This window comes from Trachypithecus francoisi, unplaced genomic scaffold, assembly GCF_009764315.1.
Source record: "Trachypithecus francoisi isolate TF-2019V2 unplaced genomic scaffold, Tfra_2.0 Lachesis_group17, whole genome shotgun sequence".
Taxonomy (NCBI): Eukaryota; Metazoa; Chordata; class Mammalia; order Primates; family Cercopithecidae; genus Trachypithecus; species Trachypithecus francoisi.
Genome location: NW_022681462.1, coordinates 21,142,644 through 21,266,463, shown reverse-complemented (window position 1 = coordinate 21,266,463; position 123,820 = coordinate 21,142,644). Strand labels below are relative to the sequence as shown.

Sequence of the window (123,820 nt, the reverse complement as noted above, 5' to 3'; positions counted from 1 at the left end):
GATCTCATGAGACTTATTCACTACCACGAGAACAGTGTTGGGGAAACCACTCCCATGATTCAATTATCTCCCATTGAGTCTCTCCCACAACGCGTGGGAATTATGGGAGCTACAATTCAGGATGAGATTTGGGTGGGGACACAGCCAAACCATATCACCATCTTTATTAGAGAGGAAAGAGAGCTACCTACAGAAGAAAAGCTCTGGAAGATAGGAGAAGGGTTAGGAATTCCTAGGATAGGCCGGGCGCGGTGGCTCAAGCCTGTAATCCCAGCACTTTGGGAGGCCGAGACGGGCGGATCACGAGGTCAGGAGATCGAGACCATCCTGGCTAATACGGTGAAACCCCGTCTCTACTAAAAAAATACAAAAAACTAGCCGGGCGCGTTGGCGGGCGCCTGTAGTCCCAGCTACTTGGGAGGCTGAGGCAGAATGGCGGGAACCCGGGAGGCGGAGCTTGCAGTGAGCTGAGATCCGGCCACTGCACTCCAGCCTGGGCAACAGAGCAAGACTCCGTCTCAAAAAAAAAAAAAAAAAAAAAAAAGGAATTCCTAGGATAACTTCCACTGGTGTAGGACTACATTGAACAAAGAGGACGAGAGAGAATTTCCTCTGCTCCCTCTCCTTTCCATCTATTCAATGACTTGCAGAACTTTTCAAGGCATTGGCAGTGGGATTATTTCTTTTCTTTTCTTTTCTTTTTTTTTTTTTTTTTGAGGCGGAGTCTCGCTCTGTCGCCCGGGCTGGAGCGCAGTGGCCGGATCTCAGCTCACTGCAAGCTCCGCCTCCCGGATTTACGCCATTCTCCTGCCTCAGCCTCCCGAGTAGCTGGGTCTACAGGCGTCCGCCACCTTGCCCGGCTAGTTTTTGTATTTTTAGTAGAGACGAGGTTTCACTGTGTTAGCCAGGATGGTCTCGATCTCCTGACCTCATGATCTGCCCGTCTCGGCCTCCCAAAGTGCTGGGATTACAGGCTTGAGCCACTGCGCCCGGCCGGGATTATTTCTTTTGAATGTGGTATTGTATGGAACTGGGTCTTGGGGTAAGGATGAGGAAGGCCTTACTGATGTGAGTTGTACACACCCTAAGTGGAATTCCTCAGAATCAGAATGAGAGCCATCTACTGGTCTAGTCGCCTGAGGGGCATTGGGTAGTAAGAGTCATGGTACCAGAAACAAATCCCTGGGTCTATTTGAGAGATCAGCTTCAAGTTTCAAGATAGACTCTGAAAGCTTTAGCACGTTCTAGGAATAACAACTCCAGAATAATAAGTCCTGCTGGGCAAGTGGCGATCATAAAAAAAATTGTGGGCTAGTAGGAGGAACTAGTGCACTTAACATCTGGGTCCATGAAGTCCTCCCCCAGAGGGACTTATGTGTTATCAGTGCTCAACATGGTTCTATCCACAGCTCTCTAGGTCTGGACCTAATGTGAGGGTGGGAACTGGAGTCTGGGGCTCTCTGTCTCTGGAACCACTCTGGTTATTTCCTGGTGTGGCTGGGGTTACACTGTCTGGTTGTCTCAATAAGTAATAAGACCATAAGTGCTTTCACTTGACGTCCCATTTTGTCTACATGACAATCTTGGCCAGGTGGAGGATGTATTAGTTTTCTGGGGCTCCCATAACAAAGCATCCCAGATGGTAATGGTAAACCACAGAAATGTGTGGTCTTACCATTCTAGAGGCTCAAAGTTTGAGATGAAGGTGTGGGCAGATATGATTTCTTCTTGGAGTGTAGATGGCCGCCTTCTTGCTGTGTCCTCATATGGTCATCCCTTTATGCCAGTTTGTGTCCAAATTTCTTACAAGGACATCAGTCATACTGGATTAGGGCCCACATATTTGACATCATTTTACCTTAATTACTTTTTTAAAGGACTTAGCTCCAAATCCAGTCACATTGTGAAGCACTGGGGGCTAGGGCTTCAACACATAAATTTGAGGGGGATGCGATTCAGCCCATAACAGAGGGCAAGTGCTGTTACCCTCACTTTATAACTGAGTAAGGGAGAATAAGGGGTCAGGGTCTTTCCCAAGTCCACATGCTCCCTGGGACTGAGATTGGAGCCCCAGGCCCTGGACTCCCAATTCAGTTCTCTTTCCAGAGCAGCGTCAGCCATAGAGGTGAACTTTCATTTATTGGGTATCTTCAGAACATCTAGACTTACGATTTATCAGTGGTCTTCCTTTGAAAGCACTATCTTCCCTCCCCTGCCCCACCTTAAAGTGGGTTCCCCTAAAAGTAGATTACGATTTGAGTGTAAGTTGGGAAGCAAGCCCGGGAAGCACCTGTAAGGGAGTGGGAAAGTGATATAGGGAAGAAAAGTCCATAAAAGATGCATGAGTGAGCAGGTAGGTTACTGTTGTGGGCAGCTGGGGCTCAATCCTGCTGAGGCTCTCAGGGAGACAATGGAGAACATTGAGGTATTCTCCCAACTCTCAGGGATGAGTGAGCCAGGCTGTTTATCCACAAACTCCTAATGGTCATTGGTTGAGGGCTGATCCCAGGGATGTTAATTTCTCCAGCATTTCCAGCATGCCCTAGAAAAGGTCATTGATAAGCATGCCTGGGCCTATAAAGTGCTAAGCTCCCGTATTAGTTATCTATTGCTGTGTAACAAATTAATGCAAACTAAGCAACTTAAAACAACACATTTATTATCTCATGGTTTCTGTGGCCAGGAGTTGAGTCTGGTTTTACTTAACTGAGTCCTCTGCTTCAGTGTCTCTCACAAGGCAGAAATCAAGGTGTCAGCAGGGCTGGGTTCTCAGTGGAAGGCTTAACTGGGGAAGGATCTGCCTCTAAACTTATGTGATGGTTAGTGGAATTCATTTCCTCTAGGACTTTTTTGGACTGAGGGTCTCAGTTTCCAGCTGGCTATTGGCTGGATGTCACCCTCAGTTCCTTGCCATGTAGATCTTCCAAACATGGCTACTAATGAAAGCATGCAGGTCAAGAAGCCAACTGAGACAGTCTGCTAGCAAGACAAAGAATCTTATGTAATATAATCACAGAAGTGAACATCCCATTACCTTTGGCTTATCCTGTTGGTTAGAAGTGAGCCATAGTCGTGCCAGCACCTAAGGAGAGGGTAATACACAGGGCATGGATACCAGGAGGTGGGGCTCACTGGGGCACTGCCAGTGTCTGTTGCACTGCCAGCTTCTCTCTCTACTAGTTATTCTTGGCCAGCTTCTCTCTCTACTAGTTATTCTACATTTTTGTCAGAAGACTTGGAAGATGGGAAATTTTACTGCAAATCAGTCAGAAAGTCTAATTTTAAACTATCTGGCCATGGAGGGTTAGCCAGTGGTGATTTTCCCTGGTCTGACATGGGGGTCTCATGTTTTTCTGGCCCCAGTTAAGGGCCAGGCATCTTGGGCTTGTTGCAGTGGAAGCTCTGAAGTCTCGTGGTCTTCCAGTGAGAGTTGGAGCCAATTACAGTTGTGATTCCTTTTCCTAGATTTTGAAGTGAATTTGAAATTGAGAATTTCTGAAACTTCAATTAAAATTTCTTATAGGCTATGAATGTGGGAATTAATGAAGTCTTATTTCCTGTCTGGCATTTGGACAATTCCTGAAGTCCCAGGATGGCACCACTTTCTTAGTATGCAGTTTCAGATGGACCTTGGGAGAGGCCAGACATATATATATAAATATATGTAATATATAATATATATTGTGTATATGTAATATATAATATACATGTATAGTGTATATGTCATATATAATATACACATATATAGTGTATGTCATATATAATATATACCTATATAGTGTATATATCATATAATATATACCTATATTGTGTATATGTCATATATAATATACACCTATATTGTACATGGCATATATAATATATACATATATTGTATATATGTCATATGTAATATATACATATAGTATGTCATATATTATACATAATATACACATACATATATACACACATACATATATGTCATACATACATACATATATGTATATATGATATATATATATATAAATACAAGGCAGTTTATTTTCTGCCAGGCATAGTGGCTCACGCCTGTAATCCCAGCACTTTGGGAGGCAGAGACGGGCAGATCACCTGAGGTCAGGAGTTCCAGACCAGCCTGGCCAACATGGTGAAAACCCGTCTCTACTAAAAATACAGAAATCAGCTGGGTGTGGTGGTGCATGCCTGTAATCCTGGCTACTCGGGAGGCTGAGGCAGGAGAATCGTTTGAACCTGGGGAGAGGAGGTTGCAGTGAGCCGAGGTTGTGCCACTGCACTCCAGCCTGGGTGACGGAATGAGACTCTGTCTCAAAAGAAAAAAAGGTTTCTTTTCTTGTCCCCTTTGGGAGGCCATGCAGTGTAGTGGTTAGGGCCCACAAACTCTGGAGTCACAGCACTTGAGTTTGATTCCTCGCTCAGTCACCTACTAGCTATGTGACCTAGGGCAAGTGACTTAACATCTCTGGGCCTCAGTCTCTTCATCTATAAAATGGGGATGATAATAGTACCACCCTCACAGAGATTTTGTAAGGATTATGTGAAAATGCATGTAAAGCCCTCAGAACAGTGCCAGGAACCAACAAGGGTTTGCTAGGATTAGTGTGAGAAAACAAAATAACACACTAGGAAGAGAAATTTTGAGGGATGGAAATGATTGGGGTGACTTATGAAACCTGCTATTTCTAACAAAAATTCTCCATTCTCTTTGGGGGTTCTATTAAGATATCTATTAAGATATCTGTTAAGATATAGAGCCCACCTTACCTGTGACTTCTGAGCTCTGGAGAAGGGGGTTCCCTGTTTCTCAGATCTCATCCCCCATTGGCACCAAAAGAGCTATGGCTGCCAGGAATGTTTCAATAAACATAACACTTCCTGGCTTCCTTGACCAGACAGACCTAGGTCCTGGGGTGAGGAGGGGAAGGGGTTTCATCTTGTGTGGCTGAGCTTGTTATAATTCTTCTAGCAGGTTTTGACAGGAGAATGGGGAGAAGGCTTGTGGAATCAGTGATTCTGAATGAGAATGAGTGAGAAGCTCTGAGTGTGGAAGGAGGGTGCAGGGACCAGGTGTGCATGTGTATTTCTTGTAAGGGAAGAGGGGCTGGAGCAGAAAGACAAGTTTATCCTGGCATCTGAAACAGAAGTTCTAGGGTTGTCACGGGCATTTTCTTTTCTGAATCAGTAGTATCTCTCAGAGTGGTGTTTCTGAAGTGTTAGTATGCAAAGGAATCACTAGGGTTGCTTGTTAAAATTACCAAATCCTGAGCCTACCTCCAGAGATTCTGGTTCCACAGCAGCACTGTGGTGGGGGCCAGTGACTTTTGTGAGGGTGTCTGAGGGCTGTGGTGCCCCAGAACCCGGAAGGGCAGAGGGGCCATGATTAGGTTTCGGATCAGTGGCCAGAGGCTTTTCTGGAAGCTGTATGTTTTCACAAGCACATTTTCAAAAGCCCTTGGCGAGGATGTTGATTGAGGGGAGTTTTGGGGACTGGTGGAGATTACGGGGATGAAAAGTCCAGAGCTACCTCTTAATACCCCTACTCTCTGAGGGCCAGGCCTTGAAAGTATTGGAAATGCGAGGTGCCTTAGGTACACTGTCATTTTACAGAGGAAGACGACGAGCCCCAGAGAGGTTAAGTGGGTTGATTAAGGTCACACAGCTGATTAAGAGCAGCTCTGAGACGGCAACCGAAGTATTCTGGTTCCCTATCCGTTCCCCACTCACTACACACCTGTTCCTTCTGGGGCGGGAGACCTGAGGAAGGAAAGGAGTGGGAGGAGAATGTAGTGAGAGTTGGAGAGCGTTGGGTCCACAGCCCCCAAGGGCAGGGCCACAACAAAAATTTTGTCCTAGTTGAAAAGGAAATGAGAATCAGGACAGAGAGAATTTTGGTTTGGAATTCAGTCAAGCAATTGCTATTAAACTCACTAACAGAATTATCTTCCGAAGGCTAGTTGTCCTTTCCAGACGAAAAGAAATATTCCAAGTGTAAGACTTTTGCTTTCTCCCTTCCAGGGAGGATACATTCCCCCAAGGGAGCTCTGTTTCAGATTTTCTCCCTAGTAACAGACTCCCCTGCTTAGCTCTGGCCATCCCGGGCAGTAAGTGGTGTGACACGGGGCCGGGGTGGAAGGAGGCTGGAAGTCTGGCTAGGGGGGTCTGCGGCGGCGCGGCGGCGAGGGGGCGCTGCGGGGCGGGGCCGCTGCGGGACGGTGGGGGGCGCTGCGGGCGGGGGCACTGCAGCACCGCGGCCCTCGGGCGGCCGGCTCGGCCCGCTGGAGGGGGCGCTGTGGGCACCGCGCAGCGGCCTTTTGTCAGCGCGCAGGGCCGGGAGAGCTCTCATTTCCTCCCAGCCTCGTGCGGGAAATGGCTTTAATTCTGACGGCAGGGCTGTGAGAAACTAGCGGGAACCCGAGCCTTTTGTCAAGGAACTGCGGCGTCCGTGGCCAGTCATCCCCGCCGCCGCGGAGCCGCTGCACTGCTGGGTGATCTCCCAGCAGCTCTGACGAGCGCGGGCTGCAGCATGGGCAGAAAACGCTGCTCTGCAGATTAGCTGGGTGGATTTTTTAAGCGCAACTCCCCCGCCCCCAAACCCATAAAATAACAAAACCAACCCGCAGTGGCCCACCGGAGAGAGCTAAGATGCCGCTCAGGAGGTAAGGGTCTGGGGAGTGGGCTTGGTGAGCTGCCTGGGGTCGCTGGTGTCCTGGCGCGGAGACCCTGGCATCCCTCGGCCGGGCGGGAGCCGCTTGGCCCAGGTGGGGCGCGTCTGTTGCCGAGCGCGTCGGTGCTGCAGCCCTGGCCGGCGCCCGTGTGTTTTGCGCCTAAAGGTTTCTGGTGATGATGTAGCGTCGGAGGCTCCTAGGAAATCGGGGCTGCAAGCACTGGCCCCTGCTTGGGGATGGTGGGACCCTCGCCTGGAGCGTAACGCCTGACAGGTGGGGCTTTCTTTTGGGTCCGAATGGAGGGGGGGCGAGCCTTGCCTCGTCTAGCCGGGCGGTGCCGCCCCTCCCCTCCCTTCCCTTTCCTTCCCGCTCGGCCGCCGCCCTCCGGGGGAGCCGTGCGGGGCGGGCTTGGCGGGGCTGGGCGCGTCCCCCGGGGCCTCGCGATCGCCGGCGGCGCGGTGCTCAGCCGCAGTGGCGGGCAGAGCAGGTGCGGCGTCGGCAGCCGCCCACATTGAGATCGGGGCAACCGGCACGTGAGCGGGCCTCGTGGGTTTGGATTTTAGGCGGCTCCACCACTTTGGAGGGAAAAAAACCCCCTCTGTCCCCGAGGGGGTCTTGCCAGTCTGTTCCCCCCTTCCATTCTCCCTCTCCTCTCCCTGCCTTCCCTCCCTTTTTGCAGCCGGGGCGGAGGCCATCCCGGTCCTGGAGGCGGGAGTCGGTGTTTGCTTGTTTTGAAATCACACCACAGCCTACCTGGCGTTGGGGGGAAGGGAGGGAGGGGCAGACTGCTTTAGGATGCAGATCAGGCTCTCGGGTCTGGCCTATTGTCTTGCCTTTTCTCTTCCTTCCTTTTCTCACCCCTAATCTCCATCTCCTGCCCAAAAATAAAAATAGAAAATAGGAAATAGAAATAGAAAATAGAAAAGCAAGCTCCAGCCCACACCCTATCAAATTATTTTAAAAACTGTCATTTATCTCTGACATACGGTTATTACCCATCTGTTTCCTTACACCCACTCTTCCCTCTTGCCGTTTGTCGTCCAAGATTCAACGGACTCACATGAGCTTTATCGATAATAGGAATCAAATCTCAGTTTCCCAAATGCACATTTTGTGCCCCAAAAGGAGTGGTTGGTCTGGCATCCTGGCAGAAGCAAAGGGATTGGAGAGGGTACAAGCAACTGCTTTCACTTCCAGTTTGTGGGTCTAGCTGGGATTCCTGAGATGTTTAACTTGTTCAGTGAGGGGTGTTCTCATTAATGGGATTAGAAAATTATGTTCTTTTTTTTAAGAGAAAAATAGCAAGTCAGCATTTGAAGTGCTTTAAATGAATCTGACCAAAGAAGAGAACTATGATGTTTCAGACTTGCAAATAATATCTCCATTAGCACGAGTAATATATGTTAGAGACTTAAAAGGGGGGTTTAGACCATTTAATATTTTTACTTTATAATAGTCTACTTTAATTGTGTAAGGTGATCAAACTTTTCTTTGTAGAGACTTCTCTCCTATAGATCAGGATCTTGCCCAGCCGTCCTCCCCCACTCCTCCGTGCATAGGGCACAAGTAAAAGCAAAGTTTTCGTTATTAGTATGATGTCAACACATTTTGAAAAACCACTAAAGATGAATTATTCTTTGATCCAAAATCCATAAGAATTTTGTAGTAAGCCCTATGTTCTTTCTTGTCCACAAGAAAGTAGCCTTATTAGAAACATGCTTGTCACATACACAACGTACAACAATGCCTGACATGATATGCTGCGGTTTCTAGGCTTGGATTGGATTTGTTTTAAATATTAGTATAGCGCTGGAATTAGCAGATCTCAGCTATTCTTAAGGTTAACAGATGAGCAAATGTGTTTGCTGGCAGTGGGTTTAGTGTTAAGATTTTAAATATATATTAAAAAGACTAACAGATATATTTATTTATTACCACCTGTTCCACAAGGGATTTAAGATAGTTTACAGGGATTCGTAAATACAGCAAGGCAGCCTAACTTAGAAGTAGTTGGGAAAGAAAAAAGGACACTAAGGGTGGAGTCATAAAATGGTCTTAAGCATGAGGCTGATACAAAAACATGAGCATGATACCTTCTACAATGGCTACAGGCAGGAAACAAATCCAGCTCTAAACTTTCTTGCAGCATAAGGAAAAAAGAAATTGATGAACCCATGGCTTATATGTTTTATTTATTTGTTAAACTCATTCACACACTTCTTCACTCAACAAACATTCAGTGAGGACTTACTAAGTGCCAGGTTCTGTGAGACGTACTGGGAACCAAGGGATAAAGCAGATAGATGTGGTCTCTGCCCTGATGGGCACTTAAAGACAAATGTAAGAAATGGACATTCATCAAGAAATCTCTCAAATGAATATATAATTACAAATTGTGATAGCAGCTATGTGGGAAAAACACAAAACACAAAATAATATATGGCCAGAACATAAAAACACAACAATTATTTTTTATTTTTTATGTTTTGTATTTTTTTGAGACACAATCTCACTCTGTCGCCCAGGCTGGAATGCAGTGGCATGATCTCGGCTCACTGCAACATCCACCTCCTGGGTTCGAGTGATTCTCATGCCTTAGCCTCCCGAATAGCTGGGATTACAAGTGCGTGCCACCACGCCCGGCTAATTTTTGTATTTTTAGTAGAGGCAAGGTTTCACCATGTTGGCTGGGCTGGTCTCAAACTCCTGACCTCAGGTGATCCACCTGCCTCTGCCTACCGGAGTGCTGGGATTACAGGTGTGAGCCACTTTGCCCGGCCAACAGTTCTTGATTCCGAGACCAGAAAGGAACTTTTTCCTAATATGACATAGTGTTTGAAATGATGCCTTCGATCACCTCCTCGTCAGACACAAGGACAAGTTTCACAGGGTTGTTTTTTACAGGGGCCCTCAGCGTGAGCTAATGATATCATGCCACAGGTCTCTCAGCCCCCTGGGGTTCTGAAGATATCTTGAAGGCTCTGTGTATTCTCTGACATTAGTGGTTTTATTCCAGTGATAATCTTTGTTTTTGCAGAGTCTCGCTCTGTCACCTAGATTGTTTCAGTAGGGATCTTGCTCTGTTGTCCAGGCTGGAATGCAGTGGCATGATCATAGTTCACTGCAGTCTGGACCTCCTGGGCTCAAGTGATTCTCCCACCTCTCCCTCCTGAGTTGCTGTGACTACAGGCGTGAGCCACCATACCTGGCATATTCCAGTGCTAATCATAAATAATTAGCAATAAAAACGTGTTCTGGATCATCTTGATGGCAAGGCTGAAACCGATGCTGGAGTCTGTGTTTGCCTTTGTATCTTTCCATTTGAGCCATGGACAGGACTGATGGCTCCAGCCAGAGCCCGTGGGAAGGGAAGGGGAGTTTGAATAGTGGAGAGAGTGAGTCTACACAGGGCACACACAGCTTGCCAACTCCAAAAGAACAGCTCCTGGCGACCACTGCTCTATTGGCAGGGATTGAAGATCTCATGCCAGTTCTACCTGTGTATGGATCAAGTTTGCAGCAATTTATTAGCAGCAGATGTAGTAAAAACACAACAGAAAAGTAGCTGTTGTGGATTTTAACAATATTTGAATTAGACTTCATTTAATGCATATTTAGTAACTCTCCAATAGGTACCTTACATCTAAGAAAATGAGATGGGGCCGGGCACTGTGGCTCACGCCTGTAATTCCAGCACTTTGGGAGGCCAAGGCAGGTGGATCACCTGAGGTCAGGAGTTCGAGACCAGCCTGACCAACATAGTGAAACCCTGTCTCTACTAAAAATACAAAAATTAGCTGGGCATGTTGGTGGGCGCCTGTAATCCCAGCTACTCCAGAGGCTGAGGCAGGAGAATTGCTTGAACCCAGGAGGCGGAGGTTGCAGTGAGCCGAGATCACGCCACTGCACTCCAGCCTGGGCAACAAGAGTGAAACTCCGTCTCCAAAAAAAAAAAAAAAAAAAGAAAATGATATTTTTGACCGCTTTCCTTTTGCTATGTCCTTTAGCATATCCCTACACCTTTAAATCCATATATAATACAGTTATATTTATATATTTATTTGATATATAATTATGTAATTATATACTATAGATATGTATTCGTGTATATTTTATATGTTTTTACATAGTTACATTTGATGCTGTATTACTTAGGGCCCTGATTGCCTAGGACTGATTGGTTTTCTAGGATGAGGGATTTTCAGTGCTGAAGCTAGGACAGTGCCAGGCAAATGGGGATAACTAGTTATCCTCTGTGACACAGACATTGTGACCCTTGACTCTCCATTGTGGGGTGAATCTTCCGTATTTCCAGACCTTCTTTGTCTCATTGTATTTTCATTTTTGTCTTAAATTTTACTCTGCGATAAGAAATCTGGTCCTGCCTTCTTTCTGTTTTCATTTCCCTGGCGTGATGCGCATTCTCTTTCTTCTTAAGCTTTCTTCTTTTATGTCATTTTGATTTTTGTCTATTTTAAGCATCATAATTGGCTTTTTAATCCAATTGTAGTGACTAAATTTACATTTATCGTATGTGATACAGTCACAGATCTTCTAAACTTTTATTTTACATTTAAAAAATTCCAAGCTATTTTCCTACCCTGTTTCTTAACTTAAATGTAGTGTAAGAGTCCCTTGTTCTTTAGATAAAAGGGAAATTATCTGCCCATTTTTTCTACTTGTCTTCATTGACATTAAAAAATATAGTTGTGTCTATTTGTTCTTTCATAAATAATGAGAGCTTTAGTATGCTTTAATTCCTTCCTTCTTTTTTTTTTTTTTCTGTCACCCAGGCTGGAGTTCAGTGGTATGATCTTATCTCACTACAACCTCTGTCTCCTGGGTTCAAGTGATTCTTGTGCCTCAGCCTCCCAAGTATCCCAAGTAGCTGGGATTACAGGTACCAGCACCACGCCCGGCTGATTTTGTATTTTTAGTAGAGACCGGGTTTCACCACGTTGGCCAGGCTGGTCTCGAACTCCTGATCTCAGGTGATCCACCCGCCTCAGCCTCCCAGAGTACTGGGATTACAGGGGTAAGCCACCGTGGCGAGCTTTAATTTCTTTTTTGTTGCCCATCTACCACCACTAACTTTTTGCCTTAAAAACATTTTGGCTTGCTAGGTGCGGTGGCTTAGGCCTGTAATCCCAGCACTTTGGGAGGCTGAGATGGGTGGATCACGAGGTCAGGAGATCGAGATAATCTTGGCTAACACAGTGAAACCCCGTCTCTACTAGAAATACAAAAAATTAGCCGGGCGTGGTGGCGGGTGCCTGTCGTCCCAGCTACTTGCCTGAGGCTGAGGCAGGTGTATGGCGAGAACCCGGGAGGCGGAGCTTGCGGTGAGCCAAAATCGCGCCACTGCACTCCATCCAGCCTGGGTGACAGAATGAGAGACTCCGTTTCAAAGGAAAAAAAAAAATTGGCTTTTAGATCCAGATTATTTTCTTAAAAAACAAAACAAAACAAAAAACAGCAATGCATGCTTTTGCTTTCCAGAATTATTTTTGACATTTATATTATGTTTCCTAACCATACTAACAGCTGCTATCTAGACTGAGAGTTATATAGGTTACAACACTCAGTCCATTTCCTATGCTCAATCTTCATTTTCACTTATTCCTTGATTAGCTGGAATCTTTTTCAGGAAAGGTAATATGTTCCGGTAATTCTTGCTTGCCCTCTAACTTCTTTATGTTGCCCTCTCACGGTAACATCATCCTTTTGGGGCATACACTTCTTCATCATAATCTTTTTACCTAAAAACTCCAAATATTATTCTTTTGTCTTCTGGCATTTTGTATGATGGAAGATAAGTTTGTTGCCAACTTTATCAAAATACTGTATGAAAGCCCACGAAAGTTTTGTTTCTTTCCCTTGTAATGACTACTTTATTTTAAAAAACCTTAAAATATATAGAACATAACACAGATATAAGAAACGACATGAAACAAATGTGCAGTTTAGCAAAATATAAAGTGAATGCCCATGTGACCACCATGCAGGTCGAGAAGCAGGACACAGCCGGCTCCCAGAGCCCAGTGTACTCTCGGACCACACCCTGCTCCCCCCTGGAGGTAACCACTCACCTTCCTTTTATGGTGACCATTGTCTGGCTTTCTTTTATAATTTTATAATCTAAATTTGCATCCTCAAACAAAGTACATCAGACTTGTTTCTCTGAAACTTTAAAAAACTAGAACTGTACCCATTTGTATCTTATTCATTGTTATAACATCTCCATGGTGACTACTTTGATGCTTCAAAAAATATAGATCAAATTTATTCCAAGAGTATTTGGAGCCCTGCTTTGCTTGGTGCTCTAAAACTCACTTTGTCTGATTATTGGGGAATCCAGCACAGCCAAGAAGGAAGTGGTTTGTGCAAGACAATGGTCAGTTTTAGACAAGATGAGTTTGAGGTGGGGATGGCCAGTAGAGAGGCAGATGTATGCATGTGTCAGGGCTGGGACCCAAGGTCCGAGCTGCAGGTACAGGGTTATAAACACACATATGTAGGTTTCAAGATGGCACCATTGGCCTAAATATTTGCCTTCCTTTTCTTCAAAATGAACAAAGACAAACATAGTACGGAAAACATCGATTTGAGTTTTAGAGAAGAGAACAAACACTGGGCCTAGATTCTTTAAGGACTCTGTAAAAGTTAGAATACAGATGGTGCCAGCCATTATCAACCAGCCCATGAGCATCAAGGGGCTTTCCTGGGAAGAAGCAGTGATGTCCTCTCAGCTGAGTGCTAGTATCCCCAGGCTTAATGCAACAGGGCTAGGTGGGCTGTGGTATGGTTAGTGGGGTGGGGATGAGGGATATAAATCCAAGGGCCCTGGGAAATCTATCAGCACTGCCACCTTGAGTGGCAGACCCCCATCTTAGTCTGCCTGTGTTGCTATGAAGGCATATCCAAGGCAAGGTAATTTATAGAGAAAAGGTTTACTTGGCTCATGATTCTACTGGCTGGAAGACTGGGCAGCTTGTGGAAGCCTCAGGCTGCTTCCACTCCTGACAGAAAGCAAAGGGGAGTTGGTGTGTGCAGAGATCACATGGCAAGAGAGGAAGCAAGAGAGAGGGGAGGGAGGTGCCAGGCTCTTCTTAACAACCAGCTGTCATGGGAATGAAAAGAGTGAGATCTCACTCACTACTGCAAGAATGGCTCCAAGCCATTCATGAGGGATCCGCCACCGTGACCCAAACACCTCCCATGAGGCACCCCCTCCTTCAACATGAGCTTTGGAGGGATCAAATATCCAAACCATAGCACCCTCAGTTCCTCAGACATGTGCTGAGGGAGCTCCCAGTAAAGTGGGGATATAATATATCCAGCTTCAATCAAGGTTGATTCTGATCACCAGAATCAACAGAATCTGCATTCACCAGATGCAGCTAAAAATAAAGATACAAAAGTACGTAAATAAATGCTACTCCACCCAGCAGTAAACACCCGTAATGTATAGGGCCTCATCCTGCAAGCTTCCAGGGCAGAATCTGAAGGCCAGAGAGCTTAGGATCTAGGTACCTGAAAACAAATTTCAGTGCTCCATTTAATATCAGGAATGTTTATCTGTGCCTTTTTTCCAGTCTTGAAGTGGCTGCAAAAAACTTACTAGGCCAAGTAGTAAATCCCTGTGGCTTCTATCAGTAGCAGCTCTAAGGACCATTTGACATCCTTCATCCTATCCCCATGGCTCCCTGAATTGATTACAATTCTAGTAGTTTCCATGAGTCCAGGCTAGACCTTGGTTTCCATGTCGATGTTGCTTTCCATTCTGCCTGGGCTACTTTGCTTGGGTTTCTGTTTCATATGGCCACACTGCTCCTGGCTGAAACCCTGGATTACTTTAAAGTCCCCCCACCTTCTTCCCTGCATCCAGCCCAGTCTTCCTCCATCCATAGTTTATCTTTTTTTTTTTTTTGAGACAGGGTCTTGCTCTGTTGCCCAGGCTGGAGTACAGCGGTGCAATCACGGCTCACTGCAGCCTTGACCTCCTGGGCTCAAGCAATCCTCCCATCTCAACTTCCCAAGTAGCTGGGACTACAGTGTATGCCAACATGCCTGGCTAATTTTTTTTTTTTTTAATATCTAGTAGAGATGAGGTCTCACTATGTTGCTCATAGTGAGCAACTATAGTTGATCTCTTTAAAACAAAAATCTAATCTCATCATTACTCTACCTTCTGGATAAAGCCCAAACTCCTTACCTGCTTCAACTGCTTTTCCTCTTCTTCCTTTATGCTCTGCCCCCAGGTAGGCTGAACCACTCCATCTTTCTGAACATGCTTTCCCACCCGCCCAACCCTTCCAAAAGCAACTCTTTCTACCTCTTTATATGCCTTCTCCCCACCTTTTATCTAGCCAGTTAGTTCTTTTAGAAAACCAATAAAATAGACAAACTTCCAGAAAGCCTAATTAAGATGAAAAGGCAAAAACATTCACAAAGCTAGAAATGACATATGGAACAGCATGGAGAAAAGATGTGAAATCTCAAGAACACTGTGTATTATTGTATCCCAACATCTGTGAAAATCTTGATGAAATGGACTATTTCCACAGAAAATATGCATTACCAATATTTACTCAAGAAATAGAATGTCATGTTCCCGGATGGGAAGAACCAATGTTATAAAGATGTCGATCCCTCACAGTTCCTGCCGCGTGGATGGCAGCCTCCCTGGTAACCAAAAGCGATGGAGATTTGTTCCTATTTTTACATTCCTTTGGTAATTTTCTGTGGAATTTTGAAAGGGTTGTTAAATGTTTGTGCTTGATTGTGAATCATTTTATTGAAGGGAAAATCAATACAAGGGCATTTGAATGTTATTTTAAAATTGTTTTTCTCAAAGAACAAATGAAGTTATTAAACTTTGAAATGCATGGAGGCTTTATGAAACACAATTTCATTTAACAATGGATGTGATTTTCTGCCTGTGTTATTTTATTGCGTATGAATTTTATCATGTTTGCTTTCTTTACTCGGCATGGAGTCCCCATAAGAATATCTAGGGGTTTACTTTGAAAAATCTACTGTGAAAAGACAGGAAAAGTGAGGGTGGATTTGGTTCTTTCCTCCTTTCCTCATGTCAGATGGCATAGCATCCATACTGATTATCTCAGCATCCCTTTTTTTAGAATTTATTCTCCTTCCCTCTTAACACCATATTTCTCTTAGATCTTTCCAACACCCTCGTTTGTGTCTTAAATTAGCTACATCTGTTACCATAGTTATGCCGTATCCAGCTTAACCGTTCCACACTCTTTCTTACCATACTGTGTGAGACTTCCTCTCTCTTATTTCATAAAATATACCACTATTTTTCTTTATTCTTCTCCTGTCCCCAAACTTTTAGTTTTTAAGGCAACACTTGTTCATACTTAATGAATCAAATAGGACTGAAGGCCTTCTAATAAAAGGCAACAATCCCTGCCGAAATCCCACCCCAAATCCCTTATCCACAGGCAAACCAATTTTAGCTATGTTTTTTTGTTCTGCTGTAGATATCTCTGTATCTCAAAATAATATGCATGTACTGCTGTTTCTGAATGTATCAACTGTGATCGTTGTCTAGTGACTTTCTGCCATAAAAATTAAGGTTGAATCGGCCAGGCATGGTGGCTTATGCCTGTAATCCCAGCACTTTGGGAGGCTGAGGCAGGTGGATCACTTGAGGTCAGGAATTCAAGATCAGCCTGACCAACAGGGTGAAACCCTGTCTCTACTAAAAGTACAAAATTAGCCAGGTGTGGTGGGGCATGCCTGTAACCCCAGCTGCTTGGGAGGCTGAGGCAGGAGAATCACTTGAACCTGAGAGGCGGAGTTTGCAGTGAGCCAAGATTGCGCCGTTGCACTCCAGCCTGGATAACAAGAGCTAAACTCTGTCACAGAAAAAAAAACAACAACAACAACTCAAGGTTGAAGCTTACTTGCACCACACCTCCATTTCCTCACCTCTCTTCTGGCCGTCCGGCAACTCCAGACAATACATTCATTACAACCAGATTTCCCATTCCATTCACTGTTGATCATGTCACCTGACTCTCTACACCATAAATAAGGCTATTACCACCACATCTCCTTGCCCGCTCCCTCCTTCTCTAACTGTACATTTACTTTTGTACTATCAAAGTTGATAAAATATTCTGTTCCCTAGCCATGGTTGGTTTCTATGATTTGTCAATAAGATAATTAAAACAGCTGAAAACTCTTAAAAGTGTTCAGTGTCTGACTGGGTTGATATTGTTTACTGCATAATAAGCAGCGTGCTAGGATTTCATCTTTCTTAGGACTCTAGTGTCTTAATCCAGGGAGGAGTTCACATGAATTGTTATCTGGGGCCCCGTAAGTGACCCCCTGAGATGGGCTTTACTCTGGGGGCACCAATACTATCCTAGTATGGCTCTAACTCTCTCCTGCAGTGTGTGCAGTTTCTCTAAGAAGATCCATCTAGTGATTGAAGGTAATAAATCCAGCAAGAACAGTTTATGCATGCTATTTTGAGATAAAGAGATAACTCAACTGAGTGACTGGCTGGGGACCGCTGTATGTTGGGGGAGGAGAAGGGGTGGGCAGGATCTGCTGCTCTTTATGGAGACCTGCAGTTTGCCCCTGTGTTCAGCCTCTTTTCTTTTCTCTTTCTTTCTTTTTTTTTCTGAGATGGAGTTTCACTCTTGTTGCCCAGGCTGGAGTGCAACGGTGCAATCTCGGCTCACTGCAACCTCCGCCTCCCGGGTTCAAGCAATTCTACCTCAGTCTCCCAAGTAGCTGGGGTTACAGGCATGTGCCACCATGCCCAGCTAATTTTTGTATTTTTAGTAGAGACAGAGTTTCACCATGTTGGCCAGGCTGGTCTCGAACTCCTGACCTCAGGTGATCCACCCACCTTGGCCTCCCAAAGTGCTGGGATTACAGGCATGAGCCACCATGCCCAGCCCACCCTCTTTTTCTCTTTTTCCTGCCCTCCACAGCACTTGCCATCTCAGAGTCCAGGACGTCTTTGGGGCTCTGCTAGACAACTTGGCTGCCTCCCTGCCTTAGTTACCTCTGCCTGAAATCTCGGGTGTGGTTTCTTTCATCCTCAAACATTAATCACCAGTCCCCCACTAGCTTTTTGTCCTCCAGAAATTTGTTGAAATCTCTCCTCTGGTTATGACCTGATTTACTTTGTCCTTGTGGGGTAATATATTTTTCTTTCCTTATTAGTATGGCCACAATTTATATTCAAAGTCTGGCGAACTTTGCTTTTCTTTGTTACAAAAATGCCTTCAAGTAGCTGCAGTCCTTATCCACTCAATTCCAGTATCTTCTCCCATCTAGAACGGTCCAGACAGATGAAAACATTCTTCCTCCCTACTCAAAGATGATTGACTTTTAGTTTACAAACCATTCTAACAAGTTCAGTTATTTCTCCTCAAGAGACTCAAAACTAGAAGTGGCATTAGAACAGTTTGGCTAATAGTCTGAAGGGGATTAGGATAAAAATGAGGACTAAGAGAAGATGTAAACTTTCCTTAGGAACCTGGGTGCCAGTTATTTGCCAAGTGCTGTGGAAGGTTACTGGTCAGGGTCGCCAGTATATACTTGACTTAGACCTGGAAAGTAAGGAAGTAACTAAGTGACTAACAGAGTAGATTCTCACAGAGGAAGGTGCTGCTGGCTTTTTTTCACCTGGGTGAGAAGGAGGGATTTGTGGGTGCCAAGGCTCTTGTTCAGCAGTAAATAGGGAGTTACAATGCATACAACATTTCAGTTGCCATTATGTTTTCATCTCTTTGGAGAGTATTGCCTCATTTTTCAGTCTTAGCGATGATCATGAAGACAGTTTTTGGAATCCTGCTGTGTATCTTAACTGTTGAAGTTACAAGCTGTAAAGTTACAGTTGGAACCTGTACTTGCAGGTTCAAGCGATTCTCCTGCCTCAGCCTCCTGAGTAGCTGAGATTACAGGCACGCGCCACCATACCCAGCTAATTTTTTGTATCTTTAGTAGAGACGAGGCTGGCCAGGCTGGTCTCGAACTCCTGACCTTGTGATCCACCCGCCTCGGCCTCCCAAGGCCGATTACAGGCGTGAGTCACCACGCCTGGCTGTAAACATTTTTAAAAATAGATAAATTTGACCTGGATAGCAGCCCCACTGTTCATTTTTATGAGGAGAGGGAGGGAGGGCTAAATAAAAAATGTTTAAGAAAATGTGCATTTACATTTGCTGGAGGTGTACTAGATGATGTGTAGTTGGTCACAGTGGTAGGTAAGTGTGTGGTTCAACCCAGTTCATCAGTCAGTCAGCAGGTGTTTACTGAACACCTTCTATGTGTGGTTACTGTGCAGTGCTGGAGATGCCACGAGCCAGGAGTTTACACTGTAGTGAGTAGAGACAGACACTAAGCGTAAAAACAAACAGTGTCAAGTATTGATACCTATTATGCAGAAGATAAACTCATTTTAACATGAGGGAGGAGGCTGCTTTTGCCAGAGTGGTCAGAGAGGCTCTTTTGGGAGGTAGCAGTGAGCTGTTTCAGGTGGGTTCGTGAGACTGGATCAGAAAATGAGCTAGTGCTGGCTGACTGCAGGTATTTTCATTATGCCATTTGAGGCCACATCCTTGGCTGAGAGTGGAGTGAAGAGGGAGTCAGGGAGATTTGAGATGAGAAGGTGGGAAAGAATCCTGTTGAAGAGTCTGTACTTTGAGGGAAGGGCAGGTTGCTTGGCAATGTTAAGAAATTTGAAAGGTGTAGAGGGTAATTTGAAGTGAGTCCAGTCCGCAGAGTTTTGTGCAAGGGTCAATGGCTCAGATGCAGGCAGGGGCAAGGTCACATAGGGTTTAACTAAGGGTGGGGCTCTGTGAGGTAGAAACAGTGGTGGGTGAGAGGGCAGAGAAGTTAGAGGTGTTTTGCAAGGGAATGGTTACTTACACAGCTGGATGGTTTAATTTAAGCTACACTAGAAGATAGGGGAAAAGTAGAGTTTGGAGGTAGATAATTAAAAAGTGATTAGCAGGTATCAGAGATGTTGGAGAATTGCTAGGAGGTGTGGTGCCAGAGTAGGTGGGCTGGAAGGGGATGGTCAAAGAGCAGGATGTTGACATCCACACATTGAAGGTTGTGATCTTGGTGGCAGCAAGATCTAGGGTATGACCATGGGAGAGGGTGACTGAGGCTGGGGTGGAAGGAGAGATAAGTGGCATTGGAGGCCATGGAGATGTGATGGTGGGTGTCGGGTGGATGGCTGTGTAGATGTCAACATCAGCAGGAATGAGTAAGGAGAGTGGTGGAGGGGAAGATGGTTAGCCAGGAGCTGGAGTCCTTGGAGAATGAGGGGAGTGGCTGGGAGAGCAGTAGAGAAGAGTCACAAGGAGGAGTGACAGGAAGTCAAGTTGGAAGACTGTGCTTCCAAGGCGATGGGGTTTTTGAAGGAGTGGAAATCGATGGAGGTGACTATAGGGCTGGAGGAGATGTGCACCCAGGCCCTAAGTACCTGGGGTGTGGAAGAGAGGGCTGTGGGGCAACAGTGTGCTGGGGGAGAGCCACACTTTAGCTTCTTGGTTTGTGGATCACAGAAGTGGGCTTTATGTAGCTGAATTTGGAAGTGCTGCGAAGAATTACGTGATTGTTCAATTCGATTGGTTTCCAAGCAGGAAGGAAGGTAACCAAGGAGGGATTATTGACTTTGGGCTTGTTCAAAACTCAATTAAAGGCAATGAACAGTACTTGGTGTTGTTTACCAAAGCGCTTGTCTCAGGAGGGATCTCCTAGCAGTTCTTGTGAATTGTAAGAACTCCCTCCCTTGAGGCATCTTGTGTTTTCATGTCATTAATTCCTGCCTCACCCTTCAGCCATAAATCTCATGGAGGGGACAGAAGGCTTCTGTCCTTTTGTGTCATCATCTTGCTGTGGCTCTATGATGACTCCCTTGTCTAGCCTTGTTCTGCTGACGGTGACCTTTAATGTAATAAAATGCTTACAGGAATAATGAGAATTGATGGGGAAGACGCACTTTCTTGTGATTTATGCCTCTATGCATTAGAATATGAGGACATGTTGGAAGAACGAAGCACATTGTGGGAGAGCGTAGGGTTTTTCAAATGCATGGCCGAAAATCTCAAAAAAGCATCCTGTGCTACCTGGCAATTCTAAGGCATTTACTTTCCCACTTTCCACAGTGACGAATTCACTCTTCTTTTCTCCAAATTTCCTTTCCTCTCCACCCCACCCACCTTTCTGGGTGCCTCCAACTTCATTGAGAAACACAAACAGTGAGCCTGGAGCTCTCCCGTCTTCTCACTCCCCAGCCCCCAACACACATCCCTGACATGCTGCTCTGGGTTGAGTGGCCCCTGCTTCTATCAGAGGCCATCTTTCCTTCTGGGCTCTGGGACCTTTTCCCTCTCGCCATCTCAAAAACACCACCATAGCAATTGGCCTTTCTCTTTTCTGCATCATCAGCCTCTTTCTTCTCTCCTCCCTCCTCCCATTTCTCCCTTTATGTTCTCCTTGAAAGAGTTGCCTTTGCTCCATATCTCTTCCTGTTCCCCACTGTTTATACCTGTCCTCTTATGGCACTGAGGCTATTCTTGTCAAGGTCATTGAAGATGACCTCCATATTGCCAAATCTAATGGCCTCTTCTCTGTTCTTATCTTACTTGACATGTCAGCAGCATTCAACACAGTTGACCACTTCTTGAAACATTTGGATTATCTGGCCTGGAATACTGCCCTTTCCTGGTTTTCTCTTGCCTCACTGGCTATTCCTCCTTTTCTTCTGTGCAGTTCCTTTTCCTCCACCAGAACTCTAAGTGTGAGAGAGCTTTGCCCTGCGCCACTTTGTCTTCCTTATATACTCTCTCTGGTGAGCTCTTTCGGGCCTTGGCTTTAGACTTCATTTATGTGCTAATGAATCCAAAGTCCCTATCTCCCCAGAACTCTAATTCATTGCTTCTGGAACTTTACTGTGCACACTGATCACCTGGGAATCCTGTTAAAATGTAGATTCCAGTCTCATTTGTCTGGAGTGGGGCCTGAGACTTTGCATTTCCAATAGGCTCCCAGCAATGCTGATGTTGCTGGTCTCCAGATCTTGCTTTGGGTAGTGAGGCTGAAAACCTGTATACCTAACTGCTCCCCTGACATTCCTACATGCATGTCTTACAGGCATCTCAGACCAAACCTAAATGACCCTGTTAGAGCTCTTCATTTCTTTACTCAAACCCATTTCTCTCTGCATTTTCCTTATGTCATCATCCCAGTTGCACAAGCCAAAGATTTTGGAGTTGTCTTTGGTTTCTCTTTCCTTCACTTTTTCATTCATTCTATCAGCAAATTCTGTTGGCTCAATCCTCCAAAACATATCCCAAATCTTTCTACTTGGCTCCATTATAATACTAGTAGCTGATATTTATCCAGTACTTCCTACATATCAGGCTGTGTTAATGACATATATTTATATTTATAAATATTTAAAGTCTAATCATCACAATAACCCTGTGAGGTAGATGGTATTATTATTCTCATTTCTTGGATAAGAAAAGTGGACACATAAAAGGCAATAAATAATTATTTGTGGATTGAATACATGAATATACTTTATAACTTATAACTAGGTAACCCTACATAGACCTGCAGTTTATGACCTAAAAAACCCCAATTTATTCTCTTGGTTATTTTTCTCCCTTGTTGTAAATATAATACTCAATAATGCTATTGATATGCTTAGAGAATTAGGGTTTCTGTGTCCTTGTTAGGCACCAATGACGTTGCAAATGTCCATTGGCAAATGTCCAAAAGGTGTGTATGTTACAGAATTCGTAGCGTCTTTGGCTTTAAACCATTTTTGACAAAGGCTATGTGCATTTAAGGTACTAAAAATGTTTATGGCTGATAATTACAATGTCATGATGTGCCTTGCTAAGACATTATGTCTTGTGTGTCCTTGTGAAAAGCGGGGACTCTTATATTTCCCATCATATCTTCACATTTTCTGGAACTGGTGAGATATCTTGAGAGAATGACTTCAAGCTCCAAGATGTGTTCCTTTTCATAAGTTTCCTTTGTCTTGATTGATTTTGAGAATATTGTGCTCTGTGCTGGTTATCACAGTTACAGTGTATGATGATAAATGATTGGTGCTCTGGATAAAACAACCTAAATAGTCAAGTAGATGGAAACAAGCTCATATGACCAAAGTCTAAAAGAATCTAGTTGTTTAGATTGGAGAAGAGCAGTTAAGCAACTACTTTGTTATGACATTTATTGTAAAGGAAATCTTTAGTAAGCTTGTTCATAAAGTAAAGACATCTTTTGTAATGTGAATAATTAACCTAGTTTTAGGAGTGTAAGTTTCTTTTAAGAATGGGAAAGGGAGATAAATTCATTTTTGTCCTAGTAATTTCTATCACAGCCCTCCAAAAGAATCTTCTCTTTTAGGACTTTTAAGATGCTAAGGCAAACATAACACCAAACATAACACTGCATTCCTTTTTCTAGTTTAGTTCAAAGAGACATCCTAGGAAGTAAGATTTTTCTATATAAGTGAACTCAGAAAAGCTAACAAGGTACCCTAAGTGTTAGTACAGGCGTGCTGCTCCGACCTCATCTCATCCAGCCCTGCCTGTCTTTAGGTTTCTGAGTAACAAGCGTCAACTGTTATACATCTGAAGCATTCCCACTGGAATTCCAGGGTGTCAAAGTGGAAGAGATCAAACAGATCTTCCAGTCTAAGCTCTTCATTATAGAAATCAGACACATGAAGCTGAGAAAAGATAAGGCACTGATCCAAAGTGAGGCAGATAATTAATGGCAAATTCAAGGTTCCTGAAAAGTTTTTCTTTAGGGCATTTCTATTCAAATGTCAGCATCTCCTCCCATTTTTAATGTCAGAGTTTTCAAGATGCTATTTGATTTCAAGGAAAAGTGACAGGAAGAATATCAATTTTTTATAAGAATGTAAAATATGGTAGAGGAGCTGGGGGTGCAGGGAGGCAGTTTCTCTACATGGCCAGGTCTCAGTGTTGACCCTTAATTCTCATCCCTAGACACAGGAAAACAGAGTAATTTAGACATGGTTATAATGCTATAGAGTATATTAGTTTCCCAGGGCTGCCTTTACAAAGTACCACAAATGGAGATGGCTTGACATAACAGAAATGTATTCTCTCTCAATTCTGAAGGCTAGAGGTCTGAAATCAAACTGCTGACAAGGCCGTGCTCCCTCTGAAGGCTCTAAGGTACTCCTTCCCTGTTTCTTCCTACTTTTGGATGGTGGCAGTAATTCTTGGCATTCCTTGGCTTGCAGCTACATCAATCCAGTCTCTGCCTCTGCCATCACATGGTCTTTCCTCTGTGTGTGTGTCTTCTCTATGACTTTGATGACTAAATCTTCCCATTCCTTATAAGGATGCTGACCGTTGGATTTAGGACCTACCCTAATCCACTATGACTTCATCTTCACTTGATTGCATCTGCAAAGATCCTGTTTCTAAATAAAGACAAATTCACAGGTTTCAGGTGGATATGAATTGTTGGGAGACACTTTGGGGACATGAATTTTGGGAGACTTTTCTGTTTCAACATTTGCTAAGAATCTATGTTTGTACCTCTTGGAAAGGCATGATGTTTCCCTGGTTGAGAGAAAGAAAAAGAAAGAGCAAGCATGAGCATGTGCACACCTGGAGCATTGTTTCCTAAGATATATTTGGTGCGACATTATTCCCAAGAGATGTAACATGAAATAAAAGTGTCCATGGCCAATAGAATTTGGAAGACACTGTACTCTGGCCCCCTCTCAAGAGCATCATCAGGCACCTACGATATAAAAGGCATCTACGATATAAAGGCACCTATGATATAAAAGGCTCAGAAAGGTCCTGTAACAAGGATCTGTGTAAACACTGAGTTAGTTCAGTACAGCTCAAGCAGTTTAAGTGTGCCCATACTCATATAGCTCAGTGCTGCACTAAGTGCCTTTTACATTATTTAATGGCTTGAACTGTGTTGCACTCCTAAGCTAATTTCATTTTCTTGAATGTGCTATAATGGCATTTGGGACTTACCTCTCTACAAACCTCCAAAATCCTTTGGACATATAGCTGCCACGTTTAAAGTAATATACTTGAAATGCATTGTAGAAGCAATGCTTTCTTCTGGCCAGCATTTTAAGTGGTGAAAAGACAGAAGCTTTCACCTTCTCAAAGACAATGGATGCTATAGAGTGGCTCAGAGGAACTTGTCAGTGGCAGGGGTTTTCAATGATCACTTCTGTGGTCACACATTCTAATCACCAGGGGAGCCAAAGAGAAAGCCTCCATTCCCAGATAGGAAGTGCTCTGCTTTGGATCCAGATAAAATGGACCTGCTATGAGGAGCCTATTGTGGCAGGAGAAGCCATAAGGATCTTTGTCTTTTAGTTCTCCTTGTTTTACCTTAAGTGGTCAGAGAGGCCACACAAGACCGGAGGGAAGGAGTCTAGTTACTTCAGCATAACTCAGCTTACTTTGATGAATAATAATGTCAATGATAGCTATACAGAGACACAGAATAGATTCCAAAAAAGGATTCCTTTTTTATCAGTGTTTGAATATGTGACATTCTAATTTTACCTCTAAATACTTGGAGTGAGGAGGAGGGCAGGACCCATATGATAAGGCAATCATGTCTTCAAACTTAAGAACAGAAATTTTCTTCACAAGTGAGGGCATGGTGTCCCAGGAGAAAAAGTATATGGAGGTTTTGCCATCTCCATACCCTGCTGTGACCACAGACTCTTTTTTTGGTTCTGGGTGCAAAGATTTAAAAAACATTTGTTTTTCCTATCAGCACTAATATGTCAAGATTAAAAAAAAAAACATTAAAAATGTATGCTGTTATAAATTTTCAAAGAAGTGCAGGTCACATAAAGCCTCATATCCAAAGGTGGCAGCTGAAAAGAGCAAATGCCTTTGTACCATTTTGATTGTTGACCTACTATACAAAAAACAATTGAATTTCAAATTATAATCCCATTGAGTGCAAAGGAAACAGTTTATTTTCAAATTTCCACTGAGTAGTGTTTCAGAAAGATCAATCTGAGATTATAAGTGACTCCCAAGTCACTGGCCCATAAAGAGAAACTGTCCCTGGACACAAAATGTGTGCAGAAGATGTAAAGAAAAGGGTAATGTAGCAGAAGACAGGATGGGTTTCTCTTGCCTGAGTGACTATGCTGTGGCATGATGGGAAAGCATGACGTGTAATGGGTGAACACATAGCATGATAGGAAGGCACATAGTATGATGGGAGAGCATGTGGCATGATGGGAGAACACATGGCATGATGGGAGAGCATGTGACATGGGAGAGCACATGGTATGATGGGAGAGCATGTGGCATGATGGGAGAACACTTATCATACAACTCTGGATTGTAATCTTGAGGTTCAGCTTTCTTGTTTAAATCCATATTGGACTCTTAGGCTGGGCGCAGTGTCTCATGCCTGTAATCCCATCACTTTGGGAGGCCAAGGCAGGCGGATCACGAGGTCAGGAGATCGAGACCATCCTGGCTAACATGGGGAAACCCTGTCTCTACTAAAATATACAAAAAAATTAGCCAGGCGTGGTGGTGGGCGCCCGTAGTCCCAGCTACTCAGGAGGCTGAGGCAGGAGAATGGCATGGACTCGGGAAGCGGAGCTTACACAGTGAGTCAAGATCGGCCCCACTGCACTCCAGCCTGGGCAACAGAGCAAGACTCCATCTCAAAAAAAAAAAAAAATCCATATTGGACTCTTAGCTCCTGGAGTGCAGGGACCATTTGCTAAATCTTTGCTGTGTTTCAGCACTTAGCCCAGTTTTCAAAAACTGTGAGAAGAGTAGACATTTGGAGAACAATGATGCTTAAGTAAGTCTATCCAAAAACATTTGTCCCATCAAAAACATTTGGCTCAGATGCTAGCCTGGCAGGCCCAGGCTGTGGGTCAGTGGTGGGAAGACCAGGCATGGGGGCTGTTGCTATCTTGCTAGAGTGTGGAGGAGACTTGAATTCTGAGGAGGCAGAGAAATCCCAGAGGCCAGTGGACTCAGTGAGTATCCTAGGGCTATACAGCTGACAAACTAATAAATACAAACTTGACTCCAGGTGTTTTCCCTCCCAGCCCAGTGTTTTCCCATCCTACCCTATTGGGGAAGTGGTAGAGTCAGACTCTGTGAGTTAGAATCCTAATTGCCCCCAATTACTAGCAATGGGAACTTGCACATGTCTACTCACCTCTCCTACTGTTTCCTCATCTTGGTGGTACCTACTTCATTAAGGTTATTGTGGGGACTAAAGGGTTAATGCTTGGAGTTAGTGCCTGGTCCCATGAATGTTCCATAAGTATTAGCAGCTGCAAGCTGTACTACTGCTGATGCTTTTAATGTTTTCATTTTCTTTAAAGCTCCAAAAAGAAAAGGAAGCTGAGTGGTATGCTAGGTACTGTAATCAAAGAGAACTATTCGAGAGAGTTTTATCATGGTAAATAATTCCACCCCCCACTGATGAGCGCCCTCAGAGCTCATAGGAGAGGCCTATTAATTCTGCTCCAGAGATCAGAGAAAATCTCACAAAGGGGTTGACATTTGAGCTGGGCCTTACAAAGCAAGTTGGAATATTCTTGCTTGGTTCGATTCCTTCTTGGAAGAATCCCTTTAATCACAAAAGCTATTTTATTTATTGGGTGCTATTATACAAGTTATTATCAAGACAGTCTCACTAGCTCATTATTGAGTTCTGAAAAAGGGATATCTATTATTTACAACTTTTCCCCATCATTTACATAACGTGTAGGTTTTAAAAATAGATTTGTTTCACAGTGAATTTAGATAAAAAGAGTCCTTATTTTAACAATAACTCACATTGAGTGATATTTATGTAATATACACAGTTAATCGGTTTCTCTAACTATTGGCTACAGGGGTTGGACTCAATTTATCTCCTCTCTGCAGGGTCTTTTGTTGTCCTTGGATACCACCTCACATATGTCCCTGAATATATAAACTGATTAATCATAAAGATGGTGACATTCCTTGGAGTAATTGGATATTATATAAAAAGCATCTGCTGTGCTTTCTCAAGAAAGAGTGGCAAGCAATCTACTGTTTCCAGCTGCTCTCCTGGGAGGGTTTTTGGTAAGGCTGTAGTCTGGCTTTGGATGGAGATCTCCTGCCCCTCCCGCTCTCCAGCACATGCCATTTTCCTGTTTTGTGTGGGGATGTTAGAAACACTGTGAACTTCAGAGAGGTAGCCTGCGTCTCAGGAGGAGACCAACCCTTTCACATCTAAGTACAACGTTCACACTCTGAAGGCCTCCTCTCACATCTTAACTTGTTCCATCTCCTCTGATTCTGTACTTTGTGGCACTGTCCAGAAAGGAGTGTGGGAATAAGAAACAAAACCGACAACAACCCTGCAGCAAGAATGGGGTTGGGGCACTTCAATAGTTCACTTTGAAATCTTAAGTTTAGTTCCATTAACTGATCCAATGCTCGAAAGAAGACAACTAGAGGTACATTCAGGTCACCACCAAGTCCTGTGTTTTGTTTTGTTTTTGTCTCCTAAACATCCCAAGCCTATCCACTGTTCTCCAGCTCCCCTAGGCCCTGAGTTCAAGCCCCGTCCTCCCCACCTGAACACCTGCTGCTGCCTCTAACTGACCCCCACACTCCCACTAGTGACCCATCCCCTATTCTATTTTTCAGTGTGAGCATTCAATATGCAAATGGGTCCTTGCTATCCTCCAATTTAAAGCCCATTAATGCTTCCCATTATTCTTAGAAAAAAGGCAGAATTCCCCTGTGCTCAAATCTCATAGACCTTACCTTTTGCCACTCAGCTTCAGCCACAATGGACTTCTTTCTGCTCCTTCAACTCATCAAGTGCTGTCCAGCCTTCAAGCCTTAGCATTAGCTGTTCCCTGCACTAGCAATGCCCTTTCATGTCATTTATATCTCAACTTTCCACCTCTTCAGAGGGCATTTTCCCTTTTTCTCCCTGTCCCAGTATGTCTATATGTATTGTACATACATACAGCTATATAAACACACACACAATTTAGTTCAGAACCATTTGAATAAAGTACAGATATAATGCTATAATAAATACTTCAATGTGTGTTTCCTGAAAACAAAGACATTCTGTTACATAATAACCCAATACAATTTTTGGTAATTGTAAACTAGACAATTAACATCAACAAACCTTTCATAAACCAGGCAATTAACATTGATACAATCCTATTATCTAATCTATAGGGTTTATTCAAATTTTGCCAATTCCGATTATTTCCATGGTGGTTACCAAATGGTGAATATGTTGCCCTATTTTAATTCTCTTCATAGTTCTTATTACTCTGAGTTTTAAGAGTGTGGGATGTATTATCCGTTTAGGATGTAAACACTAAAAATAAGCTCCTTACCTGGCCTGTTTACTACTGTATCTCCCCTGGCACCAGGAACAGTGTCTGACACATAGAAGGTAAATATTTGATCGATGAACGAATGAGTAAATGGCTGACTGGATGGCTATGACCTAGCATGATTTGGCTGCCATGTGTCATCCCTGCTGCCCGCTCTAGGCTTTTCAGCTCTGCTCTGGCCACACTAGCCTTCCTTTAATTCCTCATGCTCTCTATGCTCTGATCTACCACAGGACCTTTGTACATGCTATAGTACTCTGGCCTGGAACACTTTTTTCTTCCTATTTCATTGTTGACTCTTGTTTTTCCTTACAAGACTTGATGACTTTAAATATGGTATAGCCACAGCTTCCAGGAAGCCTCGACTCTGGGTTTTTCAAACCAAATTTATTTTAAGATAGACCTGGCAAGTATCTCAGAATTTTACAAACTTCTTTGAAATGTTATACACTTGTTGAGAAGAAAGAAGCATTTTCTTCTCTTCTTCTACCAGTGTTAAGTATTTTGAAGCAGATATTGTCCCTTGTAAATTACCTAACTGATTGTAACATATAAAGCAGCCTGGAGAGAGGAGACGGCCATAAGATGCCGCCTCTTCCTCTGTGAAATGCTGAACTTTTCCTTTAGACCAGAGGTGCCTTATGCTCACATTTCTTTCATGGTAATCCAGCTCCCAGAGAAGTGGAGTAAAAATTCGACCAAATTATATTTTGCACATGTCCTTTTATGAGTCATATGCTACTGTATGTATTATCCAATTACACAGGCAGGGAAGCATAGTACTGTGTGGGGTGATATATGGAGAGCCACACCCTATTCCTCATGTCCACTAAGGAGATGTTCGAGGATAATTTTGACTCCAGCCAATACTGAGTGTACTGACAGGCTATGGACACTGACCCATCTGTCATAAGATGTGACTTTGCTGTGATAATGTTGACCTCCTTAGCTAATTCATTAAATACAGTCTTGGATTCTTGAGTGGACTGTGCTATCCAACAGCAGTACTAATATTTTCAAAGCAAGATTCTCACTTAACACATCTATAACGTAGGATCGATAGGATAGGATTTAATAAGATTTTCAAAGAGTGTGTATGTTTTTCTCTCATGGACAAAGTTAAACTTACTTTGGCAAAATTAAATAATATCACATAACTTTAAAAAAAAACCATTAAGATGTATGTAAGTATAGCCAGGGACCTCATTTGTAGGCTCCCTAGGTGCTGTTCAAATGATGTTCTTTGGCAGGGAATACAGAAGTCTTTTGCCAGATTTATACATACAGAGCACATCAAGGACTTGAGTGGATTGTACTGCCCTAAAAGGTCACCCCCAAAGATAGATAATGGCTACTGTACTTTGTTTTCTTTGCGGCATTCCTCTTATTTCATTCACTGTTGTTCTATAGGCAACAAGAGTTGAAGAATCAATAGGTGCCAGTTGAGCCTGACTTGATGTTTCACCTTGAGCTTCATCACTTTGATTGCAGACATCGTCATATTTTCTTTTAAAATTCCCTCTCTTCAACCAGCAGTCCATTTCTTTTTTTAAAGGAAATGATTTCACTTCATCTAAAATAAATAATATGTTTAAATATTAAAATTTAGCTAAGAACACCTACAACTTAGTTCTGCCTTGTCAAGAGCTGATTCCAAGCAGCTATCGCTGAGCTGTTTCTGGTGTGTCACTGGGCCCAGTGAATATTTTCTCTGGTGATGTACTTGATTATACATTTTCATGTGAGCAGACATAAATGGGCTTTACTCTCTGAAAAATAACTAACACTTTCTTAACTAAAAACATGTTTTGGGTAGTTCTTAAATCCGCACAGGCAGGGAAGCTTTATTCTGAAGTCAGGGAAAAGAAGAATTAGCACAAGGTATTGGTAGTCTCAGATGTATTTGAATGAGGGATATTAAAGGTGTAGTGGAGAATGGTCTTTTAAATAGTTAAAACAGATTGGATCAAATACTTGGAGAACCCCTGATGTACCTCTTGGAAACTTCCAGGTTCTTGGAACACAGTTTGAAAACTTCCAATCCAGTCCAATATCTTCATTTTATTGTTGATTAGATAAATGTCAAAATTGGTTAATGGATTTGCCTGGGAGCCCACAGCCGGGTGGGATGTGTAGCCAGGGGAGCTGGTATTATGACCAAAGCTGCGATCACAAGAGGCCAAGCTACACCGCAGTACCAAGACACCATATGATTTCAGTGGCTGAACACAACAGAAATTTATCTCTTGCTCCTGTTGCATGTCCATTGAGTTTCAGTGTGTTTGTGGGTCCTGTCCCAAGTCTTCCTTACTCAGAGATTTAGCTGATGGAGTTGTCATCATCTGGAAATTGCTGGTGACTGCAGCAGGAGGAAGGCTTTAACATGCTTCTTCCCAAAAGAACGTGTGTTCGTATTTTATTGACTAGAAAAAGATATATGGGAATGCTGACCTGGAATATGGTGGGGAAATGTCATCTTCTCCTGTACGCCAAAGTAGAGAGGAAACACATACTGGTGAACAATAGCATCCATCACACCTAAAAGCTTGACTCCCAAAGGAGCTGCCCTCTTTGTTAATACATTTGCCCTCACTGTCCTTTCTCCTTTATTCTCCCAAAGCACCACTAACACAAAGCTCTTCTGCACCTCAGACTCTTAATCAAAGGATTGGGCATATCAGAAGGTAATTATAGTGTAAGACTATAAACAACTTTTAAATTCAGTGTCAGATGTCAGTGATTCTCAAAATTTATTGATCATTTACCATTACAGGGAGTTTCTCACTGGCTGTTTCTTTCTATGAGTCACTGTTCTTTACTGTATTCTTGTCTTGATGCTCCTGACTCTCTTTCCGTCTCCCATTATTTTCCCACTGCTGATTTTTGGCAACTTTCTCTGCAGGGCAATTTATCATTTTTTTTTTTTTTTATCATCCTCTCCCACATCAAGATTTGTGAAATTTGGCAAAGGAGGCAGGAACTCACTTTTCACATTTTAAAGGACCCTTCAAAAAATTTCTTAGACCAAGGCCAGTGCAGTGGCTCACACCTATAATCCCAGCACTCTGGGAGGCCGAGGTGGGTGGATCACTTGAGGCCAGGAGTTTGAGACCAGCCTGGCCAACATGGTGAAACCCCGTCTCTACTGAAAATACAAAGATTAAGCCAGGCATAGTGGCACACGCCTGTACTCCTAGCTACTTAGGAGGTTGAGGTGGGAGAATCACTTGAACCCAGGAGGCAGAGGTTGCAGTGAGCTGTGATTGTGCCAGTGCACTCCAGCCTGGGCAACAGAGTGAGACCCTGTCTCAATAAAATAAATAAATAAAAATAAAAATAAAAAATTTCTTAGACAAAAAAAAAAAAAAAAAAAGCAAGCAAACAAAAAAAACCCCACAAAAAACAAGACAACAAAAACTCTGCCATCTCCCTGAGGATAAATGATGCTTCTCCTAGAATGAAGAAATTGTTAGCTGAGGTGTTTTGTTTTTAACTAGCATTTTACTCTGTTCTGCATACTTGCAGTGAAATTGCTTACTGTAATGTAATTTTTGCCACCCAAATCTATTAGGTTTCTGAGTTTGTATTGTGAGATTGTGGATAGTGAGGAGGGATACCTTTAAGTCTAATTAGTCAACTGATTCAGGTTTCTGGTATTCTCCTATCCTCTTTTTTTTTTTGAGACAGAGTCTCGCTCTGTCGCCCAGGCTGGAGTACAGTGGCCGGATCTCAGCTCACTGCAAGCTCCGCCTCCCGGGTTCCCGCCTTTCTCCTGCCTCAGCCTCCGGAGTAGCTGGGACCACAGGCGCCCGCCACCTCGCCCGGCTAGTTTTTTGTATTTTTTAGTAGAGACAGGGTTTCACCGGGTTAGCCAGGATGGTCTCGATCTCCTGACCTCGTGATCCGCCCGTCTCGGCCTCCCAAAGTGCTGGGATTACAGGCTTGAGCCACCGCGCCCGGCTCCTATCCTCTTTTTTAAGCATCCTTGTCACGGACTGAAAAGCATATTAAGGTAATCCATTATTATTATGATCCTGTTATTTTCTTACTGATTCTCAACAGTTTTTGCTTTACATATATAGTCCAGTGCTATGTTATTTAGTGCATAATAGTTCAATATGATCGTTTCATTATGGGATTTACTTTTTTCAAATATAAAAATATTTTGAATCATTTAGAGCTTTTAACCTTGACTTTTACTGTCTCTGATATAAATATCATAAGCCATAGTTTATTTATTTTTTTCCTGGGGCATATTTATTGAGCTAATGATTTTATTATTTATTTATTTTAGTTTTTTGATTTTTTAACTTTTATTTTCGGTTCAGGGGTACATGTGTAGGTTCGCGACATAGGTAAAGTTGTTTCATGGAGATTTATTGTGCAGATTATTCCACCACCCAGGTACTAGACCTAGTATGCAATAGTTATTTTTTCTGATCTCTCCCTTCTCCCACTGTCCACCCTCAAGTAGGCCCCAGTGTTTGTTGTTCCTTTCTTTGTGTCTATGTGTTCTCATCATTTAGCTCCCACTTATTAGTGAGAACATGCAGTATTTGGTTTTCTGTTCCTGTATTAGTTTGCTAAGGATAATGGCCTCCAGCTTCATCCATGTCCCTGTGAAGGACGTGAGCTCATTCTTTTTCATGGCTACATAGTATTCCATGGTGTATATATGCCACATTTTCTTTGTCCAATCTGCCATTGATGGGGATTTAGGTCTTTGCTATTGTGAAAAGTGCTGCAATGAACATATGTGTGCACGTGTCTTTACGGTAGAATGATTTATGTTCCTTTGGGTACATACCAGTAATGAGATTGCTGGGTCAAATGGTAGTTGTGCTTTTAGCTCTTTGAGGAATCACCACACTGCTTTCCACAATGGTTGGACAAATTTACACTTCCACCAACACTGTATAAGTGTTTTCTTTTTTCTGCAACCTTGCCAGTATCTGTAATTTTTTGACTTTTTAATAATAACCATTCTGATCTGGTGTGAGATGGTATCTCATTGTGGTTTTGATTTGCATCTCTCTAATGATCCGTAATATTGAGCTTTTTTTCATATGCTTATTGGCCACATGTATGTTTTCTTTTTAAAAGTGTCTTCATGTTCTTTGCTCACCTTTTAATGGTTTTTTTTTTTTTCTTGTAAATTTGTTTAAGTTTCTTATAGATGCTGGATATTAGACCTTTGTCAGATACACTGTTTGCAAATATTTCTGCCCATTCTGTAGGTTGTCTGTTTACTCTCCTAATAGTTTCTTTGGTTGTGCAGAAGCTCTTAAGTTTAATTAGATCCCATTTGTCAATTTTTGCTTTTGTTGCAATTGCTCTTGGTGCCTTTGTCATGAAATCTTTGCCCATTCCTATGTCCAGCATGGTATTACCTAGGTCGTCTTCCAGGGTTTTTTTTAATAGTTTGGGGTTTTACATTTAAGTCTTTAATGCATCTTGAGTTGATTTTTGTATATGGCGTAAGGAAGGGGTCCAGTTTCAATCTTCTGCTTATGGCTCAGCTAATTATTTTAAGTAATATGTTATGACTTCATCATAGATATATCTCTTTACAAGTAGCCCAGAGGTGAATTTTGTCTGACTCCCACACCCATCCTGTCACAGGCACTTTTTGTGTGTCTCTCCAAATCTCTGGCTGCAGTACAGCATTGGAATCCACATCTGTCCCTGGCCATGTTGCATGACCAGCGCTGCGGTCCTGGTATAGATTAAGCATGAGGCAATACGTGTGTGAAATGGCTCTGGCCTCTCAAGGAGTAGCTTCCATATCACAGTGGGAAGGTTGCTCAGTTTTCTGGTGGGTACAGATCCGGAGCTAGCAGGCAGGCAATGAGGGTGGAATAAAGCTTTATTATCTTTCAGCTGATTAGCTTTCTCTCCTCCAAGTAGCAAAGACAAGTGCCTATATCAATCCCTCTTCATGCTTCTCTTTTCAGTCTCATTGGTCTCGATGAGTAAATGATCATCCATCATTCTGGTCCTAGGCTAATTGTCAGTTTTCATTTTTGTAGTTCTTATGGGTTATGATCTAATTTTGTGTGTGAACTGACACTAGTTTTTAGTGAAAAGTTAGGCAAGGTTGACTCACGGATCACTAACCAGACAGCATCCCAAACAGGAATTTCTTAGGATATTTGTAATCATTTGAACATTCTGTTCTTCCCTTACTGGATTTTTGTTTTGTTTATAGATATATCTCCCAAGTAGTGTTTAATTTATTTTTTTTTATTTTTATTTTTTTATTATACTTTAAGTTCTAGGGTACATGTGCATGACGTTTATATCATGTATAACTCCCCAATGCAATCCCTCCCTCCTCCCCCCTCCCCATGATAGGCCCCAGTGTGTGATGTTCCCCTTCCCGAGTCCAAGTGATCTCATTGTTCAGTTCCCACCTATGAGTGAGAACATGCGGTGTTTGGTTTTCTCTTCTTGTGATAGTTTGCTAAGAATGATGGTTTCCAGCTGCATCCATGTCCCTACAAAGGATGCAAACTCATCCTTTTTGATGGCTGCATAGTATTCCATGGTGTATATGTGCCACATTTTCTTAATCCAGTCTGTCACAGATGGACATTTGGGTTGATTCCAAGTCTTTGCTATTGTGAATAGTGCCGCAATAAACATACGTGTGCATGTGTCTTTGTAGTAGAGTAATTTATAATCCTTTCGGTATATACCCAGTAGTGGGATGGCTGGGTCATATGGTACATCTAGTTCTAGATCCTTGAGGAATCGCCATACTGTTTTCCATAATGGTTGAACTAGTTTACAATCCCACCAACAGTGTAAAAGTGTTCCTATTTCTCCACATCCTCTCCAACACCTGTTGTTTCCTGACTTCTTAATGATTGCCATTCTAACTGGTGTGAGATGGTATCTCATTGTAGTTTTGATTTGCATTTCTCTGATGGCGAGTGATGATGAGCATTTTTTCATGTGTCTGTTGGCTGTATGGATGAAAATTAAACAAGCTGCAGAAACAACAGGAGACCTCATAGTGTGCTGGGCTTTGGAATCAGATGAACCCAGATCCAGTGTTCAGCTCTGCCACTTATTGGCTGTATGCTCCTGAGCAAGTTGCTGAAACTCACTGGGTCTCAGTTTGCTTTTCTATAAAAGGGGGATAGTAATTTCCACTCTAAAGAGTGGTAGTGAAGATCAGAGGCAGGCTGTAGTGTTTTACCCAGGACTTGCACTCCTTTGGGCTCATGTGAATGTGAGAAGCTGAATCACAATCAGAAGAATTTTTCGGGAGATGGAATCAGGACAGGGGGACTTGGATGAATTGAATGTTTCAAAACGGTATCAAGCCTTTTTATAATAGATGCTCCCTCCTTCTCTCCTGGACTAATGATTCTGCTTACCTCCAAGCTCATATTATTTGAGCATTCATTCAACTTAAAAAAAAAAAAAACAACACAGCAACACAGTGGAGAGAAATAGATTCACATTATGTCCAATACAGTATGAGGAAAAATAGATTTCTCTTCAGAAACCATTACTAAGATTTTCTGAACTAGGCAGCTTCTTGAAAAGAATATGAAAGTTCTAGAAGTTATATAGTAAGCTAAATCACTTATCTCAGCACATAGCACTGTGTCCTGTGTCATGTCTTACTTGGTTTAGAAATTTCAACTGAATGTTGTTGCAGACTTCAGAGGACTCTCATGCTTATACCATGAAACCTGGAGGGTCATTTTGCAAAAATACTTAAAAATTCTAAGTCAGTACAGGTGAGGAGCTATCATAAGTTTTCTGTCTACTCAATAGGAACAGAATCAGTTTAAATGTCACCACCATGTGAGGAGTCATATCCAGAAATCCAAGTTAACTGGTGCTGTGTTTCTCCTTTATGCTGATGACATTTTAACACTACTTGATGATTAGGACTCCAGGCATCTGCCCGGCTGGCTCAGCCCTTAATCCAGTACCAATCCAACTAGTACCTCTTTGACTCTCTCCTTTATGCCATCATACCTGTCCAATTCTCCTTTGTGACATAGTCTTTATGTGATGGGAGACAAATCATACCGTCTATCTGATTGTCCTCAGCCTTTCTGCTCCCCCTGGCAGTTAGAGACTCTGGTTTTGAGTATAGGGCTTCTTCCCTTGCCCTGTCGTGCCCTCCTGATGGGGGAAAGACACGACTGCCTGGTCAGGCTTGTGCGATGGAAAGTGGGGGAATATGAGCTGGGCATGGCGGCTCATGCCTGTAATCCCAGCACTTTGGGAGGCCAGGGTGGGCAGATTATGTGAGGTCAGGAGTTCAAAACCAGCCTGGCCAACATGGTAAAACCCCATGTCTACTAAAAATATATATATATAGATATAAGCCGGGCGTGGCTGCGGGTGCCTGAGGCAGAATTGTTTTACCCAGGAGGCGGAGGTTTCAGTGAGCCCAGATCATGCCACTGCACTCCAGCCTGGGTGACAGAGTGAGATTCCATCTAAAGAAAGAAAGAGAGAGAGAAAGAGAGAGAGAGAGAGAGAGAGAAAGAAAAGAAAGAAAGGAAAGAAAGAAAGAAAAAAGAAAGAAAGAAAGAAAGTAAAGAAAAGAAAGAAAGGGGGGTAATAGAGACTGGGCTTGGAAGGAGAGGTGAGTAGGGGCGTGGGGATCAAGGAAGGATATGTGGAACGAGGTTTTACATTTGCACAATGACACTGAGTTTGTTGGGAAAGGGAGGAGGGAAAGAAGGCAGAGCAAGTAGGCCAGGGCAGAGGAAATTTTAGGGGTGGGGAGGTCGATGTTTGAGGAAAAAGGCATGGAGGTAGCTGTGTATGTGGGTGCAGCAAATCAGAGAGGAAAAGGGAAAATTTTAAAAGCTCCTCTGGGGACTCTATTCTTCACAGTGTTTGAGAAATTCTAGCAAAACGTTTGAGATATTTTAAATTTGGGTTGTGTGAACTGTGCCCCCCATGCCTGTGATATCCCTCCAGGGCCGACCCAGGTGTGTGATGGAATTTTGACATGCTAATACACTGTCAAGTTAACATCTAGTCTGAGTGGCTGAGTAGTCCTTTTCTTTTCAGTTAATCATTATGCAAATCTCTGCCCCCAGACATCCTGTGTGTTCTCAGGGTTTCATTCAGAGGGCACTCTTTTGTTTTCCCTTCTTTTCTCTGTTTGGGTGTCTCACTGTACCTTTCCTGTGCTGACAAGAAATGATCACCATCATCGTTAATAATAATAAGGCAATCATAATAGCTGCGACAGTTGGAAAAAGCACTAGGAGAAGTAAAAATCGAACTAATATTGTTTGAAATTTTAGAGATAACAGTTTAACATTTTTTTCTCATAATTATTTCAAAATTCTGAACCCTTTCTGTAGGTGATTTCACAGTGTCTAAAATAAGGATTCACTCATGAAGACAAATCCTCACTAGCCCCTAGTACATGCAGGTTCTTCCAGGGCTATGGGAAATAGAAAGGTGGGTCAGAACTTGATCTTTCAGGGCTCTTGGTTCAAAAAGACAGATAACATACTTTACTCAAATGGGTGCAATGCAAGCTAGATGCTGCTAAATTCAGAAAGGGTACAGACATGGTTGGCTTGGGGAATTCAGAGAATTAAGCACATGGTTGCTTCCTCGGTAAGACTGTCCTGAATGGGTATCATGTCTGAGCTCTCTTTAATTTTGTACCCACCCTCTTCCACAGAGCATATCCTCAAAGATACTGGTCATCCTTTCTCCTCTCCTGCCAGTGGCTGGTTCACTCCTCTGTCTGTTTCCTTTCCATTTCAGTTTTCCCTTCCTCGGTAGTAGTGACATTGGGGTCCTCTCTTCCCTCCTTCCAGACCAGTGTGCTACCCCTGACTCTCTAAGTGCCCTGACCTGGGAGCATTTTACCAACACCTTTTACCCCAAAAGGCTTCCCTGGGGCAGTCCAGAGTGCCAGGTCTGGTCCATTGGTGATGCCAGTGGGCTACCTGCGTCATCTAGAGCAACATGTGTGTGTGAGGTGGTGAGGAGAGGGGGTAGATGCTTTAGAGGGAGAAAGTGCTGGGCCAGCACTGAGTGGCCACTCCTGCTTCCCTAAGCCATTCAGTATAACATGGCTCAATCACTTGGTGTTTGTCCTAGATCCTTGCCAATTGTCCTTTCCTTTTCTATGTAGATAAACTCATTTTTCCCCATGTGTCTGTTTATCTGGCCTGTGCACCCACCCGATGGTTGATTTGAGCTGCTAATAGAGCTCCCGACTCCAGTGATGTGCTAGAGATTTTGCTAGAGAAAGGGTCTTCAGTGTCCCCGGGGAGAGGGGGGAGGAGATAGCAGTCCCGGCAGGAGAAGTGGGTGGAAGGCACTGCTGAGGCCAGACCCAGGCTTTCTAATTCTAGAGCTAAGAACAGACTGGTTTCCTTGACAACAGAGATGAAGTCTGCTCATCTGCTGCCAGGGGTGGGCTTTTGTGTGTCTGTGGAAAGCACTGGGACTTGGGGACAAGAAAGGCAATCCTGTCTTTATCAGTACAGCAAGCCATTTCTGAAAACTCGCCAGCTCTTACTGTATTATTGACAATATTAAAACCCTCCCAGGTGGCACAGTGACATCAGTTATGTAATCTGCAAATAGGGAATCCAGATACAGAATCTTCCGTTCCCTTCTACCACATTGCCTCTGATCCTTGATATATTTTACCAGACCCAGAACACCTTTTTGATAACATGTTTTGTTAGCCAACATGTACTCAGCCAAATCTGCATTCACTCTTACCACTTTCAATGGCTACATCAAAAGCATTCCTTCCTTCTTCCTCAACAGGCAATGATTTGTGTGGCCTGGCTGCTGCGAGGAAATTAAACTCAGCACTTGATAAGCTGATGTTGGCTCAAACCTGCACTTGTCAGATAGCATCTTCAGGAAAGGCTCTGCAATCCAAACCCTCATGCTCGGTGCAAACCAGAAAACTTCCTCTAAAAACTGGCCCATTTTCTTTAACCACCAGGCCTGATTTCAAGGCAGCATGTCCTGGTAGTGGCATGGTGTTTTATGCATGCACTGCCTTTCCTTCCCTTCCTATGCATTATTAAAGCCTCCTTAAAAAGCAGCCGAGGGATCACTGGGGAGAAGACGAGCCAGCAGTGATTTCGCATCTCTCTGTAAGAGGCAACATCTGCCACCAGAAAAACTCAGGGAAAACATTCTGCAAAATTGTAGCCTATGCCAAATCTAATAGAGATGGCCCTTGGACACTGGGCTTATAAAAGTAGCTAATTTGCTCAAACGTGGCTAATTTTTGTAGCATGTAATCCTTGAATGCTAAATAACCTAGATGGGAAACTGTGAGAGAGACTTATGAGCCAAGAGTGGCTGTGATGAGATGGGAATTAATTAGCAGGGTAAGGCGGATCAGACAGATGTATGAACAGACAGATGGAGGCCAGAACCCTACACTGTTTCCCCCAGGCGTTTCGGCAACTCTTTCCCCTTGTGAAGTTCACAGCACTTGGGGCTCAAATTTAGCTCCTGCACATCCCCCTCCCCCAATAACCAGCGGTGAGCTGTGGCATTCTAAAACCCTCCAAACAGTTCCTTTGTCTCCCTCATCTCCACAAAGGAAAGACACTGACTTCCCCAGGCAAGCAGTGGGCTTGGTTCAGAGGAAACATTCGCTGGCCGAATTCTTTGTGTAGAGGCAAAAACCTCCCAGCCCCTGGGGACCCTACTGCTTTGGCTCTAGACAGAGGATCCTCGTCTCCATGCCCACCTCTGACATCCTTGAAGGCCATCTGAGGATGGCTCAGGGACATCTGGGACCAGACCCTGGTCTCGTAGTCTGTCCAGTGCTTTTCCCTCATGATGCAGTGCCCAGAATGCCAGCTTAGTGCTTTGCCTTTTCTGTATAGTGCAGGGGTCAAGTCCATACCTGGGAATTGGGAGAAGCTTTCTATTTCACATATATGTGATCTCAATTGGTCCAGATATCATTGCATTGAAATGTTTCTCAATTAGTTGATGACTTACTGTAAGCTCAGCATTCAGCAAGGTGCGTACATCTGGATCTGTGTAGATGAACTTTAAGAAGGAGTGTCGCTGGCTACATCCAGAGCTGTTTTTGGTTGATTGACGAAATGGTTTTACAAACTGTGAAGACCCAAAGGCTTCATACTATATATTTTCGTACAACTTCATGCCTTGGTTCCAGGAAGCCCATTCACTTTGTCCTGCCTTCCTTCAGAATCATGACTGAGTTCTCCCCTGCTGCCTGCGCCTCTTCATCCTCTCAACTCAATGAGAAGGGAGGGGAAAATTGAAAATATGACCATAAACATTACCTTGGGGCATCAGGTCCCACAGAATATCAGCAGTTTCATTTTTCTTGTGGTGCCTCAAAAATGAAAGGTGGGAGGTACCCCAAAGAATTTCCGTTTGTTGTCTTCTGGTGCAGAGACTGTCACTCATTGGAAGATTTGGTTAAGGGAAACTTAAGGCTGGTTGGTGCAGTGTCTACCTCCTCTTGTGGGACTGCCTGACATGATACATATGGGCTGGCCATATAGCAGGTGCTGCCTAATGAAGGCAGTGTCCCTGGGGAACAGCAGAACTCAGCAGTGCATCTCTGTGGGATCTGTAGAGGGATTTGTCTTTTCTCAAGCAGCCCATTTATAACTCCAGCAAGAGACCGTGCAGCCACACATGGTCACTGGGCCTTGAGAAATGAGGGGATTAGAAGGGTCTTGAGGTAGCCTCTGCTTGCACTCTGGTGTGTACCATCTCATGCGCTGAACCAATTCCCGCTGAGAGCACCTCTTAATGAACACTATTCTGGGTGCTGGGGATATGGTGGTGTGCAAAGTCAGATAAGGCTCTGTCTGCTTAAAACTTTCAGTCTAGTGACAGGTGAAAGCACAGTCTAGTTCTTTGCTATTTTTAGGATTTCAATAAAGAAGTTTCCACAGTGAACTTTCTCCTAATCGCACACAGTCTTTGCCATTACCTTTGTCTTCTACTTTAGTGTCAGCCTTCTGCTCACGTCTCCTTTACCCTAAAGAGGAAGCAATCCTGAGACAGTAGTAGGTGTGGAGAGTGGCATCCTGTCCAGGCAAGGTAGTCCTGGGCAGAGCCTGGGTAAGCAGACATTTCTTCCTCCTTTTCTCTTTGGTGCCCCATCAATTTCTAAGTACCCCTTTTCCCCACTTGCCCAGGTGTCCAGGACCCCCCATTACAATAAAGCAAGGCAGCCTGCATCCTCCTGGTATATTCCCCTAAGCACTCCATATTTTCTTTGGGTTCTCCAACCTGTCAGCCCCTGATCTCTGCAAAGCACCAGGAAGAAAGCTGTCTCATTTGGCCACACTGATGTATGAAGGATTAAAAATTTAATCACATGTTGCTTAATGACAGGACTGTGTTCTGAGAAATGCATTGTGAGGTGATTTCATCATTGTGGGAAAATCAGAGAGTGTATTACACAAACCTAGCCTGCTACACACCTAGGCAATATGGTCTAGCCTATCGCTCCTAGGCTGCAAACCTTGTAGCATGTGACCGTACTGAATACTGTAGGCAGTTACAACACAATGGTAAGTATTTGTGTATCTAGACATAGAAAAAATACAGTAAAAATATAGTGTTATAATCTTATGGGACCACCATCATATATGTGGTCTGTCATTGACCAAATCATGCAGCATGTGACTGTATCTGATCAACTCTTCCAGGAGCACTGACTTTTAAAAAGAGGAGACATATTAGTCAAATCAATCTTTAAATGATTGAACTTCAGGCAAAGAGGAGTAGGGGAGGATATGTAAGTGGCCTGGTGAGATTTGGGGCAGTGAGGCCAGCCTCACTTCATGCCCGTACGTTAGCTTGCCTTGCCTTTCAGGCTCACGTAGACTGTGGCTATTTTGTCCTGCAAACACAGGACACAACAGATGTGTGTAAATGTGTGCATGTGTATCCATGTCTTCTTGTTAGGTCGCTGTTTAACTTGCATGCATCTGTGTAACTAATTTTGGCCCATAAGGCCATGACGGGCGGAGGGGATCTGCCTTTTGAAGAACCTCTGTGTGCAGAGGCCCGATATGGTATCACGTTCACATGTTCCCAGCATCCAACTCCAGAGCAGTCACTTTCATCTTCTCACCCCTCCATTAACACAGTGGGGAAGGGCTGAGATATCTCACGTAAACCCTCCCAGGGCTGCAATTTGGGAGCAAAATAGGATTCATTTTCTTGACACTATATTTCACCATTTACAAATGGTAACTATTGCCTGTGGGACTCTTGAGAAATCATGAAGTGTTAATTAGCAGAAGCACTGTGTATTTAAAATATATGGCACGCTTAAATAACTATTACTTTAAACCTACTTTGCAGAGTTGAGAAACCATCTGGTCCAAAAATGTGTGGACTTGAATTTTGCTGCACATTTTAAAAGAAAATTTTAAATGCTTTTAGAAATGGTCATTTTGTATTATTTTAGTTTCCTTAAGTATGGAAATGGAGGCTGGAAATGGAAGCGTGGAAGCGGGCAGTGACCTGGCTGTGGTCACTGTCTGGGCTACTCTAGTTGACGTCTCCATCTCTCAGAAACAAGGTTTAAATAGCTCCTGATAGTCCAAGGGGGTATTTAGAAAGTGAAAGGACTGGAACTGCAACTGTGGTTGTTCCTTAGAAGCCACACATTTCAAAACTGTTGACCCCAACGACTCTGGATTCTTTTGGATTAAAACTAAAAAGGAAGCATGTCCTGCCATATTTTGCAGAGGTGTGGAGTACAGAAACCAAAACCCAGGCCAGTCACTGACAACTAAGTGTCCATGAGTCTTTTTTGGACAAAGCACACCACTCTTCGCCTTGGTTTCTTCATAAGTTCAATGAAGGGGTCGGGAAGAGGTTGGGCCATGTTTCAGTCAGGGCCTAACAAGGTAAATAGAAATTTCTTCAAGTGTTTCAACAGAGGGAATTTAATGCAGAAAATTTACACAGGTAATGAAGGAACTGAAAACCAACCAACCAACAAACAAGCCTTGGGGAGGTGGCCCAGAGACTTACCCTGAGGCAGAGGGAGGAAGGAGATCATTCCAACCCAGGGGCCAGGGTCACCCTGCAGAAACTGGAAGAAACATGGTGGGCCTCTGGCAGAAGCTGGGACCATGGAGGAGATATTTCTTGAGACAGTGCGTGAGGGAAGGAATGCCCTGGCATCTTCTCTCGTCTTCAGGCAGTGCCTCTAATTGCCCCGAACCCAGCATGGAGCCAGCTGCCATGGGAGCCTGCAGGGGTCAGCAGGAAAGGCTGAGGAGTGGGTAGGCCAGTGAAGGCCCAGCCCAGGCTGCCTTCGAAGTCCCTGTAACTCTGACATTCAATGAGAGCTGGAAGCTCAGCGTATCTTTGAGAGTTTGCCAGTGGAAAACCATGCCAACAGGCCTGAGTGATCTTCAGCAAGGCTTCCCTACTTCCCCACCATCAAAAATAAACATTGCCAAGGTGCCTTTTCTGCACTGGACTTGCCTATGTGGGAGTAAGACAAGGCAAGTCCTCAAGGAAAGTGTCTGTGTGTGGGTAGGAGGAGGATGAGAAGGAGGAGATAGAAGAGGGTTTATGCCTGTGGGTGGAAAGGGACACATGAAGCCAGACCCAAAGGCACAGACATCAAAGGGCTTCTCCCATGAGCGGGGATGGTTACTGTCTGTGCAAAAAGTATATATCCCATCATAAACTAACTCACAAAATGGCAATGTCCATAGCATATTTTTCTAGAACATTTAATGTATTTTCACACACAATACCTTTTTCAGAGAGTGTCTTTAATCAATACCTGTCAAACTGGATTGATTTGGTATCCACTCACCTAATGCACCTCTTCTCGAAGGAGGACAAGTGGCAGGCACACTCTGACATCAGCCCAGGACTGACTCCTCACACATGTATCTCAGCCGTGGTGAAATTTGAGGTGCAGACTGACCCCCACTGTGGGCTTCAGGTTCTTTATCTGTAAAGCGAGGGAGTCAGGTATATGCTAAGGGCCTTCTCGACTCTGTCACACTCTGCCAGAGCCCAGCCCAGAAACCCTGGCAGACAGATACTGGAAATGGCCCTTTAAGGCACCGGGAAAGAGAGCACATACAGGCCGTGGCCTATGAGGTCCAGACAGAGGGCACTGCAGTGGCCTCAGGGACAGACAAGAGTGACCAGCAGAAGCTCCAGGCATTTACTTGCCTTTCTTGAATATGACATGGGAAGAATGCAGAGCACAGCAGTGTTTCTCTGAATTCGCTTTTCTCTGCTATGCCCTTGCCCTTGAACCTCACAAAGCTTCTCCTCTCTCAACAAAAGGCCCCTACAAATCCACGGACTTCCTCGAAGGTCCCATCCTCCTGTTCTTATCCTGTCTCCCTTGCCTGGCAATTCTGCATTCTATAGAGACAGAGTCTCCCTCTGTCGCCCAGGCTGGAGTGCAGTGGCCCAGGCTGGAGTGCAGTGGCACGATCTCGGCTCGCTGCAACCTCCGCCTCCTGGGTTCAAGCAATTCTCCTGCTTCAGCCTCCCGAGTGGCTGGGATTACAGGCGTGCATCACCATGCCCAGCTAACTTTTGTATATTTTAGTAGACAGGATTTCACCATGTGATCTGCCCACCTCAGCATCCCAAAGTGCAGGGATTATAGGCATGAGCCACCGCGCCTGGCCAATTCTGCATTCTAAAGATCCAAGGAGCCAGTGAGTCAAGGCAGGTTTTTCTGGGAGTTCAGGGAAGAAAAGGGTCTGAACGAGTGGAAAATCTGGGAATACTCATACAGGAGTCATTTTTGTCCTGACTCATCTACAGAGATGAGTAATAGCAGCAAAAGAAGGCAGTTTAGTGGTGAATGGGAGGCGCTGGAGCCCAGGAGAGGGAGAGGGAATTAGGTGTTGGGGATTGGAGGGATGGATGAGGAAGGGGAAAGTTCTGCTGGATCCCAGCCACAGAGGCAGGATCACATATTGGGGAGTGTTAGGGCTGGTGTGGGCTTTGTCTGGAGTGAGCGTTTCATGTAAAAGAGTGGGAGATGATTTAATGGTAGCTCAAGGAGCTTGAAAGTCACAAGATAACTTTATCCTATTGTCCTGAAAGAAATGGCACCGTCCCAGTCTTCCTGCTCTGAGTCTATGGCAGACACTGGAAATCAATCCTAGCATTCTTCCCACGGAGTGAAGAAGGACTGAAGCCCTTCAAAGGTAGCCACTACCAGTTGATCAGAGCCTGTACGTGGTATAAAGCTTTGTGACCATTTGGCTGTGGACCACAAGAAGTCATGGATGGTTTTTCTGGAGCATTTTGAAATATAACCCTGTGTGTGGGATGTATTGTGGGGTGGGGGCTGGAGAGAGAGCAATGGGAGAATCCAGTGAGAATGTAGGCTAAGGGCCGTCTGGATCTCCTACCGATTCCTGTGTTGGGTTTGGTAGACTAGCTTTTTAAAAATGTTGACATAGGCTCTTTTAGTGGGTAAAGCTACCTCCCCCATCCTGGGGCCTACATGCCAGGGGCCTCTCCTCTCTTGTCTACCAAAATGAGCTTCTCAGTACCCAGTCACGGAAGAGCACAGGCTACATTAGAGGTGAGTTCTTGTCTTCTTTTTGGATCAAGTGTTTTTTGCCCATAAAAGCATTAACACAAAAGTCTGGATTTATACATTTCCATCAAGTTCATTGAAATTAGGAAACTGGAATTCTGTCACCAACATTTCCATTCTCCCAGGAATTATTCTGAGTCCTCCATAAGGCAGGGATCATAAAACCTTTCTTCCCCCCACTAGGAAAAAGGATGCAACTACTTCTTGGTTGACCCTGTTAGGGAGTGATGAACTGGAACAGTCAAAATCCATTAGCGTTGCCCGGGTGAGCCGCTATTCAATTCAGAAGCATTGATTGAGCCCAGGGACAAATGCCACTAAAGGTCAATGGCTTGCTTCCACTCTTTATCCCACAGCTGAAAGCTGGGCTCTCATATGCTGTCACAGGAGCCCAGCATTGTTGTGGCTGACTGGATCTACAACCTCTGTCCCTTTGTTTCCAGTGGTTTCCTTTGTCATCATGGTACTGCTGATGACAATACATTCTTAAACCTTGCTACTCAAAGTGTGGTTTGTGGACCAGCAACATTGGCATCACTGGGGGCCTTTGAGACACGTAGACTCTCAGCCCTCATCCCAGACCTGCTGAATCCGAATCTGCAGGTTAGCAAAATCCTCAGGTGGTTTGTATGTACATCGTGGTTGGAGAAGTGCCATGACAGTTTTGGAGGCCAGAAGTCCAAAATTATGGTGTCAGCAGGGTTGTGCTCCATCCAGAAGTTCTAGGGGAGAATCTTTCCATGCCTCTCCCAGCTTCTGATGGCTCCTGGTGTTCCTTGGCTTGTGGCTGCCTCACTCCATTCTCTACCTCCATCTTCACATGGCCATCTCCTCTGTGTCTGTGTCTTATAAGGACACTTGTGAAGGGATTTAGGGCTTACCTGGATGATCCAGGATGATTTCATCTTGAGATGCTTAACTTTATTACATCTGTGAAGATCCATTTTCTAAATTCACAGGTTCTGGGAGTTAGGACACACACACACATATATATATTTTTGGCAGGGAGTTGGGGAGGAATATTCAACCCAATACAGATTCCCTTGGAACATTCCCAGACAACATTCTTCCCAGGTCCTCACTTGTACTCACCTTCTCCAGCTAGTGCAGCCGAGTTTTCTGATTTACCCACACTGACTGTAAACTGTCAGATAAGACCAGCATTATTGAATGCTTCTTCTGTAACAGGCATTATCCTAAGTGTTTTACATGGATGAACCCATTTAATTGCAACAGCCCCTTGGGGTGGCTACCATAATTACCACTCTACTTTACAGATGAGGAAACTGAGGTACAGGGTGGTTCAGTAACCCTTGAAGCTTGGAAAAGTACACCCAAAATATAAACTAGGCAGACTGCAGGAAACTGAGGTACAGGGTGGTTCAGTAACACTTGCAGCCTGTGAAAGTACACCCAAGATATAAACTAGGCAGACTGCACTGTCTTTGTTCTTCACCCTTATGGGATAATGCTTCTGAGATTACGAAGGGTTTCAAAGGTTATCTTCCCAACAGAAAGAAGAGGCAATAGAGGAGAGAGATGACATCAAGGGACTTTGTTCCACTTTCTGGAGAGACTTGGGCACAAAGAAAGACAAGATACAGTGTGGACGTCTGTCCTGTCCGCACCCAACACTGCATAAAGTTTGGGGCCCCCCAGCTGTTGGCATGTGGAGGATGTAGAGCACATCTCCCTCACCACTGAGTGGCTGGCACCTAGTACAGTGCCTCGCCTCTGTATCAGAGGAGCACAAGCACGGCTGTGGCCGGCAGCAACCCTGAGTCCTGCAGCCTTGAGGGGGGCCCAAGTCAAGGAGACCCCAAAGCAAAAGCAGAGAGCCTGGCAGGGGGGCCAAGAGCCACAAGAGAGATGACAGCAGGCCTCCTTGTGGGGAGCTTGGAGGAGCAGCCCAGGGAGCCATGCAACCTGGCATGTGAGTTCTGGAAAACCCACATGCATGGTGTGTGGCGGGGAGCAGTGTGGGGCTGGGTGAGGGCAGAGACATACCTGCCCTGGGCAGGTGCACTGCTTCATTAGGAAGCTAGCAACTCAGCCAAGTTCTGAAGCCCTCATGAAGGCTACCCAGAAATGCAGGGGGAACATTTTTATGGCAATGGTACTTCAATGGCCGCCATTTAGAAATGAGCACACAGTGGTGGAGGGGCTCACCCAAGGCCACACAGCTGCTGAGGCCCTCACTCCGCAGCACGCGGTGGGCCCTGGAATGACAGGCGCATGGCAGAACAGTGCCTGGCACAGTGCTTGGACAGAGAAGGCACTTGAAAGTATGTATATTGAGTCCACCCCAACACCTTTTTCATTTAACACCACGAAGGTACATGTTTCCACAAGACAGCTTTTAAGGCCTATGCCATGTGTACATCATGCAAGGTCGTTAGGTGGATATTCACTATGGCCTCATCACTGGGCACTTTTAGTCCATACGCTGCCTTGGGCTAATGCATTCCATTTGTTTGCTAACCAGTATATGAAGCCTCATTGAATGTGCTTGAAATGCCTTAAGTGGTGAGAGGTGGGGTCTCCCCTTGCATTTACCCTCCTTATGCCATTCATGATTTTTGGCCTTTGTTTGTAGCCCTTTGCCATTTTTTTTCCTCCAGGCCAAAAATCTGACCCCATTCTTTGAGTTCCAAGCTCAAAGAAGATCCTCCTGAGGTGCAAGTGTGTCAGGAGACGGCTGGGCACAGCATTTTGTGCTTGTAATTAATGGCCGTGTCAAGGGGGTCAGGGAATTTGCTGAAAAAACCTGTAACCCAGTCCAGACATTCTCACCAGGCATGCAAACAGTGTTGTCACCAACACCGGGGGCTGCAGATTACCTGCTCAGACGGAAAAGCAGAGCCCACCATTTAGAGTGCGTATCAGCTAAAAATCTACCTATGTCTTGTAGTGCAGAAATTCAGCAGCAGACATAACCTGCCTGATTTTATTCAACTCGTTTCAGATTCGTTGATGTTCCCTTGAGAACATTTGATGGAGCAGTCAGCCCAGATGTGTGCTTGCTGACTAGATAAAATCCAGACTGTGATAAAAAAAAAAAAAAATTCAGTTGTTGCAGTGTTAAGAACCCATATGAGGAATGATTTAATAGTAGCACCTAACATTTATGGAGTCCTTAGTATTTGTCGGACCCCGTGCAAAGCCTGTGCTTTCATATATTATCTTATATAATCCTCTGAGGAGGGACTGTTCTTCTTCACATTGGACAAAGAACCTGGGGTTTAGAAAAATGAAGCAACTTGTTCAAGGTCACAGAACTAGAAAGAGGCAGAGCTGGGATTCATTCCTAGGCCCTTCATGCCATTCAGAGCCTGGATTTGTAGCCATGGTGCTGTATGGTGGAACCAATTCCCTGGGTCCTTCATGTGGAGAAATAGTTTGGGGCCTCTATGGAGTTATTTACCCCCTCCCCACCATAGTTCTTAATTTTCTCTCTACTCCCAACTTTGGGAAAACACAGGGCAGAATCAAATGGCAGATTTGGGAGTGTTCTTGTAGAGAGAATATAGGGGATGGGAACTAGCATTGATTGAGCACCTACTATGTGCTATGTCCCTCTGGAGAACAAAAGCCCTTGTGGTTTTCATGGGCTGAGCCTGATCAGAAATATAGGTGGTGGGTCAATTTCCATTTTTATGTCATCTTGTTGCCTCTCATCTTAGTCTGGTCTTGCCTTATGACATTAAGCTCTTATTTCACAGTAGAAGAAGATGCTTCCTCAGCAGATGTACTGAGATATACACTGAGTGAAAACCTGTTTGGGGGCCATGCATATCAGTCTGCCTTGTTGTAACTCTCAGGACACTGTACTGGGCAGAAGCATGGATTGATAGCCAACAAATCTGATCTACTGATAAGCCCTGAATCCACGTGTCAAGGGGCTCTCCCAAGGCCCTCATGGCCTGTTTCTCTTGTCTCATCCTTCAGCTCCCTGACCCAGTAGATGATATGCCATCCACCATGTAAAAGGCAGTCCCAAAGTAGTGACACCAATTTCTAAGTTGAGTTCCTTACTTCATTGATTCTAAGACACACATTTTCCCCCGCATTTCAACATCTTTGAAGTTGGGATGTGTCCCTCAATCAATGATGACTTATAATTATAGTTAGCAATGTTTTTTTTCTTTCTCAGTAATATTTAAAATAATTGGTGTGCCAGCCAATCAAGGATGTCTTAGAATTGAAGAATACAGTCATGCCAATGCTCATTTTATTTTTACCCCTCTATCAAATCAACACCTGGGCTTCGATCTCTCAGCCTTCACTTCTGAGATCTACATCAAAGAAAGATGTTCTGTGTGACTCACCTCCCATGCCATTCCTTTAAGCAGGAGATGTCCTAGAAGTGAGGCTGGCCTGGGTCTCCAGGATCTGATAGTCCTGTTATCAAATTGTTATCATGATGTGTATTTTTCATTCCCTCCTTCCTCTATCTTATTAATAGTTTTATGGCATTACAGGAAATTGCAAAGTGGGGGGTCATATTTTAAGATTTGTGGGCTCACTTAAGTATTTATTTCCTTGAGTCTGATGTTAGTCACCAATCACTCCACCATCCAGAAATGAGTTTGATTGAATTTTAAGTTTTCTGTAAATGGACTACCCATTTTAAAAATCTGCATGTGGGATTAGGCTGGTTTCCTTGATAATTGTCCTTTTGTATCTCTAATTTTAATTGGACTAATCATTAAGGTAATTTCTTTGTTCATGTTAGTACAGAAATTGCCTGGACATATTAAAAGTCACTATTAATTATGTGTGCACCACACTTGATTTCCAGAAAACATGTGGCTTTCTCATCACATTTTGCCGGAAGCTATTTTCCCTGAAGATTGTATCTTAGGGGACTTGATTTCACCTTATTTGAGAATAAAGGAAAACAATTAGAAATATCTTGAGAAAATACATTTCAGGGGAAGATAAATTATCTGGAGGACTCAAAAGGAGCATTTACCTCTGATAATAACCTGCTATAGGAACCAGAAGAATGTCAGAAAGCTGGTATCCTTAGTATATATGGCTCAAAAAGACATGGTTTCTAAGAAATAGAGTCATGGGAGGAGAATAGACTAAGATGAAAGATTTGAGGTGAAAATGGAGATAAAGTAAGGATAGTATGCAGAATGATAAAATGTTTAATATCAGCATTAAAATCCACATGAATTTTGCTCAATTAAAATCAGTGAAGTGGGAAATACTGACAAACTGTCAGAATGTAAGGAAAATGTCAACAACAGCACCAGTGAGACGATAACAATAGATTTAGAGAGCAGAGATCCAACATATGGATAACTGGTGATCCTGCAGGAGACACTAGAATAAGACTATTCTGACCTAAAGACAGGTGGGAATGTGTTTTTCAGGGTAGGTGACCTGCCATAACAACAGCCTCAGAAACTCCAATCAAATAGATGCTCAGTGGGCTGCTTGCAGTGACTTCCCGTTTTCTTCCATTTGGTGGCTGCGTCATTTCCTAGAGCCTGGAAGTTTCCACTGCATCCTCTGCCTCCAGCAGGGAGGCAAGGGAGGAGTAAGGGAGTGGAGAAGACACCTCTGCTCTTAATTGCTTTGGCTGCTGGGGATGACATTATTTCTGCTTACTTTCCACTGGCTTACATTCCCTAGGGTCCTGTCCAGACAGAAGCGGGGCTGGGAAACATGGGCTCCCAGGAAGAAGAGGAAATGGGTTTGGGGAGCACATAGCATTGTCTCTGACACATGGATATGCAAACATACACACAGAAGTATACAGAAGGTAAAATAGTTCTTTCCTTAATATCCCCATAATAAAATCCAATAAGTGAAGTGGAAAATACTGACAAACTGTCAGAATGTAAGGAAAATGTCAACAACAGAATCAGTGAGACGATAGTAGATTTAGAGAACAGAGATCCAACATATGGATAACTGGTGATCCTGCAGGAGACACTTAGAATACAGAGTCATCGGAGAGAGGAGTGAACAGTCAAACAACATCTCTCCTATTTTTGCTGTCCTAGGAATGGACAGTCAAACAACATCTCTCCTATTTTTGCCATCCTGTTCTTAACACCCTATCATGGCCTGAGCCTCACTGCTCAGGCTTTTGAGGTGTCTCCACATGGATGTTCCAGAGCCCCATGTGAGCCTTTCGACCTCCTACCCTTAACATACTCCCTCTGCTTCCCACCATCTCCTCTCTCTGGGCCTACTAACTTTCCTCCTTCCCCTCCTCCACACCAGCACTCCCAAGTCTCATTTCAGTTTTGAATGTTCACAGCTTCCGCAGTCTGGAGAGGGGAGGGATAGTGCAGGATTACCCTCCAGTTTACATGCAAAATGTTCCTATTTTCTCTTATACCCAAACAGTGGGGGGAAATGCCCAATAAAAAGAACCCACAAAACAACTTCAACCTTAATGTGCCAAATGAGCATTTATTCCCACCTCTTATGGCTTAGGATATGGCTTATTCTATTAGACAAAAAAGGATACATACCCAATAGCTATTTCCTGGATTTCTTGACAGGGGGTGGTTGGGGATGGGGACAAGACAATCCTGTCACATGATCCAATGAGTTACACTTTACCTTCCTATTGAAGGACAGATGCTCTCAGATTGGGCCAAGGAGCGGAATCAACTGTTTCATGTTTGAATTTGATTGAGGTGAAACTTTTCAAAATATAGCTCCGTTGACTTGCCTGAAGGCAAAAGGCAGGCAAGGTGACTGCTTAAAAGTATCTGTGACTGGATTCCAGGACAGCCTGAGGTGCAACAGTAAATCAGGACAGCTCAATTAGACAGCCTTTTGATGGGCTTTTATCCGCATAGTCTCCCAGTTTGACCTTTTTACTGAAGGCACTGAGTGTGGGAAGACTGAGCCCAGCCATCCTGCTAGCTCAGCATTGTCTCTGCATCACCAGGGCTTCCCCAACAACCTTTTCTTTCCTTTCACGAAGGCATGAGGTCCACGTGGTTTTGTGATCAGTGGCAGAGGCTGCTGATGAGTGGGTTAAAGCCCAGTGCTGGAGCCTCGAGGTTAGGACCCCCTGGTCACTTTCATGAACCTCCACCAGATCACTATGCCCCAGTCTTGTAATCATCTCTCTGTGAGCCACCCCCCACGCCCCTGTCCTGGGCCTTTTGAGAAATGGGATTGCAGTTGCATCCCTTTGTGTCCCCAGTGGCGAGCCAGGTCCTGACCATGGCAGATCTTTTAGTGGAAGGATTGTATTGAGTCCATATGAAGCAAGTCTCATAGATGGCTGTACCCACACTGCAGTGACTGGCAGCCCTGGAAGTGCAGGTGGGTGACCCACCACCAGCTGTCACCACTGCAGCCCACCTGTCCTCTTGAGGGGCCAGCGGATCTTCTATACCTAAAAGCTCAGCTCACTTTGTCAGAGCGAGTCCCAGAGGTGCCCACTCTCTCCCTTGCCTCCTAATCCGCATTTCTGTGCTGGGAAAGAGCTTGGTTCTGAGCCCTGCATGCCAGAACTAGGAAGTAGAATCATCCTTTCTGGTGCTGGCCAAGTCCTCAGGGCTTCCACTAGGAATATAGAACTTGGGCTCTGGCCATTTGCTGATGTCCATTCCCCTCCCCTCCCCACTTCCTACCAGGCCCCTGGCATCTGCTCACCTTTGTTTGAATGAGGGGCAGAAAGTGTGGTGAAGTAAAAGGAGAACAGGCTCTGGAACTAGAGGGGTTCAAACCCAAGCTCTGTTGTTCACCAACTCTGCAGCCTGAATCAAGTCACCCAGGTTCCTGCAGTCTCAATTTCCTCTCCCGAAAAACCAGGATGCTGGGTCCTTCACTGCAGGGCTGGGCATAGCACTGGGCACTTATTGGAGTTTCACAGCTTTTGTAGATGGAATAATGTCTTTCTTCAGGATCTAACTCAGGACTTTGGTCCTCATAATGTGCACCCAAGGTTTCCAGTCTCCCTTCCCAAAAAGCGTTGAACACATTCATTTCTGATCACCTCGGCATTCATTGTCGGGGCCCTGTAGTGTGTTGGCCTTAATAGTTAATTACATATCTGCGTATATGTGCATGTATCTATGCATATTTCATTTACATGCATGTTTTTCATGAATACAAACATGACTGTGGGCCTCTAGCAGGCAAGGCCATGTCTGGTTTCTCCCAGCCATCTTCCCTCTCACATCAATTCCAGTTCTTGCTCACTCCTGAGCACCAACAGATACTTGACAGATTAACTGTTGATTTAGTTAGCGGGTATGGGAATGATTCCAAGTCCGTAAGAAAGAATACTCAGTCCATTCATTTCCCAACAGTCTAATTCCGGGATAGAAGAACAGAAAAACATTGCCTACCAATGATTAGGTTTGAGGCTGTTTGCTGGAGGGCTTTTAAAATTCACTGGACTTCATTAGGAATGCTTGCACCAGGGATGCCCAGAAATAAGTAACTTATGAGGCCTGCAGCAGTGAAGGGGTTAAAGGATTCTTCCAACTAAGATGGACATAGACTTTACCATCGCTGTCCTGCCTCTTTCTCTCTTTCTTCTTTTCAACTATTTTTGGCTTAAATGATCACAGCAGTTAATACATAATCTAGAACTTTGTAGAATTCAGAAGTATTTAAAGAAAGGATGATAAGCTTTCCCCATAATCCCACTGGCCAGAGGCATGAGCTTTCTCTTTATCTGAACACATCAGGCAGGGTGTGGTCCAGTCCCTTATTCAACTGTCTTCATTTATTCTGCGAAAGTAGCAGCAGCTCAGCCCTGATCGTCTCCTCTCTCACTTGTGGGAGTCTCATTCAGGGATCGGTGAGTCTGGCTTCTGACTTCAAGCCTAAGTCCTGGAGCAAATGCTACACTGTCCTTGTTGGGAGCTGACCCGTGGGACCAGGGCCTGGGGCTTTCAGAGGCCAGGACTGCTGACGGACCCATGGCCATGGCTGTTGGGGAGCACCTGGGAAGTGGCAGCTTGTGTCTTTCCACTTTGAGCTCTGGGTGCTGAGCCACACAGACTGTCTGTTTCTGTCTGGAGACTCCCCCACTGAAGTGGCAGGAGATGGCGCCTGCCTCTGCTCAGGGCACATGAAGCTTAAGTTGATTTTAACAAAAAGTCAGACAACTCGGGCATCTGTTACTCCCCTTATAGACCTTTGTTTCTCTTATAGCCATGAGGAACGATCCATAGAAATGCGATTTCATACTCCAGTGGTTACATGTACTTGGTCTTCAGTGGGACAGGGAAGAAGATGCTTGGTGACAGGAAGCGTGACTCGTGATGTGTAGTCTCCAGCTGCCATCTTACCAGGGCGAATCCCAGCAGGGACCCTGCTGAGGAGCTGCAGAGGTGTGAGGAAGTGAGCTGGCCAGGCTGAGAGGGAGCTCCTGGGCTCCTCTGTGCAGAGAGGAGGGTCCCAGGCGAGAGAGATGAGGGGGTGCTCAAGGGAGGAGGTGAGAGAGAGAAGAGGGCAGGGCTGAACATGGGAGAGCCAGGGGGGTTGCTGTGTGTGTTGTGTGGTATGTAATATTACCTTCTTCTCTGTCTTCCCATAATTAATGTCAGATTTGTTAATGTAAGAGTTGCAATCTGTTGCTGGGTTCTGCCTCAAGTTAGGCAAGAAGGAGTGGCTGAGGGGCCAGCCATTGGGTTATATACCAAGACAAGAGGTGATTTGGGCACTGAGGCACCTGCCATGCACTCCTCTATGAACACTCAGCACCTTAGCCTTCAGGGTCTGTCTCCTCACACTATCATGAGCTCCCCTCAGGCCTCACTTGCCGCTGGGACCTCAGGGCTGGACAGGGCTGCTTTGTTAAGTGGGCCCAGCTCTTCCCAATTTACTTTCAACTAACATTTGTTCAGCACGTAACTGGCACCAGGCTCTGTTGCAACAGGGAGGATAGAGAAATGCAGAGACACAGGCCGCCTGCCAGGAGCTCACGGTAATAGATTGTTGCTGCCGGGCTGCAAGTGGAATGGAAGAGGCAAGTAACAGTGATGTGAGAGCCCAGGGCGGGGGTGTAGGGGGCAGGCTTCCAGAGGAGAGGACACCTGAGCTGCAGGGAGGAGGTGAAGAGAGGAGGGTGTTCCTGGCAGACTCCAGCCCCAACCAAGAATCTGCTTTGTGCCTCTTGGGTCCTGGGAATAGCCCCTGGAGAGCGAGGCAAATGCAGAGAGGTCAGGGGGCTGGGAGTAGAGGTGTCACGTGAGTCCCAGCCTCATCCTACAGGGTCGCTGTCCTCAAGGAGAAGGGGCCGGGCAGAGGGAAAAATGCACAGCTCCCAGCTGGGCATCAATGGGCTTGGATTGTTAACATGGGGTGTGCATTTGGTTTGACAAAGCCCGTTCAGATTTAACATTTTATATTTGGAAAATGTGAAAAGTATACCTGCCATTTTGGTAATAAAGGCTAAATTTGATTAGGTTTTGGTTGGAAAAGCAGGGCTTTAAAGAAAAAAAAAAAAAAGTTTAGGAACACTGCCCCTGGCGACAGAGATGGATTTTTAGCAGGGCAGTGTCAGGCATGGGCCAGGAAGGACTGTGGACCAGAGATCATTAAAGGATGGAGAGATGGAGGCATGATTCAGGGCCTGGCACTGCGGGTGGAGAGATATTTAGGACATAAAACCAGAGACCTTAGTGACCAATTAAATGTGCAGGACAAATTGAGGGAGTCAAGGTGGGATCCCATGGTGGGATGCCTGGTTGGTAGGGGGCAGAGAGGAGGGGGCTGGGGAGGCTGTGGTGTGGGGTGGGCAGGAATGATGGTCCGTTTGCAGGTTGACTTTTAAAGAGGCTGCAGGACACAGGAGTAGGCAAAGTTCCCTGAGTGTTTTAATGTCCGGGCTCACAGTCCAGAGCAGCCAACAAGGACTAGAATGCACTGCCCTAACTCCTGCCGCCTCACAGCCCAGCGATTGCGCACCAAGAGCAGGGGGCGGGTGGCTCTGAGGGGGCTGTGCCTCTGGTGCTCTCTGAACCACCCAGGGGATGTCAGGCATCTGTTTTCACTATATGGGGCACCATGGCTCACACTGTCCCTTGCATCTCTGCTCTGCCTGAGGGATGTGGGGGCTGGAAGCTGGAGAGAGCTAGGTTCTCAAAGCATGTGCTGGGAAGCCGAAGGCTGCACAAGGGGTGATGCTGTGCTTGGTACAGCAGCTTCAGCAGGCTCAGAGGGTTCTGTCTGGCCAGGATTATCTAAACTCCCCCAGGACAGCAGCTAGGGCCTCACTAGAGCAGCCCTGGCATTAGGCCTCTTTCTCTTCCTTCTCTCATTAAAGCTTGCTGATCTGGTGCCTGTCCTGCCTGCTCAGCCCAACTCAACGATCAGAGGTTTGACAGTTTCATTGCCACAGGACAATGGTTTCTAGATAATACACTTGCCTCAAATACCTCTCAGGACTATTTTCGTTTTAATCAGGGCATAACACCATAACCCAAGGAATGTGCTCTGATGGGGAATTTCAGCAGCAGTGGGGGTTGGGGTGGGAATTATTTTGTTCACTGTATATTTACATTGGGGATAAATGTTTGCTTTCTTACAAGAATGGTGCAGGCTACTTCTAGGGGCAAAGGATTAATTCTATTAGTAAACACAAAAAATAGCTGAGATTCTGAAAATTCAAATCTTAGCAGGTTATGGCCACAGGGCAGCCTCAGACCTTCTGGGGAAGGGGAGGAAGCTTCCCTTAAGGAGGGCAGTGGAGATACATCAGCAAACCCCACCATTGGAGAGAGGCAGCATCAAGTGGTGGCTGGGACCCTGTTCTAGTTAAAAATAGAATCTCTGAGAGAAAGACCTCAGTCGGCACTGGATGTGCAGCGCACAGAGTCTCGCTCTTAGAAGCAACTTACAAGTTCCTAAGTAGAATCGTGAGCATCAGGACTGGGCTCAGGGACCATCCAGGCACTGAAACACTGAGCCCCAGGCCCCCTGGCTGGATTGAGGAGGAGGCTGAGCATTAGTGGGTATGCAGGTGTCCTGGATTCCCACAGGCACATTGTACCTACCAAGATGAGTTTTCCTTGTCCCTCTTTGGTGGGACGAGTCTCTCCGAATGGCTCCACTCTGGACAGCACTGGGTCAGGGATGGACCTGAGCTGCCAGTGAGCCAGAGCCATGGGCAGGCGGCGGTAGGGTGGGGGTGGTCAGGGATGCTACCAGCCCTGGATGAGACAGCCCCCAGCAGCTCTGGGTCAGAACAACAGGATGTCCAAGTGAAAATGGAAAATGATCACTTGTCATTGCTTGTCTTTATTTTTAAACATTTTGACAATTAATGCTTTGAAGACCTTGATTCCTCGGAGTTTTGGACTAGTAACTCACCCTAGTTTGTAAGGTATTAACAACTTTATATTCCTCCTTAGTAGTACTTTAGGATTTATTATCCAGGTATTCGCTGGGGCCTTTCTTCCCCTGGAACTCTAGGTGAAATGGCCTTGAATTCACCCATGGATAGCCTGTGCAAATCTAAAACTCTCCCATTTTCCTGGGATGCAGTATTCTTCAGGCTGCTTCTGCGTCTTGGGCTGCATCCAAACATCACTCACATTAGCATCTGTGAGTTTAGCAGCTGTTAGTGAAGTGTTTTGGGGGTCTCAGGAATGGAGATCCTCCCAGCTCAGCAACTAGCAACCCCGTCTGGGCTCGTGCAGGAGTTCCACATTCTGCACCCTCCACTAGGCCAGGGCAACTGCTTTCCCTGGAGGCCTTGCCAGCCAGGACTCAGCAAAGAGATTATCCAATTCTTCTCTTTAAAATGAATTTTTATCCCAATTGTAAAGATAATGCAGCTTTCTTTACCTTTTTTTTGAGACAGAGTCTCACTCTGTCCCCCAGGCTGGAGTGCAGTGGCGTGATCTCGGCTCACTGCAACCTCCACCTCCCGGGTTCAAGCAATTCTCCTGCCTCAGCCTCCTGAGTAGCTGGAAGTATAGGCACCCACCACCATGCCCGGCTAATTTTTGTATTTTTGGTAGAACAGGGTTTCACCATGTTGGCCAGGATGGTCCCGATCTCTTGATCTCATGATCCCCCCACCTCGGCCTCCCAAAGTGCTGGGATTACAGACATGGGCGACTGCACCCGGCCTCTTTACCTTTTTAAAGGCATAATTTGCTTTTAAAATAAAAATTCATTTCAAGTTCATTTTAAGGAATTTCCCAGAAGCTCTTATAAATCAGGTGAAGAGTCATGGTGGTGCAGGCAAGGTCCTGACACTTGTCGTGTTTGTGTTTTGCAGTTTCCACCTGGATGTTTGAGGTTGTGTAGATGTGGCCGGCACCCTTGAGAGTGGAGCTGGGGGGTGCAGACTGAGCACTGAACGGAAGGAGACTTGGACAGGGCTGGGCCAGCCTCCCGGTAAGTAAGCAGCCGTTTCTGGCAGTGATGGGGGTGACACACACTTTTTGGTTGGGCCTATCACATGAGGTGCAGACAAGGCCCTTCACATGAGGATGAGCTTCCAGACACTCAGGTCATTGCCATGAACTCCCCTTATCCTGCTGACTCAAGACCTACCACAGAACCTGAAGGACCTTAGAAGTCACTAGTCCTCCCCCTGCCTGTGACTCAGCAAGGACAGAAGCCCCTTTACAGCATCCTGTGCTCACTCTGACTCCCAGCAGAGACAGCTCGCCACCTGACAAGACAGCCTATTCCACCTTCCCATTACTGAGCAGCTCCTGTCCTTAGGAAGTTCTCCCCTGTGCCCTCAGCTGCAATCTGCCTGTCTGTAAAAACCACCTGGTTTCCTAGTTCTGGCCTCTGAGGTTCTAGAGAACCAGCCTAATCCTTCTTCCACATGGCAGCCCAGCAGATGTTCTGGGGCAGAATGATGGAGTGGAGAAGTGCAGGATGTGGGGACTAGAGACAAACCTGGTTGAAATCCTGACTCCACTGTTATCTGTGTGACCTTGAGCAAGTTTGTTCATCTCTTTGTGATTCAGTGTCCTTATCTTTATCTTATCTTTATCTTTCTTTTTTTTTTTTTTTGAGACAGAGTCTCCCTCTTTCACCTAGGCTGGAGTGCAGTGGTGTGATCTCAGCTCATTGCAACCTCTGCCTCCCAGGTTCTCCTGCCTCAGCCTCCTGAGTAGCTGGGACTACAGATGCACGCCACCATGCCCGGCTAATTTTTGTATTTTTAATGGAGATGGGGTTTCACCATGTTGGCCAGGCTGGTCTCACACTCCTGACCTCAGGTGATCCACCCGCCTCAGCCTCCCAAAATGCTGGGATTACAGACATGAGCCACTGTGCCCAGCCTATCTTTATTTTGTTTAAGTAAAACTGGTACAATAATATTGACCTCATAGATTGGTCCTGAGGGCGAAAATACATCATGAATAAAAGCTGCTTGGTAATATGTCACCAATTCCCTGTCATCAGCTGGCTGTCCTACAATTCAATTCAATTCTGGCATGCACTACCCCGAGTTGAAGGGCACACAAGCTAACTACTACAAGGTAAAGGGCAAGGTCACGAATAGGACCATCCCCACCTCAGGCACCAGCCACAAGTGGGGTCCCCAGGTCACCCACACTTCCAACTGACTTGGCTATAAATTTAGGAGTTCCCGTGACCCCTCTTCAGGTTCAATAATTCATTAGAATGAGTCACAGAACTCACCGAAAGCATGGTACTTGCAATCATGTTTCAAAGGGTCCAACTCTGGAACACCCACATGGAAGAGATGCATCCATAGGTCAGGGTGTAAGGTGAGGCGCACAGAGCTTCTGTGCTCTCTCCTGTGGAATCCAGGCACACCACTTGCCCAGCACATCAATGTGTTCACCAACCGGGAAGTTCCCCAACACCTTGGAGTCCAGAGTTTTTTTAAAAAATCAAGGGGCATTTGTTACAGAGGCATGAGTGGTTAAATCATTTGCCACTTGTCTGGACTCAATCTCTAGCCCCTCTCACTGCTTTGGAAGCGGTGGGGTAGGGGGGCAGTGGGGGTGGAGCTGATGCTACAGGCTTCTAATCATGTGCTTGGATTTTCTGAGGTGGCTAGACACTTCCTTGAAACTAAGGGCCTATTATACGTCACCTTATTAGTATAAACTCAGGTTCAGTTGAAAGGTGCTCGTGATGAATAACAAAAGACATTCCTACTGTCTTTTGGGCATTTTAGGAATTCCAAAGGTTTTTGAATCTCTGTGTCAGGAACCAGGGACAAAGACCAGATATAGTCTTTCTTATGTCACACCTGGCTCATCACACACTGGTCTCTGATCTCCAGCATCCTGCTTAGCTTCTTTTTTGTGATACTGAGGTTGACCTGTTCCCACTATCTGGTTGGGAAACTGGGCATTCTCAGTCTTTTTCTGAATGTTCTTCTTTTTGTCAATATAGCTCAAGATTGAATTAGTTTTTTAGATTAAAACACATAATTACAATTATTTAGTGTGCACCTGTTTATAATTGAATCACAAGCCTCTCATTACTTGAATTCCTAATGCTATGACTTAAGCCCTGAAATCACACATAATAAGAGTAAATAGTTAATAGCACTTGCTATATGTATCAAGCCCTGTTTTAAATACTCTACATACATTAACTTCACTAATCCTCACAAGTACCTCTCAAGGTAGTTAATTTACTACAGTTCCCATTTTATATGTGGGGAAATGGAGGCAGAGAGCAGTTAAGTAACTAGCTCAAGATTACACAGATAATAAGTGGCACAGCTGAGATTTGAACCCAGATGGTCTTGTTCCAGAGTCTGTGCTTTTAATTGTTAAGCCATTCTGCACATAACTTTTTGGAGACAGAAGGAAGGAACACAAGAGGATACCTCTGATTCACAAAGCCAAAGGCTTGACCCAGGGCCCTGTTGTGATGGTGATGGTCAGGGCTTCCATGTCCTACACCACCCCCATCGGAGTACCTCTGGAGCACCCCTCTGCGGCTGGGCTCTAAGAAGGGAAGGCAGGCCCTGGGGCATAGTGGTGTGAGCTCCTGTCCATCAGGCCCAGAGCTTCTTGGTTCTTTGCACTTCAGGGAGGGCAGAGCTACTTCATAGCCTTCACAGACCAGTTGCTGGGAAATGGAACCACTCCATGGGGAAGGGGAGATGGTCAACATTTTCCTGCCTGGATGAAAAAGGGTTTATGCCAGGAAGGCTCAGTATAAGGCTGTACTAGCCAAAATGATCCCAGTCCCAGAGAAGCTGAGAGTTCAGTTGGCTTGGAGCCTGGAGTCCTAGGGAGCACAGGGGGCTCACATGCCTATGCTCACACCCAGTGTACTCGCTGGGGAAGGGGAGTTGCTTGTTGCTGTTTTAAAAACAACATCAAAGGTTCAGGGCTTTGAAAGCGCCAGAGAGAATTAATTTACTATGATGAGTCACTAAACAGAGAAGGAATGGGGTTCGATGAAGTGATGTCTCTGGAAGAGTTTTGTTCTGCAGTGCTGCCTGCCCAGAAGAATCTGGGTGGGGGCCACATGTCTGTGTGGCTCCGATGCAGTCCCATTATGTTTGACTTTGTCATCTCTTCTTATCTTTAAGGTCCAGGGATGAGGTTGGGTGTGAGCATGATAGAGGTGAAATATCCTTAACTAACGCCATGCACATGGGATTGACTGGAATCCACAAAGCCAATGTGTGTTCTTTGCAGATGTTTCTCTTTTGGCATCTGACTTGTGGGAGAGGCTCTGGGGGAAAGCAGGAAGGTCTCTTGCTCCAGGAAACCCAGATCCTCCATCCTTCTGCCTTTATTGCATGAATGTATCTGTCTCCAACTCAGATAAATCATAGTGTCAGAGCTGGAAGGGACCCCAGAGGTCATTCGGTTCATTTTCTCATTTAGAGCTGGGCAAAGTGAGACCCAGAGAGAGGCAATGACTTGCCCCAGCCCATGCAGCTACTGAGTGACACATAGGGGCAAGACTGTGGGTCCCTGGACTTCTAGTCTAGAGCTCAGTCCACCAGCAACATCCTTGACTCAATCACTCTTTTTCCATTCAGATGAAAGGAAAAGGTCTGGATTTAAATGATGCTAAGTATGACCACAACTCTTCTACCAGCCTGCCAAATCTGTTCCAAAATCTTTCTTTACAGAATCTTTTTTTTTTTGGCTGCCACTCCCAGCAGACCCCTTCCCCTACCTCCAACCCTTCATCTCCATCTCCTATTACTAAATATTTTGTCAACACTGCTGGTAAGTGTGGTGCTGGTTGGGGGAGATCAGGTAAGGGCTTTCGTAAGAAGATGACTAACTAGTGGAATGATTAAGATCATAGGTCCTGGTTTGGCAGCTTTGCAGAAGTGGGCCATGGTGGCATTTGGAGCACTCCCACTGCCTGTTAAAAGAAAAATTTTAGGCAAATTAAACTTAACAGAGTTTGAGCAAAGCATGATTCAGGAACTGGGGAGCCCTCAGAACCAGAATGGTCTCTGAGTGACTCTGAGAGTGCCACATGATTGGATACATTTATGGACAGAAAAAGGAAAGTGACCTACAGAAAATGGAAGTGAGATACAGACACGGCTGGATTGGTTCAGACATGGCTGGATTGGTTATGGCTCTGTGTTTGCTTTATTGGAACAGTGTTTGAATAGTTGGCTACCTGTGATTGGTGGAAACTCAGCTGCTGTGGTTGGCTGAGACTCAGCTACTTGTCACAAGAGTAGGTTACAGTCTATTACACATTAGTTTATTATACGTGGAAAAGCCCTTAGGCTACACTTAAAATATGTAAGGAGGCAGCTTTAGGCCAAACTTAATGTACCATGTTCCAGGCCAAGTGTATGATGGGAGGTGGGGGTTTAAATGAGAGGAGGGGCCAAGACAGCTATGGGAAGTGGCCTGTGGTGTGGCAGTCAGACATGTGAGGTTTTGTGCCATCTTACGTCAGACTGGGTAGAAATGGCCAACACCTGGAATGGACACCTTCCATTACATTGTTGCAACCATTAACATCTAAACTATAGCTATTTCAACCCTGGCTGCTCATTAGGGATTAGGGAGCTTCTGAAAATCCTGATGTCCAGGTCATACCTCAGACTAATTATATTAGAATATCTGGTATCAATAGTTTTTAAAGTTCCCCAGGTGATGCTATTGTCCACCCTAGATTGAGAACCACTGCTCTAGGCTGAGGGCTCAGGCCATCAGCTGATCCTTGAGGAACTCTGTCCATGTGCCTTCCCTTGAGTGAACTGTTTGCCTTTTCCCTAAAGGAAGAATGCAAACAAGAACAACAGGAAACAATCTGTGTATTCTGGGCTGATGGAATGGCCTCCCACTGTCCTCCAAGCTTATCTATGGCATCATTCTCCCCTCACCCCACCCAGAGAGATTGCAAGGGTAGAGGGTGGAGTTCTGATAGAATGTGGAAGAAGAGGTTACAGGCAGCTCAGGGACAACAAGAATATGCTTTACTGGACATCAGCAAAGCCTCCTTTGTAATGAGTTTCTGACCAGAATCAAGGGTAGGCTGGAGCCAATAGGACTGCTGGAGCAAGGCTGGAGGGAGTCAGGACTGGCCAGCCACAGGCAAAGGGCAGATCAGGAGCTGGGAGGCCAGGAGCCTTCTCCCAAAGAACAAGAGAACACTCCATCTCCTCATGGAATGGGAGCCCATGGAGGTAAAGCAAGGGAGTGGCAGGTTATGGATGAGAACCCAGGTGTCCTGGTCCCTTGTAATGCTCTTTTATTTGTATCTTCACATGTATGTTAAAAAGCTAATTATTGTTCAGCCAAAGTACATGCTGCCTTCTGCTGAGAAGAGAATCAGCCAGCAGGGAGAAGGCCAATGCTCTATAAGGCCACCCTGTGTGTTGAAGGGGCAGAGCACTGACTTAAAGGCCTTGCAGTGCTGACACAGGAAGGGAGATGAGCTTGACCAAACTCCCACAGCCGGGAAGTGAAGCCCAGAACTGCAGGTTTACTCTTCAGAAGGGCTCCAAGATAGCAACAGAAAACATTTCTTCATTCATCATTCACACATTTTAAAAACCATGCTTGATTAGAAAAAATCCACGGCTTTTCCCCAGCTTGACTCTCCAGAGGCTGTCATGGTCCATGCTCCAGGGAGTAGGTTTACACACAGCATGTGGGGATCTGGCAGCTGGGCAGCATGGCACCCTGCAAACCTTAGTTGTTTCTCAACATGAGTTGAGTGGGATTGAAGAGAAAATAATTTTCCATTAATAAAGTTGCATACCTCTTTTTAAACTTGAAATGAGAATCTGATTCTGCATTAAGACAAGTCTCACAGAAACAGATTCACCAATAAATTCTTTTCCAGGGGCCAGAGCGAAGTTTAAGTTGTAAAGAAAAGCACTGGGTGAAGTGCTTCCCACGTTTTAGTAGTTCCCATGTTCTTGTAGTAGTAGTCTCAGTAGGCCCTGTTTAATAGTAATGTTCTTTTGTGAATTTCCCACCATAACTTTTTTTTCTTTTTAGTTCTGGGGTACGTGTGCAGGATGTGCAGGTTTGATACATAGGTAAATGCGTGCCACGGTGGTTTGCTGCGCCTGTCAACCCATCACCTAGGTATTAAGCCCAGCATGCAGTAGCTATTTCCACCATAATTTTTGAGGGGCCTTATTAGAGGGTTTCCATTTTAGATAAAGTACTAATTTCCAGTAAGTGGCTTACCACTACATAGGCATGCATCACAGAAATGCTCAACAAGGTCTGCAGGTCATGTTTGCATTCGGGGAACTCGCTACTCCAAGCCAGGTGGGACCATTTAAGCGCTGGCTAGTTGGGCAAGGGAGTGGATACCTGAACCCATGTTTTTACTTAGTCTCATGGCACAGCAGCGCTCCTATAGATGGATATATGGGGCCGCTGCCGGCGTCCTGCCCTCCTCCCCAGGCTCTGCCTCTACCATCCTAGGAATAGCTGCACCCCACTGAGAATCCAACCGAACCCAGTCCTGTTCTCTGGGAAGCGGGTACCCCAATGGGGAGCACCAACCAACTGCATACCCTCTCCGCTTCTCTGTAGGGTTCCAGGAGCGAATTGCAAACCTACCGGGAAAATGAGCGAAGAGACGGTCCCTGAGGCTGCCTCGCCGCCGCCCCCGCAGGGGCAGCCTTACTTTGACCGCTTTTCAGAGGACGACCCCGAGTACATGCGTCTTCGCAACCAGGCAGCGGACCTGCGGCAGGACTTCAACCTAATGGAGCAGAAGAAGCGCGTAACCATGATCCTGCAGAGTCCTGTGAGTGGGGCTGACCCGGACGAGAGAGGGCGCAGGGGGCGCTGGCTCTTCAGGGTGTATACCCACGCGAAAGATGAGTAACTCCTCTTCCCCTTGCTCAGGGTCGGTAGAAATGTAAGCCCACTGAGCAAGACGGATCTGGTCACCAGGGGCCTTGACTCTCCCTTGTAGCTGTTGGATGACAGAAACTGGCTTGTATGCGGCAGTTTGGCTGTGTGCAGGGGGGAGGTGGGACGGAGACAGAAGTCCCCCTCAGTTTCCTGTACCCCTTCGGAGCCTCAGTTCCCAGTCTTCCCTCCTCACCGAAAGCTATGACAGTGAACGGACAAATCCATGTAAATTGGAGACCAGCAGGGTACCAGGAGGAGGGGTTGGGGCTCCCTTTACTGAACACCACAAAGTAAGAACCTTCTGTCGGGACAAATGAAGCTTTGACATGAATGGGATTGGGCTGAGGAGGGCCTGGAAGTCTCAGGAGGTGGGGAGAGTGGAGGACTCAGCAGGGCTATGGGATGCGGTGTGGGAAGGGAAGGCAAGTTGGGATCACTCACGTCCCTCCTTACTTGGGGCCGGTTGATTCCTGCCTGGCATGGACCCAGCGCTCCTCCTTGAGGCAGGTAATGCCTTTGAGAAGGCTGAAGCATGGGCCCTGTGGACCACTGAAGACAGAGGGAGATCAGTGTGGAGGAGGCAAGAGGGATCTGACTGTGTAGAGCTTGGGGGTCCTCAGGAATCAGCCTGTGATCCTAAGGATCAGGAAGCCCAGGGACAGAGTTGGCGTCTCCAGTTGCTTGCCAGGATGGGCTCAGGAGGTGGGAGCCGCTCTGTCTTGGCCTTCTGGGCTCCAGAGAGCCAGGGCCTGTGCAGGGGCTGTGTGAGGCCCTGGCTGGGAGCCATGGTGCATACTCAGGCTTCACAGAGCAGCTCCAGGGAATGGACCCAGGTCTGGGCGATATTGTGTTGGGGAGCCTGGAGGAATATGGCAGATGCTGAAAGCACTGGGGTGAGGAGCCCCTGGGAAAACCCCAGAGTGTGGCTAGGAGGGGTGACAAGGGGGTTAGGAGAGGCGGCAGAGTTAGCACCAGTCCAGATTTCAGGGCTCAGGCAGGAAATAGGGATTGGAAGAGGGTCTGCTTCCTTCTGTCCTTTTATAGGTTGGCCAACACACCTAAGTGGCCCCCCATTTTCTCTTAACTGTTTTCTCCTGCCACCTGGTGGGCATGATTCCTTGCTTATGGCCCCATGGTCTGAAAAGCCAGGCTTAGAGTTGGACATCAGGAGTGGAAGCAATCTCAGAGGTCATCAAATCCTCCTGTTCTGCCTCCTACCCTTTCATTAAGCACATGAGGAAACTGAGGCCCGAAAGAATCACAGGCATCGCTAATGGAGAAGGATGGTGGCTCTCTCCATTCAGTTCTGCCTAAAAAAATGTCCTTCATTACTAAAGTGAAGTCCTACCATGTCTGATGGTGGGGAGGGGTCTTGGCCCTCATTTAGACACAGAAAGGATCTGGAATCTAGATTACTGCCCAGAGAGCAAGGGAACACAAGATCCATTCCCAGCATTTCTTTGTTGCTTCCCATACAGCAATTCCTGAGGTCCTAGTGGAACTGCTCAGTGTCCCTTGTGGCCAGGGATCCTGAGCATGGCCCTGACCTAGCTGACCCAGGGGCAAGGGTGGGCATTTGGAAGAGCTCATTGTTCGGCTGCTGTGTGAGAAGCTATGGGGAGACCAGCACCGCGGGGCCTGCTTTAGTCTTTCAGGGAGGAGCTCGAAGGCCTCATCCAGGAGCAGATGAAGAAGGGGAACAACTCCTCCAACATCTGGGCCCTGCGGCAGATCGCGGACTTCATGGCCAGCACCTCCCACGCAGTCTTCCCAACATCTTCCATGAGTATGTGGTGTCTGGGGAGCTGCCAGGAGCAGAGGTGGAGGGGAGGGTGGGGTGGGGAAGAGAGGGAGGAGCAGCAAGAAGCATCTGATTGCCAGGCAATGGAGCAAGCAGCCTATTGTGTTATCAGGCCTTGGGGAGCTCAACAGCAGCCAGAGAGGTACCTGGCTCTGCTTCTGATGTTGATGCAAATTAAACATCCACAGAAGAATTACCCCTGATGCCAGAAATGAGAGGATGGAGGTGACTTCAGCAGATGGGAGGAGACCACTGAAGCGTGTGTTTCCATGCCCCACTAGACAGGCCCACCTGACTCCACAGATGAGGGCTGAGAGGAGCCAGCCAGGGCTATGCAGGAAGCCACCCTCCTGGGCTGTTATGGTCTGCCCATAACGTTTAAAAAACAAGCATCAAAAAATACTCCCCCTCAATAAGATATTGCAGGATTATGGCTGAAAACTGTGAAAATAACCAAGAAAGGGAAACAGAAATCATTCTACTGTGTTCTTAAAGCCCTCAAATTACTATTCTTTTTTTTTTTTTTGAGACGGAGTCTCGCTCTGTTGCCCAGGCTGGAGTGCAGTGGCCGGATCTCAGCTCACTGCAAGCTCCGCCTCCCGGGTTCACGCCATTCTCCTGCCTCAGCCTCCTGAGTAGCTGGGACTACAGGCGCCCGCCACCTCGCCCGGCTAGTTTTTTGTATATTTTAGTAGAGACGGGGTTTCACCATGTTAGCCAGGATGGTCTCGATCTCCTGATATTTTGGTGAACATATATCCTTCCAGTCCTTTTTTTCTTAACATATGTAGATTATGCAAGCACAAATGTAATTACATAAAATATGGTTCTATAATATAATTTTTGGTGGATACATGCTATTTAATCAATTTCCCATTGTTGGACTTTTAGGTTATTTCCAACTTTTTCTATTAGGAACAACAGTGCAACAAACATCCTTGTAAATAAACCTGAGATTATATCCATGATTATTTTCTTAAGATAAATTACTAGTAGAATTGCTGAATTGAAGTACATGCATGCATGTTTTAAAGATTTTAATGCATAATGGCAGATTACATCCTTTTTCCAAATGGATCCAATTACGTTCCCAACAGCAATTCGGTAGAGTGCCCATTTCCTCTACCCTGGTCCATAGTGTATATCACCATTTGTTTCATCCTCCCGATTCAGTAGGTGACAAATAATACCTTATTTGTGTTTTAATGTGCATTTATTTGACTACTGATGAGGTTGGATATGTTATGTATTTTCACATACATATTGGACATAATTTTCTTTCCTTCCTTCCTTCTTTCCTTCCTTCCTTCCTTCCTTCCTTCCTTCCTTCCTTCCTTCCTTCCCTCCCTCCCTCCCTCCCTCCGTCCCTCCTTCCTTCCTTCCTTCTTTCCTCTTTCTCTTTCCTTTTCTCCTTCCTTTCCTTTCTCTTTTCTTTTCTTCTTCCTTTCCTTTTCCTTTTTTTCCTTTTCTTTTTTTCTCTTTCTTTCTCACAGTATCTCACTCTGTTGCCCAGGCTAGAGTGCAATGGTGCAATCTCAGCCCACTGCAACCTTCCAGGCTCAAGCGATCCTCCCACTTCAGCCTGCCAAGTAGCTGGGACCACAGGCACGCACCACATGCCCAGCTAATTTTTGTATTGTTTGTGGAGACAGAGTTTCACCATGTTGCCCAGGCTGGTTTGGAACTTCTGGGTTCAAGTGATCCGCCCACCTTGGCCTCCCAAAGTGTTAGCATTACAGACATGAGCCACTGTGCCCGGCCCTGACTTTCTTTTTATAGTAAATTGCCTTTTTACATCTTTTGCCCGTTTTCCTATTAGTGTATTATTTTCTTATAGATTTTTACATTTTTGTAAAGTAAAAGCTATTTCTCTATTATAGTCAAATATATTGCATTTTTTTTTCCCAGTTTCTCCTTTGTCTTTTAGTTTTGTTCATGGCTTTTTTTTTTTTTTTTTTTTTTTTTGTCTTATAGAATTCTTTAGTTTCTGTGTAGTGGAAACCATTGTAATTTTCCTTTGTGTGTTCTGCATTTGATTGCATGCTTAGAAATACCTTTCCCATGTTTTATCATCCGATGGAACAAATACACTTAATTATGCATTTGTCAATTTTTCTCAACTGTTTGTACAAGTTTATTCTTTACAATAACTTTAGGCCAGGCACAATGGTTCATGCCTGTAATTTCAACATTTTGGGAGGCCAAAGCAGGTGAATCACCTGAGGTCAGGAGTTTAAGACCAGCCCGGCCAACATGGTGAAACACCCTGGCTCTACTAAAAATACAAAAATTAGCCAGGCATGGTGGTGCAAGCCTGTAATCCCAACTACTTGGGAGGCTGAGGCAGGAGAATTGTTTGAACCCCAGAGGTGGAGGTTGCAGTGAGCCGAGATCGCACCACTGCACTCCAGCCTGAGCGACAGAGCAAGATTCCATCTCAAACAAGCAAAAACAAAAATCAAACAAACTTTAGAATTATTTTGTCAAGTCCCCCCATTGACCTTAAAAATTCCTTTTGGGATTTTGATTGGGATTACATTAAATGAATAAGTTGATTTGGTGAAGAATTTATAAATTTATAATTTTATATTAGAATGTAAGCTCCGTAGGGGAAATTTGTATGTTTGGTTCACCACTATATCCTTTGATTTAGAATATATCTGGCACATAGTGGGTACTTAAAAATATTTACATGAGTGAATTGTAAATCTTTTCAGAAATGAGATATGTCTTTTATTTATTTAAATCTTCTTACATATTCATCAGAAAAGTTTAGTAATTAGTTTCATGTAGTTCTTACTAATTTCTTATGAAGTTTATTCCGGAATTTTAAAGTAACTTTGTTATTTTAAATGAATCTTTATCCATTCTATTTTCTTTCTGGTTATAGTTCTCATTTAAGATAAATTGTTAGATATATATATACATAAAAGTGTGTGTGTGCGTGTGTGTGTATACACTAGCCCCTTATTGAACTCTTATTTAAATTTTAATATCATCTCAGTTAATTCTTTTGGGTGTTGTATATACAAAAATCACATAATCTGCAAATCATAATCATTTTGTTTCCTTCATTTTAGCATTTACCCATTGGTTTATTTTTCCGTTTTTCTCTTTAAATCTGTTAGAACTTTCAGAACAATGTTTAATAATATAGTTATCCTTGTCTTATTTCTGACTTTAATGGAAGTTGTTTTACCACAAGAGTTTCAGATAATTATTTTTTGTCATGTTGAGGAAGTATTTTTTTATTCTAGTTCACTACGAGTTTTTCTCAGGAATGGATGTTGAATGTCATAAAATACATTTTGGCCATTTATTGATTTTTTTTTTCCTTGAACTATTGAGGTGATGAGTTATAGTAACAGATTTCTGAATATTGAACTCCTTTTTCATTACTGAAATAAATCATTCCTGGTCTTGATGCATTCTTTTAAAAATACCCTTCTGGATTTGATTTTCCAGAATTTTATTAAAGATTTTTGCATTCATATTCACACATGAGATTGGTTGGCAGTTCACTTTTTGGGCAGTCTTTACCTAGTATTGACATTATGGCTGTAATTTCATAACATGAATCAAGGTGATTTCACTCTCTTTTTTACCCTGATGTAGTTTAAATAAGATATGAAATCTCTGTTCCTTGAGATTTATTATTCACTTAGAAAGTCATCTAGATCTGGAGTATTTTTAGAGATTTTTGATGTTTTTGTCCTCAGTTTCATCTGGAGTTTTAAAATTTATTTTGCTGCTTCTTGGTTAAATTTTGGTCATATATTTTGTGTAAAATAATACATTTCATGGAGCTTTTCAAAATTATTAGAGTCATTTACAATATTATTTTTATCATTTAAATTTCCTGCTAAAGTAGATGAGATAACATCCCATTCTCATTCCTGGTGCTATGTAAATTTTTACTTTCTCTTTATTGACCAATCTAGGTGTTTGTTTATTCATCGATCTTCTTATATAAGCCAATTCTTGGATTTACTTATTGGCCCTATTATTCTTTCTGCTTCTTGATTCATTACTTTTGTTTCTATATTCATTAATTCTTTTCCATAATTCTGTTTATTTTATTGTTTATGTAGTTTATAGAGTAGCATAAGATTGATTTTTTAAAAAATTAATTCAATAATAAAGACATTTAAGGCTATACATTTTTTTCTATGAGTATGTGTTTGGCCTTATCTCAGGAATGTGACACATAGTGTTTCTTTTATTGTTAATTTCTAAATAGCTTGCAGTTGCTGTTTGGACTTTATTTTTCTTCTAAGAGCTATCTGGGAGTGTTTTCTCATTTCCAAGTGGTCGAATGCTTAGTCTTTTACAGGTTTGCTAATAGCATCGGATTTTATTGCATTATGTTTAGAAAATGTAGCCTATTTAATTTCTGTGTTGGAGATTTATTGAGATATTCTTTGTGGCCTAATAATATCATTTTAGAATAATAATGGGTATACACCATCTCTGTAGCATGGTATTTAATCTATATTTTTGTTTTAATTTGATTTTGTCAAAAATTTTCTCCCATTATATTTGATTTCTATTCATTTCTCTGGGTATTTGTGATAGTTTTTGCTTTCTCTATCCTGAAATATTCACAGCATAAGCATGACTGATAGTTATAGCTTCACTATTGATTGTATGTTTAATTCATATAAAATGACCTACAAAATAGTTTCTTTGTATAAGAGAATATTGTTTTGCCCAACTTCTATTTTGATAATAATGTGATGACCTCTGCTTAGTTTTTGTTTATATTTGCCTGCCTGGTGTACTTTTGAACTTCCTTTTATTTTTACCTCTTTTTGGGCCACTTTATTTTGGTGGGGTTTTTTTGTTTGTTTGTTTTGTTTTTGAGACAGGGTCTTGCTCTGTCTCCTAGGCTGGACAGCAATGGTGCAAACACAGCTCACTGCAGCCTCAACCTCCTGGGCTCAATGATCTTCCTAACTCAGCCTCCCAAGTAGCTGGGACTACAGGCATGTGCCACTACGCCTGGGCAATTTTTAAATTTTTTATAGAGACGAGGTCTCACTGTGTTGCCCAGACTGGTCTCAAACTCCTAGGCTCAGGCAGTTTTTCTGCATTAGCTTCCCAGAGTGCTGGGATTACAATTGTGAGCCACTGTGCCTGGCCTGTTTTTATTTTTTGTAAACTTCCTATAGCATTGCCATCTGATATTTTGTGGCTATAACAGAAAAATCAGATAGCCAATTTTTTTGGTTCCTTTTTAGGTAGCCAAACATTGTTTTTTCTAGATGCTTATGGTATTTTCCCCTTATCCCTGTATTTCAGAAATGTTACCAGGAAGCATATAATTGTAGGTTTTTTTCTTTATATGAACTTTTCCCATAATCAGTGAGTACTTGCATGCACAGGTCTTTTTTTTTTTTTTTTTCAGTTTAGAAAATGTTTCTTCTACTATATTCATACTGCTTATCTATAGCCTTGCTCTTTGGTTTTTGTCTCCCAAATCTGTCATATTCTCTACCATCCTTTCCATGTCTGTCCTTATACTCTTCCTCCTGAGAAAGGAATAGGGCTGACCAGCATTCCCATTGCCTCACCAATCAGCATCTGTCAGGAAGACAGATGGATGCCCGGAAATCTGCTTAGTACACATCCGGGATATCTGAGTCTGGGATGTGGAGAGGGGAAGTTTCAAGTATCACGAGTTCAAGCCCAGATAGGTTGTTATCTGTCTAGCTCCATTTGCCTTAGAAATTGGGGTTTTGCACATCAGTGTGCCCTTAAGTCTTAGCTTTCAGGGACCGTGGTGAGTTTTCATCTTTTTCTGTGTTTTCTTAGTTACTTTGACTTAATGGCTCAGTTAGATCTGATTTATAAAGGTGACGTTTAGCCATCCTAACTTTCGTGAGGCCAATTAGAATAAGCTTTTAAAAACTTGTTGTAATATTATTTTATTTTTAAAATGGATACATAATAGTTGTACATATTTATGGGGTACATGTGACTTTTTATATATAAATATAATGTAATGATCAAATCAGGGTGATTGGAATAACCATCACCTCAAACACTTATTTCTTTATTTGAGAACATTCCACATCTTTTCTTCTAGCTGTTTTGAAAGGTACTATGAATTCTTGTTAACTATAGTTGCCTTATTGTACTTTCAAATTCCAGAATTTCTTCAGTCTGTGTGTGTTTTTGTGCTCATTAATCAACCTCTCTTCATCCCCCTTCTCTTGAGACACGGAGCAGGGGATCGGGAGCTCCTTTTGAGCCCTCCTGTTCTCTTCTTCTTCTGCTTCTTGTACCTGTGGGTGAGGTAATCCTCTTAGTTGAACCTCCGAGGGGTTGGGGAGGGAGACTTTCTTTGATACAGACACAGAGGATGTGATGGGGTGAGTGTTTTCAGACTTATTCTGGCCCCCTGGCCATCACTGGGGCCCCATGGTTATTTGTGGGAGAAGTATTCAAAGAACTGTGGTATAGACTGTATAGATCTCCCAACATCAGCCCCACCTGCCCGCCTTTGCCTGGGGCCCTGTGCTTTTGACATGCCCTTGCTGCTAGGCATGAAGCAGAGAGATCATTTCTTGTCTGGGGAACCCACAGAGGGGAGGAGGCAATCCCAGACTGGTCCATTTGAATTAGAAATCCTTAACTTTGGAAGTCTGTTGTCCTTGGCAGTTAACTAGGCTTTTGGACCACTGCTGTCCCCGCTGTCTGTGTTTGCAGGGCACCTGCCCTGGAGGTGTATCGCCTCTGGTTGGCACAGGCCCTTGTGTGCGTTTCCTGACGTGGATGATTCAAGGCCTGCTCTGCTCGCTGGATGTTGGCCCAGCACCCAGTCCACCCTCACTTTTGTAGACCACGTCATCACTTCCACTAATGGCACACTTGATGCAGGACATACATTGTACTGCAGCAAGGTTCACAGAGGTGGTAAAAGCTTCCAAAGAGCATCCTGATCCATTAAAATCTTTGGTGGGAGCTGGGAGAGGCAGCATCAGGAGGCTCCCAGACAGAAACCGTTTTAAGCCAGAACCTTTCCTATTGATTCTCTTATTGGTTCCTAGACGCTGATTCAGGCACTGGAGTTCAGAGGCCCTCTGCTCCCTTCCTGAGACATGTAGGCAGTGGTCACCATAGTTAACGGGATAGACTGGATGTCATCTCCTAGACCCTTGCATGCCCTGAGGACAAGACTATCAAACCCTCTAGGCCCATTTCCAAATCCCTTCCACATCCCCCCAAATTCCCAGAAAGAACCACCGTATAGCTAAGGGACTGCATGCCCAGAGAGGAGCCTAGGTACCCTGCCTGAGCCAGCCTTTCAGCCAGCCACAGCTGCACTCACTTCCAGAAGTTTATGACTTGTTAGAAAAACTTGAGGAAGTTACTTCCAGGCTGATCTGGCTTTCTTTTTTTTTTTTGAGATGGAGTCTCACTCTGTCCCCAGGCTGGTGTGCAGTGGTGCACTGCAACTTCCACCTCCCAGGTTCAAGCGATTCTCCTGCCTCAGCCTCCTGAGTAGCTGGGATTACAGGCATGTGCCACCACGCCTAGCTAATTTTTGTATTTTTAGTAGAGACGGGGTTTGACTGTGTTGGCCAGGATGGTCTCGATCTCTTGACCTTGTGATCTGCTGGCCTTGACCTCCCAAAATGCTGGGAGTCGCCGCACCCAGCCCTGATCTGGCTTTCTATTTTCCCTGTTTCTAAATCACAGAAAATGTTATTACCTGGTGTCGTTAAAAACAATGTAATAGCTGGTTTAATGACCAGTAACTTCTTCATTAATAATAACTGATGAAATATACCCCTGTTTCCACTCAGAGATTTATTCTTGCTTTGATTCAGTGCCCATCTTCAGAGTTTATGGTAAGCTTGGCATTCCCAGAACCTGTGCGGCATTCCCAGAATCCTTCATTCTGCGTCCTTGAGATTTGCCATGATTTTTGAGCAAAAGCTTATCTGAATGAGCAGACTTTATTGGGCACAAATGTCAATTTTGTGGACTCCTTCCCCAGGTAAGGGTCAAAGAATGTTTAATTCCCTGCCTGGGGAAGTTTCCTGTGCAGGTTTAGTGCCAGTGAGAATTTGGAGAACACTGGAGCAAGGAAGGGGAGGGCAGATGGGCCCTGGCCCTGAGAGAACTGCACTGTCCCTGCAGATGTCTCCATGATGACACCCATTAATGACCTCCACACGGCTGACTCCCTGAACCTGGCCAAAGGGGAGCGGCTCATGCGGTGCAAGATCAGCAGTGTCTACCGACTCCTGGACCTCTATGGCTGGGCCCAGCTGAGCGACACCTATGTCACGGTGAGCAGAACACCCTGGAGTTGGGTGGGGCACCGCGTGTGGTCCCACAAAACTCAAAGGGAGAACTCCTGACCCTTGGCATGGCCATGGCACTGCTGGTGACCTTTGGTCAAAATGCACTGAGCCCTGCCAAGGTTTTTAACCACTGTGGTCATTGATAAGGCAGCCTGCCCAACGGGCACTTCTTTGCATGGGAAGGAACTCCTGGATCCTATACTAGAGTTACCCTTGATCATAGTGAGTTTCCTTTTGTAGCTCCCTTTCCCTGCTCCAAATAAAGGCTGAGTCCTTTTTATCTCTCATGGCTGGGGGGTAGAGATAAGAGTTCATTAGAGGAAGACTTGGGTGCAGTGGATTCAGGGGAATAGGGGATTCAAGCACAGTGTCCTTGGAAATGCTCCCTCTCCCTCTTTCCCTCCTGAGAACGTGTGTCTTTCCTCCAGCTGAGAGTCAGCAAGGAGCAGGACCACTTCCTGATCAGCCCTAAGGGAGTTTCTTGCAGTGAAGTCACAGCGTCCAGCCTGGTGAGTACAGTCCAGCATCACTGCCCACTCCTTATTGAAATGACAGCACTTTCTCTGTTCCCACAGTGTTAGGTCGTCTCCAAATTGGTCACTATTGTGCTGTGGAGCTCACAATCTGGTAGAGCGGAGAAGATACATGGAACAAACTAAGTGTCCAGAGCATGATGCGACCAAGAGACCAATTGCCAGGAGGAGGCGGCAAGTGCAGTGAGAGGGAGGAGGGAGCAGAGATGGGCCTGGCATCCTCTCAGCAGACTCATGGATGGCTACGCCTGGGATTAGACCATGATGGTTGGGAGTAGGGGACCTTTCTGGATAGGGGGTACATTAGAATAAGAACCAAAGCAGCACGAGATTTGTCCAGCACTGGTACCATTAGAGATGCTTCTGGGTCCCCTTTCAGTGTTGCTCCTTTTAGATGAGGTAGAGGCTTTCAAAAGTTACTGTAGTTCAGGAAATATTTCTGGATGGGAGGAGGAAAGCATAGAAAGGACTGTCTTAGAAACAGAAAAGGCCCAATCCTTCTCAGATACATGGGCTGCGGCTGCTGTGCCATGTACCTCGGAGAGGAGGATACTACCTTGGGGGCCTCTGCCAGGCTTGAGACATGCTTAGGTGTAGAGTCCAGCTACTCAGTCAAAAGTTCAGGCTCAGCAAGTCATAGAATATCTAGGCAGGGCAGGACTTCTACCATGGCCAAGGCCACTTGAGAGGCAGGAAAGGAAACTGGTGCCCAGGGAGGGTAAGCACCTTGCACAAGGCTACCCAAGGAGGTGATGGCCAAGTCAGAGCTGGAACCACAGAGACAAGGATGACACAGGCTCTGTCTGTAAGGTGTTCATGGTCTGGTTGGAGGAGAGAGGCGAGGTAATCAGCTATTTAAGCTCAGGGTAGAGAGTGTTCCAGTAAAGGTGAAGGAAGCTTGGGGAGCCTGGAAAGGGGCACCCTACCTCACCAGGAGCTGTAGGAGGAGGAGGGAATGAGGGAGGAGGCTTCTAGCTGAAACCATGGTGCAGGAGTGGAGTCAGTGGGATATGAACCAGTGGGGTAAGCAGACTTAGACCATGGTGGCAAGGAGAAGTTTGGCGGAGGTGACTCTGTCCTCAGCAGGAGTGCAGCATGCATCAAGCCCAGATGCATACAAGAGCCCTGTGCATGCATTTGGGAGGACAGGTGAGTGGCCGAGTCTGACTCAAGTGTTCAGTATCTAGAGGTGACCTTGGAAGGGGATAGGGTCCAAGAGATAAATGGCATGGAAGATCTTGTTATGGTGTTTTGGCTTTATTCTGCTGGACACGCAGAGCCACTGAAGCGCAAGCAGGGGAGTAATGCAAGCAGGTTTCTATTGTAGAAAAATCACTCAGAAAGCTGTGTGGAGGCCAACTGACACCTAGGTGGGGTTATTACAGCAAGCTGGGAAGGAAATTCCGGGCCTCTGTGCTTAGTAGGCCTGGTGATCAGTTGGGTTGGGAGTATGGGATTGAATTTGAGGAGCTGGTGGGACATCCAAGAGATGTCAGTTGGCATTTGGTTATTCTAGGTTCAGAAGAAATGCAGGCTAGAGATACAGGTTTGAGTCATGGGCATGAGATGTTTATGGAGTGTGTGTAGACATAGGGCTGCTGTGTGTGGTTGTACAGTTTGTGTACTGCACAAGGGAGCCTGGCTAATAAGGAGGAGAATAGAGAGTGAAATCCAACCTGTACTCCTCTCACTAAGTGTGTCCTAGCATTGGGCTTCTGTTTGGAATTTGCACAAAGGCAATACCCACACATCAAGCCCTATGTCCCTGGGCTGTCCTCAAGAAGGAGTGCCTGCTTTCCCATTTGTACAAAGGCACTATATGGGAGGGTGGCTGTTGTATTAGGCTGTGGAGGTTCTTGAGTGACAACAGATCACACATCCAATGATGAGATATAAAATATGTGAGATCAGAGAGAGATCATCTGAGAGAGGGAATTCTAAACAGGCCACATGTCCAAGGAAGTGGGGGAGCTGGGCTGAGGGAAACTGGAGGCCAGCACTCCATACTTAGGTTTAAAGTACCTGAGGTGGGAGAGTTGCTGCAGCTTTTAGGGGTCACGCTGCCTTGACGTCTGTGAAATTCACTTAAAATAGGATATTGTAAGTGGAGGCTTGTTGAACATCTTCCTGATGCTTCTATATAAGCAAACGCCAGCAACACATCCCTCCGCCCACATTAGTGTCGGTCTCCCTGCTTTGATGCCCATCTTGTCTGCCTGGGCTTTCTGGAGTGGGAGTGATGAGCAATTTGAGGAACTGCTCTGTGTGCCACATTCAGGATGTCATGGGTGCCTCAGTTTTAAGGGCTAAATTTGTGGTGAGTTTTAGAGACTATCATCTGGCTTGTTAACGTCCAGGGAACAACTGCAGTCAGTGAAGTTAGGTTAACTCCCACCTGCCGGGAGATTGCACTCTGGGAAGCCGGGGAGGTGTTCAGTGAGAGTGCACTGGGAGGGGCTGGCTTTAGGATTTGGATTTGTGCTGGGTGATTTGAGAGAGAGTTCTGTTTACCTTGGATTGTGGGCTTTCAGGACACGGGAAATTCTGTGATTGAATATTTTACTGCTTTTTATCCAGGAGGCAGGGGAGTGGGGGCGCAGAGTGAGGCTAGAGCTGTCATTGGTAAAGCAGCCGCAGCCTCTTTGCGCCTCATTGAGAAAGGGCTCAGTGTGGACATTACTCCCCCTGGAAGGCCTCTCAGATGCTCCTTTTCTGCTGGGATGAAAGACTCCCCCGTCTCTGTCTAGAGAATTCTGTGCATGACTCTTTTCTAGCACTTTGCTACCACATGTGTGGTCTGTGGATCACTTGAGAACTTGTTAGAAATGCAGGCTCCCAGGCCCCCCTCAGCTTCTGAATCAGAACCTGCATTTGATTGGGCTTCGGGTGATTCTCTTGCATAGTCAAGTCTGAGAAACTGTGCTCTCGCATTTCTCCTGCTGAATTATAATCGTCTGTGCTCCTGTTAGACTGTGCGCTCACTGAGGGCAGGAACTGGCTTGTTTTCTTCCAACACCAAGTCAATCATTGCTCACAGTGTCTGGAATGTGTGAATATAGGTGGGTGGCACATGCTGGGCCCACCAGCTGGGAGAGGAGTGAGAGGCCTCCACCACCCTGTTGCCATAAGTCTCTTTTCTTCCCTGGCGCAGATCAAGGTGAACATTCTGGGAGAGGTGGTGGAGAAGGGCAGCAGCTGCTTCCCAGTGGACACCACGGGCTTCTGTCTGCACTCGGCCATCTATGCAGCTAGGCCCGATGTGCGCTGCATCATCCACCTGCACACACCGGCCACAGCAGCGGTGAGTGGATTCCTTCTCAGCCAGCCAGGGAAAGACATAAGGCAGCCGAGGTTGTAGCAATCTCGTCACTTTAAACAGTCTGGAAAGATCTAGAACTCAGGCCAAGGTGAAGCGAGAGACCTCCCAACGTGGAAATGCCCAGCCTCTCCACCTTTCTGACTACTAAAGTCATAGCATAACATGAAGACGTGGAATGTCTGTTCCGTTGTGTCCCCCACCCTGCTGCATACACAAGCTGGGACCCCTTGCCCAGGGGACAGTGCCTTCTAAGTTTCTACTCAGGTCAGTACTTTTGGACCAAGGGGTGGGGCCTGCACCCACGAAGCCAGGCTCTGGTGAGGAGATATATTGACAGAGGACAACCAGTTGGTGGGAACCTGGACTGTGTCCACTTTCCCATAGCTCAGAGTAGGCTGAGAGTAGGGGACATTGCAAACAAAACTGAGAGGGAATAGAAAGAAGAGCCTCAAGGAGCAGGTTGTCCCCCCTGGGGGGACATGTGTGCCTAAGGCACTGCAATGTCACTTAGAAAGACGGCAGACAACCGGTTCTGGGCACTCCTCCCTGAACCCCACCCTATCCTGCTGACCCCTAGGCCACACGCCTACAAGGACAGAGTAGGCTGACTTGTTATCAGCCTGTTTTCTCAGCAAAGTACACTGGTTATGAACACTCAGACCTTCTAGAATTTGGACTAAGATGTGAAGATGTATTTGTGCCGAGTATGCATCTTTGCAGAGCTCAGGGCTAAGTCAGGGCAGAATGAGTGAAGGTGGGCAAGGGTTCTTCTAAACCCCTCCATGCTCCTTGCTTAAAAAAAAAATATTGCACACTCTGTCCACCATGAGCAGCTCACTTTTAATAAGTGGTGGGGCAATGGGTTACAACCTGTGTTTCAACCCTGGGATAACACAAGTGCTGGTCCAGCACTTGTATCATCCCAGTCCCAGGGGCAAGAGATTGCTTTGGAGGTGGGACCTTTGTATTGGGTAACTAATAATTTCATTCCTTTTAACATGGGACTTTTCAGTGGGCCTCTCTCTTTGTCAAAAGTCATGACCTTGTCTGCACTGAAACCAAAGCTGAGGGTCTCCAGCCTACCCCAAGAGATCTGGACTCTGCTTACCCTAGGCTGGTGCAAACTCCACCACAGCCTGCCTCTTCCCAGAGTTATATGACAAAAGCAAAGCTGTGTGAGGCGGGGGGAGTGGGAGGGGCAGCAATAGGTCTCTGGAGTGCATTCTTTCTAGCAATTCTAAAAGGTGATATGTTGACGTGGCTGCTGTGAAAGCAGTGATGGAAAGACGCTAGAGCAAGCCACGTGACAGCACACCCAAGCCAGGTGGTGGAGGAGCCCAGGCCTTTCTTGTGCCTGCTCCCCACCCTCACCCCTCACCAGCCCCTAGAGTGGAGCTGGACTGTGCTGCTCTGAGGAAAGGGCTGGGAGGGCTGCAGGTGCTAACCACGCCATTGTCTCTCTAAGGTGTCGGCCATGAAGTGGGGCCTCCTGCCTGTCTCCCACAACGCCCTGCTGGTGGGGGACATGGCCTATTACGACTTCAATGGGGAAATGGAGCAGGAAGCCGATCGGATCAACCTGCAGAAGTGCCTTGGACCCACCTGCAAGGTTAGCTTAGCTCTTCTGGGACAATAATCTGGAGTGGCATTATCAAAAGCCATCATCACAAAAATGACATGTGTTCATTGGACAGTAAGGGAGGAAGAGAGGAGAAAAAAAAGAGAAAGATCTCCCTATCCCACTATCCTGAGATTTTGCTGTGCACCCCAAATATATTCAAATTTATATTTACAAAACTAGGATCATAAAATAAGTTGTTTTTCCCTCAGCAATATATAGTAATTACCTGTGTATGTTATTAAATATTTTATCTATCACCATTTTAAATTATTAAATTTAATTAAATTATAATACAACTACTCACAGACTTCATTATGTGAATAGTTGTGCTATACTTTACCTGAATATTCTTCTGTGGTTGAACATTAGATGGTATTTTTCAGCTGGGTGCAGGGCTCACACCTGTAATCCCAACACTTTGGGAGGCCAAGGCGGGTGGATCACCTGAGCCCAGGAGTTCAAGACCAGCCTGGGCAACATGGCCAAACCCTGTCTCAATAAAAAATACAAAAATGAGTGAGGCTTGGTGGTATGCACCTGTGGTCCCAGGTACTTAGGAGGCTGAGGCGGGAGGATTGATTGACCCCAGAAGCTGAAGGCTGCAGTGAGCTGTGATCACACTGCTATACTCCAGCCTTGGCAACAGAGTTAGACCCTGTCTCAAAAAAAAAAGATTTTTTTCTTTCTGAGTTTTTTCTTTATAAAAACAACACATTGATGAAAATCCTCTCAGCTAAATCTTTGTGTGAGCTCAGGATGAGTTTCTTAGGACAAGTTCGTAGGGCTGCACGGGCTAGAACTCTCACTTCATGTCGCCAAATCGCCTCACATGGTTTGTTCACTGGCCCACCCCGTGTCTAGGATATGAGAGTGCCACTTCCCTGCAGTCTCCCCAAACTTGAGTGTTGTCGCCTTTATTTTTCCGCCAACTTGCAAGAGAAAAATGGAATCTTGTTGTTTGACTGAACTCTTGAGCCCAGTTTTATAACAGCACATAATTGGGGGTGGTTAGCTCAGTATGGCACAGCCATGGAGCTAGTCTGGGTTGATGGGCGCTTTGCCACTGTCCTGGCAAGGAATGCACTGCCCGAGTCATTTCCCACGAGTCCCTGTCTTCTCTAACACAGTGAGGTATCCTGCCTCTGTCTTCTGATGTCCTCCAGAGCGTTATTTAGAGTGTGGGGAGAGGGATGAAATGTTCACATCTACGAAGTGCTACAAGAATTTGAGAGATGGGGTATTCATTGTTTGTAGTACTTTTTGTGGGCCACAGTCATCGTCTCTTTCTGTTTCTCTGGCACTTCAGAGGAAAAACTACCAGCTGTTTTCAACAAGAGAGGATGTGATGTTGAGAGCCATGAGGCCCAGGCTCTGCCTGGAGACAGATCTGACACATGGATCTGTGTCCCAACTCCCAGGCTGGTGCCATCTCATTCCAGAGAGTTCTTCAGAGTAAAATCAATGAAGAAAAGTTTCTGGCAGGGAAGATACAGCTGGACTCTAGGGAGTTGTGCTCTTGGTACAAATTCAGTTTGGGTTCCCCGACTTTTACCCACCTTTCCCTGACTGAGTCTAAAACATTGCACTAATAGTGGGAACCCCTGGCTTCCAGTTCAGATGCTTCCCCTAATTAGCTAAGAGACTTTTAGTTTTTGTGTGTTTTTTTTTTTTTTTCCTTGAGATGGAGTTTTGCGCTGTCACCGACTAGGGTGCAAATGGTGCAATCTTGGCTCACTGCAGCCTCTACCTCCCAGGTTCAAGTCATCCTCCCACCTCACCCTCCCGAGTAGCTGGGACTACAGGCAGGCATCATCACACCCAACTAATTTTTAAATTTTTGTATTTTTAGTAGAGATGGGGTTTCACCATGTTGGCCAGGCTGGTCTTGAACTCCTGACCTCAAGTGATCCGCCCACCTTAGACTCCCAAAGTGCTAGGATTACAGGTGTGACCCACCACACCCGCCTGAGACTTTTAGTCTTTTCAGGCTTTTATTTTCCTCTCTGTAAAATCCATGAGTTAGATTAGAAGGTCACTGTGGCCTCTTTCTAGAGCTGTGAGCTCTCAGAGCTGACAGGGCCTCATTGAGTTTATGGTGCAGAAACCTAAGGCCCAGAGCGGTGATGTGGCTCACCTGTTTCTGCAGGGCCACCGCTCAGAGAACCGCCCCCTAGGGCTTTGACTCCCACATCGACTAAGTCACAGGAGCAAGAGATGGCTTTTGAGGTGGGAACTTTGTATTGGACAGCAAATAATTTTATTCACTTTAATACGCACACCAGTTTTTCAAACTTCTAAGCTTTCTAAGGCCTAAAAACCCAAGCATTGCCTAAAGAAATGACCAAGCTATTTAGTCTGTTTTAAAATGCCTTTTCAATTTCAATTTTTAAAAGGCCTAAAACCCCAGGCATTGCCTAAAGAAATTGATCAAGCTATTTAGTCCCAGTTTTAAAATGCCTTTTCAATTTCTTAGGGTAGATGCTTCGAGTTAAAATCCCATGTCAGGTAGCTTTCGGGTATTTGATTAGAGAACATAAACAAGGAGTTGGGAGAAGGGGCCCTGGGATTGGTTGTGGAAGTTGATCTAAATAAAATGAAAAACCTCTCCCTCTTAACTAAAGTTTAGAAGACTTAAGGTTTTAATTGACTATTTATTCCTCTACAGATCCTGGTGCTAAGAAACCATGGAGTGGTTGCTCTGGGTGACACCGTAGAGGAAGCATTTTACAAGGTCTTCCACCTGCAGGCTGCGTGTGAGATACAGGTGAGCACATGCTCCTGGGAAGTGGGCCCAGGATTGAGCTCTGACAGGGGCCTGTGGGCAAATGTGGTGACCCCGTTGCCTGTGATTCAGGGAGTCTTTTGATCCCAGCCTTCTAAAGGCCTTGCCCTATTTCTCTGCCTGGGCACCATCTTATCCCGAAGTTTCACACTTAGGATTAGTTCTGTGGCTTTGAAAAATGTATCAGCATTGTCCAACAACCAATAAATACCCACTTCTTGGGAGTCAGTGCCCAGTCTGGGGAGGTGCCTGGGCTCATCAACTGGACAGTGGGAGAAACTGTAATAAGGCATAGAAATGTTTTACCGTGCTCATATGTTACATGGGGTATACCTGTTTGCACCTATGCCCAACGGACACACAGGTAGGTTTTTTTTTTTTTTTTTTTTGAGGGGAGGGGGTTGGTTCGCAAAGGCCAGGAACATGGTCAAGTCCAGAAAGAGAAGTGGAAAGCAGGCCAATTGGAGTGTTGATGTGGCGGCCTTAACAGCCAGGGCAACCCCAAGTGATGTCCAGGAAGCTGTCATGGAATCCCTAACTTGGAAGGGATGGAGATGACAGGAGTGTCAGTGATCAGGGAACCCCCTAGAGGAGTTGGTGAAGAAGCAGCAGGAAAACAGACAAACCTGTAGATTTTTTGTTTTTGTTTTTGTTTTTTTGAGACGTAGTCTCGCTCTGTCACCCAGGCTGGAGTGCAGTGGCGTGATCTCGGCTCACTGCAAGCTCTACCTCCCGGGTTCACGCCGTTCTTCTGCCTCAGCCTCCCTAGTAGCTGGGACTACAGGCACCCACCACCAGGTCCGGCTAATTTTTTGTATTTTTATTAGAGACGGGGTTTCACCATGTTAGCCAGGATGGTCTTGATCTCCTGACCTTGTGATCCACCCGCCTCGGCCTCCCAAAGTGCTGGGATTACAGGCGTGAGCCACCGCACCCGGTCACAAACCTGTAGTTGTATAGACAACAAGGTGGTGTTGGATAAGCCAAGCACACACTTTTCAATGTGGCAAGTTGGTAAGGAGCAGGTAGCGGGCCTTGCACAACCCTGAAAAGACCTTATTAACCAGACCAGGCTGACCGGGCTCCATTCTCCCCATTCTGGGCTGTGTGCCCTTGGGTAGAGGACTTGCCTTGCTTGAGCCTCTGTCTCCTCAACTGTAGACGTGGGGCCCAGTGGGTCGCTGTGAGGACGCAAAGAGGGGTGTTGCTGATGATATTTTTAGGACTCAACTGACATATAGAGGCCCGTTGCTCCTGGATGAGTCAGCTCTTTGCCCAGCCCCTTGGTGTCCCGTCCGCCCTCTCCTGGCCGGCCTAGGCAGAGCACCACCCAGCAGAAGAGGTCTTTCTCTTGGAGGTAGTCTGGGGAGATTGAGATCTGCCTGGAAACGTCACTGGTGGAGGCTCTGCAGTGGGACCTTTTCAATCATTTTTAGAGGATATGTGGTGAGGACAGCTGTGAAGATAATGATGAGGAAGTGTTAGAGGCAGTGGTCAGAACAGGAGCAGATGGACACAGACCCAGCTGGTGCCTTTCTGATGTGATGTGGTGCCCCCCCTACTGCCCAACCAAAGATTCTGGCCCTGAGCTCTGACCACTGACTGGTGGAAGAATCTGGTGGAGCCTCTGGGATACAGGGAAGCTACTCTCCCTTTCCCACATCTGAACTCTTAAGAGCTCCCTATCTTCCTTCTGGAGAAGAGTCTTCAATAAGAAAATATCTCCTGTAAAAACGTCATCTCTGCAAAGACAGCTCAGCCCTAAAAATGAATGGAGAGGGATGCCCACGTGTCGCACCACCCCACATGGTGAGGTACGGCTCTCCCAGGGTGCAGGCCCCCAGAAACAGTTTCTGGACAGTGTAAAGGGCAGAGCTGCCAGCCCCACTCCCCCAGTTGCTGTCACTTTCTTTTCAGGACTGGTTTGCTGAGACCTTGTTATAGGACCTCAGGCAATGCAGACAGATAACCCCGGGAAAGCTCCAGTGACCTTTTTTCCCCCCCAGCTGGTAGAGCAGAGAGGCTTCTAGAGGCAGGAATAGAGCTGGAAGATGTGAAAGAAAAAAGCAGGAAAACCTAGAGGAGGCGTGGGCGGATCAGGGCATGAAGAGCCTAGGTAACAGTGACTGCATATGCCACTGGGAGCACAACCCTGGCCAGGTCATTTTTGGGTGAAGCGGCCAGCACTGAAGCTCTGTTTCCATTGTGGGCCAACTTTTCTCCCTTGGTGACCTTGGCAAACAAGCGAATGTGGCTATGGTCATGTTAGGAGTTCAAGGCTGAGAGCCTATTTATTTCTCCTGGGGATGGTGTTCTCTCTGCTCCCCATCAATTTGGGGTTCCAGGAAACTGGGTCATCCCCCACTGAGAGAGGCAGCTCCCTGCTCTGCCGACAGGCAGATGGGAAGAAGCTCAGGCAGTTCTTCTCCATCTGCTACCCGTCACCATGGAAACCGGGGGAGGAAGAGGGAGGTGGGAAGAGGCAGCTCTTACAAGGTTGTGGGCAGTCTCTCCCTCTCTTCTTCTCCGTTAAGTATGGGTCCCCAGGGACTCGCGCTTCTCAACATTCATTCATCAGAACATATATACGGCACCCCATATGTCCCAGGTGCTACACTAAGTGCTTTCGATCTATTACCTTAAAGACTTCTCACAAGGTAGGTACTGCTATTTTCATTTTAGAGGAAACTGAGGCACACAGATGGTAAATAGCTGCTAAAAGTCACATAGTTGGTACGTGGCAGAGCCAGGATTCAAACCCAGGCAGCCTGGTGCCTAGATCTGTGCCCTTAAACATTACCTGGAGAAGCGCTGCCTCACCAGGGCTGTGAGGGGCCGTGGGAGAGGTCTGTCTGTCCTCCGCTAGACGCATGGCTTGGATGAGAAGGGCGTAGATAATATTCTTGCTTCCTTCTCTTCACAGGGTGACAGGGGTCACCTGAGAGGGCTGCCTGGCTGACCTCAGGGAATTATCACAGGGGCATTTGTTAAATGATGAATTTAACACACTCTAAGGTCTGTCCCTGATCCTCTTGGGTTCATAGACCTGTATTTGTCAGCAGGTTAAACTGGATTTTTTCATTTCCAGTAAAAAGTAACTGTCATAAAAGTACTGAAAGTTTATGTAATTAAAGCAGTTTCCCATAACAAGCAGGCTAACATGGGATATCATATTTTATTCGGAATGCTAACATAATAATGTGCAGTGCAAAACACCTGGCTCACCACCTGGAATATTCACAAGCCATTGTCCCTTTATGTGGCTGGATTTATCATCCAGGAAGCCAAACCCTAACCAATTATATCTGAGTGGTAGATACATGAGGGTAAATAGAATGTACCATTAGATGAGCATGGAATTAAAAAAATAAGAGGATTTGTTAGATTAATGAGTGTTTTTTAGGATCATTCTAAAATTGCCTACTGTATACACACACCTCTTATCCTAATACTCAGAGTCCATTGCCTACAACCACTTGCATTGCCCTCCCCATGTAGCCTTGACAATGGGACAGACAATCTAAGTCCATGAGTGAGAACTCTCACCCCTGCACAGTGCTTGGCTGTAGGCATTTTATCTGTCTCTTTTTTCTGGGCTTCCTTGACTGACTAACCCCATTGTGGAGAACGTATTCTTCCTTTGGACCTGTGAATTCATCCCATGAGGTTACAAATAAATTTCATTGGCTTGGGAGCCAGCCTATTTCTTTCAAGTGACTGTTTAAAAAATATAGGAGAGGTCAGCCATGGTGGTTCATGGCTGTAATCCCAGCACATTGAGGGGCCAAGGCAGGTGGATTGCTTGAGCCCAGGGGTTCGAGACCAGCCTGGGCAACAGGGCAAGACCCCATCTCTACTAAAAATACAAAAATGAGCTGGGTGTGATGGTGCACATCTGTAGTCCCAGCTACTCAGGAGGCTGAGGTGAGAGGATAGCTTAAGCCTGGGAGGTTAAGGCTGCAGTGAGCTGAGATTGTGACACTGCCCTCCAGCCTGGGCAACAGAGACCCTGTCTCAAAATAAAAATAAAAAACATCTGAGATATTTCAAACATACAGAAAAATGCAGAGACTAACATAATAGACACCCATACTTACCACTCAGATCAAACATATTCATAACCTCTGGCTTCAAATCTTGAAGAAACAAAATATTACTAACAAGAACTGAAGTCCCCTTTGAAGTCCTTTCCAGTCTCATCTTCCCTCCCTCCCTAGATATAATCACAATTCTAGGTTAATCTGTATCCCAGGTAACTTTCAGTCCTCTGTTTTGTTTGAGTCTTAAGGTTTAACGCTTGCTATTTCCTTCTTTATAATCTCTAAGAACTGGCATCAGGAAATAAACCAATAGCTCTTTTCTTGGAAATGGGTGCATGCCTATCAAGGGTGGGTGGCTCTTTCTCAGTTTGGCCTCTAAGTTCTCCTCTGTGACTCCCCACTCTCTCATCACATATAGGAGCATACATAAGTGCAGGGTACTCATGTGCACATGGGCTGAGGGCTCTCTGCTCTTTGCTACAGGTGTCGGCTCTGTCCAGTGCCGGGGGAGTGGAGAACCTCATCCTCCTGGAGCAGGAGAAGCACCGGCCCCATGAGGTGGGCTCTGTGCAGTGGGCCGGGAGCACCTTTGGGCCTATGCAGAAGAGCCGGCTGGGGGAGCACGAGTTTGAGGCCCTCATGAGGATGCTGGACAACCTGGTGAGTCTGCTGACATTGCCCTTCCAGGCCAGTCCATTGAGGCTTAGCCCCCTGGAACCAGGAATTACAAGGCATCGGGAGGGCACAAGAACTGCCAGCATCACAGTTAGGTTGTTGAAGCCTCGTTGATGGGAAATTTGATTGAGAATGTGTGGTTATTCTAATAGTAGTTGAATTTTTGTAAACTGTGGACTTTGCCACCACCAACTAAGTGCTGTGGATGTTGTCATATTTGCAGAGTCCTCTATGAAAAGTTGTAGTCTAGGCCGGGCGCAATGGCTCACACCTGTAATCCCAGCACTTTGGGAGGCCGAGGCAGGCAGATCACGAGGTCAGGAGATTGAGACCAGCCTGACTAATGCAGTGAAACCCCGGCTCTACTGAAAAAAAAAAAAAAATACAAAAAATTAGCTGGGCTTGGTGGCACATGCCTGTAGTCCCAGCTGCTCGGGAGGCTGAGGCAGGAGAATTGCTTGAACCCGGGAGGCGGAGGTTGCAGTGAGCTGAGATTGTGCCACTGCACTCTAGTCTGGGTGACAGAGTGAGACTCTGTCTCAAAAAACAAAAAAGGTCATAGTCCAGTAAAAACCAGGACACAGAGCCTATCTTATCCTGGGGCTTTGCTCATATCTTTTATATAGTTAATTTTGTCTTTCTGTTCATTTCATGACTTTTAATGCAGAAAACACATAATACTACTAATTTTCTTAATCCTAGGCAGCACCTTTGTAACAATATCCTATTGTAGTGAATAAATGAACTAATCAATCATGTAATGAATTAAACTAGCATGTGTCTGGGAGTGGGCTGGCTCTTCAAAGGATACAAAAAAAATTTTAAGACATACTTTCGTCTTCTAAGGGCTAACAATTTAGCTGATAATATGGGATATAAACAGATGACAATTCAGGAACAAGAGGAAAGCATATGCAATGAGGAGCTAATTGCATAAGAGGCTGTAACTTTTAGATTGCTCAGAGAAGTGAAAGCTGAACTCTGTTTATAACGTTCCATCTGATTCATTTTTCTCATTCTCACTGCTACCATCTTGGGCCTTCTTTATCATGTCAAGGTTATTGCAGTAATGAATACATTTCTCCCTGCCTTCGATTCCTCCTAATCATCTCTACTTTGTTACTAGGCTGACCATGAGGGCCACTTTATAATAATGAAAGGTACAATCCACAGTGAAAATACAACTCCCATTAACATTTGTATGCTGAGTAATCTCTGCCTAAAGAAAGCACCATGACTAGATGGTTTCATACAAGAATTCTTTCCAACCTTTAAGACACAGATAATTCTGTTATTTAAACTGTTTCAGAGAGGAGTGAAAAAAGAATACTAAGCCATAATAATTGTAACATAATTAGACGAATTTTTCTTTGAACGTTGATGAAAAATGCTGCATGAAAACTAGTAAATAGTATCAAGCCTAATAGTAGAATAATAATATACAATAACTGGTGGCTCATTCTTAGAATTCAGTGGTGGCTTAATAATACCAATCTATAAATCTTTTAAATGTATTTCATGATATTGAAGCATCAAAGGATAAAAACTTTTGATCTGTCCAGTATGGTGGCTCACTCCTGTAATCTCAGCACCTTGGGAGGCCGAGACAGGTGGATCGCTTGAGCCCAGGAGTTCAAGACCAGCCTGGGCAACCTAGCAAGACTCTGTCTCTACAAAAAATACAAAACATAGCCAGGCATGGTGGCATGTGCCTATTAAACTTTTAAACAAAACAATTATTCTTGGTCATAGCACTATTATTTAATACTATTCTAGAATAATACTGGAATTCAATCCAAGGCAATGAAGTATAAGAGGTATAAATATTTTCACGCCTGTAATCCCAGCACTTTGGGAGGCTGAGGCAGGTGGATCATGAGGTCAGGAGATCGAGACCATCCTGGCTAACACGGTGAAACCCCGTCTCTACTAAAAATACAAAAAATTAGCCAGGCATGGTGGCGGGCACCTGTAGTCCCAGCTACTCGGGAGGCTGAGGCAGGAGAATGGTGTGAACCCGGGAGGCGGAGCTTGCAGTGAGCCGAGATCGCACCACTGCACTCCAGCCTGGGCAGCAGAGCGAGACTCTGTCTCAAAAAAAAAAAAAAGAGGAAAGGAAATTATTATTTACAGATAATGTGGTTACATGCCTATAAAGTCCAAAAAAAATCAACTGAAAAAAATATTAGAAATAATGAGAATACTTTTATAACCACCTGATGGGTTCTTCCTGCCCATTACATAAGCAAAATCATTTCACAGAGACCATGGCATTACAGTAAAGAAAGAGTTTAACTGATGCGAGCCTGGCCACACCATGCGGGAGATAGACTCAAATCAATCTCACTGAAGCCTCAGAGGTTAGGAATTTTTCGAAGGGGGTTTTTCAAAGATTCCTGGTCTTAAACTCTTGGGCTCAAGTGACCCATCTGTCTCAGCCTCCCAAGGTGCTGAAATTACAGGTGTGAGCCACTGTGCCAGGAAGATTCAAAGATAGTTTGGTGGGTAGAGGGCTAAGGTGTGGGTGCTGCTGATTGGTTGGGGATACAGTCATAGGAGTGTGGAATATGGTACTTATGCACTGAGTCTGCCTATGGGTGGGGCCACAGGACTGACCGAGTCCCAGGGCCACCCAGTTGTCAGAAATGCAAAAGCCTGAAAAGATATATCCAAAGACCAATCTTAGGTTCTACGATAGTGATATTATTTACAGGAGTAACTGGGGAAGTTGTAAATCGTGTGACCTCTAGAATAATGGCTGGTAATTATTTAACTATGCCTACATCTTAGAAAATTCAGGCCCCTTTCCTCTTCCTAACTTGGTGATCTTTCATTAGTTTTACAAGGGCAGTTTAGTTTTTGGGAAGGGCTGTCATCATTTACACTATAAACTAAATTTCTCCTGAAGTTAGCTTGGCTCACATCCAGGAATGAGCAAAGCCAGCCAGCTTGTGAGGCTAGAAGCAAGACAGAGTCAGCCATGTCATATCTTACTTATCTTACTGTCATAATTTTGTAAAGGTGATTTCAGTTTAAGGTGGTCAGTTATGCAAATATATACAAAAATTAGAAGTTTTTGTGTTTTAACATTAACTACTTTGAAAATATAATAATGGGAGAAAATAATCCTATTTGCAAATGGAGTACAATCATAAAATATTAAAAAGCAGAATCCATTTTTTAAAACCATAAAACTTTATTAACAGACATCAGAGAAAACCCGAAGTCAGTGAAGAGCTATAATTTATTCTTGGTTAGAAAGCTTCAATAGGGTAAAGACGTTACTTCCCCAAAATTAATCAGTAAACTCAATGGATTTCTTTCAAAAATGGGGGAAGGTACAAGGACTTGACAAAATGCCCTTTCATGTGAAATTCAGGATGGCTAGGACAATGTTACAAAAATAAAAGTAATTAGGAGTGCTAATTCCACCATGATAAAGTGTGGTAAAACTTTAGCAACTAAATGGCATGGCACTAGCAGAATGGATGTGCAAAACAATGCAACAGCTCAGAGAATCCAGAAATAGATCCAAAATATATGAGAATTTAACACAGGAAAAATAGGCACTTTATAAATCAGTGGGGAAAGATAGACTACTTGCCATCTGGGAAAGAAAACTGAGGCAGATTGCTACTTCATTTATTTCAACAAGATAAATTCCTGGTTTATCAAAATGGTAAACATAAAAAGTGAACTCATAGAGGTATTAAAAAACATAGATTTGTGTTTTTGATACCCTTGTGTTAGGGAAGACCTATCAAGCACGGCAGAAAAGTCTGCAGTCATGACAAATATTGATAGATATGATATTAAACAATTCAAAACATGCATTTCTATAAACCACTCCCCCACCATAAACAAGGTAAAAGACAAAGTATGGAGGCAAATATTTTCACCATCTATGATAGTGAAAAAATTAATATTCTTAATTTACAGAGCTTACAAATCAATGTGAAAAAGAGAAACATCAATAGAAAAAATGGGCTGAGGCCGGGCGCGGTGGCTCAAGCCTGTAATCCCAGCACTTTGGGAGATCGAGACCATCCTGGCTAACACAGCGAAACCCCGTCTCCACTAAAAAAAAAATACAAAAAATCTAGCCGGGTGAGGTGGCGGGCCCCAGCTACTCGGGAGGCTGAGGCAGGAGAATGGCGTAAACCCGGGAGGCGGAGCTTGCAGTGAGCCGAGATCCGGCCACTGCACTCCAGTCTGGGCGACAGAGCGAGACTCCGTCTCAAACAAAAAAAAAGAAAAATGGGCTGAGAACATAAACAATTTACAAAGGAAAATAGTTAAGTAGCCATTATATGTAATTGGAAATAGCCATTTTACTAGTATCAAACATACATGGACACACATGTGTGTGCATAGAGATAAGACTGGAAAGGTTTTTAGTGGTTGTCTCTGGGGTGGGAGTTTGCATAAAATTCAGTTTTTTCCTTATTTTTTAATTTCGCTTAATTTTTCTACATGGATCTGTGTTTCTTTTATAATCAGAAAAATACCTTAATGCCATTTTAATTTAAAAATAAAAGAAGACAAGGAGAGTTGAATATTGCTCCAAGAGCTGCCAAGATTCCAGAATGTTTGTTCTCTCCAAGAAGCAGTCAGCTCCAGCTTTGAGGGACGTGGCCTTGCTTAAGAGACAGCAATGTTCTTGAGTCTGCTTTCAGGGTTCCTAGAAGGAAATTGTTAAGAAGCTTCAGAGTCAAGGAAAGGAGGGGTGACTGGTAAATCAGCTGGGAAGCTTTTAAAGATCCTGTAGCCCAGGCCACACCGTGATCTGATTCAGTGGGCAACTCTGCCTCAGGGCCCAGGCGTCAGTGTTTGTGTGAAGCTCCCCCAGTGATTCCAGTGTGCTGCCAGGGCTGGGAGCCACTGGACCAGAGGAAATCTTTAGCTCCATTTGGATGAGGAGCTCTGTCTGTCTGGTCCACAAAGGTCTAGGGATTGTCTCAGCCCAGATCAGAGGACTTGTTGGGGAAGAGAAAGAGAGGGGCTGGGGGACCAGGAGGAGGGAACAGTTCTGAAATATACCAGAAGACTGGAAAGCCTAGATTGTTTAATGGAGATTTGGGTTTACATGAAGAGTCCTTTAAGTAGATGGAAGGAAAGGTGTGTGCGCGTGTATGTGCATGTACAGGCCTTTTTTCTCACCCCATAAGTGGTTCTGTTTTTGTCCTTTTTAGGGCTACAGAACGGGCTACACGTACCGCCACCCCTTTGTTCAAGAGAAAACCAAACACAAAAGTGAGGTAGAGATTCCAGCCACGGTCACAGCCTTCGTGTTTGAGGAGGATGGTGCCCCAGTGCCCGCCCTGCGACAGCATGCCCAGAAGCAGCAGAAGGAGAAGACCCGCTGGCTCAACACGCCCAACACCTACCTGCGGGTCAATGTGGCTGATGAGGTCCAGAGGAGCATGGGCAGCCCCCGACCCAAGACCACGGTAAGGGGGAGCCCAGGATAGACCCGGGCAGAGAGGGGCAGGCTGCATTTGCAGGATGAAGCAGCTTTAAAACGGGAACAGAACAAACCTCTCCTGCCCCAGGTTAGTGGCATCCTCTTTGGGCTTCCTGTTTGGCCTCTGGGAGCAGCTGCTCAGACCCACTGAGCCCCTGACCGCTTCTTCCTTGACCTCTGCCTGAGTTTTTGGATCTAAGGAGCAGATTTCTCCAGAAGGCAGTTGGACCAGGCACATGACGCAGAACCAGTTGGTTTCTGTTTCTTTCTCCCACATCCACAGGGGGCTTCTGGGAAATTCAAGGGAGGAGCATTTAACATTGGGACTTCAGATCTGATGCAAGTCCAGGAGGTGGGCTGTACAGCCACTTCTATGAAATTACCTTTTCTCTCCCTCTCCCCACCCACAGGCTCTCAATTTCTCATTAACATAAAAGTAGCCAATAGCCAAACAGAATAGCTCTTCATGAAACGATATGAAGCTCTCCACCGTGGCTCATGCCTGTAATCCCAGCACTTTGGGAGGCCGAGGCAGGCAGATCACGAAGTCAGGAGATGGAGACCATCCTGGCTAACACGGTGAAACCCCATCTCTACTAAAATTACAAAAAAATTAGCCTGTAGTCCCAGCTACGCAGGAGGCTGAGGCAGGAGAATGGCGTGAACCCAGGAGGCGGAGCTTGCAGTGAGCTGAGATCGCGCCACTGCACTCCAGCCTGGGCAATAGAGGGAGACTCCATCTCAAAAAACAAATAAACAAACAAACAATATGAAGCTCTCCAAACTCAAATCAAGTTGCCTAATACTGAAGCCCAAATGGTTGCCTGTGTGTCAAAGCTGGTTCCCAAGGTTCTGACCCCGACTCTTGGACGTTCTTTATAGCCGACCTTTGGCCTGAGGGCCTTCATTGGTAACTGGGTCATCTGTTGCCCTTCTCTGCTCCTGGAGACAGACATCAAACATGTCCAAGAAGAGAGAGTGTCTATGAGTAGGCTTGCTGACCTTCCACGCAGGCCGTTGGGCCCAGATCTCATGGGTGGACCACCTGGGAGGACGCATGGGCCTGTTCCCTCACCTCAGCCCCATGGCCTTGTGTTTGTGCAGTGGATGAAGGCGGACGAGGTGGAGAAATCCAGCAGTGGCATGCCAATTCGCATCGAAAACCCAAACCAATTTGTGCCTCTCTATACCGACCCCCAGGAAGTGCTGGAGATGAGGAACAAGGTAAGTGGAGGCCATTTATCCCACTCTCTCTTCTCCCACATTGGGGATCTCAAGTCCCGCAAACTGGAGCTGAGTTCCCAGGATGTGCCTGACTCGCTGACCTCTCACATGCCTCACAGGAGAGGGAAACTACCATTGACTGACCATGGCCCAGGTGTCGTGCTAAGTGCTATACTCATGTGGTCCCATAACCCTTTACCGAGAGCGGGGCTTGGTTTACACATCCGCTGTGTCTGAAAGGCCTGCCTACAAACTGAGTTTTAATGAATTTTCTACCATTTTCCTTTTGGTTTATTTACAATATTTCAAGATCACTGTGTTTGTTTCCGGACCTTTGCCTGACAGTTCACTTGCGTATATTTTTAATGTTACTTTAAAACTGCAGTTGTAGCAGGCACCTCTAACAGGTCAGATCACTCACAGGATAGTGTTGCAGTGTGTGGGCCTGGATACCCTACAGCACTTGTGAAAATTTAAATTCATGGGTCACCCACCTCTACCACCCTCCTTCCCTCTCCCCTCTCCCCAGACATTCTGATTCAATGGTGGGAAGGGGTGGGTGCCTAGAATCTGTATTTAAAACAAATTCCTCATGGGTTTCTTAGGATCAACTGTGCCTCATTTTACTTGTCATAGTTTACAGCTCCTTCTAGTTTCATGAAAATCTGGTGCTTTACATAAATTGCTAATTCACCCTGGAACAGACTTGGAGGCCCCCCCTTAGACTGCAAGGATTGCATTAGGACAGGAGACGGGCTCCCACACCGCTGGAGGACCTTTCCAGACCCCAGGCACACCAGTATGCCCCCTCCCAAACTCCACGCTGACCCCGAACAGCCAGCTCACCCTCCCTCTCCCCTTTCCACACAGATTCGAGAACAAAACCGACAAGATGTGAAGTCAGCGGGACCTCAGTCCCAGCTCCTGGCGAGTGTCATTGCTGAGAAGAGCCGAAGCCCGGTACAGCAGAGGCTGCCCCTGACTGGCGGGGAAACGTGTTTGCCTTCGGGGTCTTCTGTGCCTGGGGCTGGGCTGCAGGACCCTTGAGTCCTCATACCCACCTTCCCCTGTGATCTTGGGTGCCGGTGCTCTTGCTGCAAAATGGAGGCCCACCTCACAGGGGTGCTGTGAGGACCAGGGAGGACAATGTCTGATGGCCCTGGTGGGCACTGGGCAGGGGAACAGCAGCCCAGCCTGCCCGCAGGAGTGATGCGGCCAGCTTCCGTACCTCCTGCCATGGAACTCCACTCTGTCCTCCCTTACTACCCCATGAAGTGGGGACTCACAGGCTTGGGGCTGGAGACTCCCGGGTGTGCCCAGCCCTGAGTGTGTCTGACCTCTGTGCCTGGTATGATGCCATCCAGCCAGAGCTCTGGGAAAATGATCACGTACCCACAGAGAGGGGCATGTAGACAAGACCTATGCTCCTATAGGGATGGGAAGGGACAAGATTGCCCACATAAACCCACATTGAGTTAGAAAGTATGGTCATTGTTTTTGTGCTTGAGATAGAACAGTGTTTTGTCTAGTGCTTAGCAAAAGGGGTAAAGTTCAGAATTCTGGCATGTGTTTGAAATCACTGCTGCTCCTTGCAAGGTACCAATGGACATGACATTTTCCTTAGCAGTAAAACTCGGGGAAATACAGGAAATGTTCCTCTCTAAAGGGCAAATTGTGATGATGCAGTGATTTCAGATCAAGACTGCATCCCACAGGGTGGGTGCCCGTTGGCAGGAGAAGTGCAAAAGTTGCATCATCATACCTATCTCCCTCCAACCCCAACTCAGCCAAGATGGGGAATACTGAACATCCTGTAGGGTCAAGGATAGGAATAGCCATGTTCTGGGGGGAGGTGAGAGTTTAGTACAATAAGCAAAACTTAAAAAACAAACAAAAATCTCCCCTGCCATTTATACCAAGTGCTCTTCTCAGAGTCCCTCTTCTTGGGTTTTTGGTCTTGGATTCTCAGTTGACTCCATGATTCCCTACATTAGGCCTGCTGTGGCCTCCCTTTTGGAAGGGGCCCAGGGGCCAGAAGACCTGGCAGGCCAGGGCAGGGAGGACTGGCAGGCTCCAGGCTCACCGCTCACCTCCCTTTGGCTTCACTCTCTTTGCTCCTCAGCTTCAGAGCGCTGTGTCCTCAAAGGCCAAGATGAGGATGCTGAATTAGGAAAAAGGGCTGTGGAGTCTGAATTTTAGTCCCTATCTTGGGCTAGAGGGGTCAAAGAATTCCTGAAGCTTATGCAAGGGCCGGCTGGTCAGCTCCTTAGAGCCAGGGGCTCCACAGAGGTGGCAAGACCCAGTGATTTTGCCAGTATCCCTGCAGGGACCTGCGGTACAGGCAGGTTGAAGATCTGAGACTCAGGAACCTTGGCCCCTTTGTCACTTACAACTGTGTGCGAAACAGGACTAACAGTTTGGACTGAGAGCGCTGAAGCTGCTGTGTGTTGTGCATATAACTTAATGCTGTGTGTTGTGGCTTGCACTGCTGTGGGGGTGGGCGGGGAGGGCAGTGGTGGGGAATGGCTGGCATGAAGCTTGCTTGAGCCAATGCTATGCTTGCTGGGCTTTGGCTGACTGCCTTTGGGCCACCAACTGTATTTGCATAGTGATGGCTTGGAAGTGTCCATAGAAGGGATTGCAATAAAGGTGTGTCTTCCTTCTGCTTGGGAGCATCCTTTGATTTTATTTCAGGGGCAGACTGTGGACCCCGTATATTCATCCAGCCAGTTGCAAAAATCTGGGTCTAGGGGTGAGGTAGCAATGGGGAGAAATGAACAACCCCTACCCCAAGGCCCTGAGCTGTTTCCAAGGAGCTGCATGCCATGCTGTCCCTAGCAAGACCGCTTGCAGCCACATGAATCTAAAAGGAAGCTGGGGCCTGCGCCCCAACTGCGGCGTTCAGAGAGCGACACACACTCTGTGGTTAACTTTCAGTCTACAGAGAGCCAGCTGATGTCCAAGGGCGACGAGGATACCAAAGATGATTCAGAGGAGACGGTGCCCAACCCCTTCAGCCAACTCACTGACCAGGAGTTGGAGGAGTACAAGAAAGAGGTGGAGAGGAAGAAACTAGAACTTGATGGTAAATGACCCTGAGGCACCCTTGCTTCTAAGTCCCCAGGGTGGAGGGAGAGCTCAGGACCACCAAGAGAGGACCTTCCTGCTTATCATCAAAGAATGTATCTACCGTAGTTCCATTGATCGCAAAAATGCCCTTCATTGCTCTGTTCCTAACAGTTACTCAGTTCCTTCATGATGTCACTTGACCCTCTCATAAAGGAGTTAATACTTGTAATGTGCTTAGAGAAGTGCCTAGAAATATGGCTTAGGCCAGTAAACACCAGATCAGTTTTAGCTATAATAATGATCATAGTCATCATTATTATTTCCCACCAGGTCTAGTATAAGCCTTTTAGCCAGGCAATCAAAACCCTCCACCAGCTGACACCTTTATGTCTTTTTCTCCTTTATTTCAGAATCTTGAGTGAAGCCCATCTCTCCATGTTGACTCCCAAATATTCACTCACAGTAGCTTATGTGCCCTTGTTCCTACCTTTGTCTCTTCCTGGCATGGTTCCCCTTCTTGGCTAGCCTGGTCAGTCATCCACACTTCCGGCTTCCTCTCAAACCCCTCTCCAGCTAGGAAGGCCACCCTCTCACCCTCTCTATTCCCCTAAATTGAGCTGCCCCTTCTCTTTGCTTCTTGACCACTTGGGGTCTGAGACACATAATTCAGCTTTTGGTTGTGTCCACTGGGCTAGACTGTCACGCCCTCAGGGCAGGGTCTTCCACCATCTCCCCTCCTCATCCCAAGTCAGCCACCTTCCTGGACACAAAGCAGGCACTTAAAAAAACCCTTGTTGGCCAGGCATGGCCTGTAGTCCCAGCACTTTGGGAGGCTGAGGCGGGTGGATCACTTGAGGTCAGGAGTTCGAGACCAGTCTGGCCAACATGGTGAAACCCCGTCTCGACTAAAAATACAAAAATTAGCCAGGCATGGTGGTGCACACCTGTAATCTCAGCCACTCAGGAGGCTGTGGCAGGAGAATTGCTTGAACCCAGGTGGTGGAGGTTACAGTGAGCTGAGATCATACCCACTACTCTGCAGCCTGGGTGACAGAGGGAGTCTCCATCTCAAACAACAACAACAAAAACCAAAAAATCCCTTGCTGGCTTGCTTGGGGCTCTAATGTGCCAACCAAAAAGCAAATAAAAGAACATGGCACTTTATATCCCTAGGGATTGCTTGGACAGAAAATGTAAATTTGATGAATTAAACAATAGTTACATGCAAAGAAATCATGGGTGTTTTTAAGGGGAGTCAGCAAAAAATAAATAAAGGGAGTTGGTGGTTGTGGGTCCACCTCTTACCTGTTGATGTGCTCTGTGCTCACAACATAAAGCTCCTGGCTGGTTCTCTTCAGAGACAAGACAGGAATGAGAGCCAGGCTCTGGTCCGGCCGTGTGCAAGTTCTCCTGCAGTATTGTCCTCCACATCTGGAGTAACATATTGGTAGGTGTGTTTCGATGAAGGAAACATGACTCCACCCTCTCCCATTGGCCTTCCCAGGGAAATAGCAGAAATCTAAAAAGGTTAGGGGGAGCAGCTAACTTGAGCCAGAAGGTTAATTATCAGCCAGAAGGACTGATGACCACATAGAAAACAGTAATTTTTAGAAGGCTTTATTTCCTTGCCCATCTCTTCTCTATTTGACCTCTATCCTGAGGCGGTTTTCTGTTTTTTTTCAGGAGAGAAAGAAACTGCCCCAGAAGAGCCTGGCTCACCTGCAAAGTCTGCACCTGCTTCTCCGGTGCAGAGCCCAGCGAAGGAGGCAGAGACAAAGAGCCCTTTAGTCTCTCCTTCCAAGTCTTTAGAGGGTGAGTCCAGCTGAGCAGGCTGGGAGGGAGGGAGAGGGGTGCATCTGCAGGTTGGGAAGGTGCCCTGCCTTCCGCCCGTGTTGCCCCAATCTGAAAATCTTTCCCCTCTGCTATTTCTAGGGAATCAGAAATAGGGGTTATCGAGTTTCCTGTTGTTTCACTCACAAGCTATAACACTACACCTTGCAGCTTAAACCCAGTGTAAGCAATGAAGAATAAGTGGCCCCCGGCTCCTTGCCTCAACTCAGACCTGGCTGTGGCTGTTAGGCCTTTCCAGATGCACTAGCCCCTTTCTCAGACTTTAACGTGTATAGGGACCATGTGGGGATCTTGTGAAACTGAAGATTCTGCTCATTAAGTCTGGGATGTGGCCTGAGAGGCTAAATTTCCCAGGTGAGGATAATGATGTCATACTCAACCTTAGCGGCACATTGGAATCACCTGGAGCTTTAACAGGCTTGATCCCACTCCCAGCTTTTCTGAGTTAAGGAAAACTCAGAAAAGTCTTGAGTCAGGTGGGTGAGGAGTACAGCCTGGAGTTTTCATATCTCTAAAGTGTGGTCCAGGTTGAAAACAGCTTCAGTAGAGAGATACTAGCTTCAAGAACTGAGTTCTAGGCCCAACTGAACTGCTAACTAGTAATAACTGCTAATTTTAGCAAATCAGATAGCATCTCTGTGCCTCAGTTTCATTGACTGTCAGATAGGGCCCCTAATATATTCCCTTTTCATACATGTATAAGGGAAATGTAGGTGAAAACATACTTTGAAAGAGTAAAAGCAGGACTTAAATAATTTAAGATGCAATTATGGTTATGGTTAATAATATACATAAAGTGGATAAGAATTATAGTTCCTGGCCACCTAAATCATAAAAGTATCTTTACTGAGCTCCTGGAATCACTCCAGGGCATGAACACTCCATCCCAGGTCCCCTGGAGACCCCCACCAGACAGAGCCGTCCTACTATCCAGAGAGCAGCAATATGGTGGCCTATTGGAATCTTCTCCCTCTGGGATAGAACGGCCACACATGTGGATTCCAATAGAATCTCCAACCCTGTGCTCCCTCCACAAGCAAACTACTGCCTCATATGAAGCGTTGCCAGAGGAAACCCGTCTGCTTGAGGCCAGAGCCCAAGTGGATGTCCCCCAACTGTTGTGTTCATTGTGTCTCACCGTGGTGTTGTCAACCTGTCTCCACAACGTCTTCCTTTCTCTTCCCATTTGTGCCTTCATCAAAGGAGTTTCCTCCGATTCTGAATACTTGTCTCTGTAGTAAGTATAGAGAGGCTGTTTACTAACTCACCGCAACCCTTGCAATGGGGGAGGGAGGATTTTTTTTTTTTTTCTCCAAAAGAAATAGATTTCTCCCCATGTTTTTCTTTTGCGACTCACAACTCTGCCTTTGGGAAGTTTTCTGGCTGTAAAATTCATGGCCAATTCCACATGCACTATGCATGGATTAGGCTTCTCTATGGGAGATGTGGATATACACACATAGGCCACACACATACACAAACACACAAGCACACACGCCCAGAAGCAACAAGCTCCCAAGAGTTTGCAGGCAGTAGGGCCAGCTCTCAGGCACTCCCGGTGGTAGAGTGCTTATGGCTCTCAGGCGCTCACTCTTCCTAATGCACAGGCACCTTGAAGGAGCCTGTTGCCTCATCTAGGTTTTGGGCTAGAGCCTGAACTGCGCTATAAGGATGCATAGAGGGCCTGGTCTGCTAGGGTCTTCAGGACATGTGTTCCAGCTGCAGGAAGGAAATCCAGGGCAGGAGAGGAGGCTCATGGAGGAGTGGGACAAGGGCCAGGAGGGGCGTGCAGTGGGTGGGATAGCTGTTTACCCACTGCCTGACATTTTATACCCTATAGCAGGATTTTTCATTCTTCCCCTGGAGGGGCCCACTGTTGAGTTGTTAGAAGAGTTGTCTTGAAGACACTTCCCATAACCCACTTCCTGTAACAGACAGAGCTAGTGAGCATGGCACTTTGGAGCAGACCCTGCATGACGAGGACACAAGCTGTAGTTGGGTGGGGAGCCTGGTGTGAAGCCTTGGCCGGGCTCCTCACAGGCTTGCCCAGCTCCTAGGCAGACAGAGCTGACCCACCATGCAAGTCTCTGCTATTTCACATCTAGCCCACCCATCAGATCGGGGATGGCTTTTTCCAACCATTTGCTACCATGACCTCAAATCCTCTTATGCTGAGTCACCTCAGTGTCACTCCTCATCTGTCTACCTGACTCCTACCCCATCAGCCTCTCTGAAGGCTTGCCATCAAAGAGAGCCTTTGCATCTGGCCATCTGTGCTATCACCTTCTCTTTAGCTCCTTTTGGACCTTGTCCCAGCTCACCTTATCCTCTGCTGAACCCTCAGGACAACTGGCTATGCTTGCAAAGAAATAGCCCTGTATTTGACATCACATGATCAGCTCTGCCACTAACTAATGTAGCCATCTCAAAGAAGTCATTTAAAAACACTGCTGGACGGGAATAACATGAATCTTTGCCTTTCCTAACCCACAGCATGTTGTCAGGATAAAATGAGCTACTGAATATAAAAGTACTTTGTAACATGCTTTACGTAAGTTAGTCCTTTTTATCTACCATGTTCTCCAAATTGTAAGAGCTAATACAGCACTTGATGTTTGAAGCCACTAAGTTTTAGGGTGGTTTGTGATGCAGCAATAATATTTGGTTAAGTCATGGTGAAGAATAAGAACTAGTATTATGGGAACTGGTTCTTTTGTGGGTTGACTGGGGTTGATGGGGCTTAGCTGGATGATTTCTGATCAATGTGATATCCACGGAGGGCTACAGTCAGTAGGGAACTTGACTAAGCTGGAAATTCCAAGATGGTGCACTTACATGCCTGGTACCTCAGCAGGGGCAGCTAGAAGGCTGGGCTCAGCTGGGACACTGAGATGGCTGGGCGTCTGTCTGTCTGTCTGTCTGTCTCTCTGTCTCTCTCTCTCTCCCTCTGTGTGGTCTCAGGACCCACCCATGTGGCCTCTCTACATGTTTTCCATCAGGGTAGTTGGACTTTATACATGTTTGATATAAGGCTCCCAAAACTGTGAAAATAGAAGTTGCTAGGCCTTCTTAAGTCTTTGGCCTGAGGCCTGCTCTGTGGCACCTCCACTGCATTCTATTGGTTTTGCCAGCCACAGGGCCAGCCCAGATTCAGTGTGGATACCCGGAGGGATGGTTCATTAGGGTCATATGTGCACACAAGCTGTACCAGCTACTGAAAGTATATTTGGGTACTTAGAGGAACATTTATATCCCAGCTGTGGTGAGTGGATGGGAGGCACAGAGTCCACTGCATCCATTTATGAGAAGCTCTACTTTCTTTTTTATCAGTGGTACTCTCAGTTTTGGGGGGTAAGTAAAAATCGCAGAAAGCATAGCATTCTAAACTTACGTTTCTCAATGTGTGGCCAGTGGGCCTTTTGTATCAGAATTACCTGGGGACTTGTTAAAAATTTCTATTTCTTGGCCCACCTTCTGTTTCAGTTTATTGTGAGGACAACACTAGGAAGCTGCATTTTCACAAGCTCTCTGGGTGATTCTTTCAGACACTGATGTTTGAGAATTTAAACCCAGACAGAAACTCTGTTGCAAACCTCTCTGCGTAGCCAGCATCCAGCTCAATGGTCAGCCATGGGCAGCTCAGCTTGTTGCTCTTCTTCCTTTGTGCTCTGTTCTTTGAGCACCTTTGGGCCTTTTTGACTGTTGCTGCATGAGTGCTCAGCCTTTGTGTCAACATAGAACATGGTTTTTTTTTTTTTCAAGGTCTTTAATGAATCTCTCTATGACCTCTCTATGCAATGGTATGGCACTGCCGTTTCAACAGGGAAATAAAAGCAGTACATGGCAGCGACCAATTCTCCATGCTTTTGGAATGTAAGTCAGGATCTGTCAGATTGACCTTGTGTTCAGAAGTGCATCAGCAAATGCTGTTTCTAGGCCCTCCACTGGTGTCTTCTCTGCTGCAAAGAGAAGACTTCTCAAAGCTGGGGGGCTTGAGGCAAGGGGTCATGTGTTTGAGCCTGAGATGTCAGCAGGCCAGGGAGGAAAGGCAGCCTTGCTCCTTCAGTTATGCAAGGTCCATACTCCCTCTCCATGTCTTTACCCCAATGCATGGCCACAGAAGAGCCCAGCGGCTGAGCTGATGCAAGGCACCCTCTGTTGAGCCTTCAATCTGGCCTCACTTGACAAACGTCAGCAGCAGTAAACATGGCTTGAACATGTTGTCACTGAGCTGCATGATGATTGTCAGAGAAGTAAAAGACAGAGTTTCTGTCATGAACAGTGTACTTGGGTGATGAATAGACTCTCAAAAGAAAAAAAGATAAATGACACATGCAAGTGTAAAATGAATATATGAGCAGTGGGTTTAGAGGAAGGCGAGCTCATTGTCCAATGTCAGGGGAGGCTGTCCAGATACAGTGTGACTTGAGCCAGACCTTGGATAGGTACATGCTTGGAGCGGCAGAGAGGAGTGGAATGGGTTGTGCAGGGGTGGTGCCTAGGAAGCTGGGGGAGCTGGCATTCCTGGAAGGGGACTGTATTAGGGTTCTCCAGAGAAACAGAACCAACAGGATATGTAGAGGGATAAGAAGAGACTCCCTAGGGGAATTGCCTCATGTGATTATGGAGGCTGAAGAGTATGTTGTCTCTAAGCTGGAGAACAGGACAGTCAGTGGTGTAACTCAGTCTGAGCCTGAGGCCTGAGAACCAGGAGCTCTAAGCCTGAGGGCAGGAGAAGATGGGTGTCCCGGCTCAAGAACAGAGAGAATTTGCCCTTCTTCCACCTTTTGGTTCTATGTGAGAGGGCCCTAAACAGATTGGATGGTGTCCAACCATGTTGGTGAGGGCAGATCTTCTATATTCAGACTACTGATTCAAATGCTAATCCTGGACGGGCGCGGTGGCTCATGTCTGTAATCCTAGCACTTTGGGAGGCTGAGGCTGGTAGATCGCCTGAGGTCAGGAGTTTGAGATCAGCCTGGCCAACATGGTGAAACTCTGTCCGTACTAAAAATACAAAAATTTGCTGGGCGTGGTGGCATGCACCTGTAATCCCAGCTACTCGGGAGGCTGAGGCAGGAGAATCGCTTGAACCTAGGAGGCGGAGTTTGAACGAAATTCCATCCCCCGCCCCCCAAAAATGCTAATCTCTTCTAGAAGCACCCTCACAGACACACCCAGAAGTATTGTTTTACCAACTCTGTGGGCATCCCTTAGCCAGTCAAGTTGACACATTAAAATTAACCACCACATGTTCATTGGTGGCCAAGAGACAGCCAGTGGTTGGAGGCTGTGGGCTAGTGAGAAATCAAGTTGGAGAGGCAGAGTGTCCAAACCAGCTCTGTGCCTCCCACAGAAGCCCCCCTCCTCTTCCAGCCTCTAGAAGCCTTTTAGTCCTTTGTCTCCCAACCCACAGGGTCTGGGTGTGGGCCCTGACTTCCGAGTCTAGTCTTGCTCCTGCCACCTGTTCTCCCAATGCCTCCTGTCTCTCCCCCAGCTTTCCAGTCACCATCATTGGACACAGCCCCCATTTTCCAGCTTCTGTCCCACTCTACTCACTCCCAGAATATCCCCTATTCCCAGAGCTCCAAGTTCCCCCCATTCAGGAGACAAAGTCAGAGGTTCTTCTTAGAAGAGGCTAGAAGGTGAGTTCCCATCTGACCCTAGTTCCTGGGGCCTCTCCCAGCCTGGTCTTCAACCTGTTGACAGAGTAGGGGTCTAGGCTGTCAGAGCCTGTCCTCAGTACTTTCCAGGGGCCTAACACATGTTGATTTCTGGAGCCCTGTCCCTTCTCTTGGCCAGTGGAACCCTCCAGTGGTCTCTGACTCTGTAGTTGAGGGAGTAATGACCTTAGTTAGGAACCTGGCTCCTCTAAGCCCCATTTTCCATTTGTCATGACTCCTCAAACAATTCATGATGTGGAACCTCTCTGAATCATGGCAGATGCACTATCTGTCGCCCCCACTTTCTACATGGTGAGAAGAACCTTGAGTGTTGCTCTCCTAAACTAGACACACAACAGGGACTAAGGCTGTTGCTTAGGTTGACAGCAGGGCAGGTATGGGCAAAGGGACATGGATGAGGGGCATGGTTGAAGGATGCCATTGGAGTGAGGATACTTGTTGCTACCAGGCAGGAAATGACACTTGGACAGAAAGTGGGAGCCCCTCTTATCCATAGTTGTCTTCATGGAGCTAGAAGGCAAGTGCCCAAACCATCTCAGAGGAGAGCGCCAAGGGTCAAGCTTGAGAAATGCATCCTGATGTGTCATTCAAGTGAAGGCCCTGCAGTGAGGGTCTAGGTTGAAGTTGCAGAGCCATGGATAGCCAAGGAAGATGAGAGGGAAGACCAGAGCAGTAGGTAGAGGAGACAAAGGCCAGCACTCAAGGCTGGTGCTCATTTACATGAGTGGATCCAGTTCAGCTTAGAAGGCTCAGGCTGGGATAGACAAGAAAAGATTAGGTGATGGTATTAGCTTGGTTAGAATAAATCCATCCATATATTCATTTATTTGCTCATGCCTTCAACCATTCATGGATTCCACAGACCTTTTCTAGTGCCTTCTGTGAGCTAGTAACATAGGTCATTAGACACAGTTTTGCCCTAATTTATTTCAGTTTATAAGGGGGAGGAGATAGGCATAAAAAATAAGTGTGGGCTGGACGCAGTGACTCATGTGTGTAATCCCAGCACTTTGGGAGGCCGAGGTGGGCAGATCATGAGGTCAGGAGCTCGAGACCATCCTGGCCAACATGACAAAACCCCATCTCTACTAAAAATACAAAAATTAGCTGGGCATCGTGGTGGGCACCTGTAATCCCAGCTACTTGGGAGGCTGAGGCAGGAGAATTGCTTGAACCTGGGAGGCAGAGATTGCAGTGATCTGAGATCCCGCCATTGCACTCCGGCTCTGGGTGACAGAGCAAGACTCCGTCTCAGGGAAAAAAAAAAAAAAAAAAATACGTAATCGTTTTGAAGTTGCTAGGATGGAAGTTTAGAAAGCAGAGGCAGAAAGGAAGGAGTGATAAACTCTACCTGGAAGTGGGAATGAGGATCAGGAGAGACTTGAAGGAAGAAGTAACACTCAAGCTGATTCATTATATGGAGTGAAGGCTGGGGACACAGAGGAGAGAGAAGGGCCTTCCAGAGGGGAATGGGCTGGGATGATAGTGAGAGGTCCGGGGACCGGCAGCTTGATATGGCAAAAAGCAGGCGAAGTGGGAATAGGAGAGTGGACAGAGAGATGGTTGTGTCCAGCCTGGTTTATGGCACTTAAGAGTACTGCCAGGTGATGGCCACAGGATTACGTGGCAGAACGGGAGAGGAGGCTGGATGAGGATGACAGAACATGGGCTGGGCAGTGGGAAGACTGGGAGCAGTGGCCAAAGTCTTTGCTACCAAGAGGGAGCTGGTGCTCCACAGTGGTCTGGAAGGGCACTTTGACTTGCCCAGCAGTGTCAGGAGTTATGAAGACTTTGTTACAGGGAGATCTGGCCCAGGTAGTTCACTAGTCCACTCTAACTGTCCACAAGTTACCCTACTCTGTCCCAGCCTCCATGTAACCATGCACTTCCCCAGACTTCACCCCTGTTAAGACTCCAGGCTTTTCCTAATACTGAGTCCTTCACTCACTCTCTCTGTAACACTGACTATACCTTCTGCATCACCCACGATCTCATACACCCCAGCACGCCAGTTTCCTTCTTGTGATGTGGCAACACACACACACTGCATTCATATGTGCCCATCACACATGCACCACACAGGTGTGTGACATGCTCACTCACATTCACGTCCTCGCATATGCTCATGTGTACTCACTTGCACACACAAAGACATTTGTAGACGCTCACTCCCACACTCATATACCACTCACTGTCACACACACTGGTTTGCACATGCCCACACCACACACATCACACACTCATGCTCACACACACTCATGGCAAACAAACTCACTTGCATACTCAAACTTACACACACACACCACACACAACCTGCCCACTCTCACACACACACTTGCACACCCTCACACACGCTCACTTACACACTTGCACACCCTCACACACACACTTGCACACCCTCACACACGCTCACTCACACACACTCCTTTCAGTTCCCTTGGTGAGAAGAAACTGAACCGGAAGTTGGTAAGCCGAGGTATACCCACCATGGTACTGTGTTCTTCAGCCTTCTTAGCTGTACAGCGAGGAGGAGGGGCATCAGATGATATTTACCTTGCTTTCTACTTTTCAGTCTGTGGTTTTACAATCTCCCTGACTCTCACCCCATCCAGGCATCTGAAAGGTTGCATGGAAGCAAGGTTGAGTGAGAGTGGGGAGGGGGAGAAAGGGCGGAAGGAGGGTTTGGTTTCTGGGGCCTGAGCAACTCTGGCTTTGAATATGCCAGCGATCCCAACAGATTCCCAGGTGGAATAAAGACCTGGGGGCCCCAGTGGCTGCTAGAATGGGCTGACCAGGGGTCTTCCTATTTTGACTAACATGTCTGGGAAATATGGGGTCCATGTTATATAAGGAATTCCACTGTCCCTCTGCCTACTGGGAAGATATTCTCCATATTTCTTGGAGTTCCTCACTGGTGTAGAAAATGAAATAGGTTTGAGAACATGTAATTTCCATATTTTTATTGGTGAATCTGAGCTGGTTACAGCAAGTCCTAGATGTCTCCACCAAGCTGTACACCTTACGCCTTCCCCTTCCTCTGTGTCTGTTTCTTCTTTCTTGCCTACAAAAACTGAGCTGGACCCCAGCTGGGCCCCCTGCCACATTCAGACATTAATATCCATCTAAATTCACAGACAAGAGCCCAGAGCTGCCAGCCTGCAAGGGGGTGTTCCCAGGACAGGCCACATGGAAGGGGGTGCAGATCAGAACGCAGTCCTTCCATCTGTCTCTGGAAGCCATCCCTCAACATCAGGCTGACCCTCCCCTCGCTCTGGATTGACTTTATAGAATTCTCTAGAAATGGTTCTGTTAGCCCCAGGTGGAAGCTGTCACCTGAATGAAATCTTACGATCATATCTTCTGATTTTTTTCTAGAAGGTACTAAGAAGACAGAAACAAGCAAAGCCGCCACCACAGAGCCCGAAACAACCCAGCCGGAAGGGGTGGTGGTCAACGGGAGGGAGGAGGAGCAGACGGCAGAGGAAATCCTCAGCAAAGGCCTGAGCCAGATGACCACCAGTGCTGACACGGATGTTGATACCTCTAAGGACAAAACCGAGTCGGTCACCAGCGGCCCCATGTCCCCAGAGGGCTCACCTTCCAAGTCTCCCTCAAAGAAGAAAAAGAAATTCCGAACCCCCTCCTTCCTGAAAAAGAGCAAAAAGAAGGAGAAAGTGGAGTCCTGATTCATGACACTCGTGGGCTCCCTCCTGCCTCCTCTCTCTCCTCCCCTTCCCTTCTCCCATCTCTGTCCCTGCAAGCACAGGGCCAAGGAGGGATAGAGTAGGACCCTGGACCACACTCGGAAGGGGAACTTAGAGATCGCCCGACCAACCCTTCGTTTTACAGTTGCCCCAGAGAAATCAGGTGACTTGCCAAAGGTCACACAGCTAGTTAGCGGCAGAGCCTGCACTCGAATTCAGGTCTCCTGACTTCCAGTCCCGTGCTCCTTCTGCTACACAGCACTGCCTAGTTGTGGGCCACCTTTGTTTAGATGCTGCCCACCAATCTGAGCCTAGGGCAAGAAGGCCAGAAATGGGCCGTGATCTCTCACAGGCTCAGACTAAATCAGACCTAATAAGGTCGAGGCTTCCCGAGTAAGGTCCATTTCTTCACAGGAATCCAATCTCCTGCAGATGGAGCTATCTCTACATTTAAAAATCTCTTCTCTTTTCCACTTTGGGTCCCTGCCCTGCTGCTCAAAGCAACCAGCCAAATTGACCCCTCCAACAGAAAGTAATCTTTGTTCCCAAGGGCTGATGGCTTAGCTTGTACTTCCCCAAACATTAACCCTGAGCTTTCTTCATGGAACCTCTTGAATGATGGATGGAAGAGCTGTAAGAGGTGGCAGGCATAAGGGCAAGCCATGTAAGCTGAGGACTGGGGATGGTTTCATCAACGTAAGAGGCCAGGAACCTGACCCCTTTGTATTGTGCGTCTCAGGCACTTCAAAACTAAACCAAATTTAGCATAGGAAAAAGTTGTTTAATGCTCAGGGTAGAAATTTGGGGAAGTTGAAATCCTCTGTTGGCTTTGGGTTATATAAGGAGGATCAAAACAACAGAGGGAATGCTATGACTTTCTAGCTTTGCATGACACCTGGAGCAATGCACTGTACCTGCCTCACTCCTGTCCAGCAGTAAGGTGTCCCCTGACCTTCCCTCACCCCCAGAAACACTTGCTTACAGACCGAAACTGGCATCTTACTCTTGGCACCTTGATTTGCACCCTCTGAGGTTCCAATTCTGAGTCACTCTAGGTCCAGCAGAGGAGAATCAGAAATGAGCCCTTCAGGATTAATCTTCTTGCACCAGCTCTCAGAGAAATGCTGGGTGTCCCTGTCCCTGTCCCTATCTGTCCATCGTGGGGCCTGGTAATGGCCACGGTTATCGTTTTCAATGCCACCACTGTCTTCTCATGTTCTTCCGTGGGGCATTGATTAATGAGCATTGTTGGCTCCTAAAAATTAGACAATCCATTCTCTTAAAAGCACAGTGTCTTGAAAGAATATTTTTCCTTTTCATCTGACTATTGTGAAGCTATTTTTGAGAGTTCTTAATCATAGTTTCCCACTTTTGAGCACTTACTATCTATAGACACTGTGCAGGCTTCACATACATTACATCCTTTAACCCTCACAGTAATCCTTTGAGGTGGGTAAGATCATTCCCATTTTGTGGGTGAGGAAATTGACCCCCTAAAAAGATAATTGACTTGTCCCAGCTGACTTGGCTAGAAAGATCTGGATTCTGGATTTGAATCCAGGTCAATCTGAGTCCAGAGCCTTTGCTCTTAACAGCTATGGTGACCAGACAACTTTAATCCTCAGGGGTGGTGGTTTTCATCCAGGACTTGTCTCTATGACTGGTCTCCATTGCATAATGTTAGCACTTGAAGCAAAGGTAGGGAACTCCCTGTGCTCATCGTCATCAGTGCACGTGAAGTTCCCGGTCAGTGTGGACTGTGGTGATGCTACTGTGTGCCTCTGACAAAGGGTAGGCAAGAGCCTTCTGGTTGGGGCAGGAAATACCATCCATAGTTGGCTATTTCTTGAGAAGGAAGGAAACTGACCTAGTACCAAGGTAAACCCAACACTGTGTCTCTCTAGTGCAGATTCCTAACTGCTACCCCAGGCTCCATCTGTGTTCTACTCCCTGATTGGGTCAAATTTTAGGAGGGACAACCCACTGATGCCTCAGAAAAATCTGTCATGTGGGAAATGCCTTTAAAAGCCAATCCCTTGATGCCTTCTTTTAAAAAGTATATTTCACATTCATTTATCCTCTCGTGGCATTTGTTAAGGATCCACCGAGCACCAGGCATTATGTTGACATTGAAAGAGAGCCATCATTATGACTAGAATAATAAGTGGCAAACAATGTTGTGAGAATGGTGAACACAACCTCTGATGCAGCCTTTCCTGTGCAAGTTGTACTTCAGGGGTGATGTTGATTGCTTCTGCATTCAACACACTCTCTTTATTCCCTTGACAATGAGGCCTCACTTAGGTGAAAATGTTGGATGGAGTCTTGCTGCAGCATTATTTTTGGAATTTATGCCATGGCCCACTTTCTATTGATAGATGAAACCTATCAGTTGGTTTATTCTTCATGCATTCCAAAAACATGCATTGAGCTTGGGTCAAGGGCCAGGCATGAGGATAGGCATAGTTCCTGCCCTCAAGAAGTTCATGAACATAGGAGGTGTATAGACAAATTGCAAAACAGGCAAGGGTACCAAGGTGGCATAAGGAAGCAACTATTAACTGTCTTGGATACCAGAGAAACCCTGAGAGAAGCAATGGCTGTTAGGGTTTTAAAACAAAGAGAAATTTTCCAGTAGAATGAAAGGGTTGGCAGGGCATGCCATGATGAGGGAAGAATGTGTGCAAAGGTGTGGATGCGTGAAATGCCATGATGGGTTCCACTGAGCAATGTGGCATTGCCAGAGCATGATGTGGAAGCTTGGGGGTTGAGGGGTCCCTTCACAGGTAGGCAGGGCTGAATCCTAAGGAAACTGGTAGGAAGTGTGGAGGAGTTAGACTTGTCATGGAAGGGGTTTGGAGCCCCTGAAGCCTTTAAATCAGGATAGAGTCAGCATCAGAATTGCATTTTAGGAAAATCCCTTTGGTGGCTGAATGGAGACTGGATGGGCGTGGGATGGTGGCATGGGAGCTATGAGGCCTTTTTGAAATGTCAGTACTGAAACATAGTTGATGGCCTGCTTTACACAGTGTTTCCTCTACAGCAAATAGTAAGTTTCCAACACAAAATTTATTTCCATAAAAATCTTTGGATAAAGCACCTTAAGAGAGATTTTCAATAAGGAGAGGGGAGCATTCAAAGAGCTAATGTTTCCAGTTTTATTTTGTCTTGGTGCAGAATTGCTGGGAGAAGTGTCCAGCCATCCTGCCATTTCTTCCCTTGCGTAGAATGTGGCACACTTAGCTCCAGGCTTGAGAACATGCACCAAATGCTACAGAAACAGACATGTGGTCCAAACAAATCTACAGGCTATTAGAAAGGCCATTTTCTTCGGCTCTGGATAAAAGTTGGCTGAAAACTTTGACCAGTATCTGACTGGAGAAAATATGTATTCAAGAACTCAGATTTGGCAGGCAGTAGGTTCATGTCTGGTTGAGCTACTGTGCCTGGATATGCCAGAGAAAAGGGTAACATTTGAACCAATGTGCTGCTCTGTGGCTGGTTGAGCTGGGAAGTGGAGAGGTTTCTGAGCTTATTTCCATCGGAAGGCAGGCAGGAGGAGAGAGGACAAGAAGGATTCGTGGTTTCACAGAGACAGGCTTGGCTCCAACGACTCCCTGCACAGTGTTGGCTGCACCCAACAGTGGCATGGGAGAACCATCCATACCATGTGACCTTCCCCCCAAACGGCAGAAAGAGACATCTTCTAGCCCAGATCTGAACTCCCTAAGAGTCTCCTGGCCTGCATGTGATCCAAGTAACTGTCCTACTTTGGCCAGTTGACCCCCCTCTACTCTCCTATAACTAAAACAGGGTTCTTCCTCTGTGAACAGATAAGCTCTTTTTAAAGGACTTGGGGGAAATTGGATGAAGAACAGTAAGTTCTTATAGTAAGAACCCCACTGTAAAGCACTGTGCTCTGCCAGTGGTGCATGTAGACTGAACTTGAATCCCATTCCCTGTGGATGACACTGTCACTTGCTTATGGTGACATGGCAAGACAGTCATTCAGATGTTTGGCATTGTTGTAGCAGGGCTACTGTCCGTGTGGGGGAAAATGCTATAAATCCACTTCTTTGATTGCCATGGATTTGAAAGAACCATTTCCCTAATAGCATGATTCGCCTCTGAAAGTCTAAAAATAATTTTCAATTTTTCCGTGAAGGTATGTGGAGGATAGACACACAGCCTTACCCATAGGTCTGCATGACATGTTTTTTCTTTTCTTTTTTTTTTTTTTTTTTGGAGACGGAGCTTTGCTCTTTGTTGCCCAGGCTGAAGTGCAGTGGTGCAGTCTCAGCTCACTGCAACCTCTGCCTCCCAGTGTTTCAAGCAATTCTCCTGTCTCAGCCTCCTGAGTAGCTGGGATTACAGGCGCCTGCCACCACACCCAGCTGATTTTTGTATTTTTAGTAGAGACGGAGTTTCACCATGTTGGCCAGGCTGGTCTTGAACTCCTGACCTCAGGTGATCTGTCTGCCTCGGCCTCCCAAAGTGCTGGGATTACAGGTGTGAGCCACCATGCTGGCTAACATGTTTTTTCTTATGTGTGAATTTTATGTTCTAGTTTTGGGACAAGGGTAATCAGTTCTTGACTACTGAACAAATGAGAGAACATTTGCCCCGTACTCATTTTACACATGCAGGTCAGCAGAAACTCTAGAGTTGGTTGGCATAGTTGCAGTTGACTCTGAGCGTAGAGGAAACAGGTCTTTTTACATTCTCTCTCATCACTTGAGCTCAGTTGAACTCCCTAAGACCTTAGCACTCAAAGAGTCTGAGAAGAAATGAGGGAGAGGCTCAATTTAAGTTCTCCACTCCCACAGAAAGGACAGGGCACCCTACAATTTAAAAGCCAATGGGGCAGCCTATCATCTGCTTCACATCTGTTCTGAAAGGGATAGTTTAATGCAAGAAGTAAGAGGCCTGTAAGTGACTCTAAACTCATGAAATGTGCACATTGGTTATCTGTGCACATTTCCACTTGCAGCATAATATAAGAAAGCATACACGGAGTGTAATTACTTCCAGAAGCCGTGTCTCACTAACCTATTCAGATGTGGCACACTTTCTGTCATCAATGAGAGACCACACAGAGCTCGGTCACCAAGGCATGCCCAACATTCCTTTACCTCTCACAGTGAGCAGCCACACTCACCCGGAAGCAGTGTGGGGACTTCAGTGGGGTGTCCTTTAGTGGAGAACACCTTTCATCATTTTTATAGAGACAGTTCCCTTAAGAATGTAGGCTTTTCATCGTAGGAACAATTAGGAAGAATCTCCAGTTGGGAGTGTTCTTATATACACAGAAATAATGGGCTGCATTGGTTCATTCTTAGGTGATAATTAGGTTTGGCTATATTGATGTTTGGTGCCGCTTACCTTCTAGATTTTCCCAAAAGCTGCGTCATTGCTACAGGAAATTGTGGCCTGAAGATGAGGGAGAAATGATCACTACTGATGCAGGGGAGGGGTTCACGCAGAGCTGGAGTCCGAGGCTCAGTGTGAGAAAGCACTGGCGGTTTTCTAATAGAGTCAGGTCCTGGGCTCCTCTCCTCACCCACTGTGTCCCGAACTGAGGCCAGCTGTGATCGGCAAATTACTTATCTCTAGGTAGTTTAAAGAAAATGTAAGAGTTTGGGGGGTGGTGGGAGAATAACTGTAGAAAGACCCTAAACTCTTCTCTCCCCCAGCAAATTATCTTATATAATGTTTAAAAACCCAAAGGCCAGATCTCCCCTTTTAAAGTGAATCGGAAGGAGGACGGCAATTGGACCGGGGCAGAGGGGCCACACTTAAAACACATTATAAAGTGGGAATATATTTCAGGGAACCCCACCCCCACACTTCCACTCCACCTCACACCTGTTGGTCCTGCTTTGTGGGTGATTGATTGATACCCGAGGACTGCTCCACCTTTAAATTCCTACAATTTATGCTGCAACCAACATCCCAGTGTTTGCCCTCTCTGGGAAGAGGCCAAGTGGGGGAGAACATACGTTCCAGAGCCTGAGATTGCCTGGCTGGGGCGTAGGCTAACAGGAACCCAGTCTAGATAGAGTGCAGGGTTCTCTAAAGCTGTGGATGGTTTCAGTGAAATGTCTGTGTCTGACAATCGTCACGCAAGAGTACTACTTACTGTCTTCCCTTGTACATACATTGTCTGCGTTTAGCTTTTCCTAGTATTGTGAGGTTTCAAATAGGGGTTCCATGTAAATACTGTTTCTGCTACTGAAATGCCGTCCCCCTGGAGTATGCATCACCCCCACAAATGGTTTTGCCTTTCTCTATGCTAACACTTTTTGAGCCACTGACGTGCAGATTGACGGCTAGTTTCTTGGGCTTTTATTTTGCAATTTTATATGTATACACATGTAATATATATATATTTAAGGGTTGGTTTTGTATAGTTTTCTGTTTGAATCTCTGAGCACCAAAGCTGCCCTTTGATTTTTCACGAGAACTTTCCAAAGCCACTTCCTGAGCCCTCCTGCTGCTTTGGTGTCTGACGGTGATGCTGGGGTGGCATCTCTGCCTGTGAATTTCTGTATGTGTGTGCTGTTACCTCACCTGCAGATATGATCCGAGTAAATCTAACGTGCTTGGCTTCCGAGTGTGTGTGCCCCGTCTCTGTCGGCTCCTCAGCTCTCCTGGCTTCCAGGGGAGAAGTCAGAAAGGGGGCCCTGTGGAAACATGGACCGTGCAAGAAAATTGTACCCTTGAGGCCATTTCTCACACGTGGAAAGCTGAACATGTGTCTACTTGTGTTCTGATTTGGGAAGGGTGGTTATAAAATACTAGACTCCCCTGAAAAGGAAAAGGCCGTGTGAATTTGAAACAGCTCTGTGGAGGAAGCTAAGTTTAGGTGGGTTAGGATAGGGGAGGAGCATTGTACAAACACACACGTGGATGGCCCTGCAGGGCAGCAGCCATCGCAGATCTATAGGCTGGAATGGAAAAGGGTGTTGAGCCAGAGTGAGAGTCTTGGAGAGGGCTAAGAAGTCACCCCGAGGGGTGAAAGGGGAATACAGAGACTAGGTGGGGAGAAAGGAAGAGAGAAAAGAGGAAAGAGAGCATTTGGCTCCTCTTTATTCAAAAAGTACTTTGGGAGCTCAGTATTCCTTGAGCATCCACACATATGTGGCAGTTGCTGTTTAAGTATCTCACCCCACTGAACCCCCATAAAACCCAGAGGGTGATTCTTTTATTACTACTTACTTTACAGATGAAGTAAGGAGACTTTTCTTGGCCACAGGTTAAAATGCGGTGAAGCCCAAGTTCAGCTAAAGTCTTGCAGGTAGCCAGGCCCTTTCCACTGCTGCTCACTGCCAAGTGCCCTGGGCCCAAGAGCAGTCTCCGCCAGCACTCTGAGGCCCACTGTTCTGGGCAGGTCTGCTTTCCAGACTGCCTGGATCCAAGGGTAAAGCCCCTCTTCCTCCTCTTGCATCCAGGTATCCTGACGTTTCCAAGGCTCCTGTAAACTTGGAAACAAGGAACCCAGCCCCTCGGGTGCCCCCAAGCCATCAGTTTCTCCCTTGCTGCAGTCACCCAGGAATCCACTGTAAGAAACATGACTTCTCTGTGCTGTCACAGCTGTGTGCATTGCTCAGGTCAAGGACAATAGTCAATCTGCTGACACCACTTTATAAAGCTTGATACAGTTTAAGATTGTCATGCCAAGACCAGCGTGACCAACACGGAGAAACCCCGTCCCTATTTAAAATACAAAATTAGCTGGGTGTGGTGGTAGGTGCCTATAATCCCAGCTACTTGGGAGGCTGAGGCAGGAGAATTGCTTGAACCCAGGAGGCGGAGGTTGCAGTGAGCCAAGATCGCGCTGTTCACACAAACCCACAAGTTGAACTCAAGTTTGCGCTATGATTAAAGGCAAACAAACATAGGAGCAGAGTGCCCTCTATCTGCCAGAAACATTAAGAAATTTCTCCAGCTCATATACAGCAGTCCCCCCATATCTGCTGGGGATACTTTCCAAGACCCCCCGTGGGTGCCTGAAACCTTAAATAGCACTGACCCCTATACACACTATGATTTTTCCTATGCGTATATACCTCTGAGAAAGTTTATGAATTAGGAACAGTAAGAGATTCACAATAATAATAAATTAGAACAATTATAACAATGTGCTGTAATAAAAGTACAATAAGCATTACTTGAACACAAGCATGGTGATACTATTACAGCCAATCTGATAACCAAGACGGCTACTGAGTGACTAATGGGCAGGTAGTGTAGACAGCGTGAATACACTGACAAAGGGTTATTCATGCCCCAGGTGGATAGCACTGAACAAAGTGGGATGATGAGAGATTGCAACACACTACTCAGAACAAACACGCAATTTAAGGTGCGGTGGCTTACGCCTGTAAGCACTTGGGAGGCTGAGGCGAGTGGATCACCTGAGGTCAGGAGTTCAAGACCAGCCTGACCAATATGGTGAAACCCCATCTCTACTAAAAATACAAAAATTAGCCAGGTGTGGTGGTGGGTGCCTGTAGTCTTGGGAGGTTACTCAGGAGGCTGAGGCAGGAGAATTGCTTGAACCTGGAAGGCAGAGGTTGTCGTGAACTGAGATTGTGCCACTGCACTCCAGCCTGCGTGACAGAGTGAGACCCCATCTCAAAAACAACAACAACAACAACAAAAGCTTATGAATTGTTTATTTCTGGAATTTTCCATTTAATTTTCTTGGACCCCGGTTGGCCACAGGTAATGGAAACTGCAGGAAGTGAAACCCGCAATTCACTACATGTGAAAGGGAAGTCGGGCTGGAGAAGAAGTAGGAAGGACCCATAGCTGAGCCAGCTCCTACTTGGAGGGAGCAGTGAGGGTGGCAGAGAGACCATCAGGAAAATGTGGTGGAGGCCCCCTCCTGGTTTCAAGAACAGTGAGCAAAGTGCTGGGGTTCACACTGCCAGACCCTGTTTGTAAGATCTAAGTAAAGAGGAAGTGAGGAAGAGTCAGCGATACGAAGCACCAGAATCCAGATAGGATCAAGGAAGGGCTCTGTGGCACCCCTAATCCTGGCTACCTGGATAAACATGAAAAAAGAAACTTTCAGCCAAGTTATTGTGGTTTCCACCACTGCCACCCAGATAATTAGATCTCAAATCTGGCAAAATGTAATCATAAGAAATAGAAAATGTTCCTTTTCTCTTCATTTGTGCCTTTGCACAGGGGGATGCACATCTCTGACAGGAGCCAACTCTAATCTGGATAGGGATCGCATTGTGTTAAGAGTAAGCATGGAGAAAAATCACATCACAATTTAGTAGCTTAAAAGAAGACCAAGCTGAGAAAGTAGAACACATTGTCCTCAATGCCACTGAGTTACTACAAGAAGCAGGAGAAAAGTTAAGGAAATCTCTATTAATATACCATTTATCAAAAAGATCAGTCAGTTATGAAAAGGGAGCACTTTAAGTCAAGAAACCTTTTTTGTTAGTGATGAAAAACACTGCCATATGTAAACATGAGGCATAAGCCATCAATAGCAGGTTGAATGTTATTTATCATAGATGAGAATATAAAGACATGTCTAAACATGGAAGGATCCCAAGCCCACCTCTTGAAAAAAATTAGACAATCATGTGTCCAGTGGATTGGAAAATGTATACAAGTGAATAACTCAAGAAGGAGAAAGACATGTGACTAGAATAATGTAGCAAGCAATGAAACCAAATAAATGTATTGCTAAGTCTAATTTTTCATTAATTTAACCAACTCAATGCAAATGTTTAAAAAGTAGTTATTAGAATATATGTATATTATAAATAATAATTTGGAGCAGCAGGAAGTTAAACATGCTAAGTTTCTTGTTATTGGCAAAAGAGATTTAATAGATTATTTTTTAAATTGTTGGAAGAATATTGGCTCAATTACATATAAAACTGTTGTATTAGTTCAGGCTGCTATAACAAATGGCCAGGGATGGGGTGGGTCAGACACCAAACATTTATTTTTCATAGTTCTGGAGACTCAAAGTTCAAGATCAGGACATCAGCGTGGTTGGGTTCCGGTGAGGGTCATTTTCCAGGCTGTAGATTACCGGTTTCTCCTTGTATCTCCACATAGTGGAATGATAGTGAGAGAGTTCTCGCCATCTTTTGTAAGGCACTAGTCCCATTCATGAGGGCTCCATGCTCATAATTTAACTTCCTCCCAAATTAGGAGGTCCCACCTCCTAATTCAATCACATTGGGGATTAGGATTTCAACATAGGAATTTGACGAGGCATAAACATTCAGTCCACAGCAATTGTGAACTTAGAGATGGTTTATAAGAATTTAAAAGATAATCTTTATTAAAAGGCTCTATATCTTCCAAATCACTAAAGAGAAAAATAACAATAGGAATTCAGCTAAGACAGAGTAACGGACTAAATTTACCATCCTGCCAACAATAACCAAAAAATGAATAAAATATATGAAACAATGGTCTTCAAACCACTTCACATCTAGTAGTAAAGAACAATGATGCTGGAGAGTTGAGAAATCCATGAAGTGACCCCTATCTATGATTGTCCCAGCTTACTGCCTTAACAGAATTTCTAGGCCATGGCACAGGAAAGGTGAATCCAGGCAGAGCCTGGCAAACTCAGTTAAGGAGATGGAGCTGAGGGTCCTGGGAGAACAAGCTAGCTAGAGTTTGCAGGACAGGGTAGCAGAAAGGAGAGACTGAACATAGATGCAGATGTGCCCCTCTGAGTGTTCAGATGAATACCAATCAGTATATGTATGTGAGGAAACTACCCAAGGCTAAAACCAAACCAAAACAAAACAGCCTACCCAAAGGATTAGAAGTAACAGTGCCTAGTACCAAGGTGGGGTCAGGAATAGTGTCTGTCCCTTCCAGGCTGACTGAAAAACTTCATGATTCATGGGTCATTGGATGGAGTACACTTGAGAGAACTCAGTCTTGCCTCAGTAGTGGGAAATAATTAGCACTAGAATAAAGACTGCTCTGGTCCTGTCTAGCAAATCTTAAACACAAGACCTGAAAGGATCAAACTGTTTCTAAATAATTGCATGCCAGAACTAAGATTATTGACAAGAATACAGAAATATGTTGCACCCAACAAGAAAAATGTACAACATTTGATATCTAATAAGAAATTACCAGACTTGCAAAGAGACAGGAAAACGTGACTAATAATGAAGACAAAATATATATCAATCAAAGCTGACCTAGAACTAATTTAGATGTTGGATTTAGCAGACATATTATTATAGCTGCGTTCCATATGTTCAAAAAGTTAAGTAGAGACATGGAAGATATTCAAAAAACACAAACTTCTGGAGATGAAAACTACAATATGTGAGATGAAAAATACACTCAATGGAATTAACAGCAGATTAGACATTGCAGAAGAAAAGGTAGTGAACTTGAAGACATAGCAATACAAACTATCCAAAATGAAACACAGAGAAAGAGAATTTTAAAAAATTAACAGAGTATCATTGAGTTCTTGGACAATTTCAAGCCACATAATTTATGTGTGCTTTCAGTTTCTGAAAGAGAAAAGAAGGCAGAGAAACAAAGTGAAGAAACAATGGCCAACATTTCCCCAAATTTCATTAAAACTATAAAACTACAGATCCAGGAAGCTCAATGAACCCAAGCACAGGAAACATGAAGATAATCGCACCAAGGCACGTCATTAATAAATTGCTCAAAACAGGTGATAATGAGAAAATGTTAAAAGCAATCAAAAGAAAAAAAACTATGCACAGAGGAACAAATACAAAGGTAAAAGTAGATTTCTTCTCAGAAACACTGCAAGTGAGAAGACAATAGAATGACACCTTTAAAGTACTGAACAAAGAAACTGTCAATGTAGAATTCCACGTCCAGTACAAATCTCTTTCAAAAGTGAAGATGATTACACAGCTGGGCTTTTAACAACAACAACAAAGTGAAGATGAAATACTTTTTCAGATTTATAAAAGCCAAAAAAAAATCCATCATCATCAGAAGCACCTTCAAGAAATCTTAATGTTCTTCATGTAGAAGGAAAATATTCAATGGAAATGTGAATCCACACAAAGGAGGAAGAACATCAGAAATGGTAACTACAGGAGGAAAGATGTAAGATTTGGGGGGCTATTTACATTTCTCTCTCTCTCCTTTTTTTCTTTTCTTTTCTTTCTTTCTTTTTTGACAGAGTCTTACTCTGTTGCCCAGGCTGGAATGCAGTGGCACCATCATGGCTCACTGCAGCCTCAACCTCCTGGGTTCAAGCGATTCTTCCACCTCAGCCTCCTAAGTAGATGGGACTACAGGTGCACACCACCGTACCTGGCTAATTTTTGAATTTTTTTTTTTTTTGTAAAGACAGCATCCCATATGTTGCCCAAGATGGTTTTGAACTCCTGGGCTCAAGTGATCCTCCCATCTTGGCCTCCCAAAGTGTGGGGGTTACAGGTGTGAGCCACCATGCCCACTTTAAATTTATTTAAAGAACAACTGACTGTATAAACAAAAATTACATTGTGGCATGGAGTTTATAACTTGTAAAAACAAAATGTCTGACAACAATAGTATAAATATTGGGAGAGGGAAATTGAAGTGTATTACTGCAATGTTCTGCTATACATGAAGTAATGTCAGTTGAAGGTGAAGGTATGTTGTGATAAGTTAAAAGTATAAATCCTATAAAAACTAAAATTGTCAGTAAAATTATAAAACAGTTACAGCGAAGTTTTTCATACTCAGCGCTATTAATATTTTGGGCTGAATATTTCAGACTGGGAGAAAATATTTGCAAAGC

General features: G+C 45.4%; 1 protein-coding gene across 2 annotated transcripts; it reads left to right on the top strand.

Annotated features, from left to right (window-relative positions):
• The first annotated feature begins 6,243 nt into the window (after window positions 1–6,243).
• Window positions 6,244–117,644, top strand: ADD2 (adducin 2). Of its 2 annotated transcripts, none has more exons than XM_033175008.1 (16): window positions 6,244–6,653; window positions 59,904–60,022; window positions 66,625–66,841; window positions 68,599–68,737; window positions 76,901–77,052; window positions 77,496–77,576; window positions 80,752–80,901; window positions 82,385–82,528; window positions 85,206–85,304; window positions 89,846–90,022; window positions 95,230–95,487; window positions 96,606–96,725; window positions 97,596–97,685; window positions 99,663–99,810; window positions 101,478–101,606; window positions 110,705–117,644. In XM_033175008.1, the coding sequence occupies exons 3-16, from the start codon at window positions 66,659–66,661 to the stop codon at window positions 111,013–111,015; spliced, it is 2,181 nt and encodes a 726-aa protein (XP_033030899.1). In that variant the 5' UTR covers window positions 6,244–6,653; window positions 59,904–60,022; window positions 66,625–66,658; the 3' UTR covers window positions 111,016–117,644. The 2 variants fall into 2 exon arrangements, with proteins under 2 accessions (XP_033030899.1, XP_033030900.1); XM_033175009.1 differs by lacking the exon at window positions 6,244–6,653 and adding an exon at window positions 55,371–55,469.
• The last annotated feature ends 6,176 nt before the right edge of the window (window positions 117,645–123,820 follow it).

Bases quoted from the DNA above. Each gene is read 5' to 3' on its own strand.
- ADD2 (XM_033175008.1), top strand. From the start codon at position 66,659: ATGAGCGAAGAGACGGTCCCTGAGGCTGCCTCGCCGCCGCCCCCGCAG. The intron at 82,529-85,205 runs GTTAGCTTAGCT...ATTCCTCTACAG, and splicing joins GCCTTGGACCCACCTGCAAG to ATCCTGGTGCTAAGAAACCA. The intron at 97,686-99,662 runs GTACAGCAGAGG...GTTAACTTTCAG, and splicing joins CTGAGAAGAGCCGAAGCCCG to TCTACAGAGAGCCAGCTGAT.